Below are 118,288 nucleotides of genomic sequence, written 5' to 3'. Positions count from 1 at the left end.
TCCTGCAACGGTGGCTTAGATGCCTTAGGATACCAAGCAGTGTCCCGACTGCCCAGGGACAAACGCTGAAGAACTGAACGAGATTAGAGCTCTCAGGGGGAAGACATGAAGGGCCTAACCAGCAGACAATGTGTTTTTCCCATTATTCCTGATAATGATTTTCAACTATCTTCTATTTAATCCATACAGCTTGAAATAGGTTCTGGTTATGAATCTATGGTCTCTGCAAAAAACTCACATTCTATACTTTGCTTTCTGGTGCTGGGGTGAGGCTCTTGAAATCACTGCTGTATTTTCCATTTTTATTCATCTTAGATACTTTCAAAAGTGGTCAGTAAAATCGCGATGCTTAAGAGAATACAGTCAATGGTTCTGTAACATCTTTCTATGTTGACAGAGAGTAATTACACTAGTGGGTGATCTTTTAGTAATGTAGATAACTGTCATATCACTATGTTGTATACTTGAAACCAATATAATAGTATATTAAGTATAATTTAATGAAAAGTATATTTAAAAAACTCACTATGTCCTAAAAGCTCAAGTTATCCCTTTACATCTTTTAAGCTCTTGGCATGGCAGAATGCTTAAAGCCCTCTTGGATTTAACAGATCATATGTGTACATGGTAAGAAAACTGTAAATATCGATACAATTCTTGTCATCTGTTCTGAGTCTGACATCCTTTAAATAAATTATTTGAACACCATGAATACTTTATCTCGAATGCCTGCCTGGCCATTTAATTTTATGTGTACACAATGAGGCCATGGCCAGGTCAAGGGCAGGGACTGACTATCATTTATCCATGTACTAAGAATAGCACAGTAAGGGGTAGAGATTATGCACATCGCTACTCTCTACAACACTGAATAAATCATTCACCTTATCATAAGAAAAAGTGGAAACAATTTGACCTCTTTTCATATTTTCTTTTCTAATTCTCCAAATCCCTTGGCTTCATAGGCCTTTCTAAAAAATGTATGGTCTGTCTGTGTTTATTACCAGGACCCTCAAATGGGATCTGTTTTTCCTTAATAGAAACAGCAAGATGAAGCCTCAGAATAAAAGGTGGGCTTTGAAAACTTCCACATATAATAAAGGGATAAAAAAGTGAGGACAGTAATTTCTGAATTACACACCACACACCAAATGTGAGAAGATTCCTATTTCCTTCAAAGTTACTCATTGCTTAAGGAGGAACTGGGAAAAGCACAAAGCAATTTATGAATTTTACTACATGAACATAAGTATCTTTATTATTTGTACACTATGTCTTGTACACTCATCTTTGGTGATGAGTCTAATATCTGATCCCCTCTTCCCAGTGTGTGATGACTTCAGTTTCATATTATTTTTATTATTGCCCAAATATTTTAAAAAGCTCCAACCTTCACCTTCTTCCCTTCCCAGCCCACTTCTGGTCACTTGCCATTTGGCCAAGGACACTCACATTGGCAGGGGAAATTGGAAATTGGGACGAGAACAAAGAGAATATGTCACATTTTACTGCACAAACATAACTACCTTTGGTTTTCATAGTCCATGTCCTGCGAATTCCAGTTTGTCTCTGTCGTCTACTACAAAATAACTTCAGTTTAATAATACATTTTTCTCTGGACTAATCATTCTATACATCTCCCACCCAGTCTCTCCTCATGCCCACCTCTGCATACCTGCCATGTGCTAACCCATAAAGATACCCTCTGTCATTTATCCACACACAGGAAAAATAACATCCTTCCCTCCATGTCCGATCTGACTATTGTATATAATCTGGCTATTGTATATAATGTATATAAAGGGTGCACATTAACATTTTCATCCCATCACTTAATGACAAACAAATCTCCATGTTCCTCAGCAGAGAGGTGTCTGGGTCAGGAAGGCTACACGGAATGGATTTAGAAAGTTATAAGAGCCCGCTATCCACATACATCCCACTTTCATAAACTAGGGGAAAAAAACAGATAAACCAAAACCACATTTTATTAACATTTTCATTAGCTGAAAACACGAAGAAACCTGAAGACAATGCATACTCGAGTGTGTTGATTTCTCTCCAGTTAGCAGAAATAAGTGCCCCTGGGGACTTTTGTTAAACGTGGCCATACAATTGCTGCAGATTGGCCTGACGATGGAGAGGCCCTCTTGCTGTAACAGAAACCAGGGAGTCAACTTGAGCCAGCATGACCAGAAGCTGTATAGTGGGGTCTGCAGAAGTACTCAATGCAGAGGAAATTCTACCTATTTGGCAGGTGGTCTCCAAGGAAATTTTGTTGTGCAGTGAATTTGAGACACAACCTGTGTCTCTCTAGATGCTGGAGTCTGTGTGGTGTACCGTATCCGAGATGCTCCCATCGACCCCTAACTCCTGTCTTCATGCCTGCCCATTAAATGTGAGAAAATGAAAATGCTTATAAATATTCTAAATTCAGGGAATATCTCGCATTGTATTTGAATAAAATAAGTTATATATAGCCGCTTCTTAAGTTCTTTAAATTTGAATGACTTTTTTTTCTTAATGGGTGAAGAATAGTTCTTACTGTATATTTTTTCTGAAAGAAGTAGGATGTGTTTTAACTGTGATCATGGATTTGTTATCTCAGTGTTCTAGTTTCTGTGATCCTCTTCAGCTGAGTATTCTCTAAATTTCATGTGTGTAGAAAGGTGAATAACAGAAGCCAACGAGGAAAGAATTCTAGGCAGGTAGGATTCATCTCACTGATAAATATTGCGAATCACTGGGGTGTTTGACTCCAGGCTTGTATACTGGTTGGCAGGTGCTTGAACCCAACATATAGACACAGTAATAGATGCATTTTTACTATATTTTTTCCTTTTATTGAACACACCCCACTGTATTTCAAAAAGCATCAAAGCTACACCAGACCACAAAACTTCACACATGTCTCAGAATTCCTCCTTCTGCATCTCTTGGATGACCTGGAACTGCAGCCCATCCTCTTAGGGCTGTTCCTGTCCATGTACCTGGTCACCAAGCTTGGGAACATGCTTATTTCCTGAATGTCAGCTCAGACCCTCACCTCCACACTCCCATGCTTTTCTTCTTTTCCAACTTATCCTTGGCTGACATCGGTTTCACCTCCACCATGATACCCAAGATGGTAGAGGACATCAAAACTCACAGCACAGTCATCTCCTAGGTGGGCTGCCTGACTCGGATGTCTATATTATCATTTTTGGATGTATGGATGGTATGCTTCTGACTGTGATGGCCTATGATCTGTGAAGAGCCATCTGTCACCCCCTGCACTACCTGCTCATGTGAACACAAGCCTCTGTGGCGTAGCTGAAGTGTTTTCTTCATCAGCTTCTGTTCTCCCAGCTGCATACTTTGAGGATGTGAAAACCCACCTGCTTCAAGGATGTGGAAATTCCTCATTTCTTCTGTGCCCCTTCTCGATTCCTCCACCTCACCTGTTCTGACATCTGCACCAATAACTTAGTCATGTATTGTTTTGGTGCCGTCTCTGGGTGTCTCCCTATTTCATGGATCCTGTTCTCTTACTGTAAATTTTTCCGCTCCATTCATAGCATCCCCTCAGCAGGTGGGAAGTACAAAGCCTTCTCCACCTGTGGCTCTCCCCTGTCAATTGTTTGTTTACTTTGTGGAACAGCTGTTGAAGTTTCTTGGGTCAGCGTTGTCATCCTCTCCCAGGAAGGGTGTGGTGGCCTTGTGGATGTATCTGGTGGTCTTTTCCACAGTGAACCCCTTCATCTGGGTGTGAGGAACAGGGACACCCAGAGCTCCATATGGAGGTTCCTCAGCAAAACAGGCTCATCTCGGTAGGTATAGTCCTTTTTGGAGCGTAAGTTGAAAAAATCAGCAAAGCCAAACATGCATACCAGTGAATTCTCTTCCTGGGTCGTGTATTTTCCATAGTCATGACTTTCATTCCTGTCCATGTTTTATAGATGAGTGTTAGTTCTTTTAATTTGTCTTTAATTGTATTGGGTAATATTTTGGGATCCCTGGTCATCAGAATGAATGCACGAGAGACTTTTCTCGAAAACCTGCTATCCAGGTGAAATAACCTCTTTTTATATGCTGGAAATTTACATCCTTTCCCACAGTTGCTCATGTATTTTCCATACAAATTTTTCATCTGTCAAATGTATTCATTTATGTATTGTCTGAGGATGCAGTTACCTGGTCCTCAACCATGGATTTTATTGGCATCCCCTGGGGAGTCTTGTAAATACTGATGGCTGGGTCCCATTCCCAGAGATTATTTTTTAAATTTATTATTTGTTTAAGTATCATTGATACACCATCTTATATTGGTTGCAACTACACAACACAGTAGTTCAACAGTTACCCATATAATTATATCCTCACGCCCACTAGTGCAGTTTTTATATGCCAACATTGGGAGATGTTGCAGAATCACTGACTATATTCTCCACGCTACACTACTATCCCTGTGACCAGCTTATATTGTGACTGAGAATTTCTGTGCTCCTTTTGATTCAGTTGGACTAGTGTGGGCCTAGGAAAGAGGATAGTTTTACAAGCACCCAAGATCATTAAATTGTGAGTTCCTGAAGAGATCAACCTTAAAGGGCTAAATTATGAAGGAGCTTATTGTAGCTCCAGGTAATGTCATTTTCTTCCAATATTATCCTCAAATACATTGTCCGTCAGCACTGTGCTTTTTCGTTTGTGTTGGTTATTAAATTATTGTCTTTCTGCTCCAAACTCGCCCTTCTGTCCTTATCTTGTGATGCTAGGATGAGTCTCTTGAAATCACTGCTCTATTTTCCATCTGGCTTTATTGTTGCATACTTCCAATAGTGGTAAGTAATTTCACTACACTCTAAAGTTAAGTCCACTACTTGCTGTACACCCCTAAGCCCTTGGTATCTCTCGGCTTCCATCTGTGACCACGTTGCTCCATTTTTGTCTTTGTCCTTTGGCAGCCATTTGACCAGCTCCTTAGATTCAGTTACTGCTATTAAAATAATTGGCTTTTGTTTCTTTTCTTATGGACTGACTCCTGAATGATAAATCATAACATGAGGAGAAAGATAGGAGTTGAGTGCAATTGGAATATTGCAAAGTAAGCTCATAAAATGAAGGTGGTTTTAAATATACGTCTCTGTAAAGACCGCACAACTGCGACTCAAGTACTGATGTCATATTCCCAGTTTACATGTGGTTCTGATAATTAACTGTTTTGTTCCTTCAGTTTTTCCTTTGTTCTTATACTCCACAGATGAGTGAAATGATTTGGTATTTCTCTTTCTCCGCTTGGCTTATTTTGCTGAGCATAATACCCTCCAGCTCCATCCATGTTGCAGCAAATGGTAGGATTTGCCCTTTTCTTATGGCTGAGTAGTATTCCATTGTGTATATGTACCACATCTTCTTTATCCATTCATCTATTGATGGACATATAGGTTGCTTCCAATTCTTGGCTATTGTAAATAGTGCTGCGATAAACATAGGGGTGCATCTGTCTTTCTCAAACTTGAATGCTGCATTCTTAGGGTAAATTCCTAGGAGTGGAATTCCTGGGTCAAATGGTAAGTCTGTTTTGAGCATTTTGATGTACCTCCATACTGCTTTCCACAAAGGTTGAACTAATTTACATTCCCACCAGCAGTGTAGGAGGGTTCCCCTTTCACCACAGCCTCACCAACATTTGTTGTTGTTTGTCTTTTTGATGGCAGCCATCCTTACTGGTGTGAGGTGATACCTCATTGTAGTTTTAATTTGTATTTCTCTGATAATTAGTGACGTGGAGCATCTTTTCATGTGTCTGTTGGCCATCTGTATTTCTTTTTTAGAGAACTGTCTGTTCAGTTCCTCTGCCCATTTTTTAATTGGGTTATTTGTTTTTTGTTTGTTGAGGCATGTGAACTCTTTATGTATTCTGGATGTCAAGCCTTTATCGGATCTGTCATTTACAAATATATTCTCCCATACTGTAGGTTTCCTTTTTGTTCTATTGATGGTGTCTTTTGCTGTACAGAAGCTTTTCAGCTTAATATAGTCCCACTTGTTCATTTATGCTGTTGTTTTCCTTGCCCAGGGAGATATGCTCAAGAAGAGGTCACTCATGTTTATGTCTAAGAGGTTTTGCCTATGTTTTTTTCCAAGAGTTTAATGGTTTCATGACTTACATTCAGGTCTTTGATCCATTTCGAGTTTACTTTTGTATATGGGGTTAGACAATGGTCGAGTTTCATTCTCCTACAAGTAGCTGCCCAGTTTTGCCAGCACCATCTGTTGAAGAGACTGTCATTTTGCCATTGTATGTCCATTGCTCCTTTATCAAATATTAATTGACCATATATGTTTGGGTTAATGTCTGGAGTCTCGAATCTGTTCCACTGGTCTGTGGCTCTGTTCTTGTGCCAGAACCAAATTGTCTTGATTACTATGGCTTTATAGTAGAGCTTGAAGTTGGGGAGTGAGATCCCCCTTACTTTATTCTTCTTTCTCAGGATTGCTTTGGCTATTCGGGGTCTTTGGTGTTTCCATATGAATTTTTGAATTATTTGTTCCAGTTCATTGAAGAATGTTGCTGGTAATTTGATAGGGATTGCATCAAATCTGTATATTGCTTTGGGCAGGATGGCCATTTTGATGATATTAATTCTTCCTATCCATGAGCATGGGATGAGTTTCCATTTCTTAGTGTCCCCTTTAATTTCTCTTGAGAGTGACTTTTAGTTTTCAGGGTATAGGTCTTTCACTTCTTTGGTTTGGTTTATTCCTAGGTATTTTATTCTTTTTGATGCAATTGTGAATGGAATTGTTTTCCTGATTTCTCTGTCTATTGGTTCATTGTTAGTGTAAAGGAGAGCTACAGATTTCTGTGTGTTAATTTTGTATCCTGCAACTTTGCTGTATTTCGATATCAGTTCTAGTAGTTTTAGAGTGGAGTCTTTAGGGTTTTTTATGGACAATATCATGTCATCTGCAAATAGTGACAGTTTAACTTCTTGTTTACCAATCTGGATTCCTTGTATTTCTTTGTTTTGTCTGATTGCCATGGCTAGGACCTCTAGTACTATGTTAAATAACAGTGGAGAGAGTGGGCATCCCTGTCTAGTTCCCGATCTCAGAGGAAATGCTTTCAGCTTCTTGCTGTTCAGTAAAATGTTGGCTGTGGGTTCATCATATATGGCCTTTATTATGTTGAGGTACTTGCCCTCTATTCCCATTTTGCTGAGAGTTTTTATCATGAATGGATGTTGAATTTTTCAAATGCTTTGTCAGCATCTATGGAGATGATCATGTGGTTTTTGTCTTTCTTTTTGTTGATGTGGTGGATGATGTTGATGGATTTTCGAATGTTGTATCATCCTTGCATCCCTGGCATGAATCCCACTTGGTCATGGTGTATGATCCTTTTGATATGCTGTGGAATTCTGTTTGCTAATATTTTATTGAGTATTTTTGCATCTACATTCATCACGATATTGGTCTGTAATTTTCTTTTTTGGTGGGGTCTTTGCCTGATTTTTGTATTAGGGTGATGTTGGCTTCATAGAATGATTTTGCGAGTATTCCCTCCTCTTCTATTTTTTGGAAAACTTTAAGGAGAATGGGTATTATGTCTTCTCTGTGTTTCTGATAAAATTCCGAGGTAATTCCGTCTGGCCCTGGGGTTTTATTCTTGGGTAGTTTTTTGATTACCATTTTAATTTCTTTGCTTGTAATTGGTTTGTTTAAGTTTTGTGTTTCTTCCTTGGTCAGTCTTGGAAGGTTGTATTTTTCTAGGAAGTTGTCCATTTCTTCTAGGTTTTCCAGCTTGTTGGCATATAGGTTTTCATAGTAGTCTTTAATAATTCTTTGTATTTCTGTGGAGTCTGTCATGATTTTTCCGTTCTCATTTCTGATTCTGTTGATTTGTGTTGATTCTCTTTTTCTCTTAATAAGTTTGGCTAGAGGCTTATCTATTTTGTTTATTTTCTCAAAGAACCAGCTGTTGGTTTCGTTGATTTTTGCTCTTGTTTTATTCTTCTCAATTTTGTTTATTTCTTCTCTGATCTTTATTATGTCCCTCCTTCTGCTGACTTTAGGTCTCATTTGTTCTTCTGTTTCCAGTTTCAATAATTGTGATGTTAGACTATTCATTTGGGATTGTTCTTCCTTCTTCAACTGTGCCTGGATCGCTATATACTTTCCTCTTAAGACTGCTTTTGCTGTGTCCCACAGAAGTAGGTGCTTTTTGTTGTTGTTGTCATTTGTTTCTATATATTCCTTGATCTCTATTTTGATTTGTTCATTGATCCATTGATTTTTTAGAAGCATGTTGTTAAACCTCCATGTGTTTGTGAGCCTTTTTTTTCTTTGTAGCATTTATTTCTAGTGTTATACCTTTGTGGTCTGAAAAGTTGGTTGGTAGAATTTCAATATTTTGGAATTTACTGAGGCTCTTTTTGTGGGCTAGTATGTGGTCTATTGTGGAGAATGTTCCATGTGCACTTGAGAAGAATTTATATCCTGTTGCTTTTGGATGTAGACTTCTATAGATGTCTATTGGGTACATCTGTTCTAGTGTGTTGATCAGTGCCTGTGTGTCCTTACTTATTTTCTGCCCTGTGGATCTATCCTTTGGGGTGAGTGGTGTGTTGAAGTCTCCTAAAATGAATGCATTGCAGTCTATTTCCCTCTTTAGTTCTGTTAGTATTTGTTTCACATATGCTGGTGTTCCTGTGTTGGGTGCATATATATTTAGAATGGTTATATCCTCTTGTTGGACTGAGCCCTTTATCATTATTTAGTGTCCTTCATTATCTCTTGTTACTTTCTTTGTTTTGAAGTCTATTTTGTCTGATATTAGTACTACAACCCCTGCTTTCTTCTCACTGTTGTTTGCCTGAAATTTGTTTTTCCATCCCTTGACTTTTAGTCTGTCCATGTCTTTGGGTTTGAGGTGAGTTTCTTGTAAACAGCATATAGATGGGTCTTGCTTTTTTATCCATTCTATTACTCTGTGTCTTTTGATTGGTGCATTAAGTCCATTTACATTTAGGGTGACTATTGAGAGATATGTACTTATTGCCATTGCAGGCTTTCAATTCGTGGTTACCAAAGGTTCAGGGTTAGTCTCTTTAGTATCTTACTGCCTAACTTAGCTTGCTTACTGAGGTGTTATATACAGTGTCTGGAGATTCTTTTCTTCTCTCCCTTCTTATTCCTCCTCCTCCATTCTTCAAATGTTGTGTGTTTTGTTCTGTGCTCTTTTTAGGGGTGCTCCCATCTAGAGCAGTCCGTGTAAGATGCCCTGTAGAGGTGGTTTGTGGGAAGCAAATTCCCTCAGCTTTTGCTTGTCTGGGAATTGTTTAATCCCACCATCATATTTAAATGATAGTCGTGCTAGATACAGTATCCTTGGTTCAAGGCCCTTCTGTTTCATTGTATTAAATATATCATGCCATTCTCTTCTGGCTTGTAGGGTTTCTGTTGAGAAGTCTGATGTTAGCCTGATGGGTTTTCCTTTATAGGTGACCATTTTCTCTGTAGCTGCCTTTAAAACTCTTTCCTTGTCCTTGATCTTTGCCATTTTAATTATTATGTGTCTTGGTGTTGTCCTCCTTGGATCCTTTCTGTTGGGGGTTCTGTGTATGTCCGTGGTCTGTTCGATTATTTTATCCCCCAGTTTGGGGACGTTTTCATCAATTATTTCTTCAAAGACACTTTCTATCCCTTTTCCTCTCTTTTCTTCTTCTGGTACCCCTATAATATGGATATTGTTCCTTTTGGATTGGTCACATAGTTCTCTTAGTATTGTTTCATTCCTGGAGATCCTTTTATCTCTCTCTATGTCAGCTTCTATACGTTCCTGTTCTCTGGTTTCTATTCCTTCAATATCCTCTTGCATCTTATCCATTCTGCTTATAAATCCTTCCAGGGTTTGTTTCACTTCTGTAATTTCCTTCCTGGCATCTGTGATCTCCCTCCGGACTTCATCCCTTAGCTCTTGCATATTTCTCTGCATCTCTGTCAGCATGTTTATGATTTTTATTTTGAATTCTTTTTCAGGAAGACTGGTTAGGTCTGTCTCCTTCTCAGGTGTTGACTCTGTGATCTTTGTCTGCCTGTAGTTTTGCCTTTTCATGGTGATAGAGATAGTTTGCAGAGCTGGTACGAGTGACAGCTGGAAGAGCTTTCCTTCTTGTTGGTTTGTAGCCTTCCTCTCCTGGGAGGATAGCGACCTCTAGTGGCTCGTGCTGGGCAGCTTTGCGCAGACAGGGTTCTGCTTCCTGCCCAGCTGCAATGGAGTTTATCTCTGCTGTTGCTGTGGGCGTGGCCTGGCTCGGGCCGCTGCTCCAAAATGATGGAGCCCCATTGGATGGGGAGCGGCCGGGAGGCTATTTATCTCCATATTGGGCCTCTGTGCTCCCTGCTGCCCAGGGGGTTAGAGTGCCCAAAGAACCCAAGATTCCCTGCCTCTGGACTAAATGTCCTGCCCTGCCCCTTTAAGACTTCCAAAAAGCACTCTCCAAACCAAAACAACAGCAGCAAAAATAAATAAATAAATAAATAAATAATTAAAAAAAGAAAAAGAAAAAGAAAAAAGCACGATTTTCTTTGTCCTCAGGTTCCCATCTCAGGCACCCACTCACCGGTCTTGCTTCCCTCTTTCCCTAGTATTGGGATCCCTGTCCCTTTAAGACTTCCAAAAAGCACTCACCAAAGAAAACAATGGCCTCTCCCGTTTCTTTGTTCTCCGGTGTCGGTGTCAGGCACCCGCTCACTGGTCCTGCTGCCCTGTTTCCCTAGTATCCAGGACCCCATGCATGCACTGTGTCTGGGCTCTGGTTTGGAATCCTGGGGCTGGGTGTTCAGCAGTCCTGGGCTTCCTCTCCCTCCCTGATGACTCCTCTCCTACCACCCGGAGCTGGGGGGAGGGGCGCTTGTGTCCCATCTGGCCGGGGCTTGTATCTTACCCCCTTCACGAGGCGCTGGGTTCTCGCAGGTGTGGATGTGGTCTGGATGTTGTCCTGTGTCCTCTGGTATCTATTTTAGGAAGAGTTGTCTTTGTTATGTTTTCATAGATATACGTGGTTTTGGGAGGAGATTTCTGCAGCTCTACTCACGCCACCATCTTGGCTCTGCCCCCGAATGCTGCCTTTTTAACCAGGGATGATGCAGACAAATGAAGCTGTTCTTGCTTCCCTTTTGTGTCACAATTCTGGTTATTCCCAGGTGTTTTGTCCTGATGTGTTGCTGGAATTTCCTAAGTGACTCCCGAGCTACCCCAGAGCTGTTGTGCTCATGGATAGTTGTCTAATTGCTGATGTTTGTTTTTGGGATAAGGCTGGGGTCTCCTACTTCACCATCAAGGTTTTGTCAAATTTTCTTTGTATCAGTTAATGACAAATGAATCCCCAGATTCCTCACCCAGAGTCCTGTGGGGCAGGAGGGCTGCAGGGGCGGGACGCGGCAGCTTGCAAAGGACCATCACTACCACCAAACCCACTTTTTCAATTCAAGAAAAACCAAACGGGCAAAAGAACATTCATTTAAACTTTAGGGTCTGTCCACCCAAAGTAATTTAAAGAAAATATATTCTGGAGCAAATGAACTCTTCTGAATGGACAGAAATTGGAAGCTATTAGGGACATTTGCTGAATTTAGGCCAGAACAGCTGCAATTTGATGTGCTGTCAGTGGAGGGGCGCTATTGGCAGAAGGGAAACCACACTGGCTTCTTCTGGCTGCATGTCCGCAAGGAAGTTGATATCTGCAGAAATACCAAGTCAGAGGCAATTTCTACCCGGCTGCCAGTTACTCTGCAGGAAATTTCGCTGAGAGCACCAGGGTGTGACGGGTTTGGGGTTACCATGGGGAGAAGGGAGACAGCCCCAGCATCTTCTGATGCCTAGAGCCCAGTGCTTTGAGGGAGGGTGAGGCAGATTCCACTGTGATTCCTGTGCCTCCATCCCTTGCATTCACACCTTTGTGGAGACCCATCCCCTCAGGTGTGTCCTGGGCCTGCTGACTGGCTTCCAACAAGCACAGCATGGCAGAACTGATGGGATGTCATTTCCCAGATTAGGGCACAAAACAGATTGGCTTTCGTCTCCCAGGCCCTTGTTTCTGTCAGCTCTCTGCGTGCTCTGATGGAAACCAGCTGCCGTGTGGGAGCCTCGCTATGACAGACCCACGGGTCCAACACTGAGGAAGGTCCCAGGACAGTGGCGCACAGCACCTGTGTTCTCCCAGCTCCCAGGTGGGGGACCCGGAAACCGGTCCTTGCCCAGGCAGACCTGGAGGGGTCCCCACCCTTGCAGGCCTCCCAACAGCAGTCCTGTTCAACACTCTGGGTTATTCAAGAGGCGCAGGGAGTTATGAGTCAATGTATAAAAACCAGTAGTTTTCTAATATGCCAACATACATCAATGAAAGGGAAAAATTAGAACTTGGGTGGTCCTTTAAATAAAAGGGAAAAAACCCTAAGAAAGCGAAGTAGTTTCTCTTAGAGACAGATCTTAAGTCAGGAGACAGAAAACTTTTGATTTTGTTATGAAAGATGTAATTCCCCCTAGTTTACACTATTAATACAATGGACTTGCAAATATCAAGCTCTGGAACTCATCAATTAAACTGAAAAAAGTCTGCATTATGTGAAAATCCTTGAAACTGGGAATCAGAAGGGAAGTGTATAGATGAGTCTTCTCCTGAGAGGAGGTAGAGCCCAGAACCTTTTAACACATTCACTTTATCCTTTTCTTCTGTTAAGATCAGGATGTCCTCAGCGGTTGGGAGAACAGGGACCAATTTCACTTAATGATGAGCTCTGTGCACTGAGCTCCCAGGGCCAAGGAGGAGAAAACAATTATCCAGTGTCTCCAGCCTTATCTGGGTGCCAGTCTCGGTCACGCCTCATCCGTGTCTCATCATCTGCACACTGGGATTCATGCCTGAGTCTGTCTTCCTGTCAGTCCTGAGGACAGAGCCTCAGCACCATCACTGACCACGCAGGAGAAGGCACTGCATCCGGGCTCCTAAGTCATGACCCAGCTGAGGTACAGCACAGACCAGGGAGTGCCCGGGCAGGTGGTGGGTGCGGCAGGGGCTTTGGGAGCTGTTTCCTGATCAAGAAGACAAGTAGAGAGAGGTTGAGGTGGCCAGATGGGAGGGCTCCAAAGTGCAAAGTTTCAGCTCAGAAGCCGATGAGGCTCCTACACTTGTCTTTTCTGTTGGGGATTTCAGAACCTCATACAGAATCCCGCTCTCCTCCACCACCACGTCTCGCTCCCATGAGCATGGCCCAAGCCAGCGCAGGAAATGGATCTGTGCAAACCAGTTCTGAGCACCCCCAAATGAGCACGATTAGGATCATGATAGACTACCCCCACTATCACCAAACATTATTTAGGGTTTCTTGTGCCAGGCTCCGAGCTTTGTGCCATGGAGCTTTGATTTCCATCTGCCTGATCATTTCTAAGATGCAGGTGCACACATTGCTGTAGAGCTGACAAAATGAGCACAACATCCTTATTTAATCTGTACCATGATCTGGAGTAAAAATGGGAGAAGTCAGGTTTGGATCTGAGTGGCCAGGCTTTATTCACAGCACATAAGGTCTGTTAATGTCTTCACACAATTTAGTTTGCAGTGGCTATTGAGCCCTTGAAATGTGCTTAGTCCAAACTGAGTTGTGCTGTTAGTATAAATTTTGTGTCTTGCTGAAATCATCATATTCTTGGTATAGTGGCTTCAATAAAATGTTGAAATTACACACCAACCAATTTATTCAATGCTTTCCTTTCTCCTTCCAGGTGTACTCCAAGCAGAATGCCCACAGGGAAACTACTGGGTTTCATTCATTTCTTATTCTCCAGCATATACACAGTGGCTGGCACTGAGTAGTCCCTGAAAAAAAAGATGTATATATATATGGGTTACCCTTCTCATTCACAGAAATGCAATGCAATCTGTACAGCTTGCACACACACTGGGGGCTTAGGAAAGCTCTGTGCTTTTCTTTTTCTCTTGTTATTATTTGTCTTTTAATAACTGGGTTTATTTCAAGGGAAGGCTTCTTAATATTTAGAAATATCTTACTCCAGACAGCCTCCAATCAGTATGTTTAGGACTCGCGACTTCCTCCATGATAATGGTTGTTCTATAGGAATTCTATACTCTGTGCTTAAATCAGGTTTGATTGAGCCCCTGCACTGTGCTACCAGGGTATTTCTCCTCTTAATCCCGAGGACCTGGGTATTTCTCCTTTTAATCCCTGTCTTTGCTCTGACAGAGGAATGCACAACAATAGCTGCAGAGATATTTAAAGATCCTGTTCTACTGATGGACTTTTTAAATCTCTATATATCCTTGTGCCTCTAATTTCTTTGACCCAATCTTTCCAAAGTGGACACACTTAAAAACAGGGGATTGGAACAAATACCGGTGAGAAAGGAGTTCTAAGAAGAATGTGTTTGCTACAAATGAGAGATTTTGTTAATGGGGCATGGTCCTTACATGTGAAAACTTTATTTGTGAATCATTTGAATTCAAAATATAGACAGACTGTTGGGTACCTGGAAACTGGTTCCATTTATATCAGCTTCCATCTTTATTTCATAAGGTGTCTCTGCTATGTGGAACCACAAAATCTAACAGGTGTCGTGGAATTCCTCCTCCTGGGATTGACAGAGGATCCAGAGCTGCAGCCCCTCCTCTTCGGGCTGTTCCTGTCCATGTACCTGGTCACCATCCTGGGGAACCTGCTCATCATCCTGGCCGTCGTCTCTGACCCCCACCTCCACACCCCCATGTACTTCTTCCTCTCCATTCTGTCCCTGGCTGACCTCGGTTTTACTTCTACCACAGTCCCAGAGATGATTTTTGACATTCAAACTCACAACAGAATTGTCTCCTATGTGGGTTGCCTGATTCAGTTGTCTTTTTTTAATCTTTTTGGATGTTTGGACAGTGTAGTCCTGACTGTCATGGCCTATGACCGGTTTGTAGCTATTTGTCACCCCCTGCACCATGCGACCATCATGAACCCCCGCCTCTGTAGCCTGCTGGTCCTGCTGTCTCTTTCGATCAGCCTTTTGGACTCCCAGCTGCACTGCCTGATGGTGTCACAACTTACCTTCTGCACAAAAGTGGAAATTCCTCAATTCTTCTGTGACCCTCCACAACTCCTCAAGCAGAGTTGTGATGATATCTCCACCAATAACATATTCACCTATCTTATTGGTGCCATCTTTGGGGGTGTTCCAATCTCAGGGATACTTTACTCTTACTACAAAATTGTTTCCTCCATTCTTAAAGTCCCATCAACAAGTGGGAAGTACAAAGCCTTCTCCACCTGTGGCTCTCACCTGTCAGTGGTTTGCTTGTTTTATGGCACAGGACTTGGGGTGTACCTCAGCTCAAGTGTCTCACATGCTCCCAGTAAGGGTGCAGGGGCCTCAGTGGTGTACACTATGGTCACCCCCATGCTGAACCCCTTCATCTACAGCCTGAGGAACAGGGACCTCAAGGGGGCCATGCAGAAGCTCCTCAACAGAATAGCCCCATCTTAAACTTCGACCATTTTTTTCTTTGGTCTGGAGATTAGAAAAGACAGTAAAATCAAACATCTGGAATTGTCAAACATGCCTGCTTGGTCACATGGTTTTTGTAGCTCATGTTCTTCATTCCTTTGGTTTATCTTATCTGAAAATTGTATATTTGACACATATTTGATGGGATTAAGGTAGTATTCTGGGATCCCGTGTATGCCCAAATCACTGCTGAGTGGAATCCTATTACACCTATGGAATCTTCTGCATTTGTCACCCATGACCCAGGCACCCTGCAGAAGTTCACAACTCTCTTTTTAAATATATATCCAATTTATCTCAACCATTTTCACTCTATGTCTATTTTCTATAAAACTTTGGCTTCAGTGAAATCTATTGATGCTGGTTGCACAGGAGAGCCTATATGTTAGAAGCGACTGATGAACTTTAAAGCATCTTCCTGAATCCCACCACCAACGATTAAGATTTAATTAGACTGGAGAGTGGAAAAAGTGTGGACATTTTTAAGAGCACCCCCATTGGGTCAAAGGTATAGCCAAGGTGCAGCACTCTTGGATTTTCTCAGATGTTTCATTCAAACATGACTTGTGTTTGGGTTCTTTACTGGTCACAATCTCATCCTAAAGACCATCATGTGGTCAGAGCTCATAAAGGAGAAGATGTAAAAGCATTTGCCTTAACAACAGCCGAGGTGATTTTTCTCAAAAGTTCTGGTGTCATGTTTTCACATCTTCCTCCAAGCTCTGCAGCAGATCATGTCTACATACAGGTTTATAAAGCTATTGTGATTGTGCTCCAAACTTACTTTTCTATACTTAAAGTTGTGATGCTGTGGTGGGACTTGGAGTCTTCAGACTACTGCTCTGATTTTCCTGGCTTCTTTTCAGGTTCTTCCAATAATGGCCAATAAAGGACACCACGCCCTAATGCCCAACCACTTCCCTATACACTTTAGCCGATGGGGCTGTCACTACATCCTTCAGTGATGACTCTGTGTGACCACATTTTTTCTTATGTGCCTTTCATCTTCCATTAACTATTTAGCCATACTTATATTAAATTACCTTCATTAAAATAACCAGTGTGGCTCTTCTTTTTCTTGATTGAACCCTGACTAATAAATCAGAACATAGGGAATAAAACTATATTGTGAGATGCAATTGGAAGGTTACAAATTGTGCTCAGGATAAAAAAAGTGAGTTAATGATATGTCTTGGTCAAGGGTATACAACTGAGGTCATAGTAGTGGTGTACGTTTCCAGTGGCTGTGTGGCTCTAACTGTGGCTGTAGACTGTTGTCATCCAAGCCATTATGATAAAATTACACTCTTATCTTCATTTTTGTTACTCAAGGATAGCAAAGGACCATGACCTCAGCAAAGGGAACATCTTCCCTGTCATTGTCACTGCCTCCTTAGGATTCCAGTTCGTACATGTTTCTTTTTCTTCTATTAAGATCAATCTGTCTTTGAGCTCCTTCTGTTTTCTGCTACACACCCAGGCACCCACATACACATCAACCTTTCCTTTAGAGATGCTGCACACAGTTTCTGAGGTAGCAATCTGGCTTTCTGAGAAGCTGTCACATAACTGGTTGAATGAACTCTGCCTTTTACCATGAAACTAAATTGCCTACAACTTCACTAGGCAATGGGCTCCTCCCACTATGAAATGACTTCAGTTAGATATCGTGAAAATTTAATATTAGATTTTTCTTCCTATCTGTGCATTGTAGAATGTCTTGACACTCACACCTCCTTCTCAAATTGTTTTCTATTCTCCTGACACTGGGTCATGTAAGCTTCCTAAATTTTCTTTTGCCATTTACAAACACAGAGGGAGCACACTTTGGACCATTTGCAAGTTAATTGGGTAAATATTCAAGTTTTCTTCCTATCAGGTAATGATAAATCAATCTCTGAGCTTCTCATACAGAGAAACCTGAGCAGAAGGACTGCAAAGATAAGGTAATAGATAAGATAAATCATACATCACTTTTATTTCACTAGATGAGCCAAAATCACATATTGGAAAAGACCTTGAGAGTTGGAATACAAAGGTTCTTAAGAAAGTATATTTGGAGGCAGATGAGCCTAATCAGAATCCTCTAGAGACGCTTATGGAACTGGTCCTGAACTAGCGGTGGCTTCTCCTGGCAAAGTTGAAAGCACCTGTTTGTATATAGAGAAACCAGGGGGACTTCCTATGGCAGGGCCAGGAGCACCGAGGCAGGGCTTGCAGAAGTACTAGAAGTGTAAGTTCTTCCATGTGCCAGTTCTTCCCTAGGAAATTTTGTTGAGAAGATGGTGACATGAAGGTTAGTGTCTGTTAGAAAGAGAGAATCTCTGGGGTCTTGTGCTCAGAGTTGAAATTCCTGATAGCAGGTCAGGGCTTGTGGGTGCAGAGCATCTCAGATGCTCCCTATGAGTGCTGCCATCCATATTCAAGGCCATGTGTGCACCCAGTGATTGGAGTGTTCCCTAGATCTAGAGACTTGCATACGATGAATAATACTTGGGAAAATATTGCAGTGTCACTCCAACTGTAATGAGTAAAAAGGCTCAGATTTTCAACTTGCCAGCCTCTATTACTCTGTCACAACTCATTCAGATGGGAGGCAGCTGCCATACTGTCAGCTGCCCAGTGGAGAAGCCCTTGTGACAAGAAGCCGAAGGATGTCTAGTGCCCACTGCCCAAGAGTAACAGAATCCTGCCATTTTCAGGTGAGCAAGCTCGGAATCAGAACCTCTTATAATCGAGCCATGAAGTGACTACTGCCCTAGCCTACATTTTGACTGTAGACATTTGTGACTTCCACTCGAGTACATAGATAGTTGTCTAATATAATAGCATGCATCAATTTGCAAGAAAAATGAAAACTTGGGCTTTTCTCCAATATGCATTGTTTCACCGGAAAGGCCAAAATATTAAAAACAGCAAAAATATAAAAATTTTTTTAAAAATCCACCTCCAATTCTAACAGGTATACCACAAACCAGGACTGCACAAAAGAAAACAGAAGGTCTTCTTGGAGGAATAAATCTCAACATAGGAAAAGGAAATATAGTAGATTCCTAGGATAAGAGATCAAAGTCTCTCTAAATCTCATGATTAATTCAATGGAGTTGCAGATTCAGGTGACATATCGTTCCCTTTTTACTGAAAAAGTATGATTGTTATAAGACCCCTGTAACTTGGAAGTCAGAGGAGCAGAGGACAGGTGAGCTTTCTCCTGGGAGACGGGTCCAAACTCCCCAGACTCTCCCAAGCACGCTCACTTTTCTCCATTCCTCTTCCATTAATACCTGCAAGTCCTCGGAGATTGAGAGAACAGGGACCCATCGGGGTGGTTATGAGCTCTGTGCCCTGAGTCCCCGAGGTCACACAATGGTAGATGATAACCCTTGTCTTCCTGCACGTCAGGTTGCTGGTTCCAGTCCAGTGGGCCTCACAGCCGTGTCTTCTCCTCCCAGAATCGTTGTCTGCCTGAGCGGGTCCCTGCCTGGGCCCGTCTCCCTGCTGGTCCTGAGGGCAGGGCCTGCTTTTCCATTGCCTTCCAGGCAGGAGAGGGATTGTTGGCTCATCAGCCCTTGGTCATGCCCAGCAGAGACGCAGAGCAGCCCAGTGAGTACTTGGGGGACACTGGATGGAGAGGGGCTAGAGGAGCATCTTTTTCTTTATCAGGACAAGCATTTGGAACAGCCATAAGGAAGGGCACCAATATGCCACCTTCCAGTTCAGAGGCCAGGGAGATTGAAATCCCTGGTTCTGTTGGGGGCTACAAGAACTCATGCATGCTTTTGCTTTCCTCGCACACTGGTTGTAGCTCCGGCAGACATCTCTTCCCCTGCCCCACCCCAGATCAGGAACTACTGCCCACTAAGCACTGAAGTGATTGTGAAGGTGGGGATCATGATGGTGGAAATGATGATATTAAGCACACTATGCTGAATCTTTTACCAGAGTTTCCAAGTATCAAGCTCTGAGCTGGTTTTTAAAAATGTAGCTGGTTACCTTTAACCTGCATAACCACCTCCAAAAAAGACTGGCATTAGAGTATTATCATGTTACAGTGAAGGACAGGAACATAACTGTGTGTCTTGGGCAGAAAGGAGTGAAGTCAGGTTTGAATCCAAATGTCAGACTCCATTCACAGGACATGTGATAATATTCTGGCTATTCACTCAGCCTGGCATTTCTCTTTTTAGTCTTTTATAGGCAGATACCCACTCATCACTGTTCTCTTCCTTTGGGTGTCATTCCCTGTTAGACCCCATCAGAGAGCAGTGTGTCGTCCCTGATGTATCAGCCAAGGTAGGTCACCTGAGGTCATATGTGGAGGCCACAGAAAGTGCTGGAACATGATAATTTGGGGAAGCCCCCTTTTGCTGTGCTCCTTCGGTTTGTTCCAATTGTCTCCCTACTGTATTCTTGTAATTTAACTGCTGCCAATCTCTAAGGGAGACATGAAGCTAGAGTGCCGGGTTACATTCTTAGGAAACAATGAAAAGGCGAACCTCAAGAAATTTAGAGCTCTGGGCCTCTGCTTAAACCTTCTGATGTACATATGGACACAGAATGATCAAACTCAGTACGTGGGCCTCAGAGATCCATGTAATTTTAAATCTGTCTGATCTGTTTATTACTCACTGTGACACAGGGCACGTTTCTCTTGAGATATCAAGTATCTCTGAGCATCAGCATTGTCATCTGAATTGATCTTCAGTTGATACACCAGCACTTTTTAGGAATTAAGCATAGTGACTACGGAATATGTGAGCAAATGCATGGTGGGTCCATGCAGTAAGGGTAAATTATGTTTTAGACATTATTATTATTGTCACTACATGCCATATAATCAAGTATCACTACATCTTCATAATATGCTGTATTATGAAGGTTTGCTTTTCTTCAGATCCTTGAGAAACATTTTAGTTTTGTAAGCTTTATGCAAGTGCATTCTGAGCACCTGGATTGAAACAACTGAATCTCATTCATTTCTGATTCCTCAGAGCATACACCTTGTCTGGCACTGCGTAGGCTACAAGGACAATAATCTCTATTAAATATTTATTAGATGCATCCCTGGTTCCCAGGAACAGAGCCTCAATACGGCCACTACACACTGTGTGTTTTCGTTCCTTCCAGTGATGTCCCACAGCACTAGACGAAAGATAACACACTGCTGCGTGTATCTCTGTCACAGATGTCCTAGGAGCCCTGTTATTTTCCATTTAATGGAATCAACAGTATTCCATTAAAAAATGTGGCTATTTTCTTAAAAAATGAAAGTGTCAAAAAAGAGTGAGAGAGGAAGGGAATAAATCTTATTGCAGGGCTGAGATACATTTTAGAACTTCTGGTCAATCCATGAATGAATTCCCTGGGATATAACAGACTTCTACTTCTCTGCCATGTAATTTGAATAAAAGGCCATTAAACCTTTCTTGGGATTGTGTTTTAGCAATAAGCCTACTTCTGCAGTAACAATTCAAATTGTGATTTGAAAACCATGACTGAATCTTTACCAAGTGCTAACCTCTGTTAGGTGCTACCGATGTCCCAGAGCTGGGAGTCAGCCTCCGGGTGTCCAGGTAAGGGACACCAGCACTGGGAGCTGGAGAGAGTTACCCACACTCCACATGTGAAAGATGTAGGACTCCTCTATAGGCCTCCTGATTCCCATCTGAGGGCTCTGTGCCCCTCACCAAAGCAGAATGATCATGTTCTTTTCAAACCTGTCTTACTTGTAAATGAGCAAATGCAATCAGAACCATTGATTCTTTCCCTTGGGTTCTGTAGAGGAATGGGCCAAGGGTTCATGGGGACCTTTATTGCCTGACTACTGTAGATCACAGAGTTTCTATGCACAGCCATGCACCTTGTAAACCATTTTTGGAAATCTGAGGTGTGGAAATGTTATTCCCTGTACAATATGTGAATTTTCATGAAGACCTATCATGGAAAGATAGATTCATTGCTAGACAGATCTTTCTCTTTCTATGCCTTGACAACAAGAGCATATAGTGGAATTTGTCTGACTTTCCTATTGGAAAAACACATGTTGATAATTCATAGTGAAGTTGCACATTGCCAGTTATTGAAAATCAATTCTCTTTCATGCATATATTTTAGAGAAGTTGTCACTGTGTGCTAATGAAGGAGGCACAAGAATTTTCTTACATGTATCATAATAAAGAATTGATGAATTAAATTTAGTTTTCAAATAATATTATGTATCATTCAAAGTGTTTGAAATACATATATGTACTTCACAGAGAGTCTTAAAACACTGTGTCGCTGCAAATCAGAACTCAGGAACAATATATGTACAATGATAATATTTAGGTAAGGTTGAAGACAACAGTTGACGGGCACATAAAACAATTATGCATTTTAGCAGTATTGAAAAGAAAACACACCCACCAAATTCATGAAAAGTGTTTGCTTTTGGGCAACTGGAGTGCCTAAAAGTGGAATCATGTAGGGATGGATATTGTATATGGCATTCAATGGAATATTATTCAGCCTTTCATGTGATACATGAATGAACTTGGAGGATGTTATTCTAAATGAAATTAGCCAGACATGGAAAGACAAACAATGCATGATTTTACTTATATGTAGAATCTAAACAAGTTGAACTCATAAAAGGAGAGATCAAATGATAGTTACCAGGGGCTTGGGTGTGGGGGAAATGAGGAGATATTAGACAAAGAACACAAAGTTTCAGTTATGTATTTTTTACCCCTACCTGGGAAGACATATCAAGACAAAAAATTGCTAATGCTAATATTCCAGTTTACTGCCTATATATACACAATGCAATATTATTCAGCCATGCAAAAGAATGAAAACTTGCCATTTGCAACAGCATGGATGGACCTAGAGGGTACTATGCTAAGTGAAATAAATCAGGCAGAGAAAGACAAATACTATATGATACCACTTACATGCAGAATGTAAAATATAAACAGAACAGAAAGAGAGTCATAAAAACAGAGAATGAACTGGTGGTTACCATAGGGGCTGAAGAGGGGATGGGCAAAATAGGTGAAGGGGATAAGGAGGGACAAACTTCCAATTACAAAGTAAATTAGCATAGGGATGAAAGTACTGTGTACAAAATATAGTCAGTAATATCGTAATGTCTTTGTATGTTGACAGATGGTGATTACACTTACTATGGTGTGCATCTAATATAGAATTGTCTAATCACTGTGTTGTCCACCTGAAACCAATGTAATATTTTGCATCAATCATGCATTTAAAATATTTATTACACCTTGTATTTCACACAATATACAATGTATGTTAATACCAATATATTTTACACTATGTATTTATAAAATATATATTGTATGCATTAAATGGTATATATGTATTTATAAAAAATATTAAAGATGTACAATTAGCTCAGTACCTGTATTTTTGTTTTGTTTATTCTAACTACATCTTTTTTTTTCAACAGGTGTCCCACCTACATGGAACCTCAGAATCTTACAGGCATCTCAGAATTCCTCCTCCTGGGCCTCTCAGAGGATCCAGAGCTGCAGCCACTCCTCTTCGGGCTGTTCCTGTCCCTGTACCTGGTCACCGTCCTGGGGAACCTGCTCATCATCCTGGCCGTCGGCTCTGACCCCCACCTCCACATCCCCATGTACTTCTTCCTCTCTAGTCTGTCCCTGGCTGACACTGGTTTCAGCACCACCACCGTCCCCAAGATGCTGGTCAACATCCAGACCTACAGCAAGTCCATCTCCTATGCAGGCTGCCTCACTCAGGTGTCCTTTTTTTCTCTTTTTGGGTGTTTGGACAGCCTACTCCTGGCCGTGATGGCCTATGACCGGTTCGTGGCCATCTGCCACCCCCTGCACTACCCGGCCATCATGAGGCCCCGCCTCTGTGGCTTGCTAGTCCTGCTGTCCTTTCTCATCAGCCTTTTGGGCGCCCAGACTCACTGCTTGATGGTGTCCCAACTTGGCTTCTGCACACATGTGGAAATCCCTCATTTCTTCTGTGACGTCCCTCAGCTTATCCGCCTCGCCTGCTCTGACACCTCCTCCAGTAACATAGCCATATTTCTCATTGGGACCATCTCCGGGCTTCTCCCCATCTCAGGAATCATTTTCTCCTACTATAGAATTGTTTCCTCCATTCTGAGAGTCCCCTCCGCAGGGGGGAAGTCCAAAGCCTTCTCCACCTGTGGCTCTCACCTGGCCGTGGTTTGCTTGTTTTATGGCGCAGGCCTAGGTGTGTACCTCACTTCGGCTGCCTCGTCTTCCCCGGGGAGGGATGCGGTGGCCTCGGTGGCGTATGTGGTGGTCACCCCGATGCTCAACCCCTTCATCTACAGCCTGAGGAACAGGGACCTCAAGGGGGCGCTGTGGAGGATTGTCCCCACCGCAGCCTGATGGCGAGGCCCGTGCTGCCCTTTCTGCTCAGCGGACTGGAAAAGGCAGCAAAACCCCAGCATGCCACCCAAACGCCTGAGTCCGCGGTCCCGTGGTGTATGTGCACGCACGCGTTCCACTCTCACAGGTGCTCCCCTCAGCATGGCTCTGAAGGAAATGGGACATCATTTTGCACGTCCCCCCAGGGCACGGCCCTCCGGGGTTGTCTGTCGTCCCTCGGCGCACCCCTGTCACCCGCTCAGCCCCAGGGCTCTGGGTCAGGAGTGGTCTCACTGTGTCCCTGAGAAACAAACCTCCCGTAACCCTCTCCTGCTTGTCACTCACCGCTTCTTCCCTGTTCCCCTCGTTTGTTTAGACTTGTTAGGAGGATCTAGATGCCACCTTCAAATCAAGACATTACTTATTTCTTGCCCCTTAATGTTCTTGAGTACATTTTGAGCAGATGAGTATTTAATTTCCTGTCCAAAGAGGTTTTTTTTTTAATTGAAAAGGACACTATTAATACTTAGTTTGAGCAAACAGGTGTCAGCTGGGAAATATCTAGGGAAAGTGGAATATATATTCCCAAGGAAAGATGGAGAGGACCTTTCAGAGCACACATATTTTCCCAAGTTTTTATGAAAATGATCCTTCCCATTTCATGCATTTTCCCCAGTCATACTACATACATGATTAAAGTTCATGTACACATGTTTGCATATGTATATTAGCATACACATGTATTGCTAATAAGTTTTAGTAATATGTATATGTATTAGTATATATGAGAGAGAACTACACGTTATAATGTTACTTTTCCTAAGAAAAATAATGGTCTGGAAGCAATAGGCTGAGTTTCCAATCTAAGTCTGAAAAATAACATCATAGTAAATCTAAGCTAGTTGAAGAAAATAATGAAGTTAAAGATAAATACCGATTCAATGAAAGAGTACTGTAGAGAGTGTCAATAAAGGTAAAATTTGTTTTCTTGACATCATTAATAAAACCTATAAATCTCTTTCAAGACTGAGAAAATAAGATACAAATATCATTATTGAATAAAACTGGGACATGAATATAGAGATGTAAATCAGTAACTGGATGTTATAAAAATATGAATATTATACAAACATAAAAGAAGAGGGTCAATTCCAGGAATTGATGACCAAGTATAACCAACTCAGAAAGTTAATTTAACCACGAACAGCTTAACATATATTTCTTTATTAATAAAGACATTTAATCAGTGTATTCAAATTCCCTACCTAAGAATAAAAATATTTTTTGTAATTTTACCAAAGGACAGATGAACCCAACCTTAGGGAACTGTTTACAAGGAACAGAGAAAAGGGGAAATGCTCACTCAGGAAGACTAATTGGAACCTCATACTAAAACCAGCAAGATGCCAACTCATTAGTAAAAATACGAAAAATTAAAAATTAAAAGTGGAGTGATGATACTATCCAGCATTCCATCCCTGGTCATATACCCAAAATACCTGAAATCAGAGAGTCCAACAGATAACTGTACAATGGTGCTCACAGCAGCATTATTCACAGTCACCAAAGGTTGGAAGCACCCCACGTGTCCATCGATTGATGAATGGATAAACACACTGTGGTCTATACAGACAATGGAATAGTGCAAGGACCGTGAAAGGGAAAGACATCCTGGCACGTGCTACTAAACGGATGAACATTGAAGTCATTCTTCAAAGTGAAATGAGTCATTCACAAGAGGTCACATACTTTTGAATTCACTTTTACGAAGCACCTGAAATAGTCCAATTCATAGAGAAAGTAGAGTGGTGGTTGGTAGGTCCGCATGGAGGGAAGAATGTGAATTTATTGATTAATGGGGACACAGTTTCAGTTTTGGGTGATGAAAAAGTTCTGGAGATGTAGGGTGGGGATGGTTGTACAACGATGTGTAGATATCTAATACCACAGAAATGTACAGTTAAAATAGCCAATTGTTATATACATTTTACAATAGTAAATTAATGAAACAAGAAAGCCCAGAGATGTGTCTTAAGCAAAAAGAAGTGAGGAGAACAGGGAGGAAAGGGAGCCCCAGGCTCTTCCACGGACATGCATTCCTTTTCTCACTCTTCAAGCTGTATTAGGAAATCCTTTGGGGCTGAGATAACATGGACCTATCTGGGGAATTATGAGCTCTGTGTATTGAGTGCTGGAGGCTACACAATTGTAAATAATCATGGATTTAATATCTCTAATATTTTTGTTCTTTTAACATTCTTCACTCAAGTACCCCTGAGTAGGTGTGTATAGAGAGCTGAATAATACTGTGAAGAGCTGTAAAGAAAAAGTTCTAAGAAGATTGAGTTGAAACAGCTTGAGAAATATTGCGGATGACACTGGGGTGTATGGTCTTCAAGTGTGAATACTTTACTAATAAAAAACTGAAATCCAAGATATAAATACAGTGATAGTTGCCACCATCTGACAGTGCTCAGCCATCCTCCTAGAAAACTGTGCTCTGCTAAAGGAAGCAGCCCCACCCAAGGCCACACCACCCAGACTTGATGCTGTGGGAGAACCACTGACTGACAGCCTCCTGTATCCACCAGGGTGTGGGCACTGAGGTCATTCCTGGGCTGCTCCCAGCCACTGGCTGAGCACAGGGTACCAGTACACACCCATGGCATTGGACAATTGTTAGAATTACCCAATGCGATCTCCAAAGATTCTTCAAAAGAAGAATGTCACAGAAAGTTGGTCCCAGGGTTTTGTTTTTGCAGAAATCAAACTTTCCTTAAGGTTCTCCTTGTCATGTCCTTACACCTGGAACAATAATTCCTTAAACCTGAAGGAGGACCTCGATAACAAAACATGGGATTCACTATAGTCCACCCCCTGGGACGTTTGGATCACCTTTTTAAAAAAGTTGACATATAACTAACGTATACCATCACAGCAGTTTCAGGTGTGCAACATAAGTATTTGACAGTTATATATATTGTGGAATGATCTCTACAATATGTCTAGTTAACATCCATCATCACCACGTATAGTTATAATTATTTTTTCTTGTGATGAGAACTTTTAAGATTTGCTCTTTTAGCAACTTAGTAATACAATGCAGTATTACTATGTAGTCACCATGCTGTCCATTATATCCCCAGGACTTATTTATTTCATAACTGAGAGTTTGTACCTTTTTTTCTCATCCTCCTCCCCACCTCAGGCAGCCACCAATCTGTTCTCTGTATGTATGAATTTGATTTTGTTTTTTTTATTACACATGTAAGTGAGATCATATGCAATTTACCTTTCTCTGAGTTATTTCACTTAGCATAATGCCCTGAAGGACCACCCATGTTGTCACTAATGGTCACAAATAGTAGTATCTGCAATTTTCTCATGGCTGAATAATATCCCAGTGTGTGTGTATGTATATCACACTTTCTTTATTGATTCATCCACTGATGGAGGCCTGGGTTGGTTTCATGTCTTGGCTATTGTAAATGCTGCAGCGAACAAGGGGGTACAGATATCTTTTAAAGATAGAGTTTCCATTTCCTTAGATAAATATGCAGAAGTGGAATTGCTGGTTCATATGGTCTTTCAATTTTTAATATTTTGAGAAAGACCCACACTGTTTCTTCCTTGTTGGCTGTCCATAAAGTTCCATTTCAGTCGGTTTTCTTACAGCTGTTCTTAAGATTTTTAACTTTATATTGAGAACACCTATAATGCTTCATGGTTGACTGCTTCCCAGATCTGCTTCCAAAATATCTGTATCAAGGAAAGAGTGGACATGAGGAATAATGTACCAGCTCTTATATTGTTTTAACCTAGAGGGGATGCATCACTCCTATTTTCTTGAACAAATCAAAACATATTATTACCACTTTTAACTTCAAAGGATAAAGGAAATGCAACTGTCTTGGCTGTTCAATAAGATTGGATGATCAGAAATATTGTCAATCAGCAGTAAAATCCACCATAGAAATATACACATCAAAATTCATGTGAGAAGCTGTTCAGCTGCTAGGTAAGAATATCTACTCATGGTTAGACTTCTGGGTTTGAATCCTGGTTTTGCCACTTTGTCCCTCTGTAACTTTGGAAAAGTTGTTTTTTTAGCTCTTAGAGTCTCAATTTCCTAACCTCCAAAATGAGGACAGTAATCATTCCTCTTGAGAAAGATTACATTAAATAATAGAAAGCAGTTAGCATAGGCTTAGTATACAATTCCCACTAAAACACCAATTATATTTTAATATGTATTTTAGTCCTATTTTAGTCAGTAAAAAACACCACACATAACACTGTTGGTGATTGTGGGTAAAATTGCAATATTTCTGGAACCTCTCACCTGGCCTTAGTGCATATCAATAAGTGTTTCCAAGAGGTGGAGAGAAGTAGTCCATCTCCTCAACAATAGGTAATGACAAGGGAGAGTGAGGGCATATCTGGGCTAGAGAGCTTGAGTGGGGTCCCTTCTTCTGCAGCAAGGTCATGAGAAACAGGGGAAAGCAGAAGTGAGTGACTGCCTGTAGGCACTAAATGAGTTTCTCCCACTTTATTTCTTCCTTTGACTGATTTTGGTTTCAAAGGTATTTTGCCCCGGGACTTTCCCTGTTTAGTTACATGTGGCGGTAGTTGGTTGGGCCTCTGAACTCGAAATCTTTCTACATGGGTGTGAACCTTAAGTGGGCTGCCCCTAGAGATGGTGGGGAGATGCCCAGACCCTCCCTGTGGATGGTGGGGAGGCCCCAATGGCTGCAGTGGTGGAGGGTGCAGATTCCCCCAGAAGCTCCCTATCTGTGGGTCTTCCAGTTGGGGAGCCCTAGTGGGAAATTGGTCTAGGGTAAAACACTTCCTGCTATGGTGGGGCCTTCCTCAGAATTGAGGAAGGGTGGAGACACTGGAAGCTGTGGAATTAGCCCTCCGTGAGATAGAAGACTGCTTAGAGGCCCTGGGAGGCCATGTAGCAGCTGGTATTGTGGGATGTCTTTTTCTGAGGTAGTGGAAAGGGTTATTGAGGAGAGAGAGACACTTCAGCATTGCTTGGAGGAGGTGAGAGATGACCTATGGGAAGCCCTTAAGAAAGAGGGACAGTTATAGAGAAGATGTGCAGGATGAATATATAAATCAAGTAGAGAACTCAAATATATGATCATATAAGACTTTATTATTTTTCCTGTAATTTCTGAGGTGTGATCAGGAACAGAACAATCAAGGCCAAAACAGTTTCTATGATGTGACTAAAACTCACATGGTTTTAGTACTCTTGAGAATGTCACACCCCAGGAGACTGGAGACAGCAGAGAATTGAGTTTAGAGTTAGTTAATGATTGTATATCAAGCCCCCCACACAGAATTCTATTGTTGTTAATATTTATTTGCTCGTGTCCACCACCTCATCCTGGCTGTAGGGGCAGAGCGTGGAGGCTCCACAACTTGGAGTGGGGGCAGCTCCTCTCCCTCAGGAGCCCACAGTTGTGTTTTTATTTTCTTACTTACAACCAGGTGGCCCACCTTTAATACAAGAGAAACTGGTGCCTTGGGAAGCAGCCTCAGCAACGGATCAGTCCTTGGCTTCAGCCCCTCATCCTCTCCTGACATCCCCTCCACCATCTCTGGAGCTGAAGGCACCACCTTCCTCTGCCTCCCCCCAAATGGCTTGCTGCAGTGCAGATGCTCCAGCTGCCTCCTCCCTTGCTGCTGTAAAGGAATCTTACAGGTGCGCTACCAGTCCTGTCGGTCCCTGCCTGCCTCTGACCAGCAGATAAGGGAGGAGACACGGTGAGATGTCAAAGAAGATCTGAAAGGACCAGCCAGGGGACCCGAAGCTTAACAGTGCAAGGGTGGTGCTGAGACGGCACTGCTGATCCAGGATCAGCAGAAGGCACTGGAACCTCTGCCTACATGGCTTTTGCGTCTCTGGGATATGGGCGTGGAAAACATCGTTATGTCAGGTTCTGAAATGAGTAGACTGGCCTCCCTGATGACTCTTCCTTCCATCAGGCTGCGGTTGCAAAGTGCCCCTCGCACCTCAGAGAATCTGGCATTTCTGCATTGGCTGACGGCAGCCGTCAGGGCTCTTTGGCCTAATTGGGGTGAAAGTCTGGTCACTAGACCAGGACGAGATCCCATTCCTGCCACTATCCTATCACAGGACCCCTCTCTTGCATGCATCCTACCTGAAGGACAAGATTTTCCTATGCTGGTGTCATTAAAACATGTATCTTATAGCCCTTTAGTTAATTTTCTTCTATGGCCCCTGTGGCCTGGACCTGCCCCCCTGGCTGTAGCATCAGCGTGATGATTGCTCTGAAGGGAACTCCCTCCCTGTTCAGTCACTGCCCACCTGAGGGGACTTTGAACCTAGTAGGATCCTCCAGCTTGAGGATCATTATGATTTTATTGCTGTTGTTATTGTATGCTATTAGTCTGGTTACAATGCTCCAGTTTTCTCAGGCAAGGCCCATTCCAGAAGATGGGGAACAAGCAGATTATGAGGTGAGATTTCTGAAAGGGTGGGCTGTGGGCAAAATTGCAATACTTTCAGAACCTCTTGCCTGGCCTTAGTGCATCTCCAGGTCAGTAGGTATTTCCAAGGGGTGGAGAGAAGTAGTCCATCTCCTTACCAACTGGTAATTACAAGCATGACCAAGGGCACAACTGGACTGGAGAGCTTAGGTGGGGTCCCTTTTCCTGCAGCTGGGTTTTGAGAGACGTGGGAGAGCAGCAGTGGAAGACTGCTTGTAGGAAATAAACATGTTTCTTCCACTTTATTTCTCCCTTTGCCTGATTTCAGTTTCAAAGGCATTTTGTGCTAGGTTTCCCACCCAGAATTTCAGTGATACACACACATAAACAACACACTTCTACCGTGAAACACATAGAAATGAATTAACATGAGACATCAACAGTTTAAGCCCTTGATTTGAGAAAACAAAGGTTTAGTAAATGCTTCAGATTAAACTTTATAACTCAGCAGCATGGAAGTAATTAAGAACCAGGGCATAATTTTTGGACAATAGTTAGAATAGAAATATCATCAAAGAAGTTCATGGGATTTTAGTTGTTTTCAAAATAGTAAAAGCTAAGACAAGACATTTAGATTCCTCAGGCCTGGATGAAAGGACAAGATGGTTTGAGAGATTCAAGAGAAATAACGTCAGAATCAGAGTTTTTGTCCGGGTTGCCCACAGGACTCCTCAGCCCAAGTGGATCCGTTGTAGACAAGAGGTTGCTCGGTTGAGGAGCCTTCCCAGGGCCCAATTCACGTCCTTGTTCCGCAGGCTGTAGATGAAGGGGTTCAGCATGGGGGTGACCACCGTGTACACCACCGAGCCAATCATGCCCTTCTGGGAACATGCATTGGAACTGAGATACACACCAAGGCCTGCCCCATAGAATAGAGAAACCACAGACAGGTGAGATGCACAGGTAGAAAAGGCCTTACGTTTCCCATTAGCTGATGGGATTTTCAATATTGAAGATGTAATCCGGGTATAGGAGAAAAGGATCCCCGAGAAGGGGACAACGCCCAGAAAGACAGTCACCATGTACAGCAGGATGTGATTGATGAATGTGTCTGAGCAGGCAAGCGTGAGGGCCTGAGCAAGTTCACAGTAGAAGTGTGGAATTACCGGTCTGGAGCAGAAGGACAGCCGCGACATCAACAGACTCTGCACCAGGGAGTATGACAAGCTGATGAGCCAGGACACGAGCACCAGGAGGCCACACAGTCGGGCACTCATGATGCCCGTGTAGTGCAGAGGGTGACAGATGGCCACAAACCGGTCATAGGCCATCACGGTGAGGAGAAAAGTGTCCATTCCTCCAAAAACCATGAAAAAACACATCTGGGTGAGGCAGCCTGAGTAGCTGATGGATTTGCTGTGGGTCTGGATGTTCACCAGCATCTTGGGGACTGTGGTGGAGGTGAAACCAATGTCAGCTAGGGACAGGTTGGAGAGGAAGAAGTACATGGGGGTGTGGAGGTGGGGGTCAGAGCCAACGGCCAGGATGATGAGCAGGTTCCCCAGCACGGTGACCAGGTACATGGACAGGAACAGCCCGAAGAGGAGGGGTTGATGCTCTGAGTTTTGAGAAAATCCCAGAAGGAAAAATTCTGAAACACTTGTTTGATTTCCTGGTTGCATGGGACTGGCCCATCAGCTGGATGGTTGAGGAAAGGAAAGAGCATAAAACAGACACTGAACATGAAATCAGTCAGGCCGAGAAAGACAGATACCAACTGATTTCCCTCATTTATGGAGTATAACAACTAAGCAAAACAGAAGGAACAAAACAGCAGCAGACTCACAGACCCCCAGAAGGGACTAGTGGTCACCAAAGGGGAGGGGTGTGGAGGGCGAGTGGGGAGGGAGGGAGAAGGGGATTGTGGGGTATTATGATTAGTACACATGGTGTGGGGGGATCATGGGGAACACAGTGTAGCACAGAGAAGACAAGTAGTGACTCTGTGGTATCTTACTACACTGAGGGAGAGTGACTGCAATCGGGCATGGGAGGGAGGACTTGATAATATGGGTGAATGTAGTGACCACATTGTTTTCTTGTGAAACCTTCATAAGAGTGAATACTAATGATACCTTAATAAAAAAATAGATTCTGAACAGATTCTACAGTCTCTCTACTTTTTAATTTCTTGGAGTGAAATGTTGGGCATAAAAGCCTTAACACTACAAAATTTTGGAATCCTACATTCTGTTAGTTGTTAAACGCATCACTTCATAATATTGATCAATCACGGTGCATTGGTGTCTGGGCTACTCACTCATCCTCTTTATTTAGAATCATCTAATGTAAAAAGTGAAGAGCAACTTTGGACCTTAAAATAAAATGGTCCATCATTGCTCTAACACAAATGTGAAACATAAGGTGAATGTAGTTGATCAAGCCTCTCAAATCTTCTCACCTTGGAGGGACGAGGTGAGAAGATTTGAGAGGCTTGATCAACTATCTGGAAAGAATATTGTAAGATTGGTGGAATTTATTTATACTTCTCAAGGGAAAAAAGAGCAAGAGAGAAAAAGAAAATGTTCTCACTAAATAATAAACCCAGATGAACAAATGCTTACTGATTAGCACACTGGGGACCCATCAGCACCCTACAGGAAGCATCCAGGTGCTTTTTGGATATTCATCACTTGACAAACACTCTTCATCTGTGAAGTGACAGGATTCGTGAAAATGCCACGGAAAGCCTGGAGACCAAGGTGTAAACAATTTCAGTGCCATAGAATGCTACAAAGATCACACCCAGAATTTTAAGTCATATCCTCTATGGTGCTCATTAAATAATTGGGGGAGGGAGAAATTGTCCCAGAAGGTAAGCCTGAAAGGTGAGTCCGACGAGGTGCTCACATTAAGATGATAGAATCAGGCTGAGAATATGCGGGCAGTCATCCTGAGCCCACCTACCCTCTGATTCTCTGTTCCAGGTCTCGAGGGTCCAGTACCAAGACACAGGGGAATGGGACACAGTACCAGGGACAAGGAATAGCATGAGGCCATGAAATAATCTTCAGTGTCCAGTTTTGCCTTGTTAGAAATATTTTTGTACACTCACTTTTCTATAATGCTCCTCACAATGAAGGAAAAAGGTCACCATTGGCTGTCATTACTTGTCAGTCTTCTTAGGTATAAAAAAAAAGTAAGAAGGTAGGGGTAGGTAAAATGCATAAAGGGATCAAAACGCACGGACTTCGAGATATAAAATAGGTCATGAGGATATCATGCACGGTATGATGACTCTAGTGACAATACTGTACTGCATATTTGAAAGTTACTAAGAGAGTACATAGTAGATGTGTTCATTAGCAGAGACAATTTTGTAACTATGTGGTGATGGGTGTTAACTAGACTTACTGTGGTGATGATTTTGCAATATATGAAAGTATCAAATTATTATCACATACACTTGAAAGTCCGATAATTTTATATGCTAATTATATCTCAATAATGAAAAGTATCCAAAGCAGATAGTTTCTCTGGAATGATAAGGATGGCCATATTGTGCCCAAATTAGCTATGGATGAACATTTTACTCTGATGCTTTGGGGATGGGCAGTTTCTAACGATCTCCAGCAGCTTCTGATCACTTGAGTGGTATTCTAAGCAAATTGTCATGATTCATCTTTAAAGTAGGATGGTTTTGTCAAAGATTCCTGTCACTTTCAACTAATGGGGTCCCTTCTCTTCCATTCTTGTTTGTTTTAAGAATAGAAGAGAATGCGCGGTTAAAGCCCTAGCATGAGCTGTGGTGTCCACTGCGTTAGGAAAGTGGAAAGCCATCTCATTTCCTGCTAGGTCTAACCTACTAGGTCAAGGCACACAACCACCTCACCTAAACTTCCAAAGTGAAATCTAAACCTATCGCTCCCCTCCCTAAAATCTTTAGAGCGCCTTCCTGCCACGTCACAAAAACACCCAAACTCCTTGGTAAATCTTGGCTCCACTCTGGCCTTCCGGCTTCGTGCCTCAGCCTTTCTCAGCTCCTCCCTGGAATTCTGGTCACCCTGAAGCGATTCCCTTTGCCCAGATGAACCGCCCTCTCCCACACCTGTGCAGTCCTTGAAGAGCTGCTCCTGCTGCCCGAAGAACTCTCCTGTTGCTTCTCTTACTTCCTACCTATCATTCAATACTTGGCATATAATATAAACCATTGACAGCCAGGGACAGGTTGGAGAGGAAGAGGTACCCGGGGGTGTGGAGGTGGGGGATCAGAGCTGATGGCCAGGATGACGAGCGGGTTCCCAAGCACAGTATGGACCAGGAAGATAACATACAACTGAGCTCCGCCTCTCTGGATATGCCGCGTGGGGGAACCCGACAGACACCATATTCTTGTCCACTTTTCACAACTAATGAGAATCAGTCTCGGAAGGACAGCTCCCAGGACTTTTTAAATAAGGGATACAGCCTAATCCAATTCTTCTCCACTTCCCAGCATGGCTCCACTAAACTGCCCACTGATGCTAGCCACTAGAAACTGAACAGGGCAGTTAGTGACAGGCAGACACTGGGTAAATGTCTCCTGTCACCCTTCCTAGGGCCGGTCTAGGCATCACTGCATGTCTGGCCGTCAACTTTTGGACTCATATGCAAACAGCCTGGTGCAATTTCTGTCTCCGTCAAGTATTTCATGAGCACCAGAAAGGAGACTGCTCAAAATCCCTTCCATGACCTTTGCTGATTTGAGCAGTGGTTCAGAAGGGGCAGCGCCTGAAGCTGGATATGTTCTCAGCCACACATTGTGCTCCTAGAGAATGTGATATACAGCCTGTGCAAGCCTTCCAGGTTTAGAAAGGACTTGTTTTTAGTGAGAGTAAGTATATAGTTGTTTGACCAGAGAGACGGTTTTATTCCCTGGAAACACAAATGTTGCTTCCTCCAGCCAAACACATAGACCGAGACAATGAAAAAATACTCAGAGAAAAACCAATGGACATGAGGGAGAGAAGCTAATGAGACTCAACCTTGTTCTGACGGGCCAAGCAGGGTGTCTGGCTGCTGCAGGATGTGTTCCTAGACTCCCAGAATTCAAATGCACTGCAGTGACAACTTTTTCATGAAGCTCCACCTGCAGTTGCAGAAGCAGCTGATTTAGGATTCAAATGGGTTTTGAAATGGTGAATAATGAGTTTAACACACATTTTACCTTACCACCATTTACCTTTTACCATAGAAGCAGAGGTTAGACATTAGAAATGGGGTAAACAGCCATTTGTCATTGACTGCCCCGTTCAGTTTCTAGTGTCTAGCATTAGCGGGCAATTTTGTGGAGCCATGCCTGGAAGTAGAGAAGAATCGAATTAATCTGTTTCAGTCATTGAAAAAGTCCTGAGGCTGTCCTTCCAAGAAGGGCTTCCTTGGGATGGGCCGAGCATTAGTTGCCGGGAATATGAAGATTAATGGTGAGGTCTTTGTCCTCAGGGAGCCCGACTTCCAGAGGCTGAGGTGGATCCGGAAACCTGCTGTTGGAAGATGGTGAATTAAACAAGAAGCTGAAGGCAGTCTGAAGGGAAGAATGCAGGGAGAGCAGTGCCTTGCAGGGACGGAGTCAGGGAAGACTTCCTGAAGGAAGTGATTCCCGGGAAAGGAGTTATGCAGGGGGTCATTGAGTGGGGGCTTTCATGGCAGAGAAGAGAGCAGGGGACATCGGCCAGAGCAGCGTGGGCCCGAGCACTGTCAGCGCCCGGCAGAAGCATGATGTAGGTGATGGGGTCAGCCACAGGGGAGTGTGGAGAGGTGGCCAGGGACCACACCTCTGGGGGCTTTGGTGGGGATCACGGGCAAAGAGCGGAGGCTGTGGAGAGACCTCCACGACGGGAGTGACAGGATCTGTACCACGGTTTTCCCTGGTGCCCAGCGTGAAAGATGGATCTTGGGCAGGGCCAACAGAGGGCAGAAGGGAAGGCATGGGGAATGCACATTATTACAGGGGAGGGGACCTACTGTTTAGGGAAGAAGAACAAGGGCCAGAAGAGGTGAAGAAATGGCTCCAGCACTTGCGAGAAGCCCCTGTCGCTGCTTGAGGATGAGATCTGACCCCCACGTGGGCTTAAGGGGAACCGTGGGGAAGGAACATGGGAGTTTCAATGCCTTCTAGGATGCTTTTGTAGTAAAAGGGGAGGATGTCCATGGGGGACATTTGTTAGGTTTTTCTGTGCCCTTAAATTTCCGTGTTACCCAAGCATCCCCAGTCTTTATACCCTGCAGCCCTTTATACCAAGTCACACAGACCCTTCACTCTTGGGAGTTTCTAATAAGAACCATGGATAAGGGTGAAGTGGGAGGAGTAAGAGCAGGTCCTTTAGAGAAACAGATCGTTCCCACAAGCAAATGGGAGTGGCGAAGAAGGCCTAGGAAAGGGTTTGTCTAGGCTGAGCCAAGATGAGGGTCTCAAGGTTTGGGGCCAGGCAATAGGAAAAAGAGTAAATGGAGATCAAGATTTCACAGTAAGGGTCTAAAGCTCTTTATGAACCTGGGGGCATCAGTTTGTCAACTATGATATCAAAGGGAGGACTGCGGATGTCACCTCTTCCTCTACCTCGCCACTGACTCCATCAACCTTATGGCCAAAGTCAAAACTCGCTAACCAATGAGGACTTCAAACAAGTGGTCTATACATTCGCCCTCCAAAGCAATTAGGCCCTAGAGCGACTTCTCCACAGAGGTCACAGGGTGTCCCCTACCATATGCTTCACAATAGTAATGCCCTTTCCATTTGGCCACGTCTTTTCCCTATTTCCCGCAACACTTACTGGTCCATGCAGGCTTCACAATGTGGGCCCAGCACAGACGTCAACTTCCCTGAATCTCATTTTCTCATGGAGAGTAGGTAGTGAAGAAGGAAGTTCTTTCCCCAAAAAAGCAACACTTCTTGCAGAGAAGGCATGAGTGTCTTTAGTGTGCACATGGGGGCCTTGGTGACTATAAGTGCATGTGTTACAGGGTTTGTTTTCCCTGGGGGCTGAATCCTCTTTGAAGCTTGTTAGACAAATTAGTCACTGAATCTTCCATTCCTGACCCAGTCAGACTCCTCAAGGGCAGGGACAGCACAGGCAGGGGACTCTGACCTGTCAATTCCTTAACCCTGGGAGACACACAGTGCGGCAAGCTGTAATTCCTCTCCCGTGGGTCCCTCTCCTCTGGGAAGAATCACTCTAGTCTTTTTGGGGGACAAATGCCAGCATTTTCTAACTTGTAGCCATCAGGGAGGTTGCTGAGCATCGAAGGGTCCCAGGATTCCCTAGGGTAGTGGCTCTCAAATATTAGCTGCCGCAGATGACTGGGAGGACCTGTTAAAACATTCTGTGTTCCACCTCAAGTTTCTGTCTCAGTAGGTCAGGGTTTGGATATGATAATTTGGATATTTTACATGTTCCAAATTTTGCTGGTCATTAGGGCAGTCTTTGAGAACCATTGAGAAAAAGGGAAATGTTTCAGAATTTAAGCTTTATCAAAAGTCTCTCCTGGGTCTTTTGGTAATGTATCGCTTATCACGTTAACCCAGTCTTATCTAGTCAGTCTCTAGGGGAAGTCTGGGAACCTACTTTGAAAAGAAAATTACAAAAATTTTACTGTATTTTACTTTTAATTTATGTTTTTATGGTGGTAATATATGTATAAATGAATATTTCTCATATTAACCATTTTTTCAGTATTCAGTCCAATGGCATTAAGCATACTCGCGTGTGGTGCACCCATCCCCACTATTCATGTCCAGAACTTTCCGTCTTCCCAGGTCAAATTCTGTCCCAGTGAAACACTAACTCCCTCTTCCCTCCTCCAGCCCCTGGCCTCTGCCAGCTACTTGTAACTGTGGATGTGACTCGCTGGGAACCCCAAGGAGTGATCACACAGGATTTGTCCCTTTATGTCTGGCTATGTGATATGATTGGAGGGAAGGCAGATGGAATGGAAATGAGAATTACCAAGGAGTCTGGAAATGCCTTGGCTCTGATAGGTGCTTTCCCATCTACCCCTTGGGAATCTTGCATCCCAGTTTTCCTTGGAAAATCTCAGTTGATAACTATTCATCCAAACTCAATTTTAATCGTGTCTCATTTCCATTTTTAAAGACCCTACTTGGGACAGGAATTTACCGAGTCACCCCACTTGCTCAATAATCTGACCAAGACCATTAAGAAACAAACGTATATTAGATGTTTTACTCCTTAAGGTAGAGTTTATATCCTCCAAACAAATAGGAAAAAAGACCAAATTAAAAGACAGCTGTGATTGCTTTGCAATGATAGAAACAAGACTGCTCATGATCAAGAGTCCTGGGTAATGCATAAGGAAACCGGGAAGGGCATACTGATGTGCCGTGGATAAGCCCAGAGGGACTACAACCTAGCTGGGGGTCCAAATTCTCCCAATCCCGTTAGAGCTAAGCTAGGAGGAAAAACTGTGTAAGTAGAAAGAAAAAAGCCATATAGTTACATACACACTATGTGGCAGCAGAGCCAAAATTTCTTCTTGTGCATATTGGATTCTACTGCTTTTTCTAGTCCCGTGAAACAAAAAGACAGCGCAGGTATTGAGATTAGACTGTTCTACTGCCAACCTCTACAGCGCCCCCTTGAGGTCCCTGTTCTTCAGGCTGTAGATGATGGGGTTTAGCATGGGGGTGATTCTGGTGTACATCACTGAGGCCGCAGCACTTTCTCTCGGGGAAAATGAGGCAGTCAAACTGAGGTACACCCCAAGGCCTGTGCTGTAAAACAAGCAAACCACTGACAGGCGAGAGCCACAGGTGGAGAAGGCTTTAGGCACTCCACGAGTTGATGGGACTCTCAGAATGGGGGAAATAATTTGAATATAAGAATAAAAAATCCCTGAGATGGGAATACCATCGAGGAGGGCACCGATAAAAGGCATCAACCTGAAAGTGGTGGAGGTGTCAGAGCAGGCGAGGCTGAGAAGCTGAAAAGCATAACAGAAGAAATGAGGAATTTCAGCATTTCTGCAGAAACTAAGTTTGGACACCATGAAGCAGTGAGTCTGGGCGCCCAAAAGGCTGATGAGTAATGACAGCAGGACTAACAAGCCACAGAGGCAGGGCCTCATGATGGCCGGGTAGTGCAGTGGGTGGCAGATGGCCACGAACCAGCCAGGGACAGGCTGGAGAGGAAGAAGTACATGGGGGTGTGGAGGTGGGGGTCAGAGCTGACAGCCAGGATGATGAGCAGGTTCCCCAGGATGGTGACCAGGTACATGGACAGGAACAGCCCTAAAAGGAGGGGCTGCAGCTCTGGGTCACCGGAGAGGCCCAGGAGGAGGAATTCTGAGACACCTATTAGATTTTGTGGTTCTGTGTGATTTAGGCACCTTTTGATAACAAAAGAAAGACAGAAAAAGAGAATTGAATAAATAGAAGTGACAATGACAACTGCCACTGTGTTTTTATTTTGGATTTCCATTTTTCTTTAGTCCTGCATTCACCCTACAAGACTGCACAGTGCCATCAGCAATACTTCTCAATCGTGTTCAACTCAGTCTTCTTAGAACTCTTTATTGTCCCTCTGTATTATTCATCTCTCTATACACACTTACACAGAGGTAGTTGAGTAAAAAATATTCAAAGAAGGACATTAGAGACAGCGAATCCGTGATCACAGTAAAATAGACTGACACTTCCAAAGCAAGACATAGATAAAAAATATCGCCTCTCCTTTCAGAAAATAAATGATACTAATTAAAGGAAAGAAGCAGTCAAATATATTTTATTCAGAAGCAGTGCTTGGAATTCCCTTGATTTAGAATAGTTACAAGGATTCTCTGAAATTCATTCATTTAAAAACATATGGAATGACTCCAATATTTATGGTAAATAGGAGTACCACTTTAGTTTCCTATAATCAAATGGAACATTTCCTCTTCCGTTTAAATGTTTTCTCATGTCTGAAATGAGAAACTACATCTTACGGTACAACCCTCTCTATTTTCTCCTCACAACCAAAGTTCTTGGCAGAGTGTCCTAAACTCATGAAGTCCATCTCCCCATGGCCACATCACTCCCAAGCCCCCTACAGACCTTTCCCCATCACTTCACTAACATTTCTTTCTATTGTTTTCCATGTCTTTAAACCTGAGGGATATTGTTCAGCCTTTCTTACTTGACCTGGTGTCATCATTTCACATGGTTAACTCTCCCTCTAGTGAAACAGGACTTGTCTACACAGCACGATCAACACTGCTTTGTCTGTATGGTCCCAAGGGATTCAGGAAGACACACGCTTCTCTGTTTTCTTACGTGTTACTTTGAGACCCTAAGTACTGTGGCTACAGGAGGAGGGTCTTTGCAGAAGAGACACACACACACCTGTAGGCTAACTCTTTTCCTCAAAGGCAAATCTATAGTGAAGAAAGAGAGCTCTTCCCAGAAGGAAGAAGCCCATGGGGCCAGACATGCACCTGGTTCCAAAGCTCCCTTCTGGAAAACAAAATTAGCATACGCATTAGTACTGCCGTTTTCAATTTCCTCCAAGGAGCTGAGCAATTCCAAGAGTGGAATATCAGAGAAGCAATTTTTTAAATGAGGCACAATGGGAAATCATGCCCCCACCCTACTGATCCTGGGCTTGAGAGACCATAAATACTTCCCCAGCATCCCTCATCCAGACTTCAGTGATGCCTGTGGGCCTCTCACAGACCTGACTTTGTGACAGGTTCCTTCTCCCTTGGTAGAGAGGGTCTTCAGCCTCCAACAGCAAGAGGAGAAAGGGGGTGTCCACACATCTCTAAATAATGCATCCCAGTGAGCCGCACTGTCCCAGTGAGTACCCTGTACAAGAAGAGGGATTGAGAAATGGTAGATGGCATATAATTACTGAGTCACTGTGTCGTACATGGAAAACCGATGTGGTGTTGCCTATCAACTTTATTCCAAAAAAAAAAAAAAAAAAAAGATGGTAGGGGAAGGAGGCGACTCAGTAGATAATGACCCAATTTTCCTTTTTAATTTTGGGAATTTATTTCCCTGGTCATTTATACCTTTTTTTTATTCCATTGCAGCTGTTTTCTTCCACACCCAACTCTGGTGGAAACCAGGACCTCGTTCTGGAGGCTAGTGGCTTTCTCAGCATCAGTAGCGATGGCCTTCTCTCAAGTACACTCTTTTCTTGAGCATTTCCAGTCTACCTGCTAACACCTTGTCCTCTAGTAGTTCTCAAGAGTGGAGTTCATGGCACGGCAGCCTGGGTGCTTGTAAGCAATGCAGATTCTCAGGCTCTGCCCAAGACTTGCTGATAGATACTCTGGGGGTGGAACCCAGAAATCTATTTTAACAAGTGTTCCAGATAATTCTGAGGCCTATTGTATTGGAGAATATGCCCTGGCAAAGTAGCCACTTCTCCAGCCTGCCCCCTTCACTTGGTTTCTATGTCACAGACACTCCTTGATTCACCAGACACGTTCTAAATGTGATGTGTATATAATGCTCATTGCCATTGTGAATGGACCTTTTATTTTATCTTCACTAGTGATTGTTTGCAGACACGTAAACAAGTTGTTGACACTGATTAGTTGTAGTGATGTTAATTTTACTTACTCTGATGTTCTAAGCAGGTGATCAGTTTAGGTATTGATTTCCTAATACTATATCTCATTTGCTTTTCTTGTCTTATGGGATTTCTTTTGAATTAATAGAAACAATGTTAAATAGTTAGAGTAACAGCAGACATAATTTCCCATTTCTGCATTTTGTTTACTTTTTTCTGTTTTAGAGTTTAATGATGTGCCACGGATTTACATTTGGGTTAACATTGCTATTCTTGATCAAGTGCATCTATCCATGCTTCATCTTTTTCAGGTGGTTGCACCTATTGTCATTGTGAGATGAACTGTAAGATTTCTGCTTTCTGTTATATATGATCATTTTTTTTGTTTCCACCTTCGTTTGCCTTCCTGTGCTATTCAAGTACAAATCACTGGGGATACAGGATGAATAAGTTGTAAAACATGTGATCTGAAATCGTGTGGCATATGAGTCAGTAGTGAGGGGGGCAGGTATTAATTTAATAATGCCATAGTATATACAAAAGTACAACTATGATTTGGGCAATGCAGAAAAATAAGGGGGATATAAAGCAGATGACAGCTCCCTCCATAGCAGAATTGGACTTGCTTCTGCCTGGCACCTAGAGAACAATCTATCCAGCACCCATTAGACTAAATTCCTCCGGCTTGGGGTTTCTGGGTGACTGCGGACATCAGATCTAAGTCTGGGCGCAGTCCTGCCAGCTGCACAGCTCCTGAAAGTCTGACTTCTCTGATAACATCTCATGCATGGGGTTTCTTCCTATTTTCCACCTGGATGATTGGCACTGTGTGAAAGTGCCACTTCATAACTTTAATTTTGACCTCACTTTAGATTTACAGGGAAGTTGAAAGAACAATGTAGATAGTTCCTATGTATATCCTTTACCAGATCCTCTAGTGTCCACATTTTTATCACATTTACTTTCTTCTCTCTGCACGTTTCTCTTCCTTCCTTTCCTTTGTCTGTGTGTTTTCAGAGTCCTTTGAGAGTAAGTCACCTCTTTACCTGCTGGTAAGATACCTCTTCACCTCTTCAGTACTCCCTAAAAACAAGGACATTTTCCTCATACAATCGGAGTTCAATGATCAAAATCAGGAACTTAACATTGATATTACGCTATTGTCAAATTTGCAGAACTTTTTCTCATTGTGACAACCACCCTAATAACATAACCTTCAGCAAAAGAAGATTCGGGGCCACATATTACACGCAGTTGCCAAGTTTCTTTCTAGCCTCCTTCCATCTGTAACAGCTCTGACTTTGTATCTCATGACATTCATATTTCTGAGGGCGCAGCTCAGACGCTGTGCAGAATGTCCTTCCATGTGGGTCTGTCCGGTGCTCTGTGCCTATAGCTTGGATTCCTACGTCTTTGGCAGGAGTCCTACAGAAATGATGTGTCCTTCTCTGTGCCGGGAGGCATGTGATGATGGTTCGTCCCATTTTGAAGCCCTTTGACCCTCCCATGGGACTGTTACAAAAGAGCTGGTTCAGACAGGTGGTTGAGGATTCTAGACTCTGTTTCTTAGCATTCCATTTTGGTTTGGTTGTCATAAAATGGATACTTTATGCACGTGTTTTGGGATGAGAGGCTCCATTCTGTAAGGTTCCACTTAGGAGTGAAAGGGGACCCAACTTAGACAAAGGGACTGACTTTATAAAAACCTTGAGTGAAAGCTGTGGTCAGCATTTCCATCAGATGGGGGGCAGCAGTTTTCTGTTAGTTCATGTTGCTTTTGCCCCCTCCTTCCTAGATACATCAGCTACATGGAAAACAGGAAACAAAACACGAATTTTAGAATTCCTCCTCCTCGGGTTCTCTGAGGATCCGGAACTGCAGCCCTTCATATTTGGGCTCTTCCTGTCTATGTACCTGGTCACCATCCTGGGGAACCTGCTCATCATCCTGGCTGTCGGCTCCGACCCCCACCTCCACTCCCCCATGTACTTCTTCCTCTCCGTCCTGTCCTTGGTGGACATCTGCTTCAGCACCACCATTGTCCCCAGGATGCTGGTGAACATCCAGACAGAGAACAAAGCCATCTCCTATATGGACTGCCTCACGCAGGTGTATTTTTCCATGTTGTTTCCTATCCTGGACACTCTGCTCCTGACTGTGATGGCCTACGACAGGTTTGTGGCCATCTGTCACCCTCTGCACTACACGGCCGTTATGAATCCCCGCCTCTGTGGCCTCCTGGTGTTTGTTACCTGGTTCATTGGGTTCCTGACATCCCTCCTTCACATCACCTTGATGATGCATCTGAGCTTCTGTAGAGATCTCGAAATTCCCCATTTCTTCTGTGAGCTGACGCACATTCTCAGCTTGGCCAGCTCGGACACCTTCCTCAACAGCACATTGATATACGTCATGACCGGTGTGCTGGGTGTTTTTCCCCTCATTGGCATCCTTTTCTCCTACTCACGAATCGCTTCATCCATAAGGAGGATGTCCTCATCTGGGGGGAAGCAGAAAGCGTTTTCCACCTGTGGGTCTCACCTAACTGTGGTTTCTTTATTTTATGGGACTGGAGTTGGAGTCCACTTCACTTCTGCTGTGACCCAGGCCTCCCAGAAAGTCTCAGTGGCCTCGGTGATGTACACGGTGGTCACCCCCATGCTGAACCCCTTCATCTACAGCCTGCGCAACAAGGACGTCAAGGGGGCCCTGGGAAGGCTCCTTGGCCGTGCAGCCTCGTGTCTGTGATGGACCCACCCAGGCTCAGGCATCCGTGGGCCCTCTGGGAAGAAACTGATTCAGAAGTTCTTCCTCTCGAGTCTCTCAAACTCTCTTACTCTTTCCTCCAGTCCTGAAGGACCTGTGACTTTGTTCTCTCTTAGCTTTTACATACTTTTAAAACAATTAAAATCCCAGGAATTTTTTTGATGATTCAAAAATTATATCCTGGGTCCTCTTTCTTAATTCCTTGCTGGTGAGCTCTGAACTTTGATCTGGAGCATTTAGTAGAGTGTTGGTACCTCAAATGGTGGCCTAGAAGGCCTGAGCTGTTGATCGCTCTCCTTAATTTTTGTGTCTTTGAGTGCAGTTCTGTTTTGTTTATGTGTGTGTATCTCCAACAGTGTTATCTGTGTGTGGTTTTGCTTTTCTGGCTAAAATAGGATTAAAATAAAATACATATTAAAATATAGTTGATGTTTTAGTGGGAATTGCATGGTAGGCCTCTGCTAACTGCTATTATGTTATGTAATATTTCCTAAAGGGAGTAATTACTTTCCTCATTTTGGCAGTGGGAAAATAGAGACTGAGTGGTAAAAAAACGAACAAACAAAGAATCTTTTCCCAAGTTACAGAGGGACCAAGTTATAGAATCGGAATTCAAGCCCAGAACTCTGTCCACGAGCAGATATTCTTACCTAGAAGGCTGCACAACTTCTCACATGGATTTTGACGTGTGTATTTCTATTGTGAATTTCACTGCTGATTGACATTATTTCTGGTCATCGATCTTACTGAACATCTAAGAGAACTGCATTTCCCTAATCTTTTGAAGTTAAAAGTGGTAATAATATGTTTTGATTTGTTCAAGAAAATATGAGTGATGCATTCCTTCTAGGTTAAAACAATTTAAGAGCTGGTCCATTATTCCTCATGATCACAGTTCCCTTGACACAAATATTGTGGAATGAAGGCATCCTAGATCCAAATACTCTGGAATGTGGGCAACAATGGTGGCATTATAGGTGTTTTCAATCTAAAGTTAGAAATCTTAAGAACAGCTGTGAGAAAGCCGACTGAACATGGAACTTTACGGAGAGCGCACAGGAAAGAAACTGTGGAATTTTCTCAAAAACAGAAAAACTGAACGACCATAGGATCCAGCAGTTCCACTGCTGGGTATTTATCTGAAGGAAATGGAAACTTTAAAAGACACCAGCACCCCCTTGGGCACTGCATCACTGTTTACAGTAGCCAAGCCAGGGAGCAACCCAGGTGTCCGTCAGTGGGTAAATCAATAAATGACATATACACAAACAGAATGGAATATTATTCAGCCTTGAGAAGTTGCAGATCCTGTCATTTGTGACCATTTGTGACGACATGGATGGTCATTGAGGGCATTACACTAAGTGAGATAACTCAGACAATGAAAGACAAATTTGTATATGATCCCACTTATATGTGAAATAAAAGAAGAACAAAATTAAATTCATTCAGAGACCAGATTGGTGGTTGCCAGAAGCAGGGAGGGGGTTGATCAAAAATGTGGGAGAGGTGAAAAGGTACTAAGCTTCAGTTATAAAATAAATAAGTCCTGGGGATGTAATGGACAGCATGGTGACTATAGATAATAACACTGCATTGTACATAAGAAAGTCGTTAAGAGAGTAATTCATAAAAGCTTTTATAAGAAAAAGCATTATAATTATGTGTGGTGATGATGGATGTTAACTAGATGTAATGTGATGATCATTTCACAGTATATGTAAGTACCAAATATTTTCTGTTGCACACTTGGAACTGCTATGATGATGTATGTCAGTTCTATCTCAATTTTTTAAAAAGGTGATCCAAATGTCCCAGGGGTTGGACTGATGTGAATCCCATGCTTCACTGCCCAGATCCTCCCTCAGGATTAAGAGATCACTGTCCCAGGTGCAGGGGGTGCCCAGGTGATAGCCTTCAGCCATCCACCTAGAGAACTGCTCTCTGCTAAAGGAAGCTGCCCCACCCAAGGCCCTGCCACTCAGACTTCATGCTGCGAGTGCATAACTGACTGACAGCCCCCTGTATCCACCAGGGTGTTGGCCCTGAGGTCCCTCCCTAGCTGCTCCCAGACAAGGGCTGGGCACAGCAGGATACCAGGGCACACCCACTGCATGGTCACACAATGACACTGCCAGGCGGTGACTCCTCTTCTTGGCAGGAGGGTCGTTAAGTAGCAGGCAGCAGCACAGCCTGAAGGTCAGCAGGGTTTTTGCCATGTCTCTGGACATGTTACCCATTAAGAATGAAGACATCTAGACATGCAGAGGATGGAGTGGTGGATCCTGAGGCAGAAACTGCCCAGCAGCTCACTGGGGGTGACATCAGGCAGGGTCACTTCTGCTTCCAGCCCTGGATTTCAGGACCCTTGAGCTCTATAACGTGGTGACACACACATTATGAACGTCATTGATTTGGAGTGTATACTACGTCCTGTGAGTTATGTGACCCAATGCACTGTGTATTCAAATGCGTACACTAAGTATAATCATCCTCTTTGGAGTTAAACCTGTTGGCATATTATCCATCAATTTTGTTAGCTAACCGTATACATTACTCCCTTTAGACTAGGTTTCATCTCTGACATCCCCTACCTGACAAACTTCACAGATGATTGGTTTTTGTCACCAATGTTTCCTCAATACTCTTCAAGCCACTCTACCTGGGGTGTTTTGCCCCTATCTCTCTATTTATAGGAATGCATGGAACCTTCCTTAATATTAATAAATGCCTCCACGTCACCAGGAGATGTCAAGAAATATTTCCGAGTCTCATTTGCTTAGTTGTTTCAACAGTACCAAAAACTATTAACCACCTTTCTTTCCTTCAGAAAGGACCTCTTGGGCTCCAGCACACTGTGGGTGACCAAGGGATCCTTGAAATCTCCAAAGATTCTTCAAGAGAAGAACATCACAGAAAGCCGGCCCCAGGTTTTGGTTCCTGCAGAAATCACACATCCCATAGGGGACTCCTGGTCATTTGAATTCAAACCAAAGAAAGAGGAATTTCTCCTTGTAAAAAACACCTTCTTCATCCCCCAGTGTTGCCGACACAGACAAACATTGATGGGAATGTGTCCATTCTCTCATCTTTGTACCCGAATGGAGCTGAATTGTTGGAAGAGAGGAAAACCAATAGAACATTTCACTTAACGAGAAGCTCTGAGAACTCAGCCCTTGAGTTGATCATAGCATGTCCCATTGGCTTTCTTCCTAGAATTCTCTGATCCCAGCCTAGATGGAAAGCCAATGGGCTTCCGCAGGACAGACTGCAGAGACCAGAAAGCATCAGTGATAATGACCAAGAGGGTCGCTGTGTCCCGGTGAGGGCTGGTGGGGTTAGAAGGAAAAGAGAGCGCGTGGGTACTGGGCTTTGCTTCCAGAAAAATGAGACGAAGACCGTCCCGTGTTTGTTTAGTCTACAGAGACACAGCCCTGCAGCTGCAGGTGCTTTGGTTTCTCTTTAAAGCCGTCTTCTCCAGCTCCTGCGGTGTGTCCTGCTCTGTCTTTTTGGAATCTAGTCCAACTCTCCATTAAGACTTATTTCCCAGAGTCTCCATGCCTTCTCCGCTCTTTGACATGAATTGCAGGTTATTGTTTGATTTCCAGGGTCCAGTCACTCATTTACTGACTGCTCACTGGAGATCTGTAATGCATGAAGTGTTGTCTATTTTACTTCTCATGTGATTGGGGTTTTCTCCTGTATTCCCTATTTCTCCGGCAGACTCAACTTACTGACAACACTTAATAATTCTGCATGGATTTTTGTTTCAGTCACGCATCCTCAATGTCACCTGCAAATAATATAACTATTTCTGACTTTTGGTACACAGGCTAATTTCCTTTTCTCATTTTACCAGACTCTTCAATGTTTCGGCGAATATCAAGGATACCAAGTGATTGCAGCTGTAATAGACTGCCTCGGCTTCTTCGGGAATCTAACACAGGGAGTTCAGTTTTTTCATATAGAATATCCTGTTGTTTTCAGTTTTATAACAACCATTCCTCTTTGGGTTAAGAAATTGTCCTTAGTTTCCTCATTTAGCAAGAGGCTCAGTCCTGGCTGCTAAGCACAGGAATGAATGTTACATTTTCTGTCATGATTAGGGGTATAATTTCCCTTCATTGCCCTATTTTTGTGTTGAATTATCTTAACACACATCCTAGTATTAACAAGCTTCCTGATCCTAGAATAGGCGTTACTTGTTCATGACATACTATTCTTTTAAAACAGATACGGCTCCATCTTAATTACCCTTAATACTCTGTTTTGTGCTTACATTCAGGCATACGATGAGCCTGAAGATTTCGTTCTTGTGCTTTAGCTGGTGCTTTTGGGCTCAGCCTTTATTATACGTCTAACCTTTATGTGTGTTGTGTACCTACTGGAGATGGGTCCCCCTTTGGAAGCCCACAGTACGGTTTTCTCAGTGGTAACATCCCTCTAGGACTGTGCACGTGTGCACGTTGATGCCGTCAGCGTCCTTCCATCCTGGAGTGGCCAGTAATTCGCTTTCACCAAGATGAATATTCATGTATTGATGTCCCTGGAAAGACAGTCGTGAGCGAAGTGGTCACAACCTCTGATGAGCAAATGCACACAGGACTGTTTGTATCTGTGACTAGGCCTTATGGGATCAGTCTGAATAAGGCTGGCAAGAATGGGCATACTTTCTTCTTGCTCTTAGGGGAGAAGCTTCTAGCTTTCTGCCACTGAGTATGACGTGAGCTGTGGGTCTGTCAGGCATGACCCCCAATAGCATTTTCTGACCTCACAAACAGAATGATAGCAGTCACCAATTTTTTTATATGAGCATCTCTTTGTTTTATTAGCTATTGCCAAATTGGCCTCCAAAGAGTTATGCAAATTATCCTGTACCAAAAATATATGAGTGCTTATGACTTATCCCCTCCATAAGCTTCAGATCTCACATTCAAGCCTTTAATCTACCTGGATTTACTCTGATACAACTTATGTTTCAACTCTTCACATGTCCCCTGCACCCAAATATATTAGGTAGTAAATTCAAATTTATGTATGAGTAAATTCACCCATTCCCCACTGGCTTAAAATGCTACTTTTATCTTTTTTTTTTTATTAAGGTCTCATTGATATACACATATGAGGGTTCCACATGAAAAAAACAATGTGGTTACTACATTCACCCATATTATCAAGTTCCCACCCTCACATACCCCATTACAGTCACTGTCCATCAGTGTAATAAGATGCCACAAGGTCACTACTTGTCTTCTCTGTGCTACACTGTCTTCCCCATGACCCCACACACCATGTGAACTAATCATAATTCCCCTCAATCCCCTTATCCCTCCCCCACCCATCCTCCCCCACCCTTCCCCTTTGGTAACCACTAGTCCCTTCATGGAGTCTTTGAATCTGCTGCTGCTTTGTCCCTTCAGTTTTGCTTTGTTGTTAAACTTCACAAATGAGGGACATCATTTGGTACGAGTCTTTCTCCACCTGGCTTATTTCACCGAGCATAATACCTTCTAGCTCTATGAGGGCCTGTTTTTAAGGACATCCATAAGATGGAGGAAGAGCAGTAAAACAATGCTTGGATTTATGAGATATTAATCAAAATCACAGTTCTTCTCTCAGTTTCCAAGCCAGTCTTCAGACTCAAAGCCTGAAAGAGACCGAAGGGGAGATGGGTCCCCCTTTGGAAGCCCACAGTATGGTTTTCTCAGTGGTAACATCCCTCTAGGACTGTGCTTGGGGGCACATTGATGCTGTCAGCCTCCTTCTGTCCTGGAGTGGCCAGTAATTTGCTTTTACCAAGATGAATATTTATGTATTGATGTCTATCTTTTTTTCCTGCTGTGCCTTGGTGAACACCACCATCTAAAGACTTAACACATCATTCAATTTCTTTATGGTGAACAGATAGGGAAATAGACATTCATCGGGGATCCACCCATCCTGACATACTCTGCTTCCGCTGAGCTGCTCAGCATCACATACCGAGGGGTTGGCAATCCTGTGATTCGACTCTGACTCTCCTGAGCTGTAATCAAGGGCTCTGTCCTGACACTGCACTTGAAGGTACAACCTCTGTCACCCACATTGCATCACTGTCTGGACTCCTGTGTTTGGGCCTCGGCAAATTCACCTGTGGAGGAAGGCAACTGGACCCAACAGTGGATTTGATGCTGGTTGGTTCTGATACTCTGGATCCTGTGGTTTTTCTATTTCTGCTGATACAGTTTTCTTCATTTTTTGGAAATGGAATAAGCAAACATATGGAGAAAAGTTTGACCTCATGAATAACCAAATAAATAATTTATCCTTCAGTGTATTTTCTATTTGGACATATAAATCCAGGATTTAAGCTCTAAGAGGGCAGAGATTTTGTCTTTTATTTTTCCCACTGACTGCTGTGCTGCTGACACCCATAAGAGCCTGACACACCACACTTACTCAGTAAATACTGCCAAATGAATGAATTTGATAAGAACGACCAATGATTATTGATAAAAGCCCATAAAATCAAGCTCTATTGCAAGACTCTAATTCAGCTTTCTAGTTGGCACTGACCCGCAGTACTGGGAGTCTATGTGGAGGTCCAGTTATGGGTAAGTAAAAGGAGGGCATGTGGAGAGCAGAACTGAGATAACAGAGCACCTACTGTAAGACTTAAGACCAAGTACTTGCCAGGCAATTCCCATGAACGTCACTTACAGAGGATGGGTGAGTATCAAAACTCAATATTTCTCAGCCAGCCACTGCTACCACCATCAACTCAAAACCCCACAACCACCCTTCTCTCACTGAACAGTTTTCTCCCAAAAGCTTCCTGCAGAGCCCCCTTCATGTCCTTGTTCCACAGACTGTAAATAAAGGGGTTCAGCATGGGTGTGACCACCGTGTACACCACAGAGCCAATCATGCCCTTCTGGGAACATGAATCGGAACTGAGATACACACCAAGGCCTGCCCCATAGAATAGAGAAACCACAGACAGGTGAGATGCACAGGTAGAAAAGGCCTTACATTTCCTGTTAGCTGATGGGATTTTCAATATTGAAGATGCAATCCGGGTATAGGAGTAAAGGATCCCCGAGAAGGGGACCATGCCCAGAAAGGCAGTCACCATGTACAGCAGGATATGACTGATGAGTGTGTCTGAGCAGGCAAGCGTGAGGGCCTGAGCGAGTGCACAGTAGAAGTGTGGAATCACCCACCTGGAGCAGAAGGACAGCCGCAGCATCAACAGACTCTGCATCAGGGAGTATGACAAGCTGATGAGCCGGGACACGAGCACCAGGAGGCCACATAGATGGGCACTCATGATGCCCGTGTAGTGCAGAGGGTGACAGATGGCCACCAACCTGTCATAGGCCATCATGGTGAGGTGAAAATTTCCATTCCTCCGAAATCCATGAAAAAACACACCTGTGTGAGGCAGCCTGAGTAGTTGATGGATTTGCTGTGTGTCTTGTTGTTCACCAGCATCTTGGGGACTGTAGTGGAGGTGAAACCAGTGTCATCCAAGGACAGGCTGGACAGGAAGAAGTACATGGGGGTGTGGAGGTGGGGGTCAGAGCCAATGGCCAGGATGATGAGCAGTTTCCCCTGGACGGTGACCAGGTACATGGACAGGAACAGCTCAAAGAGGAGGGGTTGATGCTCTGAGTTTTGAGAAAAATGGCGGAAGGAAACATTCTGAAACACTTGTGTGATATCCTGGTTGCATGGGACTGGCCCATCAGCTGGATGATTGAGGAAGGAAAGAACATGAAATAGACACTCTCTATTTTTTTTTAATTCTTGAAGTGAAAGGTTTGGCATAAAAATGTTAACATTTAAAAGTTTAGGAATCCTATATTCCGTTATTTGTTACATATATCACTTCATAATGTTCATCAACCCCTGTCCATTGGTGTCTGGGGTAGTCATTCATCCTCTTTATTGAGAACCATTAAATCTAAAAAATTTAACAGCCAAAAATTCTCCATTCCCTAATTGATGAGATCCTGCCTCCTCTATGCTGTCTCCTCAAACCCTTGAAGATAAACTTTCCAAGAAAGAGCAACAGCAGGAAAGTGGGTACAGATGCACATTCCTTCACCTCTGCTTACAAGATCCTCAGGACCGGAAAGGAGAGAGCCAGAGGACAGACAGACACTTAACAAATGTCTCTTGTCTCCCTTCCTAGTGCTGGTCTAAGCATCACTGCATGTCTAACCATCAGCCTTTTGGACTTATATGTAAACATTCATGTGCAATTTCTGTCTCCTTCAAGAATTTCGTGAGCAACAGAGAGGAGATTCCTCAAAATCCCTTCCATGACCTTTGCTGATTGGAGCAGTGGTTCAAGAAGGGGCAGCGTCTGAAGCTGGAATTTGTTCTCAGCTACACATCACATCCATGCAGACCTTCCAGGTTTAGAAAGGAAATGTATTTGGTGAGAGTAAGTAGGTAATTGTTTGCCAAGAGAGACAGTTTTATTCCTGGGATAGTCAAATGTTGCTTCCTTGAACCAAAAAGATTGAGGTAATGCAAAAATACTCAATGGAAAAAGTAATGGACAGGAGGGAGAGAAACTAAAGAGAATGAGTCTTGTTCATATGGACCAAGCAGGGGGTCTGGCTGCTGCAGGGTGTGTTCCTAGACTCTCAGAATTCAAATGCGCTGCAGTGACGACTTCTTCCATGAAGCTCCACCTGGGGTTGCAGAGCAGCTGACTTAGGATTCAAATAGGACTTGAAATGATGAATAATGAGTTCACCACACATTTCAGCTTAGGATATTTCCCCTTATACCTTAGGACCAGATTTTATACATTAGAAGTAGAGGATACGGCCATTTGTCACTTTACTGTCCAGACTTTCTATCTTCCCAAACTGCAACTCTGTCCCCACGAAACACTAACCCCCCATCTCCTCTCCCAGGTCCTGACCCCCACCATCTACTTCCTGTCCCTGTGGATGTGACTCCTTAGGGACCTCCTATGAGTGATCACATAGGATTTGTCCCTTTGTCTCTGAATATGTAATGTGATTGAAGGAAAGGCAGATGGAATGGGAATGAGAATTACCAGGGAATCTGGAAATGCCTTTGCTGTAATAGGTAGTCTCCCATCTACTGGAATCAGGCATCCCAGTATTCCTAGGAAAATCCCAGTTGATAACAGCTTATTGAAACTCAATTTTTATAGTGTCCCATTTCCATTTTTAAATACTCTCGTTTGAACAGGAAATTACATAGTCACTTTACTTGCTCAAGAACCTGACCAAGACCAATCAAGAAGCAAAAATACACTAGATGTCTTAATCCTTAATGTAAGGTTTAGATCCTCCTAACAAATAGGAAAAAAAGATCATACTAAAAATATACACAATACATGTCAAGAAAGAGACAGCTAATGATTTCTTTACAATGATAGAAACAACTGAGCATGACCAAGAGTCCTGGGTAGTGCATAAGGAAAACGAGATGGGCATACTGATGTAGCATGTGTAATCCTGGAGGAACTATGATTTAGGTGGGAGTCCAAAGTCTCTAATTCCATTAGAGCTAAGCTTTCTGTGAAGGCAGAAAGCAGAGAGCCTTATCAGTACATATACACTATGTGACTGCAGATTCAAGATTTCATGTTGTGCATGTTGTATTTTGATGCTTTTTCCTGTCCTTTGAACCAAAAAAAATTGCACAGCTATTGAGATTAGGCTACTCTGCTGATAATCCACTGCAGCGCCCCCTTGAGGTCCCTGTTCCTTAGGCTGTAGATGAAGGGGTTCAGCATGGGGGTGACCATTGTGTACATCACCGAGGCTGCTGCACTTTCTCTCGGGGATGATGAGGCAGCCGAACTGAGGTACACCCCAAGGCCTGTGCCATAAAATAGGCAAACCACTGACAGGTGAGAGCCACAGGTGGAGAAGGCTTTGGACTTCCCACCTGAAGATGCAACTCTCAGAACGGAGGAAATAATTCGTGTATATGAGTAAAGGATCCCAGAGACTGGAACACCACCGAATATGGCACCAATAAAATCGATTAATATGGTATTGGTGGAGGTGTCAGAGCAGGCAAGTCTGAGAAGCTGAGGGACATCACAAAAGAAATGAGGGATTTCCACATGTGTGCAGAAGCTAAGTTGGGACACCATCAAGCAGTGAATCTGGGAGTCCAAAAGGCTGATGAGAAATGACACCAGGACCAATAAGCCACAGAGGTGGGGGTTCATGATGGCCACATACTGCAGGGGGTGACATATGGCCACCAACCGGTCATAGGCCATCACAGTCAGAAGTAGACTGTCTAAACATCCAAAGAGAAAAGAAAAGGACACCTGAGTGAGGCAGCCTGCGAAGGAGATGGATTTGCTCTGTGTCTGGATATTCACCAGCATGTTGGGGACTATTGTGGAGGTGAAACCAATGTCAGCCAGGGACAGGCTGGAGAGGAAGAAGTACATGGGGGTGTGGAGGTGGGGGTTAGAGCTGACGGCCAGGATAATGAGCAGGTTCCCCAGCACGGTGACCAGGTACATGGACAGGAACAGCACGAAGAGGACAGGCTGCAGCTCTGGGTCTTCTGAGAGGCCCAGGAGGAGGAATTCTGAGACGCCTGTTAGATTTTGTGGTTCTTTGTAGCTTTGACACCTTTGAATTTTAAAAAAAGAAATAAAGAGAAAGTGGGTTGAATAAAAGGAAGAAAAATGACAGCTATCACTGTATTTATATTTTGGATTTCAGTTTTTTACTGGTGAAGCATCCACATTGGAAGCCCATACACCCCAGTGCCATGAGCAATAAATATTTCTAGGCTGTGTTCCAATCAGCCTTCTTAATGCACACACAGTCAGAGGAGCTCGAGTGAAGAACGTTAGAATAACAAGAACAGTAGAGATATTAAACCATGATCACAATAAAATAGAGTGAACTCTCTCAAAGCAAAAGCATAGATAAGAAACATCCTTCCCCCTTTAAGAAAAGGAAACAATTGTAGTGAAAGGAAGTCAAGAAGCAGTCAAATATATTTTATTCCTATGAAATGCTAGGAATTCCCTTGATTTAGAATATTTATAAGGATTCTCTTAAGTGCTAGAGCTTGTCGGATGGATTTGGTTTTAAGTCCAGTGCACATAAGCAGAGGATATTTTTATGTGCCACTTATCTTCATAGGTGTGCTTCATTCTTTGATTTCTGATTTCCCTTCTTCATGGAAATAAGTGCTAACTTAAATATGTGGGTGGGCTTTTAAAGGCGATTTAATATATAACTCGTATCCTTGGCTTTCAAGGGCATCAAATTTTAATATAGATGGTTTAGCTAAATGCATAAATTACTCAGCCTTGCTGATCACAAAGACATTGTACAATGAACCTGTGAATGATTAACAGTGAGGACATTTTAAGGAAACATCTTGGATTTTTAATTTTATACAGTTATTGAAATTGACTCCATATAAGCTGACGTGTGAGATCCCTCTTTACCATATTCTTAATTCTATTGTGCAGTAGCTTGGTAATACTCTCTTGTTTTTCTGATGAAAAAGAATTTATTACCTAGCCTTCTTAAAATAATATCACTAATTTGAAAAGCTATCTGAAGCCATATGTTTACTGCAACATTATTTAAAATAGCCAATACATGGAACCAATCCGTGGCCATCAGTGGATGAATGGATAGCAATGTGGTACATAGACACAATGGACTATTACTTGGCCATAAAAAGAATGTAATATTGTCATTTGCAACAATATGGATGGGCCTAGAGGGTATTAAGTCAGATACCAAAGAATGAAGCAAACCCATGAAATAAGTCGGAAAGAGAAAGACAAATACCATATGATTTCACTTACATGTGGAATCTTAAACACAAAACAAAACAAAAAGGAAACAAATAAAAAAATGGAAATAGACCTAAGGGAAATTTGGACCTTGATAAACATTTGGTCACTACTTTTAGCAAGAATTTCAGTCACTGTTGGAACAATGTACTTAATGAACTATCTTACCAAAAACTCATGGGTTATGTGGTAAGGACATCAAAAGCTTTCCTATCTCAGGGCATTGAGGCATGGAATGACTTCAAATCCAAAAATGCATCTAAGCCCATGCAATAAGGTGTACCTCCTCTTTCTGTTTCTGCTTTCAGTTTTTAACATTTATAAAAATCTCTGCCATGAGTTTCTAATAGTTGAATGCTGTGGAAGGAATTCCATGGAAAATAATACATCCCAAAGAAAGTCCATGACATAGATACAAACAAGTGTTATTTTATCTTGTCTCTAGTCCTCTTGGACGTTCCTAAAATAAGGGATAAAATACAGGCATGAATAGTCCCTGCGTGTGGAAGCTTATTGTCTATGCTTTGTTTCTGTGGACAATGGAAGGGTCTCTTCAGTATTTAATAGATTTTTTGTTTGTTTCTGGTGATTCCTCTTTGCCAATAAGATAAAGGCTCTGGGGAATCAGACATAAAGGATAGTAGTGATTTTTCTCCATACACCAAGTACCTATATGTATAAGGTAAAAAATAAAAAACTTTCAGGGAATGTAGGGAAACTGTAACTTCAGGTCACTGGACATTTATGTCAAATGACATGAAGATCACACTTATAATTAATACTATTAATTATAAATTTCATTTTATGCATCCATCATGTAGAGACCCTATAAGGTGCATGCATTATCTGTGAAATGTTTCTCATGGCATTGCACCAATTAGGAATTAACTCACATGACAATTGTAAGTCTCAGAGACATTAAGACCTGCACCATGTCACACAGATAATAAATGGAGCAGACGGGATTCAAAAGTAAATGGTCAGTGTGACTCCTCTGCATTCAACTTTGTTTCCTGGGCTTCAAAATGTTTTGAGCAGAGGTCCAGAGATCTTAACCACAGGTACATCTGAAATATAAATTTAAAATATTTTCCAATTTCCAATTAGCAATGGAAGCCAGGCCCCTGACTTCCTGTCTCCTTTGGGATGGAGGGGGTGGTTTATACAAACACCGGAGAAGCAGACAGCTGCAGAGAAAGCCTGTAGGGGGACCCTGAGAGAGGGCTGTGCTGAGTTACCCTGGACTGACCCTGCTGGGATCCCTACAGTGTGGTCTAGGCTAATCTTCCAATCGCTGGTACAGCAGGGAATGTGACCCACCAGGAACCCCAAGTGGAGAGCACTGTGAGCTGGTGGGGTGTGGTGGGGTGCAGCGGGAGGACATTTGCCTGGAATAACAGGGATGGAATGGCCAGGGGCCCTGAGTATGGAGTCAGACTGCCCAGATTCAAACCCAGCTTCATCCCTTTCCAACTCATAACGGGTGCAAATTCCCTTAAAAATGCCATGTTCCTTTCCTTCTCTATAAAATAGTAATGTGTGCTTGTACACCTTGCGGAAGATTGTGCAGATGGAAGCCCCATACAATACCCAGCTCAGAGCCTGGCACTTAGGACACACCAGAAACGGTTCTAGATGTTGTACTTACTGTCCTCCTCCTCCTCCCAACATCACCTCTGTGATCCTTTTTGCATACCAGGGGCCAAATAAGCACGACCCATTTCCTGCTACCACGTGGGAGACGCCTGTAAGACCCAGACCCGGTGTGGGGGGAAGCAGAACTGAGCAAGTGTTCTTGGAGCTGCAGCCTAACCAAGAGGCAGACTCCCCAGGGCGCACAGCTGGAGCTGCACGTCGGTGCCCTCCCGCCTGTCAGGGCTGTGCTGTTTGCCCTGATGAGGAGGAAACGATACTGTCAGGAGCCCCTGCTCCATTCATGGGCACCCTCAGCACTTACGGGGCTGCTCTGTGACTCTGCTGGGCCATAACCGCAGAGGGCAAACCTCCTCTTCCCCTGCCTGGCGGATGATGAAAGCTCAGGTCTGTCCTCAGGACCTGCTGAAAGACACTCAGACATCAGCGTCCTGATGCGGAAGACCGTGAGGGAGGGGCCACAGGCGCGGCACCCACACCATCAGCACTTTCACTCCGACGGGCTGGAGACTCAGGCTGATTATTCACAGTTGTGGAGCCTCGGGGGCTCAAAGCACAGAGCTCATAATTAGGCAGATTGGTCCATGTCGTCTCAGTCCCTAAGGATTTCCAGATACAACTAAAGAGGGGAAAGAGAAAATGCACGTCCATCGAAGAGCCTGGGGCTTCCTTTCCTTCCTGTCATCCTCACTTCCTTTTGATTAAGAGACATGGGTGGGTTTTTTTATTTCATTCATTTACTATGGTACAATGTATAGAACAGCAATTGGCCATATTAACCCTTTTTAACTGTACAGTGCTGGGGTATTAGAAACACTCACATTGTTGAACAACCGTCTGCACCATCCATATCCAGAACTTTTGCATCTTCCCAGACTGAAACTCTGTCCCCATTAATCAATAAAAATTCACAAATCCACATTCTCCCCTCAATGCAGGCCTACCAACCACCAGTCTACTTTCTGTCTCTATGAATTTGACTATTCTAGGTGCTTGATAAAAGTGGAATCAAATAGCATTTGTCCCTTTGTGACTGACTTATTTCACATTGAATAATGACTTCAAGATTCACCCATTTTGTAGCATGTGCCAGGATGTCTTTCCCTTTCACGGCCGTATAATATTCCCTTGTATGTGGAGACACTGTATTTATCCATTCATTATGCAATGGACACTTGGGAAGGTTCCCCATTTGGTGACTGTGAATAATGCTGCTGTGAGCATCATGGTGCACTTACCTGCTGGGCTCTCTGCTTTCAGGTATTTTGAGTATATGCCTAGAAGGAGAATGCTGGATAGTAAGGTCATTCTATTTTTAATTTTTGACTTATTGTTAGTAATGAGTTGTCATTTCTTCAGTTTTGGTATCAGGCTCCAATTAATCTTATTAAGTGAACATTTCCCCTTTCTCTGTTCCTTGCACACATTTACATAAGATTGGATTGAGTTGTTCTTTCACTGGTGGAATTATGAAAACATTTTTATTCTTATGTAAGGAATTTTAAAACACTGATTAATTGTCTTTATTATAAAAGGAATATATGTTTAGCTATTCAGGGTTAAGTTAACTTCCTGAGCTGGTTGTAACCGGTCATCAGTTTTTAGGAATTGTCCCTCTTCTTTTATGTTTGTATATTATTCATATTTTTATAGTATTCAATTATTTCTTTATGTCTCTCACTATATATGTATAGTGATGTTACAGTTATATTTCATAATTTGTTTTTTCTTATTTTCTCACTCAGTCTTGAATGTGATTCATAGGTTTTATTAATGCTGTCAAGAAAACAATTTTTAGATTTATTGACACTTTCTACAGTACTCTTTTTTTATTTGATCAATTTTTTTCTGTATCTTCACTATTTCCTTCAATTTGCTTTGGATTTACTGTTGTGTTATTTTTCTGACTTAGTTCAATGCTCAGCACATTACTTGTAAGCCTTTATTATTCTCAATGAAAATCAATGACATAGCTTGTAGTTATCTCTCTATATATTGTTTTATATATGTGTATAAAGGAGTTTATTGCTTCACATATATACAAATTAATTTATATTACAAATATATGTATGCTAGTATATGTATATGTATATATGTGTGCTAATATATATATATATCCTAACACATAGATATATATGACTTTAGCATGTATGTAATATGATTGGGGAGAGTGCATGAAATGGAAAAGATGATTATCAGAAAAGTTGGGGAATATATCAGTGCTCTGAGAATTCCTCTCCATCTTCCCTGGAAGTATACATCCAAATTTTTCCTAGAAAAGTCCCAACTGATAACTGTTTGTTCAAACTATCTATTAATAGTGTCACTTTCAGTTAAAAAAAAGCACCCTCTTTGGACAGGAAATTAAATACTCATCCGATCTGCTGAGAATGCAGTCAAGATCATTAAGGAGAAAGATATTACCATTTGTCCAGGTTTTAAAGGTGTGGTTTAGATCCTCCTAACAAGTCTAAACAAACGAGGGAAGCAGAGAAGAAGCGGTGAGTGACAAGCAGGAGAGGGTTACAGGGGTTTGGTTTCTCAGGGACACAGTGAGACCACTCCTGACCCAGAGCCCTGGGGCTGAGCGGGTGACAGGGGTGCACCGAGGGACGACAGACAACCCCAGAGGGCCGGGTCCTGGGTGTGGGGGAGCAAAATGATGTCCCATTTCCTTCAGAGCCATGCTGAGGGGAGCACCTGTGAGAGTGGAACGCGTGCGTGCACATACACCACGGGACCGCGAACTCAGGCGTTTGGGTGGCATGCTGGGGTTTTGCTGCCTTTTCCAGTCCGCTGAGCAGAAAGGGCAGCACGGGCCTCGCCATCAGGCTGCGGTGGGGACAATCCTCCACAGCACCCCCTTGAGGTCCCTGTTCCTCAGGCTGTAGATGAAGGGGTTGAGCATCGGGGTGACCACCGCATACGCCACCGAGGCCACCGCATCCCTCCCCGGGGAAGACGAGGCAGCCGAAGTGAGGTACACACCTAGGCCTGCGCCATAAAACAAGCAAACCACGGCCAGGTGAGAGCCACAGGTGGAGAAGGCTTTGGACTTCCCCCCTGCGGAGGGGACTCTCAGAATGGAGGAAACAATTCTATAGTAGGAGAAAATGATTCCTGAGATGGGGAGAAGCCCGGAGATGGTCCCAATGAGAAATATGACTATGTTACTGGAGGAGGTGTCAGAGCAGGCGAGGCGGATCAGCTGAGGGACGTCACAGAAGAAATGAGGGATTTCCACATGTGTGCAGAAGCCAAGTTGGGACACCATCAAGCAGTGAGTCAGGGAGTCTGAAAGGCTGATCACAAATGACACCACGATCAGCAGGCCACATAGGCGGGGCCTCATGATGGCCAGGTAGTGCAGCGGGTGGCAGATGGCCACGAACAGGTCATAGGCCATCACGGCCAGGAGTAGGCTGTCCAAACAACCAAAAAGAAAAAAGAAGGACACCTGAGTGAGGCAGCCTGCATGGGAGATGGACTTGCTGTGGGTCTGGATGTTGACCAGCATCTTGGGGACGGTGGTGCTGCTGAAACCAGTGTCAGCCAGGGAAAGACTAGAGAGGAAGAAGTACATGGGGGTGTGGAGGTGGGGGTCAGAGCCCACGGCCAGGATGATGAGCAGGTTCCCCAGGATGGTGACCAGGTACAGGGACAGGAACAGCCCGAAGAGGAGTGGCTGCAGCTCTGGATCCTCTGAGAGGCCCAGGAGGAGGAATTCTGAGATGCCTGTAAGATTCTGAGATTCCATGTAGGTGGGACGCCTGTTCAAAAAGAAGAGTTAGGATGTATAAACAAAGTATGAATATAGGCAGTAAGCTCATTGTCTATTTTTTATATATTTTATAAAAATATATATACCTTTTAAAGTGGGAATATATATTGCATAAATAAATATTGTGATATGTATTACTATGAACATATGTTGTGTACTGTGTGAAATACAACGTATAATAAATATTTTTAATGTGTGAAAGCACTTTAGTTTTTTAAATATTGCTTTTTTAATTGAAATATAGTTGATATAAATTATTATATTGGTTTCAGGTGGACAGCATAGTGATTGGATCATTCTATACTTTACTAGATGCACAGCATAGTAAGCATGATCAGCATCTGTCAACATACAAAGATATTACCATATTATTGACTTTGTTCTGTATCCTGTACTTTCATCCTTGTACTAATTTACTTTGTAATTGGAAGTTTGTCCCTCCTTATAATCCCAGTCACCTGTTTTGCCAATCTCACCTCTTCAGCTGCTATGGCAACCACCAGTTTGTTCTCTGTTTTTGTAACTCCCTTTCTGTTCTGTTTATATTTTACATTCTGCTTGTAAATGGTATCATATGGTATTTGTCTTTCGCTGCCTGAGTTATTTTGCTGAGTATAGTACCCTCTAGGTCTATTCATGCTGTTGCGAATGGCACGTTTTCATTCTTTTGCGTGGGTGAATAATATTGCATTGTGTATATATGGGCAGTAAACTGGAATATCAGCCTTAGCAATTTTTTGTATTGATATGTCTTCCCGGGTAGGGGGAAAAATACAAGAATAAACAAAGAGCATTCCATCACACTAAAAGGATGTTGTACAAGCGAAACCATCAACAAAACAATCTACTGAATGTACAATATACTTGCATATGACATATCTGACAAAGGGTTAATGTCCAAAGTGTACACAGAATTCAAAGACCTCAATACCAAAAAAAGAAAGTACTTATTAAAAAATGGGCAGAGGACCTGAAGAGACATTTTTCCAAAGAAGACATACAAATAGCAAACAGGCACATGAGAAGATGTTGACGTCCCTACTTATCATTGTGTATATTATTGATTCAAGAAATTCAGAAGTAAAGTATTCACATGAGGACAATAGACCCTGGTACCTTCAGCAATATTTCTCATTTGCGAGCTCTTCTTAAAACTCATTGCTTGTTGATATCTGGGTTATTCATGTGTTTCTGAAATGAACACAGTAAAATATCAGCCCCTGATTCTAAAGAAAAATATGGAATAATAAATAATAAATATTAAAATCTCTTTAAGAAAATACGATTCCAATTCAAGTACACTAACAAACCCTCAAATATAGTTTATCTTATCCGAAGGAAGCATAAGATATTCTCCTAATCTGGCATATAACCCTAAGAACGTTAAAATCATCACATTATGTGGATTCTAAATTAAAATTGAATGTTCATAACCTGACAGTATTTTTATATGCCAATTTTTTCATGAACTTTTATGATAATTTCTTATGACACCCATTTTCTCATGGTGCTGAGGGCTCACTCACGTAAGTGGGTTCTCTGATCAAAGGCTTCTCAAATATAACTCAAATATATAAATATTTGGACATGGTGGAGTTCATATTTGGATAAATATGTTTTTGTTACATGTACAGAAACATTCGGCATCCCTAATCCTGAAGATGGTGTTCGTGATTAAATGGTTAAACAACAACTAACTTTCCATGAGTATGCTGTATCTTTTTTTTGTTTGATGGAATAAGTTTATTTTTTATTGGCATATAGCTGATATACAATATTATATTATTTTCAGGTGTATAACAGTGATTTGACAATCATATACATTATAAAATGCTTACTGGGAGGTTATTTCCTATCCATGTTGTACAATCTCAGCGAAAGCTCTGAGGTTGAATTTGCTTTTTGCTGGTTTTATTTCCTGTTCTTGGTAAAACTTCTTAAACACATCTCTCATCCTACACATTTGTGAAGGGTTCGTCTCTCATCAGTTCCAGCCCTCTTACATACAGTTGAGAAATTTAAGACCAAGGCCCAGACTGAAACCCCATACTGTCCTTCTTTTGCCAGCTCAAGTGTTTTAAAATCTATCTTCTATTATGGGGAATTGCATTTCTCCTAAATTCAGCTCACTGGCGACGACTCAAAGTGTTCATTTCTCCTGGCAGGTCAAAACATGACTTCACTTGAGGGAAATGCATAAAGAAAAAGAACAGATAATGATTTACAAACATCTGTATTGTTTGCTACTCTGTTAAGTGGGTATATTAATTCAAACAACCTTATAGGGTTGCTGTAAGAAATTAAATTAAATGACAACTATAAAGTGCTAAGACAAGGGTCTAGTTGATCACTAGCATTGCCTGTTGACCTTTAAAAAGTTCTGTTGCACTGGTTGCACCCAGAACCAATAAAATCTACACTTAAGTCCTTTGCATACATACATACATATGTACACACACACACACACACACACACACATATACAAGGCCTAGGTAGAGAACCACTACCAGACACCAGTAAATCCTCCAATAACATTATGTATTATTTTTATTACCATTACTACCATTTAGCAATATTAAAAATATAAATATGTAATAATACTTCCCTAAGAATTCATTTTTTCCAGCACTATTGAGATATAACTGACACATAAAAATTAAATATACTTAAGGTATACAGTGTGATGTTTTGATACATGTATACTTTATAAAATGATTAGCATGATCAACCTAATTAAATAATCATCACGTCACATGAGTATGATTTTTGTGTGTGTGTGTGCTTGCATGTGTGTGTGTGTGTGTGTCTGTGCATGTGTATGTGTGTGTGTGTGTGTGTTGAGAGCCCTGAACTTCAACTGTCTGAGCAAATTTCAAGTATACAACATGCTATTCTATGTAACTCTAGTCACCAAACAGTAAATTATAGCTCCAGAGTTTATTCATTCAGCATAACTGAAACTTGGTGTTCTTTGTCCAATATCTGCTCATTTCCCCCACATCCAAGCCCCTGGTAACCATCATTTGATCTCTCCTTTTATGAGTTCAACTTGTTTAGATTCTACATATAAGTAAAATCATGCAGTGTTTGTCTTTCCATGTCTGGTTAATTTCATTTAACATAATGTCCTCCAAGTTCATTTATGTATCACATGAAAGACTGAATAATATTCCTTTACATATATATATATATGTACATATATATATATATATATATATACACACAATATCCATCCCTACATGATTTCACTTCTCTGCACTCCAGTTGCCCTAAAACAAACACTTTTTATAAATTTGGAGGATGAATTTCCTTGTCAATACTGCTAGATAGTAGTATTGGTTATATGTCCATCAACTGTTGTCTTGACCTTACCTAAATATTTTCATTGTACACATATTGTTTCCTGAGTTCTGACTTGCCCAATACTGTATTTTAAGACTCTGTGAAGTATATATATGTATTTGAAACACTTTGAATAATATATAACGTTACTTGAAAAATAAATTTCATTTGTCAATTCCTTATTATGGTACAATTAATGAAATTTTTATGCTTCTGCCTCTTTCACACAGTGAGAACTTCTGTAAGATACATGCATGAAAGAGAAATAATTTCTAAAAACTGGCAATGTGTAACTTCACTATGAATTACCTACATGTGTTTTTCCAATAGAAAAGTCAGACAAATTCCACTGTATGCTGTTGTTGTCAAGGCATAGAAACAGAAAGATCTGTCTAGCAAAGAAACTATCTTTCCATGACAGGTCTTCATGAAAATTCACATATTGTACAGGGAATAATATTTCCACAGCTCAGATTTCCAAAAATAGTTTACAAGATGCATGGCTATGCATAGAAACTCTGTGATCTACAGTAGTTGTGCAATAAAGGCCCCCATGAACCTCAGCCCATTCCCCTACAGATGAGTTCACCAAATCCCAAGAGAGGGAAAGAATGGTTCTGATTGCATTTACTCTTGTACAAGTAAGGCAGGTTTGAAAGTTAGGCGGGATTGGACTGTGAACAGTAAAGAACTGAAACGCAAGTCATCTTTGAATGAAACGTCTGACAAAATCCAAGAGTCCCGCGCCTTGGCTATACCTTTGACCCAACCTGGAGTGCTGCTATGTCTTCCCATACTTTTTCCACCCTCCTGTCCAACTGAATCTTAATCCTTGGTGGTAGGACTTGTGAAGATGCTTTAAAGTTCATCAGATGTGCCCAATATGAAGCCACCATTGAGGACCAGTGACACAAAGTCTCTCAAACACAACCTGCATCAATAGATTTGATTGAAGCCAAAGTTTTATGGACAATAGACACAGAGTGAAAATGGTTGAGATTCATTGTATACATATTTAAAAGGAGAGTTGTGAATTTCTACAGGGTGACTGGATCATAGGTGACAAATGCATATGATTCTATTGGTGTTATAGGATTCCACTGTGCAGTGATTTTGACATACATGGGATCCCAGAATACTACCTTAATCCCATCAAAGATGTGCCCAAATAAACAATTTTCAGATATGATAAACCAAAGGAATGAAAACCATGAGCTACAAGAATTATGTGAACAAACAGTCATGTTTGCCAATTCCAGATGTTTGGTTTTACAATCTTTTCTAATCCACAAACTAAAAAAAATGGCCCAAGTATTAAAATGAGTGTATTCTGTTGGGGGAGCTTCTGCACAGCCCTCCTGATGTCCCTGTTCCCCAGGCTGTAGATGAAGGGGCTCAGCATGGGGGCGACCACAGTGTACACCACTGAGGCCCCTGCACCCTTCCTGGGAGCATGTGAGACACTTGAGCTGAGGTACAGCCCAAGGTCTGTGCTATAAAACAAGCAAGCCACTGACAGGTGAGAGCCACAGGTGGGAAAGGCTTTAGGCATTCCACGAGTTGATGGAATTTTCAGAATGGAGGAAACACTTTTATAGTAAGAGTCAAGGATCCCTGAGATTGGAACACCCCCAAGGACGGCATCAACAAAATGGATGAATATGTTATCGGTGGAGATGTCATCACAGCCCTGCTTGAGGAGATGTGGAGGGTCACAGAAGAATCGAGGAATTTTCACAATCATGCAGAAGGTAAGCTGTGAAACCACCAGGAAGTGCAGCTGGGAGTCCAAAAGGCTGATTGAAAGAGACAGCAGGACCAGCAGGCTACAGAGGCAGGGGCTCATGATGGCTGGATGGTGCAGGGGGTGACAAATAGCTACAAACCCATCACAGGCCATGACAGTCAGGACTACACAGGCCGAAGATCCAAAAAGATTTAAAAAAGACAACAGAATCAGGCAGCCCACATAGGAAATGACTCTGCTGTGAGATTGAATGTCCAAAATCACCAAAGTCTGATAGAGGAAGCCCTAAATAATGTTTGGTGATATCGGGGTTGCCCTTCTAGTGACTATCATGATCATCACATGCATGCTCATTTGGGAGTGCTCAGAACTGGTTTGCACAGATCCATTTCCTGCTCTGGCTTGGGCCATGCTCAAGGGAGCGAGACGTGGTGGTGGAGGAGAGTGGGATTCTGAATGAGGTTCTGAAATCCGCAAGAAAAAAACAAGTGCAGGAACCTCATCGGCTTCTGAGCTGAAACTTTGCACGTTGGAGCCCTCCCATCTGGCCACCTCAACCTCTCTCTGCTTGTCTTCTTGATCAGGAAACAGCTCCCAAAGCCCCTGCCGCACCCACCACCTGCCGGGGCACTCCCTGGTCTGTGCTGTACCTCAGCTGGGTCATGACTTAGGAGCCCAGATACAGTGCCTTCTCCTGCGTGGTCAGTGATGGGGCTGAGGCTCTGTCCTCAGAACTGACAGGAAGACAGACTCAGGCATGAATCCCGGAGTGCAGATGATGAGACATGGATGAGGCGTGACCAAGACTGGCACCCAGGTAAGGCTGGAGGTGCTGGCTAATTGTTTTCTCCACCTTAGTCCTGGGAGCTCAGTGCACAGAGCTCATCACTAGGTGAAATTCATCCATGTTCTCCCAACCTCTGAGGACATCCTGATCTTAACAGAAGAAAAGGATAAAGTGAATGTGTTTAGAAGGTTCTGGGTCTAACCTCTTCTCAGGAGAAGACTCATCTGTACATTTATACCAGTGAATACTCTTCCCTGGTCATGTATTTTCCATTGTCATGGCTTTCACACCTGTCCATGTTTTGTAGATGAGTCTTAGTTCTTTCAGTTTGTTTTAATTGTGTTGGGTAATATTTTGGGATCCCTGGACATCAGAATAAATGCATGAGAGACTCTTCTAAAAAACCTGCTATCCAGGTGAAATAACCTCTTTTTATATACTTAAAATTTACATCCTTTCCCACGGTTGCTTGTGTATTTTCCATAGAAATTTGGCATTTGTCAAATGTATTCATTTATGTATTGTCTGAGGATGCAGTTTCCTGGTACTCAACCAGGAATTTTATTGGAATCTCCTGGGGAGTCTTGTAAATACTGATGGCTGGGTCTCATCCCCAGAGATTATTTTTTAAAATTTATTTATACATGTTTGGCTTTGCTGATTTTTTCACCCTACGCTCCAAAAAGAACTATACCTACCGAGATGAGCCTGTTTGGTGAGGAACCTCCACATGGAGCTCTGGGTGTCCCTGTTCCTCATGCCCAGGTGAAGGGGTTCACCGTGGAGAAGACAACCGGATACATCCACAAGGACACCACACCCTTCCTGGGCGAAGGTGACAACTCTGATCCAAGAAACTCCAACAGCTGGTCCACAAAGTAAACAAACAATTGACAGGGGAGAGCCACAGGTGGAGAAGGCTTTGTACTTCCCACCTGCTGAGGGGATGCTCTGAATGGAGCGGGAAAATTTACAGTGAGAGAACAGGATCCATGAAATAGGGAGACACCCAGAGACGGCACCAAAACAATACATGACTAAGTTATTGGTGCAGATGTCAGAACAGGTGAGGTGGAGGAATCAAGAAGGGGCACAGAAGAAATGAGGAATTTCCACATCCTTGAAGCAGGTGGGTTTTCACATCCTCAAAGTATGCAGCTGGGAGAACAGAGGCTGATGAAGAAAACACTTCAGCTTCACCACAGAGGCCTGTGTTCACATGAGCAGGTAGCGCAGGGGGTGGCAGATGGCCCTTCACAGATCATAGGCCATCGCGGTCAGAAGCATACCATCCATACATCCAAAAATGATAATATAGACATCTGAGTCAGGCAGCCCACCTAGGAGATGACTGTGCTGTGAGTTTTGATGTCCTCTACCATCTTGGGTATCATGGTGGAGGTGAAACCGATGTCAGCCAAGGATAAGTTGGAAAAGAAGAAACGCATGGGAGTGTGGAGGTGGGGGTCTGAGCTGACATCCAGGAAATAAGCATGTTCCCAAGCTTGGTGACCAGGTACATGGACAGGAACAGCCCTAAGAGGATGGGCTGCAGTTCCAGGTCATCCAAGAGATGCAGAAGGAGGAATTCTGAGACATGTGTGAAGTTTTGTGGTCTGGTGTAGCTTTGATGCTTTCTGAAATACAATGGGGTGTGTTCAATAAAAGGAAACATAGTAAAAATGCATCTATTACTGTGTCTATATGTTGGGTTCAAGCACCTGCCAACCAGTATACAAGCCTGGAGCCATACACCCCAGTGACTTGCAATATGTATCAGTGAGATGAATCCTACCTGCCTAGAACTCTTTCCTTGTTGGCTTATGTTATTCACCTTTCTACACACATGAAATTTAGTGAATACTCAACTGAAGAGGATCAGAGCAACTAGAACACTGAGATAACAAATCCATGATCACAGTAAAAACACATCCTACTTCTTTAAGAAAAAATACACTGTAAGAACTATTCTTCACCCATTAAGAAAAAAAAGTCACTCAAATTTAAACAACTTAAGAAGCGGTTATATATAACTTATTTTATTCAAATACAATGCTAGATATTCCCTGCATTTAGAATATTTATAAGCATTTTCATTTTCTCACATTTAATGGCAGACATGAAAACAGGATTTAGGGGTCATTGGGAGCATGTCGGATACAGCACACCACACAGACCCCAGCATCTAGAGAGACTCAGGTTGTGTCTCAAATTCACTGCACAACAAAATTTCCTTGGAGACAACCTGGGAAATGGGTAGAATTTCCTCTGCATTGGATACTTCTGCAGACCCCACTATACCGCTTCTGGTCATGGTGGCTCAAGTTGACTCCCTGGGTTCTGTTACAGCAGGAGGGCCCTCCATCATCAGGCCAATCTGCAGTGATTGCATGGCCTTGTTTAACAAAGACCCCACGGGCTCTGATTTCTGCTAACCAGAGAGGAATCTACAGACTCGAGAAGGCATTGTCTTCAGGTTTGTTCATGTTTTCAGGTAATGAAAATGTTAATAAATGTGGTTTTGGTTTATCTGTTTTTTTCCCCTAGTTTATGAAAGTGGGATGTATGTGGATAGTGGGCTCTTGTAACTTTCTAAATCCATTCCATGCAGCCTTCCTGACCCAGACACCTCTCTGCTGAGGAACGTGGAGATTTGTTTGTCATTAAATGATGGGATGAAAATGTTAATGTGGATAGATCACGGGAAGATGGTGGCGTGAGTAGTTCAGAGGAAATCTCCTCCCCAAAACATATATATTTATGAAAATACAATAAATACAACTATTCCTAAAAGAGACACCAGTGGATGCAGTACAACAGCCAGGATACATCTACATCTGTGAGAACTCAGCATCACACGAAGGGGGTAAGATACAAGCCACGGCCAGGTGGGACCCAAACTTCCCCCACCCCAAAATCCAGTGGGAAGAAAGGAGTCAGAATGGGGAGGGAGTGAAAGCCCAAGACTGCTAAACAACCAGCTCTAGAAGTCCACACCCAGAATGCAGACACAAGGTGCACGTGGTGCTGAATATTGGAGATACGGAAAAGCAAAACCTGTGGGCAGGTCCCTGCAACCGGCACCCCTGAGTCAAAGGAAAACAGAGTGCTTTCTGCAAGTATTAAAGAGACAGGGACACCATAGCTGGACGAAGTTGTCCCGGCAGCTGGGAATACCAGGGAAACTTAGGTGCCCTAAACCCCAGGGAGGCAGTGCAGCTCTGAAGCCCCTCACAGCATTAAGCAGCTTGCCAGTTGTTCCTCCAACTGGCACAGACCCTGACAAACTGGCCCAGTAGCGGGAGAGTGGCAGCACGTGCCGGGGATGACAGCGCCGGAAGGGACGAAGAGCAGATCCGTGCGCTGCAGGAGAGACTTGGCCTAGCCCACAGCAGCGCGACCAAACAGCCTGGGCATGCCTAGCACACACTGGTGGCAGTGAAGCCAGAGGAGCCCAGTAGAAGCCTGCGTGGCAGAGCCCAGTGCACTCCTGCAGCAGAGCTAGAGGGAGCAGGTGCACTCCCAGCAGCCGAACAGAATCCTAGCCCAATGCACAGCAGCCTGGGCCAGACCCAAAGGCTGCTGTTGCTACACAGCTTCCCGGGAGGGATGCTGCTAGCATGGAGGAGTGCACCTGGCATGCCTGTCATTCCCTGCAGGGCTCTGTGCTGCTCTGATGGACTCCCCGCCCACAGCAGCTAAACAGCCTAACCCAGTGGCTGCTCCAGGAGTGTGGGTAACCGTCACAGGCAGTGGAGAAGGGCAAGGCATCCAGCAAGCAGGAAAGGAGTTTCTTCCCCCAGCTGACACACCCGCAACCTGACTACAGTCACTGCTACCACCATGAAAAGGCAAGAAAATATGGTCCAGTCCGAGATAGTTACATCTGAGAAAGGATCTGCAGAGGCAGACCTAACCAGTCTCCCTGAAAAAGAATTCAAAATAAAAATCATAAACATGCTGACAGAGATGCAGAGAAATATGCAATAGCTAAGGGATGAAGTCTGGAGGGAGATTGCAGACGTCCAGAGGGAGATTACAGAAGTAAACAAACTCTGGAAGGATTTATAAGCATAATGGATAAGTTGCAAGGGGCCATTGATGGAATAGAAACCAGAGGACAGGAACACATAGAAGCTGACACAGAGAGAGATAAAAGGATCTCCAGGAATGAAACAATATTAAGAGAACTGTGTGACCAATGCAAAAGGAACAATATCCACATTATAGGGGTACATGAGGAAGAAGAGAGAGAAAAAGGGATAGAAAGTGTCTTTGAAGAAATAATTGCTGAGAACTTCCCCGAACTCGGGGAGGAAACAGTTTCTCAGTCTACGGAAGCACACAGAACTCCCGAGAGACGGGATCCAAAGAGGACAACACCAAGACACATAATAATTAAAATGGCAAAGATCAAGGACAAGGACAGAGTGTTAAAGGCAGCCAGAGAGAAGAAAAGGTCACCTACAAAGAAAAACCCATCAGGCTATCATCAGACTTCTCAATAGAAACACTACAGACCAGAAGAGAATGGCATGATATATTTAATGCAATGAAACAGAAGGGCCTTGAAGCAAGGATACTGTATCCAGCACTACTAACATTTAAATATGATGGCATGATTAAACAATTCCCAGACAAGCAAAAGTTGAGGGAATTTGCCTCCCACAAACCACCTTTACAGGGTATCTTAGAGGGACTGCTCTAGATGGGAGCACTCCTAAAAAGAGCACAGAACAAAACACCCAACATATGAAGAATGGAAGAGGAGGAAAAACAAGGGAAAGAAAAAATCATCAGACTGTGTTTATAACAGCTCAATAAATGAGTGAGGTCAGACAGTAAGGTAGTAAACAAGCTAACCTTGAACCTTTGGTAACCACAAATCTAAAGCCTGCAATGGCAATAAGTACATATCTTTCAATAGTCACCCTAAATGTAAATGGACTTAATGCACCAATCAAAAGACACAGAGTAATAGAATGGATAAAAAAGCAAGACCCATCTATATTCTGCTTACAAGAGACTCACCTCAAGCCCAAAGACATGCACAGATTAAAAGTCAAGGGTTGGAGAAAGATATTTCATGCAAACAACAGAGATAAAAAAGCAGGTGTTGCAATATTAGTATCAGATAAAATAGACCTCAAAATAAAGAAGGTAACAAGAGATAAAGAAGGACATTACATAATGATAAAGGGCTCAGTCCAACAAGAGGATATAACCATTATAAATATATATGCACCCAATACAAGAGCACCAATATATGTGAAACAAATATTAACAGAATTAAAGGAGGAAATAGAATGCAATGCATTCATTTTGGGAGACTGTAACACACCACTCACTCCAAAGGACAGATCCACTAGACAGAAAATAAGTAAGGACACAGAGGCACTGAACAACACACTAGAACAGATGGACCTAATAGACATCTACAGAACTCTACATCCAAAAGCAACAGGAAACACATTCTTCTCAAGTGCACATGGAACATTCTCCAGAATAGACCACATAGTAGGCCACAAAAAGAACCTCAGTAAATTCCAAAAGATTGAAATCCTACCAGCCAACTTTTCAGACCACAAAGGTATAAAACTAGAAGTAAATTGTACAAAGAAAGCAAAAAGGCTCACAAACACATGGAGGCTTAATAACATGCTCTTAAATAATCAATGGATCAATGACCAAATTAAAATGGAGAACCAGCAATATATGGAAACAAATGACAACAACAACAACACAAAGCCCCAACTTCTGTGGGACGAAGCAAAAGCAGTCTTAAGAGGAAAGTATATAGCAATCCAGGCATATTTAAAGAAAGAGGAACAATCCCAAATGAATAGTCTCTCACAATTATCAAAATTGGAAAAGGAAGAACAAATGAGGCCTAAGGTCAGCAGATGGAGGTACATAATAAAGATCAGAGAAGAAATAAATAAAATTGAGAAGAATAAAAGAATAGAAAAAAATCAATGAAACCAAGAGCTGGTTCTTTGAGAAAATAAACAAAATAGTCAAGCCTCTAGCCAGATTTGTTAAGAGAAAAAGAGTCAACTCACATCAACAGAATCAGAAACGAGAAAGAAAAAATCACCACGGACCCCACAGAAATACAAAGAATTATTAGAGAATACTATGAAAACCTATATGCTAAAAAGCTGGAAAACCTAGGAGAAATGGACAACTCCCTAGAAAAATACAACCTTCCAAGACTGACCCAGAAAGAAACAGAAAATCTAAACAGACCAATTACCAGCAATGAAACTGAATTGGTAATCAAAAAACTACGCAAGAACAAAACTCCCGGGCCAGATGAATTCACCTCGGAATTTTATCAGACATAAAGAGAAGACATAACACCCATTCTCGTTATGGAAGAGGAGGGAATACTCCCAAATTCATTCTATGAAGCCAACATTAACCTAATACCAAAACCAGGCAAAGACCCCACCAAAAAAGAAAACTACAGACCAATATCCCTGATGAATGTAGATGCAAAAATACTCAACAAAATATTAGCAAAGCGTATTCAAAAATACATCGAGAGGATCATACATGATGACCAAGTGGGATTCATCCCAGGGATGCAAGGATGGCACAACATTCGAAAATCCATCAACATCATCCACCGCATCAACAAAAAGAAGGACAAAAACCACATGATCATCCCCATAGACGTTGAAAAAGCATTCGACGAAATTCAACGTCCGTTCATGATAAAAACTCTCAACAAAATGAGCATAGAGGGCAAGTACCTCAACATAATAAAGGCCATATATGATACACCCACAGCTAACATCATACTGAACAGCGAGAGGCTGAAACCTTTTCCTCTGAGATCGGGAACCAGACAGGGATGCGCAGTCTCCCCACTGTTATTTAAAATGGTACTGGTGGTCCTAGCCACGGCAATCAGACAAAACAAAGAAATACAAAGAATCCAAATTGGTAAAGAAGAAGCCAAACTGTCACTATTTGCAGATGACATGATATTGTACATAAAAAACCCTAAAGAATCCACTGCAAAACTACTAGAACTAATATCGGAATTCAGCAAAGTTGCAGGATACAAAATTAACACATAGAAATCTGTAGCTTTCCTATACACTAACAATGAACTAGTAGAAAGAGAAACCAGGAAAAAAAAATCCATTCACAATAGCATCAAAAAGAATAAAATACCTAGGAATAAACCTAACCAAGGAAGTGAAAGACCTATACCCTGAAAACTACAAGACACTCTTAAGAGAAATTAAAGAGGTCACTAACAAATGGAAACTCATCCCATGCTCCTGGCTAGGAAGAATTAATATCATCAAAATAACCATCCTGCCCAAAGCAATATACAGATTCGATGCAATTCCTATCAAATTACCAACAGCATTCTTCAACGAACTTTAACAAATAGTTCAAAAATTCATATGGAACCTTCTTGGTTTCACTGGATATGGCTGGTAATTGTAGGTCTACTTTGGTTATGTAGCTGTATTCCTATTACTTTAATGTGTGCATGCAATTTAATTAGTAATTTAAAACCTATACACGCTTATGTTACACTACAAGAAGATATGGCAAAGAAATAATCAATCTTCCCATGTTTTCTTGCATCTGCTACCTCTATAGCTTCTCTTCTTCCTTCATAATCACAACCCCTAAGTAGAATTCATGCCTCATATCGAAATTACAGAGTATCATAATTCGTCCAAGTGGTAAAGATACCTCAAGACAAATGCTGGGCATAGAAGCCACAGGGCATAAATCTGCAAAGAAGTAAAAAGCTAACCTTTTCAAACAATATTGCTTCTGTCTCACTTACCAACTTTACATTTCCCTGTATGGCCCCCGAAGATGACTGGTTAGCCAGAGATGGGTAAGATTCCTCAAGGGAGGAACAACCTAAGACAGGCACAGTCGCAGGGAGGCCAATAGAGGTTAGGCTTAGAACCTCACCCCCACTGTTTTGAGAGAAATCTTCTGCATCTGTGGATGTTTTGTTGCCCTTGTCTAGCTTGGATTAATACTTAGTCCATAGGCACACACCTGATCATCTACATTTGCCCTCTTACAGCACTAAATTATGTTTTCTTCCTTTATCTTGCATCTACCTACCACTTCAGCATTTTATTAAAAAATAATAATAAGGGAGAAATGGGGGATTCACATATAAATCAAGTATAAAATTCAAATGAATAATCATATCTGACTTGATTGTTTATAGTTCATGATGCATGATCAAAACCGAAAGTTTCTGTGATATGACTGCCCTTGCACTGTTCACCATGTAAGAACTTATGCACAATGTAAGAACTTGTTCACCATCTAAGAACTTGTTTGTTATGCTTCAGAAGATTGGAGATTGTTGAGAATTAGTATTGCGGTTGATTAATGATTGTGCATTGAGTCCCCTATACAGAATTTTATACTTGTTAACAACCATTTGATCAATAAATATGAGAGATGCCCTCTCAAAAAAAATGTAATGGCCAGGCAGGCTTTCGAGATAAAGTATTCATGGTGTTCAAATAATTTATTTAAAGTATGTCAGACTCAGAATAGATGACAAGAATTGTATTGATGTTTACAGTTTTCTTACCATGTACACATATGATCTGTTAAATCCAAGAGAGCTTTAAGCATTCTGCCATGCCAAGAGCTTAAATGATGTAAAGGGACAACTTGAGCTTTTAGGACACAGTGAGTTTTTAAAATATATCTTTCATTAAAGTATACTTAATATACTATTATGTTGGTTTCAAATATGCAACATAGTCATATGACAGTTATCTACATTACTAAAAGATCACACACTAGTGTAATTACTCTGTCAACATAGAAAGATGTTACAGAACCATTGACTTAAGGCATTTTACTGACCACTTTTGAAAGTACCTTAAATGAATCAAGATAGAAAATACAGCAGTGATTTTGAGAGCCTCACCCCAGCACCAGAAAGCAACGTATAGAATGTGAGTTTTTGCAGAGACTGTAGATTCATAACCAGAACCTATTTCCAGCTGTATGGATTAAATAGAAGTTAGTTGAAAATCATTATCAGGAATAATGGGAATAACATATTGTCTGTTGTTCAGGCCCTTCATGTCTCCCCCCTGAGAGCTCTGATCTTGTTCAGTTCTTCAGCGTTTGTCCCTGAGCAGTCGGGACACTGATTGGTATCCTAAGGCATACAAGCCACCATTGCAGGAACGATCTGACTTACATCAATCGTAGGTCTCAGTGGTTCCACACTGGAACCATCTGGATGCTTTTAATACTCCTCATGCTCAGGCCACATCCCAGTCCAATGAAATCAGGCACCTCTGGTGGTGAGACTCAGTTACCAGTATTGAGAGGTTTCCCAGATGAGTTCAATAAAAGCGAAGGTTGAAACAAACAAATGCATCTTCACACATAACCTACATACCGAGATTTATTAAGGAGCGACATGTATGGAAAATATACAAGAGCTGGTGGACAGGTGCAGACTTTAAACATATGAAAAAAGAGTCGTTCATCTTGTCAGGATGCTTGGATCACCAGTGAAAATCCACTGAAGTACCCACAGAAATAATGGGATTCCATCATGCAGGAATTGTGACACACCCCCAGTCCCAATAAGATGTACCAAAGGAAGCAATATTCAGATTTTAAGCAAGATGATGTGTAAGCCACATGCTGTGCAAGAATTATGTGATGAGTGAGAAGTAACTGGCAGGTATAGGTGTTTGCCTTTCTGCATTTTCCAATGCATGTTCCGAATTAATGGCATGAGTGCTGAGATTAGACTTTTTTGCTGAAGAACTTTTGCATGGCTGCTTTGATATCCATGTTACTCAGGCTGTAGATGAAGGGGTTCAGCATGGCGGTGACCACAGGGTACACCACCAAGGCTACCGCATCGTTCCTGGGAGAAAGTGAGACAGCCGAACTGAGGTACACCCCAAGACTAGTGCCGTAAAATACTCACACGACTGACAGGTGAGAGCCACAGGTGGAGAAACCTTTGTGCTTCCCACCTGCTGAGGGGACTCTCATAACGGAGGAGACAATTTTGTAGTAAGAGAACAGAATCCTGGAGATGGGGAGCAACCCGGAGATGGCACCGACAAGATACATGACTATGTTACTGGTAGAGGTGTCAGAACAGGCGTGGTTGAGGAGCTGAGAAGGGTCACAGAAGAAATGAGCAATTTCCACATCCTTGAAATAGGTGAGCTGGGAGATGATCAAATTGTGCATCTGGGAGACCAGAAGGCTGGTGAAAAACGATGCCGACACCAACAAGCCACAGAGGCGGGGGTTCATGATGGCCGTGTAGTGTAGGGGTGGCAGATGGCCACCAGCCGGTCATAGGCCATAACGGCCAAGAGAAGACTGCCCAAACATCCAGAAAACATTAAAAAAAGACATCTGCGTTAGGCATCTCGCATAGGAGATGGCTCCGATGTGAGTTTGAGTGTCCACTATCATCTTGTGGACGGTGGTGGAGGTGAAACCGAGGTCCGTGAAGGTCAGGTTACAGAGGAAGAAGTACATGGGGGTGTGGAGGTGGGGGTCAGAGCCGACGGCCAGGATGATGAGCAGGTTCCCCAGGATGGTGACCAGGTACATGGACAGAAACAGCCCGAAGAGGACGGGCTGCCATTCCCGATCATCTGACAGGCCCAGGAGGAGGAATTCTGAGACACGTGTTAGGTTTTGTGGTTCTGTGGAGCTTGGACACCTTTTGAAAAAGAAAAGAGTGTTGGGAAAAAAGAAGCAGGTAAGTGGGTACCTGGGCCTGTGTCCATCATTTGGGTGCCAGAAGTTCACAAGTAAAGTGTCCACACGCTGGGTCACATTCTCCGGTCCCTTCAGCAGTATTGCTCAGTGTCTGAAATCCAAGTTTCCTAGAACAGTTTCCTTACTGGTTTCTGAGCTTATTCTCCTCTTTGTATACACACTTACATTAGAAAAACTCAGATATAGAATGTCAGAAGAAAAGAGGACATTCAGGGATAAATGAGCAATCCATGAGAATACCTTAAAATACAAGCCTGCTTTTTTAAGGAAACACATTGAATAAGAACTGTTCTTCCCCCTCAAGGAAAAAGAGTCATTCCAATTAAAGGATGTTTTAATGAAAGAAGCAGCCTTCTGTCATTCAAATACAGTGCAAGCAATTCCACTGATTTAGAATATTGATAAGCTTTCACTTTTAGAACTATTATCTGCATTCTCAATTAAAGTCAAATGTTTATAATCAGAAGGTTTTTATTCTGTGTACCAGTTATCCTCGCGAGTTGTCATTATTCTTTGGTTTCCTGGCATAGACACAAACCAGTACCATTTCACTGTGCCTCTTGCCATGCGGGGCACCCCTGAAATAAAGACAAAAGCAGGAAAAAAGCAGTGGATGCAAGCCGTAAGGACTGTGCTCTGTTTCTGTGAAACAAGGAAGGATTTATTCAGTATTTAACTTTTTGTTGCTGTTGTTGCCAGCGCTGTTCCAAAGATTATGTAAACTCTGGGGAATCAGAATTGAATGTGACTCAGTCATTTCCCTCCAAGTACTCAGTATCCAGTTGTCTGGGGAAAAAAAGAAAATGCTTTGTCAGATGTCCATTGAAAATGAAGCCACCCATCTGATCACCATATACTTTGAATGAATGCAATAAAGATAGTGTATTCGCTATTAAGAATTATTATCTCTACATTTTTCTGCCTGTTGTATGCATGCATCATATATTTAATCACATAGGTACAATTCATCATCTATTTAGTCCTTCCTCAGTGGTATCAACTGGGAATCAACTTCACTCTGTAAGAATTCGTTCACCATGTAAGAACTTGTTCGTTATGCTTCAGAAGATTGGAGACTGAGTTTGCTATTATAATTATTATATTTAGGTTTCTGTATTGATATTGTAAGTGAGATTGGTGTGAAGTTTTATGACAGTTTTGATTGGTTTTGTTATCATGTTTTGCTAGTTTTAAGAAATAAGGTAGAATCCCCTCATCTACTTTTTTTATATTAACTTTATTAAAAAATGCTTTTGAAGTACAGTTGATACGCAATCTTGTATTGGTTTTAGGTATATAACATAGTGATTCAGTGATTGTATACATTGCAAAATGCTAACTATGGTAAGTGTAGTTACCAACTGGTACTATACAAAGATAGTATATTATTAACTAAATTCCCTATGCTGTACTTTTCATCCCTGTGACTTATTTATTTTATAATTGGAAGTTTGTCCCTTTTTATCCCCTTCACCTATTTTGCCATACCCCACTTCCCCTCCATTGTGGCAACCACTAGATTGTTCTCTGTTTATGAGTCTATTTCTATTTTGTTTGTTTTACTTTTTAGATTCCACATAAAAAAGACAATCTGGAGACTCAGTGATAATAAGAACTTTCTTCTTGTAACTAGTTAATAAGTATGGCAGATGGAACTTAAAATTACATAACAGAGGCGCATGCAGTTAACTTCTTTACTGCGTTAAAATTTAGAAAGATTAAAGCAGAGGTTAAGAGCTGTTAACCAGTAACCCATTTATGGGCATCTTCCCATAGCTTCTGGTTTCCTGAGTGTGGAGGGAACTGGATACAGTGACCTTCTGTTTCCCTTTGACATGGTGGAGGGCTAACTGAGAGAACAGAGGAGGAAGTGGACAGCCTAGGCGAAATCCAGGAGCAGGTGCCTGAGAGAGATCGGCCCTAAATTCATGAGCCAGCTCTTACTGCGGTCCCGCCTGGCCATCTCAGTGAGCCTTCCTCTACTATAAGCAGCAAGTGCCACCTTCTACATCCACAGAGGCCTGCCAGTGACCTCCAAAGACAAGAGCACGGTGGGCAGAGGGTGTCTGTGTGGAGTAAGCAGAGAAGTGAAATGGCAGGTTTCATTGGCAAGCGATGGCCACTGGCTGGGCACCCTGCGTCACCAGCCTGACTCTTTGACTCCAGCCGGGCTTCATCCCGTTCTCTCTCATGATCAGGAACAGTTACACTGACAGTCTGTCATCCCTCCATCTTCTCTGGAAGAATAATAACAGGGCACATATACCTTAGGGGTGACTAGACAGATAACAGAGCACTCCATTCACAGCCTGGCCCTTGGGAATCTACTCAAGCGCCACGGTGTCACGTCCGCGCTCACCCGGCCTCGTTCTCCTTTGTCGTCACCCTCATGATCACACCGTATCCTTAGGAGAGAGCTGAGAGGGACTGATTTCTCAGTGTGGTGAGAGAGATGCCTGTAAGGGCTGGGAACAGTGTGGGAGTAAGGCAGTAGTCCAAATGCAAGCCGATGTCCAGCAGCAGAGCCGAGGACATACACATCATGACTGTCTGCACTGACGCTGCATACTGGCACCCTCCCATCATCTGGCTGCTCCAGCTGCCTGCTTCTCCTGATGATGCGTACTCACTGGACAGAACTGCTTCTGTGCTGGGACATGACAAAGGAGAGAAGAACATGGCCCTTCTAGTGCTTGGCGGGGTAGGAGGGGGGTGCTGGCGGCTGGCGCTCCATTCTCAGGACTGGCAGGGAACCCTTGATTCAGACAGTGACTTTGAGGAGAGAAGTCATACATGCAGACCTGTCCTGGGACCAGCAACCTGAAAGGTCACAGAGCACAGGCTGGTTATTTACAGCTGTGTGGGTTTTCAGGCTCAATGCTCGGAGCTCACAATTAGCCAGATGAGTCCGTGTGTTCCCCATCTCTGAGGAGTTGTTAGTAGTAATGCAACAGAATTGAAGGTAAAGTAGGTGTCCTTTGCAGGGCCTGAGGCCTCTACTTTCTGAGAGGAATCTCACCTATACTCCTCCTTTTTTCTTAATTGAAATATACTTGATATACAATATATCAGATTGGTTTCAGGTGTACAGCAGCACATTGACAATTATATACATTACTAAGTCGTCACCACGAGCAGTGTAGCTACCGTCTGTGAACATACAAAGACATAACAATATTGCTGACTGTATTCCCTATGCTGTACTTTTTATCCCATGACTTTGTTATTTTATAACTGAAAGTTTGTACCTTTTTATCCCCTTAACCTGTTTTGACTATCCTCACACCAATTGCCCCCATGACAACCACCAGATAGGTCTCTGTATTTATAGAGTCCGTTTCTGTTTTATTTTTTCATTTGTTCAAGTTTTTAGATTCCACAGATAAGTGAAATCATATGGTATTTGTCTTTCAGTGTCTGAATTATTTCATGTAGCATAATACTCTCTAGGTTTACCTGTGTTGTTGCAATTGCAAGATTTCATTCATTCTCATGGTTGAGTAATATTCCATTGTGTACATGTAGTACCACTTCTTCTTTAGCCATTCATCTATCAATGGACACCTATGTTGCTTCCATATTTTACCTATTGTAAGTGATGCTGTGATAAACATAAGAATGCATGTAAACCTTTTTGAATTGGTGATTTTGTTTTCTTTGTATAAACTCCCAGAAGTAGAATGACTGGGGCATATGGTATTTCTATTTTTAGTTTTTTGAGAAATATCCAAACTGTTTTTCATAGTGGATGAACCAAGTTACATACTCCTCTTTATGGCTGTCTTGCCTGGGAATTCAGCCCTTGGCAGGTTCCCTAGGAACTCAGCAAGATCGAGAAATGAGAATGAAACATTCTTGGGTAAAAGCATTTATTACTCAGCTTTATTCTCCTGGCAATAGGTTGAGAACCTTCATTTAACAGTGTGCAGGTCTTAAATGCTTCTCCACCTCTGTATCTTGCCAGGGCACTGAGCAGACCTCTTTCTATGGTGACTCAGTCAGTATGACTTATTGCCTACAGGTGTGGAAGCAGTAGCTGAGCAGTGGTGAAGTACATCATTAGTAGTTTAGGTTCAAGTGACGACCGGCCATGGGGACTTTAATTTCCCCTACACTGACTTTTAAGTTTCATACTTCTTAATACAAAATTAACACCTATTAGTTAAGTTAACATACATTAACATGTGAGTTTATCATCATCAAATGTATTCAAATGACCAAGTAATTTAAGGGGAATTAGGTATTCATGTAGAGTATCAAGAATCTAATAGTATTTCCATTTTCCCACTTCATAGTTTTATCTCTAAGGACAAATTTTTATCATGGAAAGAATGCTTAACATAAGATAGACTCTTTTTTTTTTTTTTAATTTTTTTTTTTTTTTGAGAGGGCATCTCTCATATTTATTGATCAAATGGTTGTTAACAACAATAAAATTCAGTATAGGGGGGTCAATGCTCAATGTACAATCATTAATCCATCTCAAGCCTAATTCTCGTCAGTCTCCAATCTTCTGAAGCATAACGAACAAGTTCTTACATGGTGAACGAATAGATAGACTCTTTTAACAAGACTTGGCAATAAATTATCATTGACTGTAGGCATAATGTTGTGAAGCTGATCTCTAGAGTTTATTTACCTCCCTTTACTGAAACTTTATACTATTTGATTGGTAACTCTCCATCTCCTCTTCTGCCAGCCCTTGGCAGCCAGCATTCCACCCTACGATTCCATGAATTTGACTATTTTAGGTACAATCATATATGTGGAATCGCAGTATTAGTCTCTCTGGGGTTGGCTTATTTCACTGAGCACAATGTCTTCAGGGTTTACTCATCTTGTTGCAAATGAAGAATCACCTTTTTTGAATCAGGAGAAATTATAATATGTAATCACAGTTGATTTATTCATCTGTCAATGGACATGCAGCATTTAGGCTGTTCCCAGTTCTTGGCTATTGTGACTACTACTGCAATAAACGCAGGAATGCAAAAATCTCTTTGAGATCTTGATTTCGACTCTCTTGTGTATATACCAAGAAGTGGGATGCCGAATACAATGGAGGTCTAGTTTTAATTTTCTAAGGAAGCTCCCCACTGTTTTGCATAGTGGCTACCACATTTTTTTAAATTTACACTTTCAAAGACCTGAATATAAGTTATGAAATGATAAAACTCTTAGAAGAAAACATAGGCAAAAATCTCTTGAATATAAACATGAGCAACTTTTTCCTGAACGCACCTCTTCGGGCAAGAGTAACAAAATAAAAAATGAACAACTGGGGCTACATCATGCTAAAAAACTACTGTACAGCCAAGGACACCATCAGCAGAACAAAAAGACATCCTACAGTATGGGAGAATATATTTGCAAATGACGTATCTGAAAAGGGGTTACCATCCAAAATATATAAAGAACTCATATGCCTCTACACCCAAGAAGCAAATAACCCCTATTCAAACATGGCTAAACCTTGATTCCACATATATGATCTGGCAGAAGATATGAACAGACAATTCTCCAAAGAAGAAATTCAGATGGACAACAGGCACATGAAAAGATACTCCACATCACTAATTATCAGGGAAATGCAAATTAAAACTGCAATGAGATATCACCTCACACCGGTTAGGATGGCCAACTTAGAAAACAATAGGAACAACAAATGTTGGTGAGGATGTGGAGAAAGGGGAACCCTCCTACACTGCTGGTGGGAATGTAAATTAGTTCAACCATTGTGGAGAGGAATATGGAGGTTCCTCAAAATGCTTAAAATAGAAATACCATTTGACCCAGGAATTCCACTCTTAGGAATTTACCCTAAGAATGCAGGAGCCAGTCTCAAAAAGACATATGCACCCCTATGTTTATCACAGCACTATTTATAATAGCCAGGAAATGGAAGCAACCTAAATGTCCATCAGTAAGTAGATGAATGGATAAAGAAGATGTGGTACATATACACAATGGAATATTATTCAACTGTAAGAAGAAAACAAATTCTCCCATTTGCAACATGGATGGAGCTAGAGAGTATTATGCTCAGTGAAATAAGCGACGTGGAGAAAGACAAGTACCAAATGATCTCACTCATCTGTGGAGCTTAAGAACAAAGCAAAAACTGAAGGGACAAAACTGCAGCAGACTCACAGAACCCAAGAATGGACTAACAGTTACCAAAGCGAAAGGGACTGGGGGTGAAGGGGTTGGGAAGGGAGGGAGAAGGGGAATTAAGGCATTATGATTAACACACATAATGTAGTGGGGGAATATGGGGAAGGCAGTGCAGCACAGAAAAGACAAGTAGTGATTCTATAGCATCTTACTACACTGATGGACAGTGACTGTATTTGTGTATGTGGTAAGAACTTGATAATGAGGGGAATCTAGTAACCACAATGTTGCTCATATAAATGTATATAAATGATAGCAAAATAAATAATATATAATAAATAAATAATTTGCACTTACATTGTACAAGGGTTCCAATCTCTCAACACTCTTGCCAACAATTGTGGTCTTTCTTTTTTATAATAACCATACTGACAGGTGTGAAGTGATATCTCAGGGTGGTTTTGATTTGATTTCCCTGATAAATAATGATAATGAGTACTTTTTCATATACCTGTTAGCCATGTGTATACATTCTTTAGAGTAATATGTACTTCCATCCTTAGCATGATCATTAACCAGGTTATTAGGTTTTTTTTACTACTGATTCATGGGAGTTCCTTATATATTTTGGAGATTAACCAATTAGCAGACTTACAGTTTGCAGATGTGTCCTCCATCCCAGAGAGTGCCTGTTCACTAATGAGGAATCTGAAGTGCACTGAGGTGCCACAGGTACCAAAGTTTTGCTGAGATCTAGATGGAGTGTGTCTTTAAATCCCATACTCTTCCTTTTATCTGTGATGCCTCCCTTAGAACAAAGTTAATAGCAACATTCTAGATAGCTACTGTGGACTTGTTTGGCATATTTCCATCTAGGCTTTTCCCCATGCATTGTGTTTATATTAGTAGCATTCATTATGAATTTCAAAGTTTAAAGAATGAAAAAAGAGAGTTTTACCTCTGGGGAGAATACAAAATGAGATGTCAAAGGAAACCTTGTTGAATTAGGTTCTCCAGAGAAATATATATATATACATACATACATACATACATACATACATACATACATACATACATATATATATGTATAATAGAAGAGAGATTTAAGAAATTAGTAAACAGGGTTGTGGAGATTTAGCCACTCCAAATTTTACAGGGTAGACCAGCAGGCTGGAAACAGTGAGGCATTCTAATTCAATCATGAGGCAGTCTGCTGGCAGGGTTTCTTCCTCTACCATATCAGTTTTTTTCTATGAAGGCCTTTAACTGATTGGCTAAGACCCACCCCTATTATAGAGGTTCTCAGCTTTACTCCAACTGCATTAATCTAAATGCTAATCTCAGCCATAAAACACTTTCACAGAAACATCCAGAATAATTGGCCAAATATCTGAGCACCAATGTCGGGCCAAATGGAAACATTAAATGAGCCACCACAATTACCTTGGCAAATTCCAAAAGTTTTGTGTGTTTCCTTGGTTTTCAGAAATGGAGGTATGCCCTGTCCATTTTTTCCAGAGTAGATCACACCCAAAGCTTTTTATATCACCTCATGAAAAACAAAGTAATCAAAACCCTAGTTTGGTCAATTTCAATTAGGGATACTTCTTCTTATTAGGTCTGCATTGCTTTATCCACTTTAAAGGGTGTTCCCTTCTCCAGTATGAAAGTTCCTCATCATGAAGTCGATAGACAGTTTAGTTACCGGCCAAAGGTCAAATAAATTAAACTATTTATTAGACATGTTTTCAGAGAGCCCCAGCTCACTGAACAAACTACGTGCAGCATCTCTAAAGGAAAGATGGGCACCCGTGTAGTGCATACACATCAGAGGCACAGGCTGATTTCTCAGTATAACAAATAGGGAGGAGCATCTTCCAGTTTAGCCCCGTAGTGTTACTAGTGAAGGGAGGTAGCTACCTTTGCTGAAGTAAAGTACACATGGGGACAGTATCTTATTACCAACACAGATATGCAGTTGCAAGGTACACAAGGAAAAGGTAGGTAGAGAAATATCAAGGATATTGGGTAAAGTATCATTGCCCGTTGCCAGGAGGACCTTGCTGTCTTCCCTCTTGTGAGGTCAGATCACTTTGAGGACTTCAGCACCTACTCATGACCAGGAAATAATTCAAACACACTAGATGTCACTGAACAAACATGTACTTATATCAGTAATTCCAGCCTTGAGTATACATGACAGCCAATGGGGATCATTTTTAAATTCTAAAGGTTACACTTAAATAAAGTGAAATCATACTCTATGGTGAAGAGGATTCATCCATACTTTTAAAGCTCACCAATGATTGTAACAGAAAGCCAGAGATGAGAGTCAGTTATGGGCAATCTTTCTCATAACATGCATTCAAAAGTTGTTTGGATATGAATAGCTGTGAATTTTGGAAAGGGTCCAGGATTGAAATTATTAAAAAAAACCTACGTTGTACATTGCTCCAGAATGCCTGGGTCATAGATGAAAAATAAAAATGCTCCTTTCCTGTACAATCATTTAATCATGAACTGATTGTATGAGGATAGGTTCCCACAAAGCTGCCACAATCCCGCTGATAATGGATCAAACAATCAATATTCAGATAGGAAACACTGAGCGTATTGACAGGCACAAGAACCACAAAAATCATGGAACCAAACGGGCCAATTTCATCCTCCAACTATCTGTTTTTACTGAATTTTTCAACCCGTACGCTGAGAAAGGAGGCACAGGCATTGAGATTTGGCTTCTCCTCTGAGGAGCCTCTGCAGGGCGCCCTTCATGTCCCTGTTCCTAAGGCCATAGATGAAGGGGTTCAGCATGGGGGTGACCACTGTGTACATCAACGAGGCCACCACACGCTTCCTGTGGGCACGTGATGCATCTGAACTGAGGTACACCCCAAGACCCGAGCTATAAAACAAGCAAAAACTAACAAGTGAGAGCCACAGGTGGAGAAGGCTTTGGACTTCCCACCTGCTGAGGGGACTCTCAGAATGGAGGAAACGATTTTATAGTAAGAGAGAAGGATCCCTGACACCGGAACACCACCAAAAATGGCCCCAGTAAAAAACATTAATATGGCCCTGGTGGGGAATTTTAAAGCAAGCGATGTTGAATAGCTGAGAAGGGCCACAGAAGAAAGTAGGCAGTTCCACATCTATGAAGAAGGTGAGTTGTACCACCAGCAGACTGTGCAAATGGGAGTCCAGAAGGCTGATGAAAAATGATGCCAAAACTAGCAGGCCGCAGAGACGGGGATTCATAATCACTGGGTAGTGCAGGGGGTGACAGATGGCCACAAATCGGTCATAGGCCACCACTGTCAGGAGTATGTTGTCCATACATGCAAAAACAACACAAATAGACATCTGAGTCAGGCAGCCTGTGTAGGAGATGTCTCTGCTATGAGTCTGATTGTCCAGTATCATCTTGGGGACCGTGATGGAGGTGAGACCAATGTCAGCCAAGGACAGGTTGCAGAGGAAGAAGTACATGGGGGTGTGGAGGTGCGGGTCAGAGCTGATGGCCAGGATGATGAGCAGGTTCCCCAGGACGGTGACCAGGTACATGAACAGGAAGAGGCCAAAGAAGAGGGGCTGCAGTTCCGGATCATCTAAGAGGCCCAGGAGGAGGAATTCTGTGACATGTGTTAGATTCTTTGTTCCCACGTAGCTGAGACACCTCCTAGAAAGGAAAAAAGGCTGGGAATAAATGAAACAAGCACACAGGAAGCCAGCACTCCATCTACATTTTGAATTCAAGCAAATCAAAGTAAAGACTTCAACCCCTGAAGATCATACACTGCAGGACCTTGAGCAATATTTGGCACTGGTGGCCAACTCATTTCCTTTTAGATCTCTTGCCTCATTGATTTCTTGTCTATTTACCTGTTTCTACCCACTTTAGAGACAATGAGCTAAAGAGTGACAGAGGAGCAAACTGATTTAGAGTTGAAAATTCATAACTGCAGTTACATATCTGCCCCTCCTTTGAAGAAAATAGATGGGATAAAAATATTCTCTGTTAAAAAAATTCACTCCAATTAAAAGACATTAGGAAACAATGAAATATACTTTAACTTACACAACTGCATTACAAGACATTCCCTTAATGTGGAGCATTTATAAACACTCTGTAATATTACCTGAATTCTAAATGAAAGTCAAGTTGTGTTTAATCGGTTAGAAATTTGATATGACAGTTATCTTGATGGACTTTCATTATGGTTTGGTTTTCTGATATCCGTCCTCAGTGGAAGTAAGTGCTCACCCACCTATGTGAGTTGTGTTTAAGAGTTTTTGTAAACATTAATTCTAATATGAAGTTTTGTATACAGCACTATTTGTATCAACTCTATAGCATGTCAAGGACAGCCTTTGTGCTTGAGGCTGCTTTCTACATTCTTTAAATCTCCACTATATAGTGCATTGATAAAAATATTTAAATATGAGAGGCAAGGGGAAAAGGTGGTGGCATAAGAAATGAGGCAGAAACCTCTTCACAAAACCACATCTAAGACAAAAGTACAGCAAATACAACTAATCCTGAAAAAGCTACCCAAAGAATGCAGAACAGACTGCCTACATCTGGGGAACAGAGAAGAGCTCGTGGGAAAAGTTAAGTAACCAAGCCATGCTCTGGAAGGACCCAAGCCCTCCCCCACCCCAGCTCACAGGCAGGAGGAAAAGAAATGGGCTGGGGAGGGAGTAGAAGACCAGGACTGCTGAACACCCATCCCTGGAGATCTGCTCCTGGAGCACCAACCCACATTACATGGTGCTCCAGAGACTAGTGGGGTTGGAAAGCAAAGACAGGCAGAATACATGGAGAGACTGAGATTCCAGTTGCTTGTAGAGAACAGGTACCCACAACCTGCTGCTCCAGAAGAAAAGAAACACAGGCACTTTGAAAGATTTCCCAACAGTGAGAGGGGTGCTAAAGGGGAAAAGATTGCACAGAGCTTGCTGCTCAGGAGAAAGGACAGGGTGACAAAATTGTCCTGGCCCACTAAGTCCAACAGGTTGAGACTTTCAGAAGCTTCAGATGCTCCATCCCCTAGCTGGAAATACAGCCGTGAGGACCCCCACTGCAATATGCAGTCTGCCACTCCTTCCTCTTGTCAGGCACCGGTCCACACACCTGCGCCTCCAAACATTGTTCCAGGACAGCTTGTGGGTGATGTTGCCTACAGCATCTACAGGGGTGAAATGCAGAGGCTTCTCCCTGTGTGCTCAGCCCACAGGAACTGCAGCCAGGAAACAGGAAAGAGCTCTTTAACCAGTGCCACTAGCCTGTAACCCACACTATTGCTCCAGGTGCCTGTAGCTCCAGAGATTAGAGCTACTAGGCATTAGATTGCACTGCTTACACAAAGTTTTTGTTCTGTAAGAATTACCAGAAAAATGAAATGTCAAAAAAATTTCATACAAACAAAACAACAGCAGAAGACAGCACAAAGAGGGCCAAGGGAAACTGAAATCACCAATATTCTTGATAATTATTTCTAAATAAAAATCATAAACATGCTCACAGAGGAACAGAAAAATATTCAAGATCTCAGGAGAACTTCAAGAAAGATAGAAACTTTGAAAAGTACAATATCTGAAATGAAACATACAATGGAGCGATTTAAAAGTAGATTAGATGAGGTAGAGGAGATGGTAAGTGAAATAGAAATGAGAGAAAACAAAGAAGCCAAGGCACAGAGAGAAAAAAGGACATCTAGGAATGAAAGAATACTGAGAGAACTGTCCGACCAATACAAATGGAACAATATTCACATTATAGGGGTACCAGAAGAAGAAGAAGAGACAAAAAGGGATAGAAAGTGTCTTTGAGGAAATAATTCCTGAAAAATTCCCCAAACTGGGGTAGGAAATGGTCTGTCTCTCAGGTCTTGGAATTGCAGAGATCTCCCAACACAAGGGACCCAGGGAGGACAACAAAAAGACACATAATAATTAAAAGGGCAAAGATCAAGGACAAGGAGAGAGAACTGAAAGCAGCCAGAGAAAAAAAAGTCACATACAAAGGAAAAATACATTGAAAAGATCATGATCAAGTTGGATTTATTCCAGGGATGCAAGGATGGTATACCATTAAAAAATCAATCAACATCATAAACCACATCAACACAAAGAACAAAAATCACATGATCATCTCAATAGATCCTGTAAAAGCATTTCACAAAATTCACCATCCATTCATGATTAAAAACTCTCAATGAAATTGCTGTTGAGGGCAAGCAACTCAACATAATAAAGGCCATATAAAACAAACCCACAACCAACATCATATTTAATAGTGAAAAGCTGAAGGCTTGTCATCTATGATCAGGAACAAGGATGCCCACTCTCACCCCTTTTACTGAATATATAGTACTGGAAGTCCTGGCCATAGCAATAAGACAAGCCAAAGAATTAAAAGGCATCCAGATTGGTAAGAAAGAAGGTAAACTGTCACTGTTTGCAAATGACATGATATTATATATAAAAAGCCCTAAAAAATCCACAATCCACCCAAAAACAACTTGAACTAATAACTGTATTCAGCAAAGTTGCAGGATACAAAATTAATACACAGAAACCTGTTGCATTATTATACACTAACAATGAACTAGCAGAAAGAGAAATCAGAAAAACAACTCCCTTTACAATTGCATCACAAAGAAAAAAATACCTAGGAATAAACCTACCCAAGGACATGAAAGACCTATACCCTGAACACTGCAAAACACCCATGAAATTAAAGAAGGCACCAAAAATGCAAATACATTTCATGCTCATGCATAAGAAGAATTAATGTAGTCAAAATGGCAACCCTGCCTAAAGCAATCTACAGATTCAATGCAATCCCGATCAAAATACCAACAGCATTCTTCAACAAACTAGAACAAATAGTTTTAAAATTCATATGGAACCACAAAAGACACTAAATAGCCAAAGCAATCCTGAGAAGGAAGAGTAAAGCTGGCAGGATTATGCTTCCCAACTTCAAACTGTACTACAAAATCATAGTATGAAAGCAGTTTGGTACTGGCACAAGGACAGACCCATAGATCAATGGAACAGAATAGAGAGCTCAGATATAAACCCACATATACATGGCCAATTAATATACAATAAAGGAGCCATGGACATACAATGAGGAAATGGCAGCCTCTTCAACAACTGGTGTTGGCAAAACTGGACAGCTACATGCAAGAAAATGAAACTGGACTATTGTCAAACCCCATACACAAAAGTAAACTAAAAATGAATCAAAGACCTGAATGAAAGTCATGAAACCATAAAACTCGTAGAAAAAAACATAGATAAAAATCTCTTGAATATAAACATGAGCAACATTTTCCTGAATACATCTCCTTGGGGGAAGGGAAAGAAAATAAAAAATGTACAAGTGGGACTACTTCAAACTAAAAAGCTTCTGTACAGCAAAGGACACCATCAGCAGAGCAAAAAGGCATCCTGCAGTATGGGAGAATATATTAGTAAATGACTTATCTGACAAGGGATTAACATCCAAAATATATAAAGAGCTCACATGCTTCAACACCCAAAAACAAATAACCCGATTAAAAATGGGCAGAAAATCTGAACAGACACTTCTCCAAAGAAGAAATTCAGTTGACTAACAGATACATCAAGATGCTCCACATCACTAATTATCAGGAAATGCAAATTAAAAATACAATGAGATATCACCTCACACCAGTTAGGATGCTCAACATCCAAAAGACAAGAAACAACAAATGCTGGCGAGGATGTGGAGAAAGGGGAACCCTCCTACACTGCTGGTGAGAATGTAAATTAGTTCAACCATTGTGGAAAGCAATATGGAGGTTCCTCCAATAATGAAAAATAGAAATACTGTTTGACCCAGTAATTACAGTCTTAGGAATTTACCCAAAGAAAACAAGATCCCAGTTTCATATGCACCCTTTGTTTACTACAGCACTATTTACAATAGCCAAGATATGGAAGGCACCTAGGTGTCCATCAATAGATGAATGGATAAAGATATGGCACATATACACAGTGGAATATTATTAAGTCATGAGAAGAAAACAAATTCAACCATTTGCAACAATGTGCATGGAGATAGAGGGTATTATGCTTAGTGAATAAGCCAGATGGAGAAAGTCAAGTACCAAAAGATTTTACTCATTTATGGAGTGCAACAAGCAAAACTGAAGGAACAAAGCAGCAGCCGACTCACAGACTCCAAGAAGGGACAAGCGGTTCCCAAATGGAAGGGGTTGGGGAGATTAGGTAGGGAAGGAAGGAGGAAGGGATTGAGGGGCATTATAATTAGCACTCACTATATAGGTGGGTCATGGGGAAGGCAGTACAGCACAGAGAAGTCAGTAATGTCTCTATAGCATCTTACTATGCTGATGAACACTGATTACAGTGCGGTGGGGGGGACTTGATAACATGGGTGAACATTGAAACCAGAATGTTGCTCATGGGAAGCCTTCATTAGATTGTATATCAATGATACCTTAAAAATATATTTCAATACATTTCTAATTCTAAAATTTGTGAAGCATTGTTTCCTCATGAAATCAGCACTCTTATTTACAGTTGAGGTTTTACAGCCAAGGCATGTCCCAAAGCTGACTGAAACCCAGCCTTCTTAAACAAGACTGAGAACTTCAATGTCAGTCCTTCCTGACCATGGGGTCTACAATTCTCAATTGTAGGCAACTCGGGTCATAGTTCACCCTGGTAGGTAACAACATGATTTAATTTGAAAAAAGTGCAAAAAAATGTGTAATTCAGAGAATAAGATAACAAAAGCCTGAATTGTACATGGAGGTATGAATAGAACCCAGGTTATAGGGTCATTTTGAGAAATGAAAGGAAATAATAAATATAAAGTGCTTAGACCACTGATTGTCACTCCCAATTGACCATTATAATTAACTGTGGATCTTTTAAAATATACTGAGGTGCTGGCTGCAGCCTAAGACCAGTTACAGTAGAATCTCTGTATGTGAATCTGTTCATAATTCTAATGTACAGTGAGAGCTGAGAAGCACTGCCTTTGAATACCAACACTTAGTAAATCCTCCATTAATACTATTTATTAGTAGTATCAGTAAAACCCAATCACCATATTAAACATTAAAAATGTGAACATTCAGTAAAATGTGCTTCAGAGCTTATTCTATAGAGATTTAAAATATTACCAATAAAATTTCGGGTTTCTTGCACCCCCTCCATGATCTCTTTCCCCTATATATATGTGTCTCTCAAAGGCAAACCGGGGTCTAGAATTTTACAGGTATATTCTCTTGCCAATGTTTCTGTGGTGTTAAGATTGATAGAATTGTTTAAATGCATTTCTAATTCTAAAATTTGTGAAGTATTGTTTCTTCATCAAATGAATACTCTTATATACAGTTGAGGTTTTACAACTAGGGAAGGTCTCAACTGTCTTCCTGAAAACTTATTTCCTTATTATGACAATTTTATGCAAATTCATTTACCTCTTCACATAACACGTGAGAATATGTGTATGATATAAATATGAAGTATAGGTTTTTGCATTGTTGAAATCACTGCACATTTAATTCTACTATTCGTTGCCTGCATAATTTTCCCATTTAAATATCAGATACAATCAACTACCTATTCTTACTGCTGAAATATAGAATCAGGTACATCCCTGAAGTCTGTCTAGTAATCGTTATTCTGTGATGGCTCAAATGAAATTCTAAACTTGTAGAGGAAATAATATTTGTATATCTCATATTTCCAAAGTGAGGTGGAAAAAATATTAGTATTCTTGGAAACCCTATGAGCCACAATAGTCATGCCAGAGAGACCCCAGGAAACCCCTTTTTCCATTCCCTAATTCTCAGGTGACTTCAGTAAGCCCCAAGAAGAGAAACCATCTGGGACAAAGGTAGTCTGAGTCCCACATCTTTCACTAAATTTGGAGTGCGTGTAAATATCTCAGCCAGTATCTGATGGCATTTCTTACCTAGAAATGGGAAGAATAATATCCCTGAAATTTGGCACTTAGTATTGTTATGGAATTTTAATCAGAATTAATTACTATTGCAGCAGTAGGTTACTGATAAATTTAACCTCAAGAAATACTTAATGGCTTTTATTTAGTTACATGGCAGAGAGGTCAAAGCGTTTCTCATACCAGGGAAGTAGAGCATGGCATGACTTGATATCATGAATGTGATATCATCCTGTATGTGTCTCAGTCATTGATGGCAAATTTGTCTTCCCTTTCTATTTCTCCCACCTTTAAAATTTTCATTGATTAAAATCTCCACAAGTTTTTGATAATTGAATATATTGAATGATGAATATTTGAATATATAGTGACATATACTTTATAAAAGGAAAACAATAGGCTCATAGAAAGTTCATGCCGTTGAGACACACCAGTCCTGCTGTACCTTGTCTTGTCTTATGGGATATTCTGGAAAGGATATACTTGTATAAGGGCAAAATTAAATGTCCTGTCAGACAAATCCATACCTTCAGATCACAGGATATTTTAATCAAACAGCATGAAGCTAGACTGTTAATAATAATAATAATAATAATAATAATAATAATATCTGAAATTTGTTCTGCCCTTTCTATGTACACAGAGATGCTAAGAACTGGCCCCATATCACACAAGAGGTAAGAAATAGAGCAGACAGAATTAACACAATTTGTGAGTGTCTGATGCCCATATGCTAAGCTCCTCTTCACACTGTTTCCCTGCCCTTCACAAGGCTTAACACAGACGTCCAGAGGTCTTAACAAAATTTAGTTAAGTTAAAACATTTATCTGAGTTTGGACTCCTAAGAATGGAACCCAGCACCCTGACTGAGAAGGGCTACAGTACAACTGAAGGAGGAAGAAGACACTTTAAGGAAGATGGCAGCAGTGGCGAGAGAGAGATCTGCCTTAAATAATTATCTGCTGATCCTTCTCTGACCCTGGCCTTCATCTCCGCTGTCCTTCCTGTGGCTGATGAAGCAAGGGGATCCATTCATCTCTGCTGAGGCCCACTGGGAACCTCCAAAGGGAAGAGCACGGTGACCGGGGCGGTCTCTGCCCGGAGTGACCTGGCAGGCTGAACGACATGTTATGTTGGCAGGAGAGAATAGTGTGGCTGGTGCCCTGTGTCTGGATTTTGGGTGGCTAGATTCAAACTCTAATTCATGCATTTCACCCCATGACAAGATATATTTAAATGCTGTGCTCCCTTGTTCATCTTTAAAATGACAATAATGTGCATTCCTCTTTTGTGGGGTGCGATTATGCAGGTAAAATGAAACAAGCTCTAGACAATGGCTAGCTCCTGGCTCCTCAGGATGTCCTTAGGAAAGACTCATGATGCTATGCTTTCTGGATTTATCCTCATCTTCACTTCATGATTTCTGAGTTCTTAGGGGACAGTTTAGACAGATCTGTTTCCTGTTATAGTGGGAGTAATGCCTATGGGGTCTAGAACCAGGGTTGGAGGAAAGCAGAACTCTACTAGGAGTTCTTGGACTCCCACCAGAACCAGGAACATTAACTTCACAGTGCTCAGAGGTGAAACTTTGCACACTGTTGTCCCACCAGTGGTCCATTCCCATCTGAGATGTCCTGCTTCTCCTGGCAATAAGGAAACAATGTTCCCCCAGTGCCCCCTCCACCCAGTCTCCCTGGGCACTCACTGGGCTGCACTGTGACTCTGCCACTGCATGACCATGGAAGGCCAATCTACTGTCCCTCTCCTGCCTGGGGCACAGTGACGGCTGTGGCTGTGTCCTGAGGACTGGCAGGAAGACAGACTCAGGCTGGCCTCCTGAGGGAGATTACTACACTGGGAGGAGGAGACACGGGGACTGTCAACCTGAAAGACTGGAGATGCAGGCCAGTTATTTATGCGTGGCCTTGGGAGCCCCATGCACAGTACTCATAATTAGCTAAATTGGTCCATGAGCTCTATTCCCTTAAGGCTTTGCAGTTTTGAGGAACTGTGGGAGGAAAGTCAATGTCCTTGGTCCTGCTCAATTAATTCTGAGTCCTACCCTTTCCCAGAGGCACATGTACTTGGTCTACTCCAGTCACATGTCCAAAACAGAAGCTGTTCCTGGAAAGCTTAGATTATTTTAACTTGCAAATTCTATGGCACTTTTGATTTACTGAAATGACACTGATGAAATATCAGGAATTGCTGGGAGCGAGCCTATGGACTTTTAAGCAATACTAGTTATGTAAATCTTAAGACAACAGCAATCATTTCTGCAGTAAGGCAGAGTTGCTCTCCTAGCCAAATCAATATAGATCTTGCAGTCAGATTGCTAAGCAATGTTTCCTCCTCTGTTCTTTCCACTGGCCTTCTAACTCTGCCAAACTCCTGCTTCTCAAGAACACCCGCTGCCCCAGGGGAAAGCTCCACCCTTAAACCTCCCTCCCAAAGGCCCCCACCCACAAGATGGCGAACTTCCTGCTTCTCTTCCGGGTCCTCCGCTCCCACCGGCGCCACCTGAAGCCCAATCACCTCTCTACATGTTCCTGCCGGCGCCAACCGAAGACCAATCACCTCTTTACATATATTTTCATCACAACCTATATAAATTGAGCCTGAGAAAAATAAAATTGGTCAGCTTGATCAGACATCCTGTCTTGCTGTCCGCTCTTTGTGTCTCTTGCCCCTTCATTCTCTCCTCCAGGTCGTCGACCCCCGTTGATAGTCCTGTGGGTCGGGACAGGGAATCTTTACTGTTAACATTTACATACTAGAACCTGAAAATATTCCTGTATTTGAACATTTTGATGTCTGCAAGGAGAGCTTCCTACTTTAATTATTTTTTCATATTTTTCTTTGGGATACATACAATAAAGTGCACAAATCTTAAGTGTACAGCTCAATGGATTTTAATGTGTGTATACACTCATGTAACTATCACCCAGATCAAGATATCAAACATTCTCACTTGTTTTTCCCTGTCATTGGTTTCATTTGTTGCTGATTTATACTGACATATTAGAAAACAAATTGTATATTGCCATTTTCTAACACTCTTTGTTCTAAGAGTATTTCTAGATGTCTTTCTTGAGTACAATTATATTATCTGAAATTTATCATTGTGGTCTTTTTCCTTATTGGTATTTCTGTCCAAAAGCACAGGCTACCTCCCCTTGAACATTATGCATTATGTAACAGTGATAAAATGGACATTTGAGTATCTTCAATTGCTATGATGAAAATGATTCCAAGGTTCTACCATTTAACCTGATACTAGTTGTTAGTATACTTATTTTGTTGTTTATATTCCTGTTCTACTAAGATTTTCACTCTGGGTGGGTTTTAATTTACCAAAATGCCATTTTAACATCTCTAGAAGTGAGTATTTTCCTTTTCCCTATTATTATAACCACAACCTTTACTTATTGATGCTTTACTGTGCTAAACACTTCCCAAGCTTTTTACATATATTTGGTCCCCTCATGACAGTAACCCCATAAACGAATGTAATTATGATCTCAATAATATTGGACAAAGGTGAGCCAATACATCATTATGTATCAGGTAAATGCAAATTAAAACCCATAATGAGATATTACCATATCCTCTGTTCAATGGCTATAATTAGGTGCCAGCCAGGTATGTGGAACAACTGGAAATTTCATGCATTGCTTTTGGGATTATAGGTGGAATTAACTTTTTTGAAAAACTGGAATACTTACCAAACTAAACAAAGTCTCCCCTATGATTCAGTCATCTCCTTCCTACATACAAAACAGATACCAAGAGAAATAAGTGTTAAGTCTGTTGAAAGAGGAATTAAAAGGCAAACCAGACTTTATGTATTGTGAGAAAGAAAGGAAACAGATTAACTGTACAGACTGTATTTTGATATCTGTATGCAAATAAAGAATAAGCAAACAATATTGTAACAAAAGCCAAAGTTGTGGTTGCTTCTATGCCACAGTTCTTGAGAAAGCAGATGAATGAACTTCCTGGAGTCCTGGAAAAGTACTTATAAGGGTCTGTATATATGTGACATTCCATCGAGTTGCACACTATAACAATTAGTGTACTTCATGCATGTTGCATGCATACTGTACACATGCATAGTATATGTATGCCTTAATAAAACTGAAAAAAGTGATTAAGGGAAAGTGGCAAAAGTGTATTTTTAGACAAAAAGAGAAAATATAACAGAAAGAAACAAAGTGCAGCTAAATATACCTGAAGCAGCACAAACCAACTAACTTTCATCTTACATGAAAAAGTAGTCAAATCTTGTTTGATGGTGTCAAATATAAATATTTCCCCACTGAAACAGGATGACACCTGTCTGATGCTTACCTCAATGATACCTAACTTCTCTCAGTATTCATAGCTCCTTCTGCTTTTGAGATCACAGTACATTTGCACAGATGTCTTTCCCTTGAGCAGAGTGACATTATGAGACTGTACTATGTAGAGGACAACAATCCTGGCCCAAACTGGGGTCAACTCTACAGAGTCACTTGATTTGACAAAGAGATGATAATACCAAATGACAGTGTTAGAACTTGCCAGAAAATCTAAGAAGCTGTGTATGGCTGTGATGGAGAAACTCAAGGATATGCCTGTACAGTTGCTGCCTCTGGGGGAACTGAAGTCAAGCACTTACTGTGCTGTTTTCAACCAGTATTGACTGGTGGGTCTAATAATCAGGAAAACAAGCTGGAGACTGGAGCCCACAGGCCCCTAAGCATCTTTCTACCTATCTCATGACCCCACTAAACTAAGAATGGCTTCCTTTCCTCTGCCTTCTAATCCCTTTGCAAACTATTGTTTTAGACAAAACTAACTGGGATTGGATAAGGAAATGATCCTGGAAAATGCAGTGTCCCACATTCAAATTAACACACAAACCAGGCCAACCAACTTTACTTCTACCTCTCCCATCACAAGGCCTCTTTTTAAACTCAGGGAAACATTCATCCCACTTACTAGCCATGAGAAAGTACAAAGAACAAAAAACCGATAATCCCAGGGAGGTCCTCTTAGTAAGAAAGGGGAAAAAATATTAGGCAGTTTGCAGTATCTGCTATCTGGCAGATGAAATTACCAACTACTAAATGAAATGAAATCACCAACTACTAAAGAAATTACAAATAGCAAAATGTCAGCACTACAAAGACTACACACCTATGAAACAATGAGTTAAATAGGAACAAAAAGACTACTCCTGCCTACATATGAAAAACTGTACTTTCCCAATAGGTCCAAAAGTGTCCACTGTTCTGGGAATTACACTTATTATCTGAACCAAAACAAGTACCTCATAATTAACCATATATGGCTAGAGCTGAAAAGGTATTAGAGGGAAATATATCACCTTAAATATATTAGAAAAAAAGCACTGAAAATCAATGAGCCAGCGGCCCATTTTAAGGGTGGACTTACATGTACACTAAGGTGGAAGGAACTAATAAAGGCTTTGCCACATTCCTTACATTCATAAGGCTTCTCTCCACTGTGAGTTCTTAGGTGTTCAGTGAGGGAGGAGGAGCAACTGAAGGCCTTCCCGCATTCCTTACATTCATACTGTATCTTTCCAGTGTGATCTCTCACATGTACGCTGAAGGACAAGGGACAACTGAAGGCTTTTCTGCATTCTTTACATTCATAGGGTTTCTCCCTACTTTGATTTTTCACATGCATATTAAGGGAAGTGGGAAGATAGAAGGCTTTTCCACATTCCAGACATTCATATGGCTTCTCTCCAATATGTTTCCTCACATGGATACTTAAGGAGGAGGGACAGTTGTATGCTTTCCCGCATTCCTTACATTAATAGGGTTTCTCTCCGTATGTGTTCTGACATGGATGGTGAGTTTTGAGGACTCACTGAAGGCCTTCCCACACTCTTTGCATTCGTAAGGCTTCTCTCCAGTATGAATTCGTATATGTATTATAAGGTGAGAGGAAGAACTGAAGGCTTTCCAACACTCCTTACATTCATATGGCTTATCTCCACTATGAATTCTTTGGTGTTTGGAGAGTGAAGAGGAACAGCTGAAGGCCTTCCCACACTCCTTACATTCATAAGGCTTATCTCCACTATGAATTCTTTTGTGTTCTGTGAGGGATGAAGAATAGCTGAAGGTTGTCCCACATTCCTTACTTTCATGTTTTCTTTCCAGAGTGAATCTTCATATGCGCCCTAAAGAATGAAGAACAACTGAAGGATTTGGTACATTCCTTACATTCATAGGGTTTCTCTTCAGTGGGAGTTTTCACATGCTTCTTAAAACAAGCGAGAAAGTATAATGCTTTCCCGCATTCTTTACACTGATAGAGTTTGTTTCCTGTGTGAGACTTGATGTGATTCTTAAGGGATAGACAATCCGTGAAAACCTGTTTACATTCACAGCATTCATAGGATTTTACATCAATAGTTCTCTTCAGTATATTAAGATGTGAAATTTGGCTGAAAGTTTTTCCACATTGATTTTCTTCATTACATTCATAGATGTTCTCCACCACATGACTTGTTTTAAAAATAAAAAGCATATTATGAGTAATAAATTTTTACCATTTTCAGTGATTATGTACATTGCCTGCCCTGTCAAGATAGAAAATCAAAGCTCTCAAAGAAGTCCGTACAATAGCCAATGTTATCTTGAGTTTTTGACTTACAGGATTGTTCTGATAATAGATACAAGAGTTCCATGTAGCTGAAATACCTTTAGGAAAAGAAAAAAAGTATGGGAATAAATAACAACCAATAGCCATGAACAAACTAATAAAGTTCTGCTTGCTTTTTCTTGTGACTTCTTTTGTCTATGAAGTTTTCAGAGCCCCAGCCAGAGAAACTAAGATGGGTAAAAGAAATAGCTATTTTCCTCCCATGCATTATGTTATGAAGTTGCTGTAAGAATCAAATTAAATAACAAATATGAAGGGGTTAGACAGTAGTTCTCAATACTGGTGGATCATTATAATTAGCTGTTGGTCTTTAACAATTTACAGATGTGTTGGACACAATCTAGAACCAATCAAATCAGAATCTCCACACATCAGATTCTATCATTTAACATGATCAGAATAGAGAACCATTGCCCTGAATATCTCTAGGAACTTAATAAATGCTCCATTAATATTACATATTATAATTATTATCATTATAACCTTAAGTCATACTAAATTCATATTTAATAACACTAGCTTCAGAACTCATATTTTTTTACCAATAAAACCTGAGTTTTCTTGATATCCCTGCATTATCCTATTTCTCTGTACTTCAATGGCCCAAAAGCAGACACTATCATGAATTTGGTGGATTTGATTTCCATTTGGCATTCCCATAATATTAATAGATATTCCAAATATTCTATAATGTATTCCATATATGTATATATGTATTCCATTATATATGTATTCCAATATATATATATATATATATTATTCCACAACATATTCCATAAAGTTCCAAATATTGACTCATGTACCCAGGTTTTCCTGAAAGTTTACCAAAATATTATCATACTACACATGTGGTTTCCTGAGATGGTCCTATTTACCACAGTATTGTGGTTTAATATTGTCTCTGCCAAGCACACATATTTCAGACATTGTAAATGATGCCAGCTTTTACCTGAGGGCTGGACGTTACTTTCATTTTCCATTTCTAACAACTCTCTTAATACAATGTTTGTACCTATCTCGGTAACACAAGTAAGAATTTCTCTAAGATACATTCAGGATAAATGTTTCAGTTGGAAAAACAGATACATTAAATTTTACTACTAATTGCCTACATATTTTTCCCAAAGGAAAAATCGGGATTAGTCAAATAATTACTTTAATGTCAAGATATAGACCAGAAATATCCCTGAAGTCTGTCTAGCTATGGACTTCCCATGATAGAACCACTTGAAAACTCCCATCTTTTACAGGGAATATTATTTCAATAGCTCAGATTTCCAAAATGGTCTACAAAGTACATTACTATTCATAGGAAACCATATAGCTCACAACATTCAGGTGATAAAGACCTCTGTAAGCCACGTGGCCCATTCCTTTAATTCACAGATGAACTCACCAAATCTTGAGAAGGAATGAATGGTTTTACCTCCATTTACTCATATAGGAGTAAAGCAGGTTTCAAAAGAAAGTAGTTTTGCTTTGGTGGAGGGCACAGAGCCCCCAGATGGGAATCAGGAGACCTTTGCTGAGTCCTTCATCTGTCATGTACTGAATATGAAGGGTGTGTAACGCTCAGCCTCCGTGATCTGATTGGTGTCCTTTACTGAGAAACAGGGAGACTGAGTCCCAGCTCTAGGACATGGGCAACACCCAACCAAGATTAGCACTTGATCAATATTCACTCATCATTTTTAAATCAGAATTTGGATCATCGTTAGGATAGTGGACTTAGTGGATGATGTGTAATCCCAAGAAAGGGTTCATGGCCTTTTATTCTGTTATGTGCCAGAGAATTACAAGTCTATCATGTCCCGCGGAAATTGTTCCTGGGATTAGCAGAAATCATAAAATGAACCTCAATCTAGAAAAAAAATTAATTTCTCTTTATCTTTCCTTTGTCTCTTATTCATTTTCATGGAGATATTTCTCCACAGTTTTTTACAATTAAGACTCTATTAAATGGAAAACAATGGGCCCTTGGAAAATGTGGGGCCTGGATACCAACACTGTTTTGTCTTTTGTATCGCACTGCAGAACAGCGCTGGAAGGAAGGAGATTAAAGGCAGAAGGTGTCCTGTGTGCGGAACACATAGGGCATGTGCTCTCTTCCGAGAACCCGGGAATAATCTATTGAATATTTAACAGAAAGTGTTGTTCTCATACCCTACATTGTGCCAAGAAAAGTGCAGGCTCTGAGGAATCAGGAATGAGTGAGAATCAGTTGTTTCCCACCAGGTGCTCAGCATCGACTTGCATAAGGACAAAAATAAAATATCCTCTCAGAATCAAGGGCAACCAGGTCTACAGATGACAACATAACTGAGCTGGGTCTCTGGTGCTTAGCCTTGATAATAATAAAAGTGTCTAATTTAATTTGCTCTTACTCTGCTCATCCATCATGTATATTATCCCAGACCCAGGATCCATTATGTTGAAATCTTCTTCCATGGAGTTGTGTCCACTAGACAGCAGATGAGAACGCTGAGGATCAGAGATACTAAAATGTTCACCGGTGTCACACACGTAACAAATAGGACAGGTTAGATTCAAAATCAAACACTGGGTCTCTGATCCATACACTGAAACTGTTCACTATTTAGCAATGAGAGTGTAAGCAGACACCCCGAGTCTGTGGGCTCCCTGAGGTTACCGTGGAGCCGTGTCCTGGCGGCAAGGGGGCCAACCCTCGGCCTTTAGGTCTCCCTCAGATCGAGAGGGGAAAAGGCACACAATGCAGGCAGGAGTGGCCTTGGCAGCAAAATCAAAGAGCAGGGACAAGACAGAGGTCTGGCGTGCATCCCTAGGGCAGCGCTCGGTGATTCTGCCTGTGCCTCGGCCATAGCCGCGGCCGCTGGCTCCGCAGGGGCGACTCCCCGCTCTGCACCGTGGTTCGCCAGGAGCCCGAGGAGAGAGCGCAGTGACCAGTGGGTCTCTGCCTGGAATGCCAGGGAGAGAGTGCAAGCATGGGCTGGGAGGAGAGACGTGTCTAGGTGCCCTGTGAACGGATAGACTCCTTCCTGCCACGATGGGTGGGGCTGGGGGATTCCTGTGATGGCAGGACCAGGTGGGAGAATGACAAAGCTGTGAATAAGAGCTTTCGGGACCCCCAGAACTAAGAACATGAACTAGAATATTAGCCAAGAACGTGAGCTGAGCTCTGCGTATGGGTGCCTCCCGTCTGTTTGTCCTGAATATCCAGCTTACCTTCATGGTGAAAAACCAGTACTCCTGACAGTCCCTCCTCCCTCCACCATCTCCATGGGACCCACCGGGCTGTCCCGTGTCTTTGCAGGGGTGTCACCAAGGAGTGAGCATCCGCTGCCCCTGTCCTGCCCAGTACGGGCTGATGGTTCAGGCTCTGTCCTCGGGACCAGCAGGAAGGCAGATTGAGCCGTGGGCCTCCTGATGCTGACGGCGGTTCTGGGAGAGGACAGAGATGCGAAGCCCCTAAATTGGGACTATAACGGGAAAGGGCTGGAGGCACAGGCAGATTACTTACTCTTAGATGTCCTTGGGGACTCAGTGCACAGAGCTCCTAATTAGCCAAATGGGTCCATGTCCCCCCGTCTCTGATGACTTGGTATTATTAGAGGAGGAAAAGGGAATGTATTTGGAAGTGCGGACCCTCCTGTTTTCAGAAGCAAGCTCCCCTGCGCTACTCCTAGCGTCTCCCTCACAGACTTTTTAAATTTAGACAACTTTTCTTTGTCAGTTAGAAGAAGCAATGGCTGACTTGTATGTCTGCAAATTCATTGAATTGATCATGCTATCTGGGGAGAATTATGTCTCTTATACCAAGAATCTCATACAGTTTCCGTTTTCTCAGTTAAGATTTATGTATCTAAGGAGAACCTCCCATTTTTCTCTCTGTAGTCCTGCTTTTGGGTTTTGGATGGTATGTTTTTTGCTATCTTGAATGAAAGCCAAAGTTTTAATCTTTCTGCACGCATGTTTTACATGAAATAATAGTCTACTTCAGTGTATTTCCAAATGAAAAATTCGCTTAAATATTATAGTGGGTTTCACAGATGTCTGAAGTCTCAATGGAGGCTGCGGTCCTTTCAAGGCATGACTAACAGGGGACCTGATGCCAAGCTCAGCCCTGTGGCAAGGCCAGGATTCAGTGCTTCTTGAGCAGTCGGCTTTGGGCATCTTTCAGTTCCCTGCCGTGTGGGCTTCTCCACTGGTCGCTGATAATGTGGTGGCTCTCTTCTAGCAGAGTGAGCAGGTGGCAGAGGAGAAGGGGCTGGCAAGTTGGGAGTTTGAGTCTATGTACACATTAATGTTGGAGCATGACCCAGATATTTTTGACATTTTACTCATGGCATGCAAATCCCAAGATGCAGCTCAATGAGAGATGGCATACACAAGGCACGAATACAGAAGGCAGGGGATGTCAGGAGCAGCTTGAAAGCTGCCCACTCTCAAAACCTCCCCCATCAGGGATTGGGGCTCTATGCCCTAGACTGGAGACGTCTCTCTGGCTACCACAGTCTCCAACTCTCCATATCAGCATCTTCTCAGCAAAACTTTGCTGGGGAAGAACTGGCACATGGAAAAAATTACACTGCTTTGAGTGTTTCTGCAGAGCCCACCCTGTTTCTCTTGGCCATGTGGTCAGAAGTCTCTCTGGCTTCTCCTACACCAGCAGGAGCCCTCCACTGATGTAAAGGTGAACTGCAGTCGTTCCATGTTGAAGGGAATTCAGCAAAGATACTTAGAGGCTTCTGAATTCTGCTCAACTAGAAAGGGCTCATCTCTCTCCCAATGCATTGTCTTTAGAACCACTGTTTTTGAACCCTTGAATGAAATGTGCTTTGGGCTTCAATGGAGGGCTAGAGTGGGATGTATGGGAATGAGGACCTGGTGCATCTTTCTAAATCTCAGCTCTGCAGCCCGACTGGGCCAGAGTTCTTGTGATGAGGAACTCAGAGATTGATTTCTTATTAACTGATCATGAGGAAAACTTGAATATATAATAAATTACTTTGGAAATCCACTAGAGGCTGTGGTGATCATTTCTTGAAAGACACAAATGATGAATCACTATGTTGTACACCATAGGCAAATAACAGGCATCATCATGATCATTTTGTGATGTACACGAATATTGAATCATGTTGCCATACACCTAAAATGAATGTTCTGTGGCAATGATATCTCAGTGATAGAAAAGAGGAAATTCACACAGAGCCAACATTTAAACCACACACAGACACAATAAAGACCTAGCTCCAGGAAGTAGTGATCACACTGAAAGCTAAGAGTTATAGGGGAAAGGGTGGGATAGAGCACTTTGGTGAGAAGAGGAATTAGCCATTGTGTGCCATGCTGAGGTCTGCATCTATAAGAATGGGCTGCTGCCCAGACCCCTGTTTACCTCTGCTGCTGCTCTTTCACAACAAAGATCCGTGGACAGGTATAGCACCTCTGAAGGCATTAAGGTAACCTGACTTAAGCCTGAGTCTATAAACTGGATAATGCTACTGCCAGCATGGAGGACACCCCTGACTGTGAAGACACTGAGTGGGGAAAGAAATTAATAAATATGAACAGGATTGAGAAGACCTGCCTTGACGTATATCCAGTGGTATAGAAAGAAGGAAGTGAGACACAGTGAGGGAGAAACCATGAAAAAAGAGGGAGAGAAGGTGGAACGAAGGGAGAAAAGAAACCAGGCTGTAGCAGAGGAAACAAGAAGCTGAAGCAGAGGTCCGCATTTGACCCAATCAGACCTCCAAATTTCACTAAAAGCTTTGTACAAAAAAAATGTAAAAGGATCCTATTGGCTTTTCCATCTCCACAACATAGGTTCTGAATTAACTTTAACATCTGCTGAAAGGCTGCAGTGCACATACTTTTCAGTTTCAAAGTAGCCCAGTTTGGACAGGAAAGTAAATATTCACCCTATCTTCCCAGAATGTTCTCAAGATCATTAAGGGGCAAATTTTCAAATATGTCTTCATCTCAAACAAGGATTGAGATTGAACAAACAGAAAAAAATTAATAGAAGAATAAAGAAGCAATAAGTACCAAGAAAAAGGGAGCTCTGTTTATTTTGCAACGATAGAAGGGAAACTGCTCCTGCTCAGACACCTGGGTGGTGCATCAGGACAGTGAGAAAGGTGGACTGATGGATGACTGCACGTTATCCTGGAGTGGCTGTGATTGCAGTGGTAAATCCGGAACCATCTCCCAATTCCTTCAGTTACACTAAAAGGAATAATTTTGTGAACAAAAGGCAGGGAACTAGATGACAACATATACACTATGTGCCTGGAGACTCAGAATTTATTGTTGTGCATGTTGGATTTTGCTGCATTTTCCAGTCCTATGAACAAAAAAGGATAAAACATATTGAGATCAGGCTGTTCTGCTCATAATCCTCCACAGTGCCCTCTTGATGTCCCTGTTCCTCAGGCTGTAGATGAAGGGGTTCAGCATGGGGGTGACCACCGTGTACATGACCGAGGCTGCTGCACCTTTCCTGGGGGACAGGGACACAGATGAGCTGAGGTACACCCCAATGCCTGTGCCATAAAACAGGCAAACCACGGCCAGGTGAGAGCCACAGGTGGAGAAGGCTTTGGACTTCCCCCCTGCCGAGGGGACTCTCAGAATGGAGGAGACAATTCGAGTATAAGAGTAAAGGATCCCCGAGACTGGGATGCCACCAAAGATGGCACTAACAGAATAGATTAATATGTTACCGGTGGGGGTGTCGGAGCAGGCGAGGCGGATAAGCTGAGGAGCATCACAGAAGAAATGAGGGATTTCCACATGTGTGCAGAAGGTAAGTTGGGACACCATCAAGCAGTGAGTCAGGGAGTCTGAAAGGCTGATCACAAATGACACCACGATCAGCAGGCCACATAGGCGGGGCCTCATGATGGTCAGGTAGTGCAGGGGGTGGCAGATGGCCACGAACCGGTCGTAAGCCATCACAGCCAGGAGTAGGTTGTCCATACACGCAAAAAGAAAAAAGAAGGACACCTGAGTGAGGCAGCCTGCATAGGAGATGGACTTGCTGTGGGTCTGCATGTTCACCAGCATCTTGGGGACGGTGGCGGTGCTGAAGCCAATATCAGTCAGGGACAGACTAGAGAGGAAAAAGTACATGGGGGTGTGGAGGTGGGGGTCAGAGCCGACGGCCAGGATGATGAGCAGGTTCCCCAGGACGGTGACCAGGTACAGGGACAGGAACAGCCCGAAGAGGAGGGGCTGCAGCTCTGGATCCTCTGAGAGGCCCAGGAGGAGGAATTCTGAGGCGCCTGTTAGATTCTGAGGTTCCATGTAGGTGGGACACCTGTTGAAAAAGAAAATATAGTTTGAATAAAAAAAACAAGAATACAGGCTCCGAGCTAATTTTGTATTGTTTATATTTTGTATAAAAAAATATATATTACTTAAAGTGTGCAATATATATTTATAAATATATATTGTAATACATATTAGTATTAGCATACATTGTATATTATGTGAAATACAATGTGTAATAAATATTTTTAATTTGTGAAAGGAATTTAGTTTTTTGAATTTTCTTTTTTTAATTGAAATATAGTTGATACAAAATACTACATTGGTTTCAGGTGGACAACATAGTGATTAGACAATTCTATACTAGATGCACACCTTTGTAAGCATGATCACCATCTGTCAACATACAAAGATATTATGATATTATTGCCTATATTCTGTATGCAGTACGTTTATCCCTGTGACTAATTTAGTTTATAATTGGAAGTTAGTCCCTCATTATCCCCCACACCTCTTTCGTCTGTCTCCTCTCTTCAGCCCCACCAGTTTGTTCTCTGTTTTTATGACTCTATTTCTGTTTTGTTTACATTTTACATTCTACATGTAAGTGGTATCATTGCACGTAGCACAGTCACTTATTTCACGTAGCACAATACACTCTAGGTCCATCCATGCTGTTGCAAATGGCAAGTTTTCACTCTTTGCATGGCTGAATAATATCTCATTGTGTATATATAGGCAGTAAACTGGAATATCAGCATTACCAATTTTTTGTCTGGATATGGGGGAAAAAATACAAGAATAAACAAACAGCATTCCATCAGACTAAAAAGATGTTTTCCAACAACAGAAACCATCAACAAAACAAAAAGGCAATCTACTGAATGGAGCATATACTTGCAAATGACATATCTGATAAGGGGTTAATGTCCAAAATATATAAAGAACTCATACACCTCAATACCGAAATATATCTGATTGAAAAATGGGCAGAGGACCTGAATAAACATTTTTCCAAAGAGGATATGCAAATGGCAAGCAGGCCAGTGAAAACATGCTCAACATCACTGATCATCAGTGTATGTATTTTTGATTCAAGAAATTCCCAAGTAAAGTATTCACACTTGAGGGCAACACACCCTGGTACCTTCAGCAATATTTCTCATTTGCAAGCTCTTCTTAAAACTCATTGCTTCTTGATATCTGTGTTGTTTATCTGTTTCTGAAATGAACACAGTAAAATATCAGCACCTGATTCTAAAGAAAAATACAGAGTAATAAATATCCCTCTCTTTAACAAAAAAAATGACTCCAATTAAAGTACATTAACAAGCCCTCAAATGTACTTTATCTTATCCACAGGAAACACAAGAAATTGTCCTCATTTGGGATATAACCTTACGGAAGTTGAGGTTTCTGAATTAACATTGAATATGCATAACCTGAAAGTATTTTTTATGTGCCAATTTTTTCATGAACTTTTATGGTAATTTGCTATGACCCCCATTTTCTCATGGAGCTGAGGGCTCACTCACATGGGTGGGTCCTCTGGTCAGAGGCTTCTCAAATATAACACAAATATATAAATATTTGGACATGGTGGAGTTCATATTTGGACAAATATGTTTTTGTTACATGTACAGAAGCATTCGGCATCCCTAATCCTGAAGATGTTGTTCGTGATTAAATGGTTAAGCAACTTTCTGTGAATATGCTGTATCTTTTTTGTTGTTGTTTGATGGAATAAATTTGTTTTTATTGCTACATAGTTGATATACAATACAGAATTGCTTCCACATGTATAACAGTGATTGGACAGTCGTATACATTATGTAATGCTTTTTGACAGGTCATTTTCTATCAGTGTTATACCATCTCAGGGAAAGCTGTGAGGTTGAGTTTACTTTTTGCTGTTTTTATTTGTAGTGCTTGGTTAAAACTCCCTAAATACATCTCTAGTTGTACACATTTGTGAAGGGTTCATCTCTCATCAGTTCCAATCCTCTTATGCACAGTTAAGAAACTTAAGACTAAGGCCCAGACTGAAACCTTATATTTAACTTCTTATGCCAGCTCAGGCGTTTTTAAATCTACCCTCTCTTACTTAGAATTGCAATTCAGCTCACTGAAGGCAACTCAAAAGTGTTCATTTCTCCTGGCAGGTCAAAATACAATTTCATTTGAGGGAAATGAAAATAAAAAGGAAAAGAAGTGGAATAAAAAATACTTTACAAACAAGTGTGTTGCTTGCTCATCTGTTAAAAGTATATTAATTCAAATGACCTCATAGGGTTGCTGTAAGAAATTAAGTGATAACTATAAAGTGCTTAGACAAGGTTTTAGTGGATCCTTAACATTGCTTGTTGACCTTTGAAAAGTTCTGCTCCACTGATCACACCCAGAACCAGTAAAATCTACACTTAACTCTGTTGGGTATATATACACATATATAACGCCTAGGTAGAGAACCACTACCACACAGTAGAAAATCCTCCAGTAACATTACCTATTATTATTATTGCCATTACTACCCTCTGACAATACTGAAAATATAAATATGTAATACTTCCTTAAGAATTCATTTTTCCAGCTCAACTGAGGTATAATTGACAAGTAAGTAAAAATTAAACATACTTAAGGTATACAATGTGATGTTTTGATATATGTATACACTGTAAAATGATTAGCATGATCAAGCTAATTAAATAACCATCACCTCACATGGATGTGATTGTGTGTGTTTGTGTGTGTGTGTGTGTGTGTTGAGAGCCCTGAAGCCCAACTGTCTGAGCAAATTGCAAGTATATAACACACTATTCTGTATAAATATAGTCACCAAACAGTAAATTTTAGCTCCAGAGTTTATTCATTCTGCATAATTTAAACTTGGTGTTCTTTGTCCAATATCTCCTTATTTTCCCCACATCCAAGCCCCTGGTAACCATCATTTGATCTCTTCTTTTATGAGTTCAACTTGTTTAGATTCTATATATAAGTAAAATGAAGCAGTGTTTCTCTTTCCATATCTGGCTAATTTCACATAGCAAAATATCCTCCAAGATCATTCATGTATAAAATGAAATGCTGAATAATATTCCATTGCATATATATGTATAAACACACACAATATCCATCCCTAAATGGTTCCACTTCTCTGCCTTTCAATTGCTCAAAAAACAAACACTTTTCATGCTTTTGGTGGATGTATTTCCTTGTTAATACTGCTAGATAGTAAAATTCATTTATGTTTCCATCAACTGTTGTCTTGAACTTACCTAAATATTTTCATTGTACACAATTTTCCTGAGTTCTGATTTGTCACAATATTGTATTTTGAGACTCTGTGAAGTACATATATGTATTCCAAACACTTTGAGTGATACCCAACATTACTTGAAAAATAAATTTCATTTGTGAATTCCTTATTATGACAAACCTAATAAAATTCTTGTGCCTCTTTCTGTCTCACACAGTGAGAACTTCCATAAGATACGTGCATGAAGAAGAAAGGATTTGTAAAAACTGGTAATACGCAACTTCAGCATGAGTTCCCTACATGTGTTTTTCCAATAGAAAAGTCACACAAATTCCACCATATGCTCTTGTTGTCAAGGCATAGAAACAGAAAGATCTGTCTAGCAATGAATCTGTCTTTCCATGACAGGTCTTCATGAAAATTCACACATTGTACAGGGAATAATATTTCTGCACTTCAGATTTCCAAAAATGGTTTACTAGATGCATGGCTGTGCATAGAAACTCTGTGATCTACAGTACTTGTGCAATAAAGGTCCCCATGAACCCTCAGCCTATTCCCCTACAGATGAGCTCACCAAATCCCAAGAGAAGGAATGAATGGTTCTGATTGCATTTGCTCATTTACAAGTAAGGCAGGTTTGAAAAGAACATAATCATTCTGCTTTGGTGAGGGGCACAGAGCCCTCAGATGGGAATCAGGAGGCCTGTAGCGGAGTCCTACATCTTTCACATACTAAATGTGGAGTGTGGGTAACTCTCTCCAGCTCCCTGTGCTGGTGTCCCTTACCCGGACACCCGGAGGCTGACTCCCAGCTCTGGGACATAGGCAGCACCTACAGAGGTTATCACTTGGTAAAGATTCAGTCATGGTTTTCAAATCACAATTTGAATCGTTATTGGAGAAGTAGGCTTATTGCTAAAACACAATCCCAAGAAAGGTTTAATGGCCTTTTATTCAAGTTACATGGTAGAGAAGTAAAAGTCTATTCTGTCCCAGGGAATTCATTCATGCATTGACCAGAAGCCCTAAAATGTATCTCAGCCCTGCAATAAGATTTATTTCCTTTCTCTCTCACTCTTTTTTTATACTTTCATTTTTAAGAAAATAGCCACATTTCCTTAATGGAATACTATTGATTCTATTAAATGGAAAATGACAGGACTCCTAGGACATCTGTGACAGAGATACACGCAGCAGGGTGTTATCTTTCATCTAGTGCTGTGGGACATCCCTGGAGGGAGGGAAGACACACAGTGTGCAGAAGTCACATTGAGGCTCTGTTCCTGGGAACCAGGGATGCATCTACTAAATATTTAATCGAGATTGTTTCCTCGTAGCCTGCACTGTGCCAAGCAAGGCGCATGCACCACAGAACCAGTAATGAATGAGATTCAGTTGTTTCCCTCCAGTACTCAGAATACACCTGTGTAAGGCTTACAAAACTAAAATGTTTTCTCAGGGATCCAGGGAAAACCAAACCTTCATATGGCAGCACATTTTACTTGATTATATGGCACTGAGTAATAACAATAATAATGTGTAAAATATACTTTGCCCTTACTGCACACACACACCACATCCTTACATCCTCACTACTCCCTATACTTAATTCTCAATCAGTGCAGGTGTGTCACTGAAGATCAATTCAGACGACATCGTTGAGGCTCAGGGACACTAAAAACTTTCCCCGTGTCACAATAAGTCATGAATAGATCAGACAGACTTAAAATTACATGGATCTCTGAGGCCCATGTTCTGACCTTGATCACTCTGTCTCCCTGTACATCAGATTTTAAGCAGAGGCGCAGAGCTCTAAACTTCCAAGGTTTGCCTCTTCACTCTTTCCTGAGAAAATAATCCAACACTCTGGCTCTATGTGTCCCGTAGAGATTGAAAGGGGTTAAGCTACAAGAATACAGAAGGAAGTAGACAGCTGAAGCAAAATCAGGGAACAGGGTGAGACAGAGCTTCCCCGAATTATCATGTTCCAACCCTTCCTGTGACCTCCACCCATGGTCTCAGGTAAACTTCCCCGGCAGGTAACATCAGGTACCAGACACAGCTCTCCGATGGGGTCTCACAGGGACCTCGGAGGAAAGTGCTCAGCGAGGAGTGGGTCTCAGCCTACAGAGACTGACAAGGGAAATGCCGGGTCAGGCTGACAGCGGAACATTATCCAAATGTCCTGTGATTGCAGTCTGACTTTTGGATTCAAACCTGACTTCAACCCTTTCTACCCAAGACACACAGTTACATTGCTGTCCTTCACTGGAAAATGATAGTAATACAATGTCTGTCTTTTTGGAGGTGGTTATGCAGATTATATTTAACAAGCTACATTAAAAAAACCAAGCTCAGAGCATAACACTTAGAAACCCTGGTAAAACATTCAGGAGAGTGTGGTCAATATCATCATTTCCACCAACATGATTCCTACTTTCACAAGCATTTTCGTGCTTAGGGGACAGTATAGGAAGACATATTTCCTGCTCTGGGTTGTGGAGAAGTCTGCCAGAGCTACACCAGTGTGCGAGGAAAGCTAAAGCATGCATGAGTTCTTGTACCCCCAACAGAACCAGGAATTTGAAGCTCATTGGCCTCTGAGCTGAAATGTAGCATACTGGCACCCTTCCTTATGGCTGTTCCAAATGCTTGTCCTCATAAAGAAAAAGAAGCTCCTCTAGCCCCTCCTCCATCCAGCACCTCCAAGTACTCACTGGGCTACTGTGTGTCTCTGCTTGGGCATGACCGAGGGCTGATGAGCCAACAATCCCTCTCCTTCCTGGAAGGCAATGGAAATGCAGGCCCTGCCCTCAGGACCAGCAGGGAGACCGACCCAGGCATGGACCCGCTCAGGCAGACAACGATTCTGAGAGGAGAAGACACGACTGTGAGGCCCACTGGACTGGAACCAGCAACCTGAGGTGCAGGAAGACAAGGGTTATCATCTACCATTGTGTGACCTCGGCGGCTCAGTGCACAGAGCTCATAACCACCCCGATGGGTCCCTGTTCTCTCAATCTCTGAGGACTTGCAGGTATTAATGGAAGAGGAATGGAGAAAAGTGAGCGTGCTTGGGAGAGTCTGGACCCTTCTCCCAGGAGAAAGCTCACCTGTCCTCTGCTCTTCTGACTTCCAAGCCAAAGGGTTCTTATAAATATCATGTGCTTTTTTTCAATTAAAAATAAACCATATGTGACCTGAATGTACAAATCTTTTGAATTAATCATGAGATTTAGAGAGCATTTGGTCTCTTATACTAAGAATATAATATATTTCCATTTACTCAGCTGAGATTTATGCCTCCAAGAGGAACTTCTATTATTTTTATTTGCATGGTCCTGGGTTGCAGTGTACATGTTAGCATCGGAGATTTCTTTTTTCTATTTTGAATATTTTGGCCTCTTGGCTGAAACTGTGCATATTGGAGATCAGCTCAGGTTCTCACTTTTCTTGCAAATTGATTAATGTTGGTATATTAGACAAGTATCACGTTGATGTACATCTCAGGAATTTGGCAGGTTAATTACTTAAGGGGGTCTCACAGATCTCTACAGTGAAAATGTAGGCTTGGACTGTAGTCACCTCAAGGCTCGACTAGAAGAATACCCAGTCCCAAGCCTGCCCATGTGACAATGGCAGGATTCTGCTTTGAAGGGCAGTTGGCCATAGGATTCGCTCCATTTTTTGTCACAAAGACTTCTTCACTGGGAAGCTGAGAATATAGTGGCTGTCTCACATCAGAGGGAGTTGATGACTGGGTAGAAGAGGTTGGCAAGTTGAACATCTGAGTATCTTTACTCATTAAGGTTGGAGTGACACCCCAGCATTTTCCTAAATATTATTCATTGCATGCAAGTCAGTAGCTCTGGCCAACAGTCCAATCACTGGGTGCACACATGGGCTTGAACACGGATAGTAGCACTCATGGGGAGTATCTGAGATGCTCTGCACCAACAAGGCCTGACCCACTATCAGGAATTTCAGCTCTAAGCACAAGACTCCAGAATGTCTCTCTCCTTCTAACATAGTCCCCCCATTCACATCACCATCTTCTCAACAAACTCTCCTAGAGAAGCACTTACTCTGTTGGTATTTCTGCAGCCCCGGCCGTGGGGCTCCTGGCCCTGCCATAGGAAGTCTCCCTGGTTTTTCTTAAACAAACACGGCCCTTCCATCTTTGCCAGGAGAAGCCAGAGCCATTTCAGGACCAATTCCATAAGCATCTCTAGAGGCTTCTGATTTCTGCTCAACCAGTGAGGGCTCATCTCTCTCCAAATATATTTTCTTTAGGACCTTTGTATTTCAACTCTTAAGGTCTTTTTTAAAGTGTGATTTTGATTCATCTAGTGATATAAAAGTGATGTGTGGGTATAATGGTTTCTCTTTTCTATCTTACCTTTTCTTTGAAGTTCTCCCGGCTCAGATACCTCTGTTTGGGGAGCTCAGCAATGGATTTATTTTCAGCTGATAGGAAGAAAACTTGAATATTTACCCAATACACTTGCATATTGGAGAAAGTATGCCAAGTGGCAAAAGAAATTTTAGGGAGCTCAAATGACCACACACCAGGATAACACAAAAGAATTGGAGAAAGAGGTGTGAGTGTTGAGACATTCTACAATGCATAGGTAGGTGGAAAAATCTAATATTAAATTGTCATGATATTAAACTGACGTCATTTTTTAAAGGGAAGAGACAATCAGATACTAAATTCATAGAGCAATTGTAGGCAATTGAATTTCATAGTAAAATCAAAGTACTATGAAAGTACCAATCATGAAGTACCAATCATATGACATCTTTTCAGAAGGCCTAGATTGCTACCTCAGAAACTATGTGCAGCATCTTTAAAGGAAAGGTTGATATGTACATGGGTGCCTGGGTATGTAGCAGAAGACAGAAGGAGCCCAAAGATTGACTGACCATAATAGCAGAAAAGGAAGCAGGTACAAAGTGGAATCCTAACGAGGCAGTGAAAATGACAGGAAAGATGCTCCCTTTGCTGAGGACATGGTCTGCTGCTGTCCTTGACTAACAAAAATGAAGACAGAGTTTAACCTAATCATAATTACTTGGATGAAAACAGTCCAGACATAATTAGAACTACACGGTCATTGGAAATACACACCAGTCCTCTAAACGTCTGTGCTACACCCTTGACCAAGACATATCATTATGATCCCTTTTTTTTGAGAGGGAATCTCTCATATTTATTCATGAAATGGTTGCTAACAACAATAAAATTCTGTATAAGGGACTCAATGAACAATCATTAATCAACCCCAAGCCTAATTCTCAACAGTCTCCAATCTTCTGAAGCATAACAAGCAAGTTCTTACATAGTGAACAAGTTCTTACATGGTGAACAGTGCAAGGGCAGTCATATCACAGAAACTTTCGGTTTTGATCACGCATCATGAACTATAAACAATCAAGTCAGATATGATTATTTGATTTTTATACTTGATTTATATGTGAATCCCACATTTCTCCTTTTATTATTATTATTATTATTTTAAATAAAATGCTGAAGTGGTAGGTAGATGCAAGATAAAGGTAGAAAACATGGTTTAGTGTTGTAAGAGAGCAAATGTAGATGATCAGGTGTGTGCCTGTAGACTATGTGTTAATCCAAGCTAGACAAGGGCAATAAAACATCCACGGATGCAAAGGATTTCTCTCAAAACGGGAGGGGGGGTGAGGTTCTAAGCCTCACCTCTGTTGGTCCCCAATTTTTCACCTGATGGCCCCCCGTGCGACTGTGCCTGTCTTAGGTTGTTCCTCCCTTGAGGAATCTTACCCTTCTCTGGCTAACCAGTCATCTTCCGGGGCCATACAGGGAAATGTAAAGTTGGTAAGTGAGAGAGAAGCCATATTGTTTGAAAAGGTTAGCTTTTTACTTCTTTGCAGATTTATGCCCTGTGGCTTCTATGCCCAGCATTTGTCTTGAGGTATCTTTACCACTTGGAGGAATTATGATACTCGGTGAATTCGATATGAGGCACGAATTCTATTTAAGGGTTGTAATTAGGAAGGAAGAAGAAAAGCTATAGAGGTAGCAGACGGAAGAAAACATGGGAAGATTGATTATTTCTTTGACATATCTTCTTGTAGAGTAACTTAAGCATGTATAGGTTTTAAACTACTAATTAAATTGTGCACACACATTAACATAATAGGAATACAGTTACATAACCAAAGCAGATCTATAATTACCTGCCATCTCCAGTGAAGCCAAGAAAACCAGTTAGGCACCCTAGGCATTTGTGAAAATTTGTCTATGATATAATGGATATTGTCCAACTGTACTTGAACAGTCTAAGAGAAATCAGACAAATTAAAACAACCCATTCCTGGGAACTGTTCACATCCCATATGTTCTTTA

General features: G+C 41.8%; 8 protein-coding genes and 6 pseudogenes across 8 annotated transcripts; 4 read left to right on the top strand and 10 right to left on the bottom strand.

Moving 5' to 3' along the window:
• The first annotated feature begins 2,136 nt into the window (after positions 1-2,136).
• LOC140845413 (olfactory receptor 7E24-like) lies at positions 2,137-3,813 on the top strand (annotated as a pseudogene).
• A 10,624-nt stretch (positions 3,814-14,437) lies between these two features.
• On the top strand, positions 14,438-15,526 carry LOC108408778 (olfactory receptor 7E178-like). Its single transcript, XM_017679027.3, has one exon. The coding sequence runs from the start codon at positions 14,438-14,440 to the stop codon at positions 15,524-15,526; it is 1,089 nt and encodes a 362-aa protein (XP_017534516.2).
• Positions 15,527-22,989: 7,463 nt separating this feature from the next.
• On the top strand, positions 22,990-23,940 carry LOC108403437 (olfactory receptor 7E178-like). The gene has a single exon (XM_037009856.2). It carries the CDS (start codon positions 23,011-23,013, stop codon positions 23,938-23,940), a length of 930 nt encoding a protein of 309 aa, XP_036865751.2. The 5' UTR covers positions 22,990-23,010.
• A 7,172-nt stretch (positions 23,941-31,112) lies between these two features.
• Positions 31,113-32,063, bottom strand: LOC140845412 (olfactory receptor 7D4-like). Its single transcript, XM_073219489.1, has one exon. It carries the CDS (start codon positions 32,061-32,063, stop codon positions 31,113-31,115), a length of 951 nt encoding a protein of 316 aa, XP_073075590.1.
• A 6,940-nt stretch (positions 32,064-39,003) lies between these two features.
• On the bottom strand, positions 39,004-40,433 carry LOC140845411 (olfactory receptor 7E24-like; annotated as a pseudogene).
• A 3,243-nt stretch (positions 40,434-43,676) lies between these two features.
• LOC140845410 (olfactory receptor 7D2-like) lies at positions 43,677-44,684 on the top strand. The gene has a single exon (XM_073219488.1). It carries the CDS (start codon positions 43,677-43,679, stop codon positions 44,682-44,684), a length of 1,008 nt encoding a protein of 335 aa, XP_073075589.1.
• Positions 44,685-51,462: 6,778 nt separating this feature from the next.
• Positions 51,463-52,416, bottom strand: LOC108389442 (olfactory receptor 7G3-like; annotated as a pseudogene).
• Positions 52,417-54,387: 1,971 nt separating this feature from the next.
• On the bottom strand, positions 54,388-55,218 carry LOC108389443 (olfactory receptor 7E178-like). The gene has a single exon (XM_017647920.3). It carries the CDS (start codon positions 55,216-55,218, stop codon positions 54,388-54,390), a length of 831 nt encoding a protein of 276 aa, XP_017503409.3.
• Positions 55,219-61,000: 5,782 nt separating this feature from the next.
• LOC108387257 (olfactory receptor 7E178-like) lies at positions 61,001-61,966 on the bottom strand. Its single transcript, XM_017645483.3, has one exon. It carries the CDS (start codon positions 61,928-61,930, stop codon positions 61,001-61,003), a length of 930 nt encoding a protein of 309 aa, XP_017500972.3. The 5' UTR covers positions 61,931-61,966.
• Positions 61,967-66,536: 4,570 nt separating this feature from the next.
• LOC108410058 (olfactory receptor 7E178-like) lies at positions 66,537-67,707 on the bottom strand. The gene is made up of 2 exons (XM_073219487.1): positions 67,660-67,707; positions 66,537-67,313 (listed from the first exon to the last, which is right to left on the bottom strand). The coding sequence occupies exons 1-2, from the start codon at positions 67,705-67,707 to the stop codon at positions 66,537-66,539; spliced, it is 825 nt and encodes a 274-aa protein (XP_073075588.1).
• Positions 67,708-67,911: 204 nt separating this feature from the next.
• On the bottom strand, positions 67,912-77,277 carry LOC140845409 (olfactory receptor 7E178-like; annotated as a pseudogene).
• Positions 77,278-77,610: 333 nt separating this feature from the next.
• Positions 77,611-81,271, bottom strand: LOC108410059 (olfactory receptor 7E178-like; annotated as a pseudogene).
• A 6,149-nt stretch (positions 81,272-87,420) lies between these two features.
• On the bottom strand, positions 87,421-100,397 carry LOC108387957 (olfactory receptor 7E24-like; annotated as a pseudogene).
• Positions 100,398-107,747: 7,350 nt separating this feature from the next.
• On the bottom strand, positions 107,748-114,646 carry LOC108388105 (olfactory receptor 7E178-like). Its single transcript, XM_073220175.1, has 2 exons — positions 114,618-114,646; positions 107,748-108,690 (listed from the first exon to the last, which is right to left on the bottom strand). The coding sequence occupies exons 1-2, from the start codon at positions 114,644-114,646 to the stop codon at positions 107,748-107,750; spliced, it is 972 nt and encodes a 323-aa protein (XP_073076276.1).
• Positions 114,647-118,288: the final 3,642 nt, after the last annotated feature.

This window comes from Manis javanica, chromosome 13, assembly GCF_040802235.1.
Source record: "Manis javanica isolate MJ-LG chromosome 13, MJ_LKY, whole genome shotgun sequence".
NCBI classification, from domain to species: domain Eukaryota; kingdom Metazoa; phylum Chordata; class Mammalia; order Pholidota; family Manidae; genus Manis; species Manis javanica.
Note: the sequence above shows the minus strand (reverse complement) of the source record. Positions and strands in the feature narration are given on the sequence as shown.

What these genes read in the sequence shown, in the direction of transcription:
- LOC108408778 (XM_017679027.3), top strand. Translation starts at nt 14,438, where the DNA reads ATGAGAGATTTTGTTAATGGGGCATGGTCCTTACATGTGAAAACTTTA.
- LOC108403437 (XM_037009856.2), top strand. Translation starts at nt 23,011, where the DNA reads ATGGAACCTCAGAATCTTACAGGCATCTCAGAATTCCTCCTCCTGGGC.
- LOC140845412 (XM_073219489.1), bottom strand. Translation starts at nt 32,063, where the DNA reads ATGCAACCAGGAAATCAAACAAGTGTTTCAGAATTTTTCCTTCTGGGA.
- LOC140845410 (XM_073219488.1), top strand. Translation starts at nt 43,677, where the DNA reads ATGGGGGGCAGCAGTTTTCTGTTAGTTCATGTTGCTTTTGCCCCCTCC.
- LOC108389443 (XM_017647920.3), bottom strand. Translation starts at nt 55,218, where the DNA reads ATGTACCTGGTCACCGTGCTGGGGAACCTGCTCATTATCCTGGCCGTC.
- LOC108387257 (XM_017645483.3), bottom strand. Translation starts at nt 61,930, where the DNA reads ATGGAATCTCAGAATCTTACAGGCATCTCAGAATTCCTCCTCCTGGGC.
- LOC108410058 (XM_073219487.1), bottom strand. Translation starts at nt 67,707, where the DNA reads ATGACCCAGCTGAGGTACAGCACAGACCAGGGAGTGCCCCGGCAGGTG. An exon ending in AGGGAGTGCCCCGGCAGGTG is followed by an intron (nt 67,314 to 67,659) that starts GTGGGTGCGGCA and finishes TTCCTCTATCAG; the next exon opens with ACTTTGGTGATTTTGGACAT.
- LOC108388105 (XM_073220175.1), bottom strand. Translation starts at nt 114,646, where the DNA reads ATGCCCAAGCAGAGACACACAGTAGCCCA. An exon ending in CAGAGACACACAGTAGCCCA is followed by an intron (nt 108,691 to 114,617) that starts GTGAGTACTTGG and finishes CTTTTTCAACAG; the next exon opens with GTGTCCCACCTACATGGAAC.